General features: G+C 44.7%; 5 protein-coding genes across 7 annotated transcripts; 4 read left to right on the forward strand and 1 right to left on the reverse strand.

Moving 5' to 3' along the window:
- Positions 1-2140: 2140 nt before the first annotated feature.
- Positions 2141-68287, reverse strand: LOC128891178 (angiotensin-converting enzyme). Of its 2 annotated transcripts, none has more exons than XM_054150477.1 (13): positions 68202-68287; positions 61722-61958; positions 59585-59743; positions 58429-58525; positions 56159-56302; positions 55896-56087; positions 55494-55591; positions 54793-54962; positions 54568-54692; positions 51376-51718; positions 18362-18502; positions 6705-6871; positions 2141-3435 (listed from the first exon to the last, which is right to left on the reverse strand). In XM_054150477.1, the coding sequence occupies exons 1-13, from the start codon at positions 68247-68249 to the stop codon at positions 3293-3295; spliced, it is 2064 nt and encodes a 687-aa protein (XP_054006452.1). In that variant the 5' UTR covers positions 68250-68287; the 3' UTR covers positions 2141-3292. The 2 variants fall into 2 exon arrangements, with proteins under 2 accessions (XP_054006452.1, XP_054006461.1); XM_054150486.1 differs by lacking the exon at positions 68202-68287 and adding an exon at positions 63126-63142.
- On the forward strand, positions 24522-27709 carry LOC128891276 (uncharacterized). Its single transcript, XM_054150694.1, has 2 exons — positions 24522-24664; positions 25903-27709. Exons 1-2 carry the CDS (start codon positions 24653-24655, stop codon positions 26965-26967), a joined length of 1077 nt encoding a protein of 358 aa, XP_054006669.1. The 5' UTR covers positions 24522-24652; the 3' UTR covers positions 26968-27709.
- LOC128891244 (tetra-peptide repeat homeobox protein 1-like) lies at positions 41185-43687 on the forward strand. Its single transcript, XM_054150635.1, has 2 exons — positions 41185-41443; positions 42127-43687. The coding sequence occupies exons 1-2, from the start codon at positions 41432-41434 to the stop codon at positions 43432-43434; spliced, it is 1320 nt and encodes a 439-aa protein (XP_054006610.1). The 5' UTR covers positions 41185-41431; the 3' UTR covers positions 43435-43687.
- LOC128886122 (uncharacterized) lies at positions 47762-49762 on the forward strand. The gene is made up of 2 exons (XM_054140719.1): positions 47762-47773; positions 48030-49762. Exons 1-2 carry the CDS (start codon positions 47762-47764, stop codon positions 49224-49226), a joined length of 1209 nt encoding a protein of 402 aa, XP_053996694.1. The 3' UTR covers positions 49227-49762.
- Positions 68288-78952: 10665 nt separating the features above from the next.
- On the forward strand, positions 78953-101234 carry LOC128891429 (uncharacterized). Of its 2 annotated transcripts, none has more exons than XM_054150910.1 (4): positions 78953-79283; positions 90952-91084; positions 94330-94428; positions 100540-101234. In XM_054150910.1, exons 1-4 carry the CDS (start codon positions 79275-79277, stop codon positions 100563-100565), a joined length of 267 nt encoding a protein of 88 aa, XP_054006885.1. In that variant the 5' UTR covers positions 78953-79274; the 3' UTR covers positions 100566-101234. The 2 variants fall into 2 exon arrangements, with proteins under 2 accessions (XP_054006885.1, XP_054006876.1); XM_054150901.1 differs by lacking the exon at positions 78953-79283 and adding an exon at positions 79823-80079.
- The last annotated feature ends 42945 nt before the right edge of the window (positions 101235-144179 follow it).

Consider the following 144179-nt stretch of genomic DNA (forward strand, 5'->3'; position numbering starts at 1 on the left):
ATCCTGGGGGCCTCGAAAGTGGTCCCGGGCTACTTTCGATCCCTGAAAGGCCCCGGTTAAAAGTCACAGAACCCTTTCTAGTAGCCCGGGGCCAGGACGTGGATCGAGATCGACGACCGAGGCGTGACTTCTCGTGCTTTTATGCTATTCTTTTTTTTTCTCTCTCTCTCTCTCCCCTTTCTGAACTTTACTCGAGCAGAGAAACGCCCGAGGCCTCCGATTCCACGGCGGTTTTTATCTTCCCGAGCAACCGACAGCGATTAACGTTACATTAATTAAGCAGCTTCGCGTAAAAAATCTCGGATCTCGTAACCGTAAATTCAGCCGAGCTAATTACGAAGTTCGTTTACGATTATGCAAGTCGCGGATCGAAGGTGATCGGTGCTAACGCGCGCCGATCGTCGACTCTCCGCGTTTCTTCATCGAGTTTCGCGCGAAGGGATGGGAATTATGATAATTCTCGCGAAAGTTGTACATCTCGAGGAAAAATTCGATAAATGCCAGCGAGTAGATCAGTCGATCGGTAGGTGAATGATCGGTGCGTTGGGTCGGATCGATTGGAGTGGACGCGAGTTGGAACGTAACATGGTCGGTGGCGTGTTGGACCTTTTCTGAGGTCTGGAGTGAAATAGAATTAACTTTTGCCATCCAAGAGAACCTCTACTCGATGTACGAGGTATCTAAACCACAGATTTCTTGCCTGCCTATAGCACACTACGCCACTGAAGTATTATATCTTCGACCCTTGACTTCCGTGGCACTTAAATCAGTCGAAGTCAGAGTCGAGGTAGGACCCAGTTGAACTATGATTCGGGTCAGATCTCGATGTTAACGGTTAAGAATCAAACCTGACTCGAGCATTAGTCTAAATCTGCATCGTTGCCAAACCTGTTCCCATCTCTTTCGAATTAAAAACACCGCGGGTCGCTCGATAATATTCGAGCCGCATCGAACGCGAAAGGGGAGGACGATAAGATCGGACACGTTCGAGACCGTTCCAATAAAAGCATCGCGGCACGTTCAAGTGATGCAACCGCTCCTGGTTTTTCGGGCTCGGTTTCCGCATCTTCGCGTTACGCAAGTGGGTGAACCAGTTTCTGGACAGACCACCTTTGTGTAATTATGCACGAGCAGCTGTCCCGCAAGAACAATAACGCTCCCTGTCGTGTGGCCCGCCGTGAAAGCTGTCGTCCTACGCGGCCTCGGCTGCGACGAGACTTTCGTCGATCGGTCAAATTTCGCAACACACGCGGCCTTCGAATTGGCTCGCAAACATTTCTTACGATTCGTGTAATTGCTTCGATTTGTAGATTTTTTTTTTTTTTATCGAGTTTTACCGAGGTTTGGACGATACATGGCGTTTGAAGTTGTTTCAATTTGACACTACATCGACCAAAGTTTCGTTTGTACCTATTTTTTATAGTGACCAAACAAATGACTAGCCTTAAAGACACTTTTTTCAATTGAATGCGTAAACGAGGTCTTGAGAACCAGAGTGGCCCGAGTAACGTTTCTTTTTTAAATTGAGGTATGGCCTAAAGCGCACAGCTGATACGATGCTTTATAAAACTAAAATGACGCATGTTTAATTTCCTCAATCGTTAACAGATGACAGCGTAGAACTGCAACGAATTTTTGGCAAATAGGTCCAATTTCTCGTCATAACTAATTACCATAATTTTGTAGATAGGCTACTCTCTGGTTCTCATGGCCTCGAATATTCCACGCGGCGCTAAATCGAATAACGCATGAAACAATTGTATACAATTTATATATCGTACATAATAACTGTATAGAAAAGTTTGAAAACATAGGTTTCGTGTCGGACGAGGATTCTTGGCATTTCTAGGTCGAAGGTACAATTTCCATCGGGAAATACCCGACACGGTAACCCTGAACGAGAATTTAATAATCGCTTCAGAAGTATGTATGCAATAAAGGAAAAATGTAAATATCGTCAGGCTCGAAGCGTTCGACGATTAATAATTTCTAAATTCTGGAATAATGGGTTCGCGCAACAGGATCTCTTCCAGGAGGGTAAAGGTCAGGTTGGACGCATTGCGAACGGATCAGAAGCCCCGAATTTGGCTTGCAACGTCTGGTCACGCGTCAGCGGCGATAGAAATATTTTCGACGAAAATTGTTTTCTTCCTTTATTTGTCTAGTTTCACTTACAGTACATTCTTCTTAAAATTAGAACTCGCCTAAACGACGAACGAGAGGATAACTAAATGGTAACTCACGCGGTCGAGTTTAAAAGTATAAAATAAAAAAAATTCCTTTTCGCGTCGAATGAAAATAAATACAGGTTAAGAGTTCCTCCTCTTATAATTTTCAAGCGAGTTTTAACTCGACGGAGAATCGCACGCGAAATTGCTCGTTTCCTGAAGAACTGAAAAGACAGGTTGACGCGTTGAACGTTTCAAAACATCTCCGTGGTTTTCGTCGAATATATTAACGGAATAAACAATCGTATTTACACACCCTTTACATTTCCGTCGGCTCGGAACATGGTCGACATTGTCTGCTACGAACCGTGAATCTGATCTTCTCACCAAATAGCGGAGCCGACAATTACAGCACGTACCGCGATTCGCGTGCCCGCATTCGCACGCGAGCCTCCTAATTATAGCCGTTCTACGTCCATTGCTCGATGGGTGGCGATTAAATTAATAACTAATACTTACACGCAACGATAGGTGCACGCGTCGCTCAATGGCGCCTACACCTGCAGCGATAGGGTAGATTCCGGACGTCTCTTTCAACGTGTAGCTTAATCCAATTTTTATCTAGCACCTATGGCAAAGGGCAACGCTTTGACGCGAGCGAATATTTTTCTAAAAGTTCTAGCTTCATATGGGAGCATCAGGACCAGAGAAATTTATCCCATTGTATAGGGTCGTGGGAGATTTAGATTTTCTATACCTACGCGTTGACATTTCCTAATGAACATTTTTATAACTAATGTTTATGTATTTTTGATACACCTATCGACTATGTTTATAATACATCTCGTATCGTCAGAAAAGAATTCCCAATTCAGCCTTGGCGTTCCCCTTTAAGCCGCTAGCACCGAAAGCTAGCATCGAAACGGATTTCGACTGCGAAGCACGGTTGACAAGTCCCAGGCCCTGACGGAGTTCCCTTAGATATTTGCTGATCTATTTGGTCGGTGGCTTTGGCAGAATCGTGGAGCGTCGGTCGGTTTCCGGTCCGCGACGCTCGAGAGAAGGGAAAGTGTCGAATAAAACGCTCTCGGGATATGGACGCTTGATTCACGTGTCCGCCTCTCTTAATGAACCCCAATTACCGTCAGGAGAATCGCCATGATAGCAGTCAGGATCGTCGAGGTATGCGTCGAGCCAACGCCGTAGAATCCGCTCCCGTAGACCTGCAGGCCCGCTGTCTCTATGCTGCGTTTGCAGTAGTCTCCATCTGCAATCAGATTATTCGTGGCTATCGTAAATTAGAATTTTCAATTTCAAAATCTTAAAGCACGAAAGCTGAAGGATTGATATTTTGCAATTTACTGGTGCTTCGACTGTTCGTTCTTGGAACGTCCCTCAATGTTACAATTGAATTTAGTGCGCGAGGGATTTCTATTTCATAAGATTTTAAAGGTGTAGAAAATGTCTGGATCGATGATTTTCCTCTGAGTTGGTACATCGAGTAGAGTGAAAAAAATAGGAACGGCAGGGGGAAACATTCCTGGGATAGTCGACGGATAGAAGTTGTTCCGATAATCGTTCGCCATTTGCCTGGCTGCGAATCGTTAAATTGCGAGCTTGGAGAACGTGCCGCAGAGATCGTTCGTGCTGCAGGGCGAAGGATAGGAAATGAACCACTCTGGAATCCCGCGATCGAGATTGACGGAAACAAAAAACTGGGCCCACCTATCGGGGGGGAAGTAAAGGGAGAGGTAAAGGGGGAACGGAGAGAGGTGGTTTTCCCTTTCGATCGGACCTTCCTGTCTTATTCTAGCGCGTTACGTCTGCATAGAGATCGAGAGGTTCGTTTCTTCCTCCGATCTTGTTGGAATCGAAGATAAAATGAAAACGAGGGTGAAATCGATAGAGCGATGGACTCGAACGAAAGCAAAACTCGCGCTGTGGATCGAGGGACTACGGTATGGCTGAGGCCGTCTTTCGACGCGAAAGAAAAAGGCACGCACAGGTATCGCGATCGAAAGAGAAATTATACGACCTAACCGTTTGTAATTTCTTCCTCTGCAATGGTACGCGCGCGAGTCACGTACATCTCCGCTTTCCATCGCCATCGCTTCTAAGAAGCAGTCCCGTTTTCCCCCCTGGTCGGTGTTCGTGAACCGATTTCTTCCTTTTATCCCGTCAATGCGGATCCATTCGAATGACACGCGATTCGAAATGCAAGATTATAGTCGAACGAAGAAGAAGGGAGCATTTCGTTCTGGGTTTGCTAATGGACTCTTCAGTAAGGCTATCTAACAGACCTGTGTCTTGGATGCCGGGATGTTGGGAGGGTCGGTATGGAATGGCTTACATATGAATGTTAGGCGGGACCGAGTGCGTTTGAGAAACACGCGGATCGCGATTTCCCTCTGGTGGTGAGGATAGAAGGTGCCACCACAGGAGAATACTAGAAAATGTTGGGTACCATTTTATAATAGGACTAGCTGTTCCCCGTGGTTTCACCCATCGTGGAATACCGTTCTTGTTTTATAATATCTCCACCCCAGTCCAAATTTCGCCCAGACTTTCTTTTTATTTAAATATTATATGGTATGAATTTGAGCTAAACAGATCCCACATAGGAGTGTCTAACACAAACAAAAACAATCCGAAGCACCACACGAACATGTGATGTGAGTATAAGGTAAGGATAGCTTCAGTAGTTCAACCGTGATGGTCAGACATGCGTACGTATCAACGTTTTTATATATTAAGATATTATTCTAAGTAACATTGATCGATTGCTAGACCGTCAAGCGTTTAAATTTGATTCGCGATCGATCGATCTTCCACTTGGAACGTCTATCCAGATGAGATTATCGCCCATCTCCGATTCTCACACTCGAGCGAGAGGACACGGAAAAGGCCTGCGAGTTGCGCACGCGAGCATACGTGCAAATTCGAGCGGCGGGCCTTAAGGTGCAACGTGCAGTGGAAACGAGAGTCGAATCGTCGAACGTGTCTCACGACTGTTAGCTTCTCGCTCCGGATCGACGTTCTCCTCTTTCCTCTTACATCTTACATGCTCGCGTCCGCTCCACTCCGATTTCGCAATTTCGCCAGTCCCACGGGCCCAGAACTTCGCCAGCCAGGGCCCAGATACCTACGCCACGGTTTACGGCGGAAGTAGCCACGATCGAGGCGACGTACAGGCCTCGAAAATTCCGAAAAGGTGCCCACAAGCGTCTCGGAACATCAAAATTCGAGCAAAACGTTAAGGAGGAAGCTTTGAAAGAGACTCAACGCGTCGAGTTTGGAAATCATTGGTTTAAAGCGCTTTGGTTTAAAGCGTATTTTGTCTAAAGACAAATAGGTAAGTAGAGGATTCGAAGATCCTTCGGATTAAGAAGGGTCAGAACTTGCAAAAATCAAAACTGAAAGTCCGAAAATCTTTGTTGTTCGATTTCCTTAATTTTCTTGCTTTTCAGCGCGGCAGTTTTGTGCAACGGCGGTTGCGAGTTTTCCGCGCGGAATTTGGCAAGAGCCGAACAGGCACGACTCGGGGAAAGACGCGGCAATCCCGATAATTTCTTCGTACAACGGGATCGTAATTCAGCGGAGTGTCGTCACACAATGAATATTTGTAGCGCTCGACGGTAACTGGCACGTGGGAACTGCAACCTTCAATCTGTTACGGTAGGAAGTTGCATAATTTGTAACAAGTTACGATGAAAGGCGCACCAGGGGAGCCCCGTACTGATCGCGCGGTGTCACGTGAATCGGTTCCTTGTTTGCGTTTGATTGCGGGAGGGGAAAAAATCGCTTGTCTCGAATGAGAATCGCACGCCTGACATGGCACTCGAACGCGGAATTGGAAAGTCAACCGTTTCGCGATACGAAGAATCGAAAGTGAGAAGTCATCGGCTGTTATACATCCGACGCGTTAAAATCGTCGTGGTTTCGTCGGTCTAGTTCTTTCACGCCGTGGGTTCCACGTGGACGATGGTTGCGTGACTCGAGACAGGGAGGTATTCTTCCGGGTTTAGTGGACTTCCGTAGGTGGAGCGGGTAGGTAACACGGGGAGATTGAAAATAATTTTATTACGAAGATTTAAGATAGATTGCTGCTCTTTGTAACCAAAGAAGGATAGATATCTGCTCATGAAATCGACCCTGCAATGACTGAACGTGTATAGAATTTGTACATTTGTGCACGATGAAATATTGATACAATCGTACTACTATACGTATTCAGCACACGTTTTAGCATATTTCTGTGGGTATCAACATACATAAATGCATAAACGATGTCAATATGCATGAAACCATTAGATAGTTTCAAGTGGTTTTGACTCGAGTCGAGCCCGACACTGTGCCAGACGGTCTCTCACGATTGCTAGCAGGTAAGGAACTCACAGTGAGAATAATTATATATCTATCAATCCAAAGAAGCAGACCTCAAGGTCTAGGACTTCTTCAGGGTACCATACAACTTAAAAAAAAAAAAAAAGATCAAAACAACGAAACAATTCTCCAAAGTGACTCAGCAGCACTTACCGTAAGACCAGCCGACGACGTCGCCCGTCCTCAGGTTCTCCGTTCTCAGCCAATCCTCGAGGGGCCTGAAGTACTCCCTCAACGCGGATGCGTCCAATCTGTCCTCGCCGATTGCTCCTCGAAGAGTCTCCTGCCACGGCTGCGACGACCCCTTCTCCATCAGTCGTCTGCGAACGATAAGAACAAAAGGTTTGCACTTTTTCCTAGGTGGCACGCAACATCGAGGCAAACAGTAGTCGCGTACTTCGGCATTCAAATCGCTCCCGTGGAAGCTCGTAATTCGCGCGCGTTGTTAGGGTTAACGAGATTACGCGCGATTGCGACACCTGCCTCATCTCTCTCACAATGAAAATCCGTGGAACTGGCCGTAGTCAAACCGTGTCCACGGGCAGAAGTGGGACGAGGGAAAAATGAAGACGCCGTAACGAGCCTTTTCTTCCACACTCGCTGTACTAATTAGGCTATCTTTGGCAATCGGCCGCGGCTTCGAAGGCGGTCGAGTGTGGCCCGTGTCACAACCTCTGTTCTTAAAGTTACGACGCCGAGTTATTATTCTGGCTTCTAAAACTAGGGCGGAAAAGTGTTGTGCATAAATTATGCATATCGAAACTCTCACGCCTCCGGGTAACGCCTGCGTTCTTCCCGAACCGAGGATTTTCGTTTCGCTTCGCATTCTTATACGGTAGACTCTTCCGCGCGAGATTGGCGTTTTTCTTGGTCGGAATGAACATGCTTTAATTTTAGAGTATTAATCTTTTAGTAATAAGTATACGTGTCTTTTCTTTGCTGATGAATGATGAATAAGTATCGAGATTCGCAGAAACGACATTAGTTTCCAGTCCACCTAATATCTGTGTATCTGCGCGAAATCTTGCTGCGCGACGATGGAATCAGCGGTTGGAAATCAGTGCCAAGGGTCGTTGTATCGTAAATCTTAAGAACGGTGCTAGCCGGGTCTATTTTCTGCGGCGGAGTCGCTCGCCCTCGCTCCAATTTGCCCGTTCACGCGCATCGCTGCATAATTCCATCGCAGCCTCTCGCAACGCGGTCGCTAGAGCTTCGGGCAATAATCTCGTTCAGCTCCTTCGAAGATAATGCACGCTTTGATTCCGGCCAGTTACACCCACGCGAGGACGGTGGTTTGCGCGGCTGGCTTCTGGTTATTATGGCTACCGCTGTCGTCATCCGCGGGGAACCTTGCTCAAGCGCTCTTCAGCGTCGCCACTGGTCCAGTTGTTGTTGCACGAGCAGCAATAATCGCCCTCTTCATTATTTTGAAACGTGGAGCACTTCCCAATATCTACCCAGAGCTGTCTCCGGAGCTGTTGGAGAATTCGTCCTTACGCAAATGAGTAGTAATAAGTTGTAACCCTTTGCATTCGAGGAAGATGCAGCCGGATTCATGATCGCAAACTAATTTCAGATTTTACTGCACCTTTTACTGACCTTTACTGCACCGATTTTATTGACACTTCGAGTTCCAAAGAAATGAAACGTAAACAAACATTATTGTTGGTTGATTTACTGCGTAAAACCTAGTGATGACCGAGACTCACCTCTCGAGTGCAAAGGTTTAACAAGTTTTAAACCTTTGAGTGGGAGAGGAAATTTTCATACGTACATTCATACATACGAGAAATGCCAGACAGTTTTAGTAAAGATGCACGATTGTAAACGAAAATGTATATTTCGTTAACGTTTAACGGTATTCGAATCAAAGAAATAAAAATGAAGCGCGGAATTGAATCTAGGTGCATTAGATATCGACGTTAGTTTCGTGAAGCAAAAATTGATTTTTTATTGATATATCGCTCCTTGGCACTCAAAGGTCAAGCTCAAAGCTCGAAGCACAAATATTCAAGAACCGGATTAAGATTCGATAGTTTCGTTAAGTAAACAAACTCGGCTCGCGACCGTAAAATATTATATAAATCCATTTAATCCGGTGCGATTGAAAACGAATGTACAATCGCAAGACTCGATTAATTTTGATCGCAAGAGAATGTCAACAGGTCGTCGACACGCTAAACCGATAGCCGTCTCGTTGCATATAATCCATCGTCGATCGAAGAGAGACGATCTGAGGGATTTGGCGCGTCGATGTGTCGTCCATTTAAATACAATGGTCTCAGCTGGTAGCCAAGCGATAAAAAGGTTTATAGCGCAGCTTCGATGGGTCGTCGAGCCGTTAGCCTGTAGATGCAGGCTGTATCGTTTCGCGATCCCTGATACCGCAACGGCCAGAATTCCCATGCATGTAAACGCTCGCGCATACAGAATTTCGGGTTCGAATTTCTTTTTCATTTACGACATTTCCGAGGGGTAATCGGCAGCACTCGCGTATCGGTAACAGTTTGGAAAGTAACAATCGCAAACCAGATTCGTTACGCAATTCTGTTTACGTTCCAGTGGAACACGTTCCTCCATCGTTCGAGCTTCTCTCCACTTTTTCCTCATTCTCATTTTCCCATCGACGAGAGGCAACATCGCGGACACCGAGTCGAATTTAACCGCGACGAGTTACGTCGCAATACCGACGATCGCGACACTCTGTCGTCGTTGGTTACGTAAAGATGAATTTAATCACCGATAGAGATATATCCGTCGGAGATATCGGGAGCCTTTCAAAATAAACGACGAAAAAGTGAAGGACCGACGAAACGAGATATCGGAGGTAAACGAGTAAAAGGAGTATAAAAGCGCGACCCCTCGAGAATCGATCGAGCGAAAGCGAAATGTAAGAGTACAGGGAATGAAACGTGACGCAACCAGCGATTTTTTGGAAAGCGATTCTGGAGCAGGTAGCTGGCCGGTGCTCTCGTTTCCGGTTCCTACTGTCTCCCAGGGCGCGAGTCCACCTCGTGGGAATCGACTCGGCGCAAAAACATTTCGGTATGTCCGCGGTGTAAGTTGTACCGATCTCACAATTTCCGGTGTTGGCGAAATCGCCACTTCCCTGCCCCGAGCGTCGACGTTTCGCAACGCGGGATGCTGGCTGCCCGATTCTGCGTACCTAACGCGTTGCCCTGCATCCACTGACCCTATCCACTTACGGGAAAGTCGAGCGTCGCGACGGAGCCATCCCGCGCGCGTCGCCGCTGCAGTTCTCGATGAAACCTGTACGATCGCCCTCTTGGAGATTTTAAATCCGTACTCCCTTCTCTTTTCTTTCTATTCCTTCTGGTCGCGTTCAATTTGTCAAGGAACGCACACGTTGCACCAGGAGTCGTGTATCCACAGTCTCTGCGGAGCACGAGTCGACCAGGTTCTTGGCAAAATCCGTGTCGAATGATTTAGATTGGCGTGCACGTGGAACGTAGTCACGAACGCGGGACCACGTTCTACGTGGATCTACGTTTTAAGGGTGATCTCTGACTCAGTACGAAGCTCCCGTCCCCGTGTCTACTGTGGGAAACGCGTGTCATTTGGCCGAAGGGGTACGGTTTAGCACGATAGGTGCCCGGCTGTTATTTGCTCGATACCCGATGGGAGACCTTGGCAGGCCCGCAATGGGATCTCGACTAGGCGAATAGTTGGCGGTGATTGTTCCTATTATTATTGGAAAAGTGCCGAGCGATTTTCCCGTGCCCTATCGTGGCTCAACGAGTCGCGCAACCTTTACTTTATATTATTATATGCAAGTGTTTGATTTTTGCGAGAAAATTTTCTCTGGTTCGAGACTCTCGATAGCGATCGAAACGGTTCAGTTCGGACCTAAGTTTCATGACTGGGTCGTACCTGAGCGGCGAAAAACTTTGTCTATCGTCGCGCGGAAGAGGAATGTCGGAGAATTCTCGAAAAGAGGAACTGCAGGGAAAGAACAGCGTAACTTTGTACATTTTGCAGTCGTTGTAGAATCGTAGACTCGAGTAGACCTCGTCAATCGCACCTTTTTCGTAAAACGTTTGCGTTTGCATTTCGTTATTGTTTCTTAAATATGTTACCTCAGCGGAAGACTTAAAATATCCGCGTTTTATTTAGCGAAATATTCAACAGGAGGAAACGACAGGAGCCTTAAAAATAACACATGGCAACGAAAACGTGAATCAAGTTTCTACGAGTTCAAATTTTCGAATGGTACCGACGATCCACGTCACTTTGTCTGCTTGCGTCCAATGTCTACGAAAACGTTTCACTTCGAAGTTAAAAAATTCGCCACGATGGGGAGAGTAGAGAGTTTTAATTAAAGAAATTGTAAATATCCAGTGTTTTGCTGCCGTCAAGGTGGCGTAACCCCTTAATCCCGTCGAGGGACTTTCGAAACGAGCCCCACGCGATCGATCCTCCGCGTTCAAGGACGGACCCTCGATTTGCATGAATCTCGGCCGATTTCGAGCTAATCTCGACCATTAAACGTTGATCAGATATCGGACCGGGGAATCCCCGGGGTATCTGTTTATCGATTGTTCGACCACTGACGCTCAAACATTGCTCGGACCTCGGAATTTCTGCTTTTTGGTTTTACGTAAGAGCAATTGGCAGACCTTGCGTGTATAATAAACGAAGACAAATTGGACAGTCTTAATGGAGCCTCTCCTACGTTTCTGGCTGGAAATAGTTTGTCTCTTGTCTAATTACATCGGAATGTTTCGAATACCATTTCTAGAATTTTATTCTTAATATTCATCGACCTTATGAAGTTCTGTAAAGGACAAATATTTTTCTTGGGGAAACGAACAATTTTGCTCTCTCTGGCAAGTTCGCTATTGTACAATCTATATTTGAGCTGCTATATTTGAAAATGGAACAAGTCCATTTTTCAACGTGTCGAGATATTTGAGGGTTTGCATTTGAATTAATTTAAAAAATATTGCCAGACGCTAATCGATTACTTAAAGTTAAAAAAATTACGTAAATTACTTTTAGATAAGTGAAAGTAAAATGAATTCAATTTAAAAACTTATTTCTTTGTAAGTTTTATTTATAATTATTAGGAATGGACTTATATCACTTAAAAAAATATTTTTGCGATAACCCTTTATAGCAAAAACTCTCTCGTTTACTATGTGAAAAAATCCCACTAAAATGACCGTTAACTCCTTTTTTTTTTTTAGTAAGTGAACCTTTACCATTTTCAAATATAGCAGCTCATTTGTTACACGAGCTCAAAATATTTGTACAAAGTCTTTTCCAGTCCCCCCCCCCAGACTTCCTTCCTGAATAATAACAAACAATCGATCATCGCCGCTCCGAACGTGTCAACATTTCCGTTATTTAAACACGCGAATTGCCTTCGTAAAAAGAAAGAAGGATGGACGGAACGCAAATCGAATCACCAGCGACCGTCGAATGGTTAATGGGCCAACGTGTTCCAGGAAGCTGAAATCGTTTCGCGAAGTCTTTCATTGGGTACGTACTGTTTCTCGTTCCCTGTTCGCCTCCCCCACTTTCAGCGAGCAAAGTTACACGGCCCCAGCAAAACGGAAGTGCAACGCGTAACAAGCTATGCGAGTTTCTTCTGGCGAGTGCGTGTGCGCGACAGACGTGCGTTTTTTATGCGCACGCAATCGCTTTCGTAACGCAAACATCCAGGCGAGAGAGCTATGACTGCAGGAAGTCGAGGGACCGTTCGAAAAGGGATGCACTTTTCGACTTGTACGCACTTCGGATACGGAGTCTTTATAGTTTTACACGGTCTGTCTAAAATGAAACCAAACTCTTGCTATTAAAAGAAAAAGGTACAAGTAAAGTTTTTACGCACACGTTTACTTACTCAAAACAATCTCCCTCCGCGACGATATAGCATGTTAACCGCGTAATTAACGTTTCGAAGGACCTATGCAGCTCTTGTTTTCAACCGACTTCGAAAAAGGAGGAGGTTACTCAATTCGACATGTGTATTTTTTTTATTTTTTCTTTCATGGGAATTTTCAATTTTGGGAGAAGAAAATAATCGCAGGGAGCCAGATCAGGCGAGTAGGGTAAATGATCCGAGGTAACCATGTCAATTCCAATGAAAGGGACACGTTCTAGCAACATTTCGGAGATTCAGGCCGCTGCAACCGCCGTACTAAACGGGGTACCAAAACAGGAGCTGCAAAGGTCCTTCGAAATGTCAATTACGCGGTCTACACGCTGTATCGACGCAGAGGGAGATTATTTGGAGTAAATAAACGTGCGTGTAAAAACTTTATTTGTACTTTTTTCTTTTTATAGGAAAAGTTCGGTCTCTCTCTAGACAGACCGTGTATTTTCAGCGAAATAGTCCTGGGTTAGTTCTAGCACCGAGTGACTACGCGTTTATTATCGAAGAATCTATTTATGGAAACGCTAAACGCGATTGAATTGCCACAGGTTTGAATATACCCGAGAACAACGTTGTCCGATAAATCGAAACGACTCTCGGCTCCCTCTCTTCGCCGACGAAAGCGAAAATGATTTCCCTCGTCGACGTGGCGAAATCCAAGCTCGCATCGACTTGCAACGTTTCGATGGAAATGGTTTTCGAGGCTTTATTATTCACCGGAGAAAGAATGATTCAGCGTATCGATTAAAAGGGAAAGTTCTACGTCGAATGTATTAACACCGATATCGTGGCGTAGGCGTAGGAGCGCGGTGGACCGCGGGGTAGATGAAAGATTGCAGGTCCTATCGACCGTTAAAGGGGGTATTTTAATTCGAATACCAAATGACCAAGATTTGCAATTTCGTAACGTGCAACACGACGGTGTGAGTCTCTTGTCGCGTTCAGAAATCGGATAAATACATATCGCTGTCGCGAGTTTAACAGAATCATCCTTGTACGTTTTATCAAAGAGTATCAAAGATGGGAAGTTCGATGAAAAAGTTTCAATTAGCGTCAAAAATTCCGACGCTTCTGAAACGTTTCGACATCAAGAATTCCGTAATCGTACGAACGATCGTGCACGGTATACACGTCAGAATAGGCAGTTTATGCGGTTTAAGAATTTACGCCAGATCCACCTGAGCGATACGAGCGATTTATTATCACGGTGCTCTGCGCTCCGACAGCTGTATCGGGTTTAATTACTCCATCGTGATTTCTTTGTTCGCTTTTAGGAGGGACTAGAGCGCGGTTTACGAGCCGAAAAATTTGTACCATGTTTGGGAATCATCGGCCGACGTTTCCCTACCGATTTAATTAAAGCCAAACCGAGCGGTATGAATCCGACGGTATCGACGACGTAGCGTGGAACGCGTCGTCTGAGAATAGAGAGACGGACGCCAGATTGGCAGAGAAATTGCGGAACCGAATAAAGGTTTCCCTCTCGTTGACCCAGATAGCGTCGACTACCGGAGATTGTCAAGGGAGGCGATCGGTTCGACGAGAGATCGATATAATGCGTCCCGAACCTAGCTCTTTCGAGTCAATCGTGCGCAAGATATTTTCAACCGGACGCGGCCGACGTTTGGCTTGCATTCAACTCGATCTTCGTCCAAGGATCCTTTTTCTGCTACGTCCGCGGGAGGCTCGGCCTCGCTGGACCTTGCCAGGCCCCTTTGTCAACTCCGATCCCCTCGACCTCCAACCGAGAACATCGGAATCATTTTATCTATTTTTGGGGCGGATGTTGGTTCTATTAATTACAGACACAAATAAAAGAGAGATCATTTTTTCTAAAAGATCTACATTCTTAGAAGGCGACTGGTGCCTGCAACCACTGTCTCTCGTTTTCCTTCAGTCACCACTTGATAGGATGATAAAGAATTCTCTGGTCGGACCGAGCGTCTCTCCGTATAGAAATGTGAAAAAGAAATTGTCAAAATTTTGATGCTTTCGGTAAGCAAATAGCGCTGCGCGTTTGAAACTTTCTCGTATGTTAATGCGAACAAAAGAGAGATGAAGAGCATTAATCCAAGAAGGAAATTATGCGCTTCAGAGTTTTGCGGCCAATTGTATAACGAGACGACGGGAATACAAAATTCACGACAGGAATATTCTTCTGTTCGACGCCTACGGTTTGTCGCGTTGCAAATTGCAAATTGATTTACGGACGACGGCCGTTGCGTTACGCGCGTATCTCGATTTCCTTGGGCCCCACGCATCGAGGTCTCCTCTTCTGCGCTACGATCGTGTGCAATAACGACGCTATCCATATTCAATCAAACGATAAACAGTTTTTTTTTTTTTTTAAGTAAAATTAAAAAAGAAAGGCGTAGAGAACGCCAGTACACCAAGCGTCGGCTTGAAAGTAAGAGTTATCGATATTATGAACGTAAACTTACCCGCGAGTTCGATATTTAAATTGGGCGCCATAATTCGTCATTATCTTTTCTATGAAGACAGGATAGAGATGTCAGAGCGCATTAATCGCGACTACCTGGTTACTTTCACGTAACATTTCGGCGAATAAAAAGAATGGTAAATACTAATAGATTCAGATGTTCTCCGATCCAACGATTTTACGATGACCATAAAACCAAGCAACGAGATACTCGTTACGAACAGCAGATGGAATATCGGACAAATAGCGGTCCTGTCTAGCTTTGATGCTGTCCGTTCGCGCCTTAATTACCACATACCAAACGTCTTCTCTCAATGGTCTCTTTGCAGGGCACACTTTGCAACGCGCGCTCACCTGATTTTTACAGACTCGTAAACCGTTCAAATCTGTGTCGACATTTATTTGGAATTAATGCGACCCCTATTGCGACATCGTTTCAGATTCCAGGTCGGCAAGTGTACCGAAAATAGCTCGGAGAAATTGGTGAACTGACCAAAAAAATATTAATTCATTTTTTTTCATCACGTGAGGATTTCGTAACGGGTTGTGGCCGTGTTCGACAGACGCGATTATTTATCGGAATCGATTGCCTACGTTTCGTCTACGGTCCCGATCGCTGCGTTCTTTCTACAATGATTAAGAATTTCTCTTCTCTCTGTCAGGACTCTGAATCTTAACGAGCACTTGCCCTCCCTGAGCGTACTGCATCATCGCTGCTACATAAATATGTATTACGCTGTAAACTCGCATGGAAGACCGGAATTAATTAGCAATACTTTCGGGACACAGTTACAAAACGCTCATACCGAAAACGTAATCCTTGTGCCTCTTGGTCTTTTCGCGAAATCCCAGTCGACGGTATCTAGCAAAGTTCTCCGGCGGAGAATCCGTAGTTACGTGAGAATTATAATTGTAAATTCTAATCTCCATGTAAACTCTAGATTTCAACGTATTCCACGATTCATCTTTTTGATTTACAACGTTTCAGATTATCGCAGCAACGTACGATTTTACGGACGCCTGAATAAATAGACGAATTCGGGAGTCGAAAGCGTTTTATTACAGCGGGATCCACTTAAATCAGACCGAGTTTTGTCGTCCCACAATTATCGTTTCAGTCTGGAATTTGTTATTCGAACGAGGACGATACGAAACGAAAATTGATTGTAAACAACGGACCCAAAACTCCGTGTCCATCCTTTAGTCGACATTTTTTGCTGCACAAGAATTCGGCGGATCTTTAATTGGTTTCGTTAGCAAAATGGAGAACGCAGATCCTGTTCCAGTTATTTTCACGAAGAGGACGCGAAAGATGAGTAATAAAAATTGGAACCAGTTCCGATTCTTTTATTCACCGACCAGACCCAAAAAGTGGCGGTCGCGTACACCTATTTTTGGGACGGTATACATTGCATGGAATGCAATTCTCGGACTTTCACGGTTCCGTTGAAATCGAAAGTTCGTCGAAAACAGCTGGTCCAGCCTTGAATTTTAACAGAGTCAGAATGTCAGAACCTTTTCTTCGCGAGACTTTTAAATCGGCGACGTTTCGAGAAACCGGACCGAATGCCTGCGGTGTTGCGTTATGCCAGACCGAAAAAAAGAGCGGAACGATCGAGATTTTGAATATGCAGAATTCACGGAATCGCTCTTTTACAATTTTTGGAAACACGTCGACGAATCGGATCGATCGGCTGTATTGAATATTCACGATATCGAGAACGTATCCGCGATAGAAAGCGAATCACGCGCTCTTCGTTTGTTTGTCACCTTGAATAGCTAATCGGCTTCTATAATTAGAGAATATCTTCGATCTGGCTCGATCGTTTCTCCGATTCGATGTCACTTCGAAGACACCTTTCTAAATATTCGAAACATTTGCCGCGCATTTCGTGGACTTGATCTCGAAAATAATTATTTATTTAACACGTTCATACCGGCCCATACCACCGGTGGCTCGCGTGTCTTTGAGTCCCGTATTCACGAGGCCTTTCTCTTGATGCATTTTTAGATGGCGAGAAAGACCGTTAGGGGTGAATGTGTTAAACATAAAAGGGGAAGGGGGACAAACAGAATTCAGGAACGTGGTCAATAACGTGGTTTGAATATAGACACCAAAGTATTTGACATTTCTCGAACCACTCGTCGAGCATTAAATTAATCAATGAAAAAGCATGAGCCATCAAAATCCGTAAAAAATTCTCGTACCTCTAGAAACACCCAGTCGTTCCACACCTAATATTACACGAACATTTCCGATCTACTCTCCAACAAAATTCAGGAACGTGGTCCATAACGTGGTTTAAATATAGATACCAAAGTATTTGACATTTCTCGAACCGCTCGTCGAGCATTAAATTAATCAATGAAAAAGCATGAGCCATAAAAATCCTCCAAATTTAATTCTTCGTACCTCTAGAATCACCCAGTCGTTACACACCCAATATTACACGAACATTTCTGATCTATTCCCCAGCAAAAGTAGGTTAAGATCGCGAGCTTACAGATCGAGTGCTTTCCACGTTAAAAAGAATCATTCGAAGCATCCTCTTCTTTCCCGTCGATTATTCAATCGTTCGTCTCGCCCGTCGACTTCCCGCGGGCTACATTACTCGTACGATTATTCAACGATTCGGATCGTACCGAAGAAATCGTTTTCTGCCTTTTCCAAGCGGCGCCTTTCGTGCCGTTTCATCGTCGATCTTGTTAGCGGGTGTTACGTTCCCGTTCACGCTTTACGACACTTTAATGTGGCCTTTGCTGGCCTAAGCACTCGCGGCTCTTTTTGCGGGATCGACGTGATAAACGCGCGCCGTTCCGCTGACGTTGACTCGGTCTAAAAAGAAAAAAAAGAAAAAGAAAAGAAAACTGTTCCGTTCGATGCATTTATCATTCATCTCGTCGAGAACGTCGCTCGCTACTCGGAGAGGCAAAGAAACCAAGTTCGCGAACGGATCTTGAAATATTTTCCTTCGCAAGCGTTTTTGCTCCTCCTTCGATTCTGCCTTTCCCTCTTTGCATCGTGCCTTTGTCTTTCCTATCATCGATCTCGATCGATTTCTTCTTGCAGAGTTTCTTTTAGTGTTATTAAAAGAATGCCGCGGGCTCATGGACACTGGGCTGTTTTTCATTCGCAGCTTGTCTTCTTCTTACGTTTCTTTGATACTTGATGGTAGCATCATTGCAATATTTACTCCGGACCAACGCACACCGTTCCAGTCAAATATTTCTGAACTGGGAAAGTAATTTCGTTTTCGCAATTTTAAATACTTGTTTATTACTAATCAGCTCGTTGATTTTTATCGATAGCAAAAGGCTGTCGATATCGAGGGCGACTACATAATTACTTAAAAATAGAAATTTATTAGAAATTTGTTCGAATTTAAAAGAAACGACGTTACTTTCCTGTCTACCTAATACCAACCTAACAACCCCTAGTTACCTAACTCCCAAGTCACTCGTTGCACTCACCCCAAGACGCTGCCAGCTGCAGGGCTCCTGTAGAAGTCGCATCTGTGCAGAGGTCTCCTTGGATCGTCCACGTTTCGCTGTCCAGCCGCCTGGCACATCGCTCGATAAAGCTGGAACTGTAGAACCCCGGCGACGAAATTCCTGCGAAACATAAGAGAAAGCGAATTAGACGCATGGCTTCTCCTTAGGCGAACCTCGGCCACGCACATCAAACGGACGACGCAAGTAGTCGCAAGTAGAACGTGAATGCTTTTTTCGATCCAGACAATGGGTTCACGGTAGAGCGATAAACGGACGTGGGACGTCCGCGTCTCGAGAGCCAACCGTAAACGTAGCGATAGGAGCGAGTACTTGGCAAGTATCGCACGGTACTTGGTCCCCTGCGAGTATGTACAGAGACAACGAGCTGGAGCCGTGCCCTTTGCGAGTACTTGGCAAAACAAAAGCGAGAGAGCATTCCCTAATGGCTCCGAATTATAAAAATAATGTTTCCGTTACAATCTTATTCCACTTTTGTTTACTCGGTGAAGCGACAGGTGGGCGATACTCGACGTAATTGCGTATAAACAACAGCGGCATGACACAGAGACATTTTAATTGAAACATTATAAATAAAAGCCGTACTTTAATTAAGCCAGGTCACGCGAAATGCACGCTTTATTAATTTACCTCGGTAAATTAAATTAGCGAAATTAGGAAAGTATCGATTACACACCTGGTTCTAGCTTAATTAAAGCGCATCCTTTATTTACGGTCTCACTTTTAGATCCGAAATTGCCTTTTGTGCTAGCTGATTTTAATCATTTCTTCTTGATGATGGAATAGTGTTTCTCGTACGAGTGGTATTCGAGTATTTACGTGTCGAACTTGATCCCATCCCTAGTGGTCGGATACGCGATTAATTGTCGAAGCGTTTAATGACCCTCGCAGCGGGGACTTTTTAGCGAACCTTGAAGGAATCGCGACGTCCTCTTCAAGGCCAGTGTCAACGAGGTCGATCCAGCCAGGATGCCTTTGGAGCGGCAATCTCGAGCTCCTCTTCTCCGAACAGAGAGAAAGAGAGAAAAAGTGATCGAGCCGATGCGTGTTACCTTTATGCCGTTTCACTCAGACTCTTCATCGGCAACGACCTTTACGTAACATCGCGGGATTACGCTTCGCGATTCCGAGTTACAGTGGCGGACACAAGTATCGGCACGTCGGAGAGATTCCCATCGTAAAACCAAACATAGACACGCGAAAAGTATCGTCGCTGACGCTTGGTTTTACTCGCAATACACTCCGTCACGTCGATCGTAAATTATCGTCGATCTCTTTTATTGGTGAAATCAAATGTTCCTAATGATTTTAATTTTACGTCAACGACCAGTCTCGTTCCAAGAATCGATCTGTGCCAATACTCGCGTTCCACACTGTGCTTTCCATCGTTCCAAAAACTGTTACGATCGAAAGCGAGGAATGTCTGCGCGATCGTTTCACAACGATCGCCGTAATTACAGAGATGTTTTATTGCCTAGGATTTTCGATTCGCTTTCGCACGATTAATTTCGTTGTCGCGTCCTCGAAGCGATCGATAGAAGTCGCGAAGAAGCTTCGCTTGTAAGATTAAGCCTGCGTTAGGCCTGGATTGAGCAATTACGGGAGTCGAGGATGTTCGATTAGCTTTCGCGCGACCAAGTTTGTTTTGAACATGGCCAGAATTCTCCTCGACGAACTAAATTTTCGAAAATTCAACAGAAATTTCTACAGAATCGCTTAGAAATAGATTTCGATCTTTAACGATTAATTTCTGTCCTCGTCGAAAAAAAAAGCGAATCGTCCGATCGGAAGAAACGCGCTCAGCGAAGGTGAAATCGAAGAAAAAACGATTACGCTGCGTGAGAAAGGCAGCAGTGGTAATTTTTATCGCCTGACCTTTGAAGACTGCCCACATGGCGAGAAATAGGCGACGCGCGAAAACGAACGTGGTCTCTTGGCACATCTTTCGATATCCAAGGAAAGGAAAAACACCTTTGACAATAATCGGTACCAAGGTGAGACCTTCTCCGCGAATGGCGTGGCTCGTGATTCATGGATCCGCGTTCAGCCGTCGTTTCTTTTTTCGAGATAATTTACCACGGAGCTTTGCGAAACACAGAAATCGTGAAGGGCAACATTTTTTAATTCCACGTCTACCGACGTTAGATAACGCCTCGATCCTAAGTGGGAATCACTTTCGAATCCCGATCGCGCCGTTTTTCGTAGAAATCCTGCAGCTTTTTTACGAGCCGCGAAATAAAAAATGGATATTCTTGGCCCCGTCGGGGCTTCGTCGAGGCGTGGAATCGATTTCTATCGATTCGAAGAGTAAATCGTTGGACACGTTATGGATAGATATCAGAGGAGATACTAGTACGATAGGATTAGCTTAAGCTTAGAACTCCAGAGATAGAGGTACAAAGATAGAGGGATTAAGAGATACAGAAGATCCAGAGGACAGAACTTGGAGAACGCGACACACAAGCTCCACAGATGAAAACACCCTTTTAAAATAAACAGGAAAATCATGGGATCAAGCATGGAAGTCCCACGGATTCCAGCGACCAACGCGCTCGCACAGCACGCATTCCAGCGAGCAGTGCGCGGCACGCATCGCGGTGCACCTGTTACGCAACGGCGCCGCGGCGCGCGCCCCGAAAGGCGATCATTATTTCAATTTCCAGCGAGCGTTAGAGCCTCGGTGTCTAAGTGGGCGTGTACGCGTGGAAGAAAACGGAACCGTGCCGAGCGAGGACGGGGCGAGGCGAGGGAAATCGTGACGCAGGGACCGCGTGTCTCATGAAAGGGAGCAAATGGTTGCACCCACGAGATTGGCGGCCAGATAAATCCTACGAGAGAGTCTTACGCTACGTGCACACGTAACCGTCGAGGTTGCCTCGAGGAGAAGGACGAGAACGGAACAACGGTGCCACGGAGAAAGGGAAGAGGATCGAGTTTGTCGTTGCACCGGTTCGATCCATCGAAAACGAAAGGATCTCTCGATGCGGCTTCGGGATGGACAGGCATCCTCGTTAAGGGTGGTGGACGGCCAAAAAGAATGCTACACTTTGTGAATTTTTAATTAAATTCAGGTAGTTCTATGTTCTCGCTGGGGAAGCCTTAGAACTACGTAAACAGGTATTCATGAGTTTTTTGTCGATCGAATCGTTAATTTCTGGAGACATTCTTTTGGGTAGGTAGGAGGTAAACAAGTTGGAAAATGTAATTAATTTACAATTGATGGTGCTTATAAGCAATGCCTCGATAAAATTATTTGATTCAAGGAAATCAATAGAACCTTGGGGTTCTACAGTAGGGTTGCATTAGGAGGGAAAAATTATATCGCATCCTTCTTCCTGAAATATTTATGGCGATCTTCGAAAGTAGGACACCAAGAAATCGATGCTTATTTATGAATTTTTTCCAAATTTGCATATCTACGCACACCTCAAGACCACACTTTTTTTCATAAAGGAATTCTCTACATTATGCATTACGCATTAATTTATCGAGAAAATATGTCAACCGCAGGCCTTCGATAAAAATAAAAAAGAAAACCTTCTTTTCCTTCATTGTGGCCGTGCGACAATAAAATTCATACCTATATCAAAATCGACGAATCGGTTTGGCAACGTCACTGTATCTAAGCGTGTCTCAATTCTATCGGTTACATAGATAACAGTGGCCCTCTGGTCTAGACTGGTTGCGAAAATTTTGGAGAAGGACACCGCGGATGCTGGCTTTCGAAAGACAGCGGACCTTTCCCTTTAGCGCGCAATCGCTTAGGCTCGACGATGATCGACGACGAGAAGCGTCGCGCGCAGGGAATTGTAATTAAGAGAGATATTTCACGCGTTGTCGTCGTGGAATGCAAATTGCGCGCATCGTCGGAGTTACAGCGCGAAGCCGACGGGGACGGGAGTCCAGGTCGAGTTAATGCCATCAGGAAAGAATTTCTGTCGCCACGATTTTCGGTCCGTTGCGTCACCCGCCTCGAGAATTTTCTCTTCGAAGCTTGAAACACGCGATGCTATCGTTGCCATGGATTGAAAATTTGAAAATCAACATCCATCTCATCGATAAGGAACACCGATCAATTTCGGTCCATCTTTCACTTGGTTAGAGAAAAGTTCACGTTTAGGGGGTAAACTACCCTTGACACCAAGAATGAAAGACGTTAGGAACTGACGAACATGAAGTGTCGAATATAAATAAAGTTTGGCTTTCGGCGAATAAAGGCGTGCAATCCGCACACGTGCGTACTTATGCAGAAAATCTGCACTGTAATTACGAATAATGAGACCAACGGAAATTAGGGTCCTTTTTTAGTCCCCGCGATTCACAGACACATTTGTCAGCGTTAATATATATATATTTTATACACTTTCATCGGCTATGACGTAGGATCAGGTGTCGTTAAAAAACGTTGAAAGTCATTAATGCAACGTTATGACTAATGCTCCGTGACTCGCGGTGAAAGAGGAGAATGTTACAAGGTACATAACGAGTTGGCAATTCCAAATTGCGATTGCAATAGACCGATGTTGTCTCTGAAAGTGGAGTATCCAAACTGGAATTAAGTGCTATTACTGGCAGCTTAACGTAACTCGTTACAAAAGAGTTACAAAATTAAATAAAAATATGTTGCGCGTATTCGTACCGGATTGCTAGTGTAATTGAAAGTTCATTAAGCGTTATGCAGTAGGAATGCGATCATCAATCATCGAATCTATGATTAATGAGTTTCTGAGGACTGAACAGAGAAAATTGGTCAAAGTAACCGGAACTGTCTGTCGCGAATAATTTAAATAAAGCGATAACGAAGTAAATTAAAACGACACAGTCACCTTCGTCGTCGGGTTACGTAATTCAATTTAATTTCCATTAAATACACGTTTACGGTTCGTCGATGCTCTGCAGCTATTCGCACGGGCGTCTGCCAAATTAATTACTGTATTCATGTAAATTGTACGTTCGGTCGCTTAATTTTGATATCAATTAATTTTCGTATGGATTCGTCAGCCACCCCCAGTCGCTATAATTATGCACGGCTCGATATGTACAGAACTTTCGTCGATTTAAAACAAAAAGCAAATTCTAGTTGGGTCGTATTGTTTTTGATCGCACGGAAATATTCTGCAACATAATTTGCCCATTCATTTTCCTCGATTATTATTCTTCGATTTTAAGAGAGACATAAAAGCATTCAGTATTCGAGTTTCTTTTATAACTTTTAACATTTCTTCGGAATGATTCTCGTGACTCTTCTATACCATGGACACATTTCTATTTTGAAAATTCTAAATGATTACATCAACCATACCTAATACTTTACTTAATTAAATTCAGTATTCACTTCGAAGCATGCCACTTATTCACACGCGTACATCTAAAAGAAATCTTCTTTTCCCGAACCCCGAAGACCCCCATTGTTTCCATTTTATTCAACATCAGCTGATAAGCTCGTCTCTCGAGGTACAAAAACGGACCCATGTACACCCTTCAAAGATTGACAGCCCCTTGAGACCCTTCTGAGACCAGAGATGAGCAAAGTCCTAGGCTTCGAATAAATTTGAAGTTTGCCGATGTGTTTGTCTCGTTTCCTTCTTTGGAAAATGTTCAAAAGAGGAGACAAACATATCGGCAAACCTCAGATTTATTCGAAGCCTAGAGTTTTGCCCATCTCTGCCTGATACCCTTCTCAACAATTTCCTTGAAAACATGTGCCAAATTCTCACCCTAACTGGCTAAAACATCCCCCCGAAAAATCCCTCTAGAAGACACTGTATCCCCAGCCGTCGAATAAGATCCCTGCCGCCCTAGCTCCCATCGTATCGCTACGTTGAAAATGTATCACTCACCGAAGATCGTGAAGCTGGCCCCGTCGTCCGCGAAAAGTAAAAATAGGGTCAAACGAACGTCAGACGTCGGTCGCGCGAAACGACTCGTGCATCGGGGCATCGTCGGTGTCCGCGTAACGGAGGACCTCGAGCCGGAACACAGTGGGGATCGGCGTCGAAGGAAGAAGAAAACGAAATCGTCGCCGTGGGAGAGGGACGGTTTTCGAGAGGCGTGGGGGAGGCCGTGTGCCCCAAAGGGGAGTGGTGGCCGATCGTGGTCGTTCTGCGCGAACAAAGAGGTGTAACGTGGGGGGTACGCGACTTGGGCCCGGGTGGCGAAGGCGAAAGCATGCCGCGTATATAAGGCGACGAACCGCCGGCAATCAGCATCCAGTTCACTTCTGGACGCACCTGGAATATCTCGAGAGCAAAAATGAGAGTCCTGGTACGTCGACGCGTACACCAAAAATCGTCGTGGTTCGAAACGGAAGCGGTTCGAGCGACCTAGTGACGAGATACCGGAAAGAGGGACGCGATCGTCGCAGTGAACGGTTTACGAGGGGGAGTGTGTCTTTTAGATCGGTTCCAGTACGCTTTCCATGCGAGGGAAAATCGTTAACGAGTCCGAATCGGCCGTCGAAGTTGTAGAATCCCGGTATCAGTGAATCGCATCTAAAAAAAAAAAAAGTATTAAGAGTCAAGGTTGTGCAAGGGTTGGGGGCGGAATACTTATGGCGACTAGTTTTGTTGTCGCTTTAGCGCTTCCGGTGGCGTAGGTACTCGCCCTTCCAGGTATCTTTCTACCTCTGGCACGTCTGGACACCTGGGCAGGCGAGATTTACCCAGTCGATAGCGTAAAAGTGACGACGAGACTAAACGAGCCGCGTCTGTGAGATCTCACCCCTGCAGGTTTCAGCAGTCCGTACACGTAATGGATTACCAGAGATTAACCCCGTCGGTTTGATTGATCGTTTTTCGAAGACGATCAACCAGACTCGCGGGGAAAATCGGCAATCCATTGCCGTGTATGGGCAGTCTTGAATTGGGACAGTGAAATCCGAAATCCACTGTTTCCCAATCGACGAGGCGTGTCGCTTATGGCAATGACGCAGCAGCGTTTACGTTGACGATTACTGTAAAACATTTTCGCGATGGTTTCGATAGTCACTAGTGGGTCTCAAACCAAGTATCGTTTACAGTAGGTACTATTAGGTTGGACAAAAAGTTCGTTTGGATTTTAACGTTCAAGTAAACAGCGATTTTTCTTAGACAAGGAAATATATTTATTCCGTAATACATTCCGTAATTTATTCCCTTCGAATAAATCTGAAGTTTGCTGATACGTTTGTCTCGTATCCTCTTTTGAAAATTTTCCAATTTTTATTCAAAGTCCAGGGTTTTGCCTGGTTTACGTTCTCTTAGAATTTTTCTTCATTTTTTGGGCATTCATGATTCTACTACTCAAATTGCAAAGAGCGAACCACCGTTTCAAAGCGAACGAACATTTTGGCCAACCTAATGCTTTCGTAGAATCCTAATTCCATAGAAATCGAGGTACGTCGCTCGTGTGCCAGATCCCTGTACCGAAAATCGCGCGATCCGTTTGCAACCGGTTTCTCGAATCGCTTTCGTTCTCGTCGACGATCAGTTCGTACCGCGAGACACTGACACTGTGGTTTCCAGATCTACGCGACGGCGTTCGCCGTTTTGATCTCGTCCACTTGGGCCGCGGAGGCCGAGAAGGCGGAGCCGCAGGAGGCGGACAAGACCACGAAGAAGCAGGAGAAGAGGGGTCTGTTGGGTCTCGGTTACGGCGGAGGCTACGGCTACGACGGCGGCTACGAGCTCGGCGCTGGTGGACACGGCGGCCTGGAATTAAGCGGTGGCCACGGCTACGGATACGGCAACCTGGTCGGCTACGACCACGGTCACGAGCACGTGAAAACCGTAACGGTGGTCAAGAACGTCGCTGTTCCGTACCCAGTTGAAAAGCACATACCCTATCCCGTGGAGAAGCCCGTTCCAGTCGCCGTGAAGGTCCCGGTACCGCAACCCTACCCGGTGGAGAAACCCTATCCAGTCAAGGTCTACGTCAAAGTACCATACCCCGTCCCGCAACCCTACCCAGTGGAGAAGAAGGTCCCTTACCCAGTCCAAGTGCCCGTCGACCGTCCATACCCCGTCAAAGTACCGGTACCACAGCCGTACCCAGTGGAGAAGACCGTCCACGTTCCAGTCCAAGTACCAGTGCCGCAACCGTACCCCGTAGAGAAGCCTTACCCTGTGCCAGTCAAGGTTCCAGTCCACGTACCCTACCCAGTCGAGAAGATAGTCCACGTCAAGGTTCCCGTCGACCGTCCAGTCCACGTGCCCGTGCCCAAGCCTTACCCCGTGCACGTCGACAGACCGTACCCAGTTCCAGTCGAGAAGCACATACCGGTGCACGTCAAGGTACCAGTGGACAGACCGTACCCTGTCCCCGTCGACAGGCCGTACCCCGTCCCAGTGAAGGTGGGCGTACCGCAACCGTACCCCGTCGAGAAGCCTGTGCCCTATCCAGTCGACAGGCCGGTGCCAGTCGAAGTCAAAGTTCCGGTAGACAGACCGTACCCCGTCCACGTCGAGAGACCGGTCCCGTACGCGGTCGAGAAGCCCGTGCCTTACCCGGTCAAGGTGCCGGTAGCCGTCTCGGTCCATCAGGAGCACGGCTACAACCACGACTGGTCGGGTAGCCACGGTTACCACTAAAGTCGATCGAGTGCCGTCGGTCCGGTCGCTCGTGAACCGATCGGACGGTGGACAGCGACCTGGGACGATCGACACTTTTAGGTTACACAAGGAAAACGAACGAACGAACCGGTTGAGAAGACGCCGTGACGCGCGTCGAGCCGCGTCGCGCCTTTCTTCTGGCATCGGAGACGCGACGGACGAGGACTTCCGGTAGGATCGAAGACGCCTCGATGGTCGGGACCCCGTGACACGGTCGACGCGCGTCACGTCGGAGAGATGCTCATTGTTGGAATCCGCCTTCGGTGACCTCCGCTCGCAAACAGCTCGCTTATCTCACTTTTTCTACCGATATAGCAGAGTATGTATTTTTTTACGAAATATAAATGTTAGCGATACGAAAAAAAAAAAAACAAACAAGGATGCGTTTCATTCACGAGCGATTGCCTCTACGAAGACGGTCTGCGTTTGACCTCGATCTCCTCGTTGTCCTAAACTCATCTCCTCACTTTCGTTTTCCGCGAGCCTAACCGCCGTAGGTTTCTCGCTTCAGCGTTCCGAATTCTCTCCACCAACTGTCCCAACTTCGTCCCATCGTATCCGTTCCTCGTATCGATAATTGGCGATTCCAATTTCCGAACGTCGCGTAAGCCGGATAATCCTCGAATTTTGCACATGTTCTCGCTGCGCGTCGAGCAAGGCTGTACCATTTTCGCAGCTGGAAAATCGATATACGATGGCGCCGTTTCGCTTTCGCGCGCAACGCGATGGGAAAAAGCGTGCGACCACTGTTCGGCGTGCGCAAACCGTGCGAGATTGCGATCCGTAATTAATGACCCTGTTACGAAAACATATTTCTTTCGGCTTGTAAGCTATATGCATATGCAACGCGTATGGAAATAGCCGTGATTTTTATACGACATCGGTATTCGAATTCGTCGAGATACCGATCAAAGAAATTTATGTTGGATCCTTTCGACGAGGGCTGACGATTCTTCTTCTGGGGGGACTGGGTAGCTGATGCGAGCTGACAGGGGAGTGTTATGTATCAGCTTGTCCAGAAAGTTTGTGGCAAGTTTTAAGAAGAATTCAAAGGCACATTTGAATTTGCTATATAAATATATGTACATATATATATGTATATGTACACATATGTACAGGGTACGGTGTGTGTGTATTTATATATATATAAAATTCAAAGGCACATTTGAATTTGGTATATATACATATACCAAATATATACATACATATACAACATGCCAAATATATACATATACGTATAAATACATATATACATATATAATCTAATAAATAGATATATAAATATATATATATATATGTATTTATACGTATATGTATATATTTGGCATGTTGTATATGTATGTATATATTTGGTATACGTATATATACCAAATTCAAATGTGCCTTTGAATTTTTGAAAAATATATATATATATATTTGATATATTCAGAGCTGTATCACCTACCAAAAATCGATACGGACTTTCCAGACAACCCAATATAAGTGGTACGAACATTTAGGACGACGTGATATATGCAGTAGAACTCTATTTATCCAAATTCCGTTTATTTGAGCCGACGACGCCACCGTGCTATCTGAACACTTTGCAGAGCTTTTATTATCGAAATTCCAGTAAAGACTGCTCGTATAAATCCTGGTTGAATCTGGTTGTCCTTCGATCGATTCGGATAAATGGAGTTCCGGTGTATCGGAAAGGAAGCCCATAGGTGAATTTATTGTTGTCGGCTCGCGATGGTTCGACGATTCGACGATAGCATCGAATGAACGATCGTTGGATCTCTCTAGGTAAGTTCGTCGGGGTGGTTGGTCACGCGTGCACGACGGAGATGGGTTTATCGGCGACGCGAGATCGCACGGTGCAGCCGCGACCCAGTTCGCTCGCTGCCAACACGCCCCTGCCAAATCGATGCTCTTGATCACCCCTCGCGTCCACGTACCCTCGTAATTTGCACCGACGTGGCGCCCGACAGCTCGTTGCTTCTCAACCCACTTCTATTTTCTGCGGGAACTTCGCTCGAGCCCGACCTGGCCAATGGAAATTCACCGAGACGATCCTAAAGCGAGGATCCGCGCCCACTGCCGAACTTTCTCCGTTTCGAATATTTTCTGGACGTTCCGGACCACCTCTCGAACGTCGGTCGAATAAATTCTTGTTGGTAATCGTCAACTAAATCTACGAATAAAGTACGTTTGCGTAACGACCACCAAAGTTTATTTCCTTTAGGGCTGTTTTATTTATTTCTTATCCTTCCTTTTATCCTCCCGAAAATATTCCGTCCAACTCTTCGCACCAAACAGTTGCTACGTATCGAAGAGACGAGAGTAACGAACACCAAAGTTTATTTCCTTTAGGACTGTTTTATTTATCTTTTATCCTTCCTTTATTCCTTTTTATCCTTCCTTTTATCCTCCCGAAAGTATTCCGTCCAACTCTTCGCATCAAACAGTTGCTTCGAAGAGACGAGAGCTGCCAGCGGTTATGGCGTCTGCTTAAAATTAGACGTCGAAAAGGTAATAAAAATCCTGTCTTTTCTTTCGATAATCTGGAAATACGACGGTATTAGGGTCAACAGATTATCGTTATTAACACCGAAGCCCGTCCTCCGGAACTTAGAACGAGCCACCGGAAAGTTTAGCAACAGTCTCGAGAATAACATTCAATTACCATGGTTGCGCGTTCGTTAAGCAACCACGTGGATGAGTTGGTAGCCACGCGATTTCATATTCGCGAAGAATAGCGGAGGAAACTTCCTAACGACGGAAAAACTGTGCGTATTGCAACATCCGCGGTCACATTAATGCAAATAACGTAGAAGTATGTAAATATATCACTTTCTCTTTCCTGCAGATTTTTTGTTTTTTCATGAATAGAGCACAGTTGTACGAATCTATTAGGTTGTCCGGCCAGTTCGTGGCAATTTCTAAGAAACATTCAAGAACACGTTTGAATTTTAATATATACAGTGGATGTAGAATGTATTCGTACACCGATCAACTTCCCCCCAAAATTTGAGATGACTACCAAGGGTCGATAGGGAACATAGATGAACTTTCTTGTAAAAATCGTAACTTCGTTGTTCAAGGATCAGTCACGATTATATGATCGAGAATCGAAGAAGTCTGTGGATCGAGTCGGTAGGGTTGAAACTTTTAGAGAGAAGAAAGTCTCGATTGACTAGGGAACGATTAGAGCTGTTACTAGGATCTTCGATTAAGTCGGCTAGTTCCTGTGAAGGTTTCCGTAACGGAAGGCGACGGAGCATGTCGGAAGATCGCGCCTTCTCGGTTAAGTTCCGCGCTATCGACCCACTTTGGCCGTGCCCAACCGACCACTTGACTCGCGAACGACTTACGTGCTTGTCCATTGGACGAACCGTGTTGTTAGTGTTGTTACGCAACTGGCTCGTTGCCGCACGCGACTTCAGTCGAGGCTGAAAGTGAGAGACCTCCCTTCGCCTCCGACGAAAAGATCGCCGCTGGAGAAACTCGCGCGAAACCGTCCCTTTCCCTTTCGACGATCCTGCGAATGCAACTGACACATAACTCCCTCGTTTCTGTAGAATCTTTCGACAATCTGAGAAAAGCTAACCAATCGATGTACGAGAGCGGCGACGATAAGGGGATGTAGCATTGATTTAAGAAATACTTTAGCAAATAATTTGGACTACTTTGTTGGGAAATTTGAAGGAGATATTCGTAGAATTGCCAGTTACAATCTTTAATGTAGAGCGGTGTCAACCATTTGCAATCGAGAGGTGACTCTCGGTCCCTGTTAGGTTTCACGGAGCAAATCTACAATACCCAACGTTTTTAGGTTTAATTTTTTTTCGGAGCTCGACGTATCAATAAAATGACTGTCGGTGAGGTAGAGGTGACCTTATTCTCAAATTTAGATAGCTTAGAACTCATAGCAATAGAATGTTAAGAAACATCTCGAGTTGCTGGTAGATACCGAAAAAAGGCCTCGAGTGCAAAAGGTTGAACGCCCCTGAAGGCTAAGGAATTTTTAAATGCGTTTAATTATATTAATTTAATTATAATGTATGCACTTTGATACGTGAGGGATAAAGTATAGATCAGTAGGAACATTCTCGGATCATTTTCAGTACGATTTTGATAGTTATTAAGTAATTATCGATGATTAGCTTTCTTTTAAAAACTTTTAAACGATCACAGTTTCTCTTATGGCTTCCCGGTATGCAAATTGCGTCTCCACGAGGCAAGAAACAGTTATAGCCATCTCGCGGTCAATAGGTCGAAGTAAACTTAGACTAGACGCAGGCACCTGTATGCCAACACTGAATTCGTACTAATTTTTTCATTATATACAAGCAATTTTACATTATGTCGAGCATACTGCTCGTTAATTAGACTTTTAATTTTCACTTAATGGCCGGAAACTGGTCCAAAGTTCATTATTTAACAAACAAAAGAACAATTAATATGTGTGCGTAAATAAAGTCTTGGAATCAGTTTATTTGAAGATATCAATGATAATAGAGGTCGAAGAATATTTATGCAGCTCTATTATAACAAAACAATGCTTCTAATATAGTTAGAAAACTATTATTAAACGCAATAAAATAAAATTTGTTAAAATTATTATTTATCGATGACAGCGCCACCATCGGGAAAACGTCCAAGTTTGTCCTCGATTAGTTCCCGCTGTCAATGTTAGATGGCGCCATTTGTTTTTTTTTAATAAGAAATATAAGATTAAAGGGTTGAAAAATGATTCTCATTCACATTTTAGTATAACAATACTTGTTCACTAATTTGTTTTAGAATATATAAAACTTTTTTTTTATTCATACAACTGGCGCCATCTAGCGTCGACGGGTGGAACTAATCGAGGACAAACTTGGACGTTTTCCCGATGGTGGCGCTGTCATCGATAAATAATAATTTTAACAAATTTTATTTTATTGCGTTTAATAATAGTTTTCTAACTATATTAGAAGCATTGTTTTGTTATAATAGAGCTGCATAAATATTCTTCGACCTCTATTATCATTGATATCTTCAAATAAACTGATTCCAAGACTTTATTTACCGAATTATTAATTGTTCTTTTCTTTGTTAAATAATGAACTTTGGACCAGTTTCTGGCCATTAAGTGAAAGTTAAAAGTCTAATTAATGAGCAGTATGCTTGGCATAATGTAAAATTGCTTGTATATAATGAAAAAATTAGATCGAATTCAGTGTTGCTACACAGGTGCCTGCATCTAGTCTGAGTTTAGTTCGACCTACTGACCACGAGATTGCGATACCGTTTTTTGCCCCGTGGAGACGCAATTTGCATACCGGAAAGCCATAAGAGAAACTGATAGTTTAAAAGTTTTTAAAAGAAGTCATTGATAATTATTTAATAGCAATAAAAATCGTATTGAAAATGATCCTAGAATGTTCCTACTGATCTATACTTTATCCCTCACGTATCAAAGTGCATAAATTATAATTAAATTAATATAATTAAACGCGAGAAACTGTGATAGTTTAAGTTTTTTTTAAAAAAGAGCCCAGTCATTGATAATTACTTAATAGCAAAATCGTACTGAAAATGATCCTAGAATGTTCCTACTGATCTATACTTTATTCCTCATGTGTCAAAGAGCACAAATTATCTGTAGAAAGTTAAGAAACAACAATATAAAGCGTACACTTTTAATCACTATAAATTCTATGGAACGCAACGTATGATCAACTGAAGTACCAACAAAAAATTATCACGCATTACACTTTACGTTCAATAATCGTTATCCAGTGACTCGTGTCGAACGTAAACGGGAGTTCATTATCGTTAAATAAATTTGAAGATCGCGTTGTTCGCGTTAACATCGACGTCGAAAGTTTAGATGGAAAGTTAATATTTTTAATCGCAGTTTCTACTTGCTGCAACCTCGATCACGCTAATCAACGATGTTACTCGAGACACATCGATTCACTACCGATGTACTCCTAGCTGGGATTCTACGATTGACGAGTTGCCCATCGATATTAACAATGTTCATCTGCTCGATCGTATTGGGTTTCACGATTATTGGTTGTTCGGTAAACATGATATTTTGCCTATCATTGGCATCCATTGAAAGTGAAGGATGGGAAAGTATGGTAAAGACGCGGAACGATCGAGACTTAGCGTAATTACATAGCATTTCTATTCTCAATATCGCTGACACGCTATCGGGACGTCCATTTGACATGCATCGCGTGCCTTCGAGCCATACCACCATACCAACAATTTAATGCTAACAAATTGACATGACGCTGCATATTTTCGAAATCTCGATTTTTTAATACCCCTTTCTCGTTTGCTCTAGCGAGTCGCGAAACGAGCTCGATCAACCAGCCTTTTAACACCATTTGGAATTCTAAATATAGACAGAAAATGCTTTCTCATCTATCTACTCCAGTGATGGGCAAAATCGTGATCGCTGATACGGATACGATTGTAATCGCATCTTTCCGAGTTGTGATTATGGATACGACCGTATTTTTAAAGGTTTACAGCCATAGAAATTCTTTACCTCAAAACCGACATCAGATTCGTGTTCCTCGTATTAAAAAACCTAGAGAACCATGCTTTTGTCAGAATAAAATTTTTTTAGAAAAGTTACCCTATCTAGGGCAAGAGGTCTAGGGTTCTATGGGCACGAATTTTAATTGAAAATTTTTCATTTTTGATTTCGACGAATGCATGGTTTTCTAAGTTTTTTGGGGCGACGAACACGAATCTGAAGTCGGTTTTGAGGTAAAGAATTTCCATGGCTGTAAACCTTTAAAAATACGATTGTAATCGCAGAAAAGTTTGCGATTACGATCGTAATCGTATTCGTAATCACAACTCGGAAAGATGTGATTACGATTTCGATTGTAATCGTATTCGTAATCGCAACTCGGAAAGATTCGATTACAATCGTAATCGTAATCATAACTCGAAAACATTCGATTACTAATCGTATTCGTATTTGCGATTACGATTTTGTCCATCACTGATCGAGTCCCAGGTGTACATTTTACTTCAACTTATAAATGCCATACTACTACCAACTTATCGATCTCCCCAAAAATAACAATATGCATCGATCGAGCATTATCAAAAATAATTACCTCGATCGATTCACTAACTATCCACGATTCGGTACAACTCAGCGATTCCAAACTGCCCCCACCGAAAAGTAGAATTCATCTTCCAGAGCGTTTTCAGCGACGTTTCGAAAAGAAAATGAAACTCTCTCCTCCTTAAACGGAATTTAGCGTATCGCCGCGGTAAAAAATCTAAATAGCTCTTACGCGATAAAAAGTCGTTGGAAACAAACGATATTAAGCATCCAAGGCTAGTAATTATCGCGTGTTCGCCGCGAGTTCCCCCCGCGAGGCGATTTCTGTTAATGCGATCTTCGTTTTCTCCGCGACGCGAGGCGTCGACTGCTCCGGTTACGTCTATTTACGCGGACTGTCCACGCCGCTCGCGATTATGGCTGCAACCACGACACAGTTTCCGTCGACGATGTCCGCGGCCGTGAAAGTCCTCGTCGGTTTCTGTTTACCGCCTTTCCGGTCGTTACCCGGAAGACTGCGGACGTTGTTCTCGGTTTAACGAGACACTTTTTTCTCTGTTACTTTTTTTCGAACAGCTACTTGGTTTTCCCCCAGGAATGTCGCCTTGAGATCGGCGATTTATTGTAACAGGCGTTTTACAAGCGACGAGGTTCAGTGTTTGGAAGAAGGTGGCTACTTCCATCGTTCCATAGAAATCACAGACAACGAGAATCCCACGCATTCGTTGAAACACTTTTTTTGTCCTACGATCTTTATCTCTCGCTTTCAATTTCTATGTGACTCACATAACGGATTACCATAGGCAGAGTTCTCAACGGAGTGCTCTCAAAGTCGCTGCTAGATAAAAATCGCGTCGCAAAAGGCGTGAAACGCCTCCATCGGGGTCCGGTGCCGTTCATTCAAACTTTCCCTCGCTCGGAAACTAATTAACCATCCTTTTAGCGAAGGGGTCCGTCTTAGTAAAGCTTTTTAATCGACTTCGAAAAGGAGGAGGTTACTCAATTCGACATGTATATTTTTTTTTTTTTTGCTACTTTTACATGCTACCGGGTGAGATCAGGGCTTTTTATCGTTGCTCCTCTTTGATTTTTTGCCCTCTTTGAAGGGAAACAACGTCCTTGGGGTCGTCCACTTTCTTCGTGACTCTGCGCAATTCTCAAATTACAAAAAAAAAAAATATTGGGTTGACCGGAAAGTCCATGTCGATTTTTGGTAGATATACATCCCTTAAAAGGTGGAAAGGTTGCGAAACAAAATGGTGCTTATGCAATTCAATAAATATAAATTCAAATTCAAATGTGCCTTTGAATTCTCTTTTTTAAGTTGACGCGAACATTCTGGACAACCCAATATTACAAAATATTACAAAATATTTCAAATCAAAATTTCACTGTCCCTGGAGGCCTGTCGAGTACCAAGAGAAGCTCTCCTATAAACTTTTCCTTTAAAAATTAATATTCCAGGTTATCTAGACAAATTTCAGACGCTGTACAATTTTGATTTAATATCGTTTACAACATCCCTTGGAATTTAAGAGTGACTCTATTATGAAGGATTGTTTTCCTGTTTAAAATCAGAACGTGGTACCAGTGAGGCAACGGAGTTCTTTCATCCTTACAGGGTCAGGGTGGTCCCCTTACGGTTTAACCCCGAAGCTTGGAAGGTCATTGTTTCGATTAGTTTCACTATCTACAGCCTCGCGAAAGCGATCGCCCCACCATGGAAGAGTCATTGCGTGCAGCCTCTAGGATGGGCATCGAGAGACGAGTATATAAAAGCTGGCGAGTCCACGCTGTCGATTTACTCGCCTCTAATTCGGATCGCCGATCATCGGATACGACCTTGAAGAAATCGGTTCGAGCGTACCCTCGACCATGAGTAGCACGGTACGTTTCGGACGTGGATGAGAATCTCGTGGCTCAGTGACAGTGGAATTTTCGTGTCAAAGCTCGGATTGCACTGGGAGTAGTCGAATGTTTCTTGCGTTGGGATCGTAACGTTTTTTTTATCTCTGATCTATCGTCGTTTTCCAGAGCTACATGGCGGTCGTTCTGTTACTGTTCGTCGCAACGCCAGCGATCTTTGCTCTGTCCGACAAGGACGAACTTTCTAGGGCCACGAGGACGGAAAAGCCGTCCAACCAAGGACGAACAGTGCAAGTTTCAGAGAGGGAGACCAATGACACCCTGCAGAGGACCACTAGAGGATCAGACTGGATCAAGTCGGCTGGAAAACGATGTGCGTAAACTCGAAATACAGTCAGTCTCATAAGTAGACTACGGATCTTCATGCAAAATAAAATCTTCGCGAACGTGCCTAGAGAAATTGAACCTAAATAGGAATTTATTTTAATCTGCCAATATTATAATACGAACTTTACTTTCAATCTTTTTTGTATCCTTGGATACTGTTTGCATTTTATAGGTTCTTGTACATTCAAATCCGCAGTCTACTCATAAGTACTCGTACCCTTTATATGTAGATAGAATAAAGTTCTCCAAATTAGATGATAGGTTTCATGTTCTCAAATAAATATTTCATTATAAATACGTGCACGAGTAAACTTGACACATTTATTTGGAAACATCAAACCTATAATTTAATTTATACAAATTCTTCAATAGACGTGGAGAGTACGCATATTTATGGAACTGATTGTAAATAAAACAGGCAAAACTGCACGATCCTAAAGTATACTCTGAAGCCACGTTCACTTTGTACTCGATATCAGGGGTTTTATTTAGTCCAGAATACATAACAGTCCATGAGAAAATAGGGAAGGTTTGAGTCACCATTTTGTGAGGTTCCAGCTTGTTCAAAAAATAGAGACTCTCGGAGTGAGCATTTGTATAAAATAGTTTCCGTTGGGGCTTTGGAAAGACCTCTTCGATCCTTCTAGACTAAGACTCCTAATCTAAGAATCTGAATAATCGCAGACGACCCTTACAACCAACCAACATCAAACGGCGATGCTGAACACCTAGACGGCGAGCCTCTGGACGAAGGAGGGAGCTATTCCGGAGAACAATCATTCTTTTCCGAGCACGGTGGTGGTGTTCCGCAGGAGGGCCATGTTCTGGGTCACCACGTGCACCAGGACGTGCACAAAATGGTGACGGTAATACAAAACCTTGAACTCGAAGTTTAGCAAAGATCGACCCGAATACTACAAACGAATACTACAACAAATTTCCTGTTTCAAACGAAGGTGATAAAGAAGGTGGCGGTCCCGTACCCGGTCGTGAAGAATATCCCGTACCCCATCGTAAAGAACGTGCCCTACCCTGTCAAGGTACCAGTACCGCAGCCGTACGCAGTGGAGAAGGAGATACCGTACCCTGTGAAGGTCTACGTGAAAGTGCCCATGAAAATTCCCAAGCCCGTACCAGTGATCAAGGAGATACCGTACCCTGTCCACGTGCCCGTGGATCGTCCGGTACCAGTCAAGGTTTACGTTCCAGAGCCTTATCCTGTCGAGAAGAAGATTCACTACGGGGTGAAGGTCCCCGTACCTGAACCGTTCCCCATCGAACGCAGGATACCGGTCCCGGTGAAGGTTCCCGTGCACGTGGCCCAGCCTTATCCAGTGGATAAGATCGTCCACTATCCTCTGAGGATCGAGGTGGAGAGACCTATTCCCGTCCCTGTACCGAAGCCTTATCCTGTCGCAGTGGCGAAACCTGTGCCCTATCCAGTGGAAAAGCCCGTACCCGTGCCCGTGAGGGTCGAGGTGCCTCGACCAGTGCCAGTACCAGTCGACAAACCTGTTCCCGTCAGGGTTAAGGTCTCGGTGCCGACGTTCTATCCCGTGGAGAAACACGTACCGTACCCGGTAGAAAAACCGGTGCCTGTACCCGTGAAGGTGCCAGTCGACAGGCCTGTACCCGTTCACGTGTCCAAACCGGTGCCCTATCACGTCGAGAAGCCTGTCCCTTATCCCATCGAGGTACCAGTTTCTGTACCTGATCACAGCGAGGAGAGCGGGGCGGTCTCCTCCGAGTCTGAGCATCAGGATTGGTCACGGTGAACCGATAGTACACATTTGGTTAAAGATGATAATAAGAAGTAACTGTTAAGAGTTTTAGGTCGTTCCAAAAGTTCCTGCCATTTATACTTTTATTTCTCAAACGAATATGCGAAACATACTCTTAAGTGTCACAAGAGAAGATAATCTGTCTCGTTTCACAATAGTTTCTCGCCTCTCTCACGTAGTCATTATACTGTTACTAGAAAATTTTCTTTGGTTTTCTATTAAATTTCGACACAGTCTACGGCACGAACTTATGGGACGACTTGATATATTTCCCTTACTTTCTGCAACGTTGTTTGCAAATAAGGAAGTCGCAAGTATTTTAAGTAAATTTAGAGATAACTGGTATGGTACATAAGGCTTTGAAACGACGACGTTGCGTATGCGATTACGCAATGAGAGGATATTTATTTGTTTCGTGAAATTAGAAGGTTAGTTGTTATGGAGTATAGTGGCAAGGTGTGCATGAGAACCACCCTGTATATAATGATGCATATACATCGTATATTTGGAATTATAAATTAGTACAACGATGAATGAGTATGGAGGCTATCATTGATCCAATTTCATCATCTTTTCATCGTAATATTTCCCTCGAGATATTTCGTTAGGTTCAAGCAGGATCAGTGTTACGAGAAGATTTCTTGAAGAAGTGCAACCATTTACACTGTCTTCATGCTTTGTTTCGCTCAACTACAGGTATCTTTCTTTGTTTACTTTCGTATATATCCGAGACAGCGAAAAATACACGGAGAATTATTCAGAAATCCTGTGCAAGACTCCGGTATTACTTTCCGAAGATCGACAGGACACAAAACAAGATCCTCTAACTACGCTAAATCCACCTGAAAACAAGCAACGCCATCTTTCTCACGCTGCAACTCCCGATAGAATTGCGATAGAATTGCACCGCATGCAGCAACCTGCATCGCGTATCGACGGTGTTCTTTTATTCTAGTGATTGCATACTCCGCGAGAGGTTGTTCTTTGCAAAAATAAACGAATCCTCCTCAAATAGTCGCAAACCTGTTCTCCGATTAATTTCCATCGCTATCTCATTGCGAGCGATTTTCGATACGTTTGATCGCCGACTACGATGTGAAAGCGTAACTCAGTTTTAATTCCGCGCGAGTATGGTAATATTCCGCTGCAAAGTAGCGAGTCAACCTGGAAACCAGTACTTCCTCGAACGTGCAATTTAGATCGACGTCGCGAGAGCTTCTCTCCATAAAAACAGCGGAATCTAGAAGTCGCCAATTCCATTCCGCTCACGTTTCTCCGCGCCTCGATGAAATTGCAATCGCGTCCGGCTGTGTCGTAATTGATTCGCGTAAAATAAACGCCATAACTTGGAACCTTGATCGACGCTTTCCGCACGATCGATATTAACGTCGATGGCTGGAGGTGACCTACTTTGAGCTTAATTAAAGATTATGTGCTTCAAACGAGCACAGTTTCAAATAAAAATTTCGAACGCAGTTTACTGAGCAAAGTTTTAAAAACGAGAGTCGCTCGAGAATGGTACTTGTATCGACAGTTTTTTAAGAAACCAGCTTCTCATATCGCAAATAGAGAATGACAAGCGGCGTACAACGGTTTCTAATTCATCCGAGAGAATAGAGGAAGAAAGTGGCGCGGTTCAAGATGGTAAAGCGCACGGAGAGAACTTTTATACCGGTTTCAATTTCTCTGAACTTGCACGAGAAACTCGTGCGATCGACGAGGACTAAGAACGAGGAAAGAGACGTGAGGCGACTGAGTAAACGATGCCGTCTAATATAAATTCCGTGGCAGCGAAATCGCGAGGAGCGTTTTGATTGTTATTCGGCATTCCATCCGTTCCAAATTCAACGAAATGAGCCCTATTAGGCGGGTCCGTTTCGACCATCCACGAGGAAATGAACTATCTTCGGAATCTTTCTAGAACGATGCTACACGATGATGTTCACGATTCGATGTAATTGCAGTGTAAAATCTGTAGTGATTGCGTCTGTTGGATATTTCGACAGATAAATTCTCTCCACAGAGACAATATATTTAAGAAACAGAAAATAATTTAGATACATGTTCTATGACGATTAAATTTGTCCTCTGCGCGATAATAACGACCGAAATAGTTGAGATCGGCAGAATTATCGATCGGAAAGACTCGAACAGAAGCCACAGTGAAACCTTGAAATTATGCTACACGGTTTATTCTCGCAAAACTGCAATAGTATCAAAATAATGGCGAGCAAACAAGCAACGTTGCCCTCTGTGCTAGAGTCATATTAGTAAATTTTAAGTTGTCCCAAAAGTTTCTTCCATTTCCTTAAATAGTAATACATGCACAACATTTTATGTATAATGTTCCATCATTGAGTTGCGTACAATTCATTTTGCTCCGTTATAGTTACGAAATTAACATCTAAGAAATTAGGTTGACTAATTCTATAAACAGTGCCACACAAAATAACTGAATGCAAGTCACGGAAGAAACTTTTGCGACAACCTAATAAATTATTGTTATTCTCAACATATGATTAGATAGTCTACTCGAGCAGAAAGAGGAAACAACAGGTTTGATTATTCCACGAAAAGGGATCAGAGCGTTCCGTGACAAACGATCCAAAGCAACCGCGTCTTCCTGTTGGTGCAAGATTCGCCCGGTTTTACGATTGACCATAGAAAGCGAAACATTCGCTTTCATCTGTCAAACGTGAATAGCGTCGCCATTCTGGCGTGCTTTTCATGAGATTAACGAACCAGAACCCGGCAGTCGGCGATCTTGTCTCGTAAATATTAACATCAGATATCCCGACGTTTATCGAAGAATTTGACGAAGGATCGCGTAAACAAAAATCCTTCTGCAAAATCACAGTTGAAAATGGAATGGAATTCTACTGATCGACTCAGGTTTGGTTTGACCTTCGATCCTTAAAAAGATCACGATTAACACACTGATAGATAAATCACGTAATGTTTTCACAAACCAAGCTTCGATTCTTTAGAGATCTACGCAAAAATGAATAACATTTCCATCACTCAGAAATCAACGAAAGCCAAGAGTTCTTCCGTGACGATAATTAGACGTTCCCCTAAATTTCTTTTCTACCCGCGCAAAACCATTTTACGAGTCAAATAACCAATGGCCGCGCTTCCGCGGTGTCGGGCTCCCGTGCGCCAATTTACGCGAGAAATAACGGTCGCCTAACCGTGGATAATTGTCACGAAGAAGGTAACGCGAGCCTATAAAGGACTAAGCTGGTCGAACAGGCGAAAGTCGTGGACGGTATATAAATAATACTGGTGCACCGTTCGGTTTGGATTCAGTGCACCTTGATCCATCGCCTCGCTTGGAACTATCGTCATGGGACGTTCGGTTGGTAGCTTGACCTTTCACCTTCCTTCTCTTCCTGATAAACTGTAATCTCTGTCGATATGGAACGGAAGGTAGAAGGTCGACAGGTGGTCTGTGTTTGTTTGGTAACGCTTGAATGTAGGATAAAGTATTGGGTTGTCTGGAAAGTCCGTGCCGATTTTTGATAGGTGGTACACGTTTGTTTATATTGGAATGGTTGAAAACAATTAACATGGATGCAGCTCTTAAAAGGTGGAAAGGTCGTGGAACAAAATGGTATTTATATAATTCAATAAATATATATCAAATATAAATATATATCAAAATTCAAATATGCCTTTGAATTTTTCTTAAAAATTGCCACGAACTTTCTGGAACACCTAATAGATTTTATCATTTAAAGGATTCGATCTTCAAGCAGAGATGGCCGGAACCCTAGGTTTCGAATAAATCTGAAGTTTGGCGATGTGTTTGTCTCGTTTCCTTCTTTAAAAAAATGTTCAAAAGACAAAACGAGAAAAACATATCAGTAAACTTCAGATTTATTCGAAGCCTATTTGTCCATCACTGTCTTCGAGGTACTCCCAAACGAACTTGGACGAATGGTCGACCTTTTAGCTACACGCCACAATTGTGTTCTCCCTCGATCGACGAAGTCTATTCCTAACTCTACTGCTAACTTTTCATACCGTTTTCGTCGACAGCAAAGCGTCGTCGCGTTGCTCTGCCTGTTGATAGGCCTAGCGTGCTCGGCCAGTCGCAGAGAGGATCTGGAAAGAGCCGCGGAGCTGGCAGTGGAGAGAGCAGCGGAAAGGGCTGCTGAGAGGGCAGTGGAGAAAGCCCTGGAGAGTGGAAACACCACCACGGTAACGGAAACCGTGAAGGACACCCACTCCAGCGTCAGGAAGGCGTCTTACCGCAAGGACTTTAACGACGACCGGTCCGATTACTCCTCCTCGATGGAAAAGAAGGATACACAGGACGAAGACTGGAGGAAGTTCTCGAAGAGCCTCAGCGACGGTCCTTTCGGGGGCTGGTCGAGCAAGATGGACTGGAAACGGTTCCCGAGAAGCGAGGGATCGAGCCGGAGTTACGAGGCCTCGCCGTGGGAGAATCCGAAAGTGATAACGATAGAGAAGAAGGTGCCAGTGCCTGTGACCGTCGAGAAGAAGGTCCCGTACACCCTGTACAAGCCTGTCCCGTACGAGGTGAAGGTCCCGGTACCTCAGCCGTACACGGTCGAGAAGAAGGTACCGTATCCTGTGAAGGTGTTCGTGAACGTACCGGTCGAAGTGCCAGAGCCTTATGTAGTGGAAAAGAGAGTGCCGTACGAGGTGAAGGTCGATCGACCTGTACCGTACAGACTGGAGGTTCCAGTCCCTCAACCGTACACGGTAGAGAAAAAGATACCAGTGGAGGTGAAGGTGCCGGTACCTCAGCCGTACCTGGTCGATAAGGCAGTGCCCTACGAGGTGAAGGTGCCCGTGAAGGTACCAGAGCCTTACGAGGTGGAGAAGAAGGTACCAGTCCCGGTTAAAGTCTTCGTGGACCGACCTTACCCGGTACCAGTGCCCAAGCCGTACCCTGTCGAGGTCGAGAAACCTTATCCAGTGCCTGTGGCTAAGCCCTATCCCGTCAAGATCAAGGTACCGGTCGACAAACCTTATCCGGTACCCGTCGAGAGCCCTATAGCCGTTCCAGTGAAGGTCCTAGCGCCCCAACCCTACCTCGTGGAGAAACCTGTCACGGTGGAGGTGAAGAAACCCTACGCCGTGCACATCAAGGTGCCAGTGGACAAACCATACGTGGTGCCCGTGCCTAAGCCAGTACCCGTGACAGTGGAGAAACCCTTCCCCTACTGGGTACAGGTGCCCGTTAAAACCAATTCGGATTGGAACGCGAAGGAAACTCACGAATTCAGCGATAGGAATGGCTCGAACAAGAAGGAAGATCGTTCGAGAGCTGGCGACGAGAGCAAGAAGTCGAGCAGGCCTCGCAGGAGACCTCACTGATTGAACGTATAAGTAGGATTCACAGAGACAGCTTAGGGGTAGTGTTTAGTTTATTTATTTTCGAGTATCCGTGACTCGTGCGAGAAGGGGAAAATGGGATGGATGCTGGGACGACTGATGTTTTTAATAAATTTTCAAGCTGAAACAGTTTACGATGAATGCTTCGTATGAACGAATGAATAAAAGTGGGAACCGATGTGAAATATATAACAATTTGTTACTCGTAAATAAATCTCGAGGATATGTTCGTTATTAAAAATAGAATCGATTCTCAGCTACTTTCGTTACCTAATAATTCTAAGCACATCATTAACGTTAGTCATCAACGATTACCTCACCGACTGAAGTCTTTTCCCTTCGACGTGATGGAGAGTGGCACGAATACAGTTAAATACATGTAAAGCACACGCAGTGTACACAAAGTACTCTATCCTTCGGTCTCATTAACTCTCCACGTAATTAAACGCTCGAGCGCCCGCGATCGCGTGAATTTCCCACGATTCCGATACACGTACACCTTTGATCCGTTTTTTCTTTTTTTTTTTCTGAGAAATTCCTCGCGAGGAAGCGCTCGCCGCATCGCATTTACCATCGCGATCGCGAATTCTTCACGCGTTCCGGCGCGTACGCAACGGAATACGGAATATCGCAGCGGTAAAATCGAGCAAGGCTCCTGCGAGCGCCTTTCCCCGATCAGGAGAAGAGCCGCGAGTCTCGTTGAAAAATTATCCGACGATCGAGAGTCGTAAATTCTCGTTTAATTGTCCTCGTGACAGCGGATACTCTGCTTCCGTTTACGTAAAACGGCTACAGTCGATTTCGTTTTCAGGAAAAAGTGTACTTATTTATTTCTACAATGCATTAGCAATCTTTTTTCTATTATGTATTGCACGAACAATTCACTCTCTTTGTTTAGCTGAACGAAGAGGATAAGCATCGTTTTACTTTGCAATTCTTTATTCAGCCGAGTAAAGAAGATAGGTAACCGTTCTTGCCGTCAACAAAGCTGTCTCGAGAATAAACAAGAAGGACGTAAATGTCCAAGCTATCGTTATCCAGACTTTACGAACGTAAGGCTTCTAGTAAGGATTGGAAAGTCTCGTATTATACTTTACAAGCCTCTTCATCGAGTCACAGAATAAACAAATAAGTTTACGAAGTTTGTAACTTATCCATTTTCTGAAATTAAAAGTGAGACGCTTCTCTGCTGGATGTCTAATAAAGAAGCCAACGACTGGTTTCGCTGTACTTCCTCTAAATTTTCCGAGACTCAGAATGCGCACGCAGCGCTGCCTGAACTTGTATCAGTTATTTATGGACAGGAAACCTTCACATTTTAATTGAAACTCGATGGTCTCGGGTTTCCACTTGCCTCTCAAAGTATCGGAAGCCTACGAGAACGCCAGATTCTGACAGGATGATTGCTACCGAATACACTCTCACCGTCGATGCTGCTTTCCCACGTTTCAAAACGTCTAATAAATTTCTTCTGCGATAGTGCTCGAAACGATACCGTGGATTCTTGAAACAAATTCCTGCCTTTGCATAGCAATCAAGCTATCAGTTTCGCTTGATTTAGATAGGAGAACTCTACGCTAGAGGAATCAGGGTCCTCGGTGTACTTTTTCGCTTTCGTAATCAATTGGTGGGCGATGCCTAAACTGCAATTAAGTTTTCATCGAAACCAGAGAGAGACGTGTATCTTTCGCCGAGACTTTTACCTTGTCCAAACTATCTCTGATTACGTACAGCACGTAATAAATCGATCTTCTTCGGTTCGTGCTACTTGGCAAATGCTACTTTTCCTGGACATTGGTTTATTTTATAACGCGACCTTTTCCCAAGTATCAAGTAAACGCGAAATTACCAAACTTCCTGTTTTTTTCCGATTATAAACAAAATTCCACTTTTCCATTCTCAAGTAATTACTTCTTCACCTTTGCCATTTAAGCATTTCATTTCTTTTTTAATTATATAATATTTGCCTACTTGCTGAACTAATGTACCATGACAATTCCAAAACGAGGTGAGCTTTTACACTAGGAGCTTTGCACTAGAAGTGAGCTTTACACCAATTATCACACCAATGATTTTCCCGTGATCCCCGAACAAAAAATTGAAAATCGAATAGATTGAAGCAAACGCGTAATTAACGATCGCCGACGGGCGGCGATAGATCTAACGGGGATCTATGCGATCAATCTCGAGCCCGGTGTGGATTTCATCCATAGTTACCAACACGCCCGATCGTATATCCAGCTAGCCCCCTCTATCGAACGGACTTTCCCTCTCTCGCAGCTTTTCATTTTCTGCTACCCTCCCTCCAGGGTCTCTTCCTTCCTGTAGCTCTCCTTCTCAGACCAAAGGACCTCGTCTCGGACGAGAGGACTCGACCACGGGACTGGAAACGTCGCAGTCGCGCGCCAGTGTCTCTCCGTGGGGACCGGATGAAGAGGGGGCACGAGTCCTGTCGAGAAACTTTGAGGCCTGGAAGGAGCTGAAGTGAAAGACAGAGACAGGACCCTCGGAGGCTCTCGGTGGCTCGAGTACGAATTCGCGGGCCCAGTGGCGTAGCCCAACGGTTCAAACCTAATCGAAACGTTTGGCGCAGTCGTTAATCGATCCAAGCAATCGCGTAACAGGTGGATAGTTCATTTGTCCAAGTTTGTTTGGCAATTTTATGACTTTCTAACGATGGTGGAGATAAGGAGGAACAAGGATTATATTCTTCCTATCTCGGCCATCGTTAGAAAGCAGCTAATAGGCGGCTCGTATTGGCGAGCAAATATGGACAAATTGGCTGTCTTACGTAATTACTTGTGGATCCATCAAGGACTGCTGATTTCGAACAGTAGCCGGAACAGGACATAAACGGCTTGCTTGTTTCGTTATTAACGTCCCCTGTTTAAGGAATTCCTGAATTTATGAAAATATCGAGAACCACCAGGTCGATCGAGATGATCGAGCCACGAAAATATAATTCTGGTTTGGTTGCGAGCCTCCTTCTGATGATGGTCAAGATAATAGTTAATTGAATATGAAAAGTGCATCGCAAGGTTCACGTTTTCTATTCAATGAACAAGGAGGAGCCTCGGAGATCATATCCTTCTCCTTATCTCTACCATCAGAAAGCGATGGATACCTCGAGTTGCTAAACAAACTCGAGTAATTGTTCCTAGCTAATCATCGCACAGCCCGCGATGGAATCTGCGCAGGATCCTTTACAGGACATCTTTCATCACTCTTCTTTTCACCGAAGGTTACCAAACGTAAAATCGATTCGACGAGATTCGCGAACCTATCGACACCTTCTGTTGGAATATTTACTATAATTTTATTTTACTACAAACAAATGTACCGAGAATAATACAGTGGCAAGCATATAAACAGGGAAAATTGATAATACGTTGTTCTGCAAACCCCATTGGTATTTCTCCTTTAGTCTTTACATACTATAAAAGTACATTTCTTAAACTTTACAGTGCTACATAGTTTTCATTACTAATTCCGTTTAATGAATAAAAAAAAAAAAAAAAAAGAATTAGTAGGCTTGAAATAAGGACATTTTTAGGGAGCATCTAAACAGGGAACTACAGAATTATTTAACGAAAGAGAAAGTTTATGCCTGCCCTCTTATGTGTCTGAGAGGACACCTATAGTTTCCTAGAGCCTAACCAGATGCGCGAAAACTGCAGTATAAGTCTAGAAATTCTTTCTACCCCTTTTAATCTTGAGCAGCTCCACGTAGAGAAAAGGTCTCAGCTTATTCGTGTCATTTTAGTAATAAATATCGAAACTTTGAATTGATAAATCTAGTACTTCGTCATTTCGTTATACCCAATTTCCGAAACTTTCTTCCACCCATTTCTCTCGTTCATGTTATCATCGTCTTACATTTCGGTGACAGTTGCGTCGAACGGTAGCCAAAAGCACAGTGTCGTTACGTCACTGTTTGCGTCACACGATTTTACAAGGTGTCGTTGATGGATCAATTAAGCTACCGCGTAGGCCTGAGTCAAGGCGCGTCTCTTCCGTGCCTTTCACCCTGGAAGAGGATCCAGGCGTCGCCTACGCCACTGCACGCGGTTATGGAACCAGCGTCCTGGCCACCTAGGATTCAGAAAAATTCTATAACGTCGCGCGAGTGGCCGCTCGCGCCGTGTACGCGCGTGTTTCACTTTTCCGCGGAACTTACACGCAAGGGGGGCTCGCTCGCTGGCTCGCGATGCGCGTCGGGGGAAAGCGGACTATAAAGACGGTGGAGCCTTGGGGGGAAGTATCCAGTGAAGTCTGGGCTTCGACCAGTTATCGAAGTGCCTCCGCGAACATGAAGATTTTGGTGAGTAAGGAAACACCTATCCTCCGAACACGCCTGGTGTCCACTTGGTAGGCTTTGCTCGTGAGAATTGGCATCGAGAGCGAGAGTTTTTCGAGCCGAGGAGCTTCTTAGGCTCTCGATAGCTGGTCTCGCGTGGGAACTTTACTTTCGAGAAACGGTATCGAGAGTAAGAGTTCTTTAAAGCGAGAATTCCAGCGCGCCTCGCTCTCGATAACGATTGCTAGGAGCAAAGATCTCCAACTTTAGTTCGGAATAGTCAAGTATCTTTGTATTCTACCAATTCCATCGATTCCAGCTCCTCACAATCTTCCTGGGCCTGATGGCCACGGCGCTCAGCGAGGAGGCCAAGAAGAAAGACACCGAGGTCAAGGACTCGAACACAGAGAAGAAGCAGGATAAACGGGGCCTCAGCCAATACGAAGGAGGCTACGAAGGTGGCGATTACGGCGGAGGACACGAACTGTCGATATCCGGAGGAGACTCGTCCGGCTACGGTGGCGGATACGCTTCGGACTACGGTGGCGGTTACGGCAGTTACGGCGGAGGCGGAGGCGGAGGCGGCGACGAACACAGTAAAGTAAAGGAGATCACCATAGTGAAAAGCGTGAAGGTTCCCTATCCGGTCGAGAAGAAGGTCCATTACCCCGTGGAGAAGAAAGTACTGTACCCCGTAAAAGTCCCGGTACCACAGCCGTACCCCGTCGAGAAGAAGATACCAGTCCCCGTGAAGGTTCTCGTCAAGGTCCCAGTGCACATCCCCCAGCCCTATCCGGTGGAGAAGAAGATTCCGTACCCTGTGCAGGTGCCAGTCGAGAGACCCGTGCCTTACAAGGTCTACATCCCTCAGCCCTATCCAGTGGAGAAGAACATCCCGTACCCTGTGAAGGTTCCCGTACCGCAACCCTACCCGGTGGAGAAGCCTGTTCCGTACCCTGTGAAGGTTATCGAGCACGTGCCACAGCCGTTCCCGGTCGAAAAGGCAGTACCGTACCCGGTGAACGTACCCTTCGACCGACCGTACCCCGTTCACGTGCCCAAACCGTACCCAGTTCCAGTCGAGAAGCACGTACCAGTGCCCGTTGAGAAGCCAGTGCCCTACCCTGTGAAGGTTCACGTGGAGAGACCCGTGGGAGTGCCCGTCGAGAAGCCAGTGCCTTACGAAGTCAAGGTACCTGTCCCAGCGCCCTATCCAGTGGAGAAGCACGTCGCTGTCCCCGTGGAGAAGCCCGTGCCCTACGCGGTCAAGGTGCCCGTCGAGCGACCTGTACCCGTGCAAGTCAACAAGCCAGTGCCCGTGGAGGTGGCCAAACCTGTGCCCTACCCTGTTAAGGTACCCGTAGCCGTGCACTCGCACGGTTACGGAGGAGGCTCCAGCGGAGGCTCCGAGAGCTACGGAGGAGGATCCGAAAGCTACGGTGGAGACTACGAGTCCAGTTACGGGGGACACTACTAATCCCTGGAAGACCCCAGCCGACGCCTTCCGGCTATGCGACTATGCCAGGCGTCGCGTTGCTTTTCTATCTCGAAATATGATTGTTAAGGGAAAGTAGCTCTTTCTTTGTTAATGGGCGAGAGCAGAGATTACTCGTAGCAGTCCTTAACATTTGTACTTTCTAAAGAGCAATCACAATAATTATATATAATTCTATCCTGGAAGGTTCGAGGACGCGCCCGAGGGGGATGTATTTATTGTATAATCTGCCTTTTCAGAGTAACGCTGGACCGAGAGCTGGCCGCAGGGTATTTGTACAGCGAACGTTCTCTGCCCGGTCAGCTCTCGCCTCGGCGAATTAGACGGTGGAGTTTCGATATAACTTTTGATACCAGAGTACCTAAGAATACACACTGTATACACGACGCATTGTACAAAGATTCTGTATTGTTCGGCGATCGTAGGCGGCGCGACGAACGCCACTGTACCGTGTCTTTCGCTTCTTTTTAATAAAACCAAAGAGCAAAATCGACGATCCGTTAGTGCCTTCATATCCTCCACGTTCTATCATCGAGTTAGTATTTTTCACCGAATTAACGATACGCGAGGCACGAGTAGGAATTTCTTTCTGCGAGATTTTTCTCTCCAAACTCTCTAGATTACCTTCGCGATAAATTTCCCTATTTTAGAGAAAAAATCTCGCCGTGGAAAAATTCTCTAACCATGCATCGATTATTGATACCCGGAATGCAACAAAGCGAAGAACGGTGCTTTCCTGTTCACGGCTTCTATCGACTCAGTTTCGAAGAGACGTAAACAGCGATGGCTATCGATCGCGAACATAGGCAGCAAATATTATCGATATCCAAGGCTCTTTACCTCTTCTGCGAGACTTATCAAGGGCGCGCGATCGCGTGTTTTCGGGAGTTTCGTAACGCCAGCCCGATGGAAGAGTCGAATCGCGGCTCGAAAGCGGAACTCGGACGATAACATCTTCGATTCCACTTTCCACGACTCGCGTAACGCAACGTCACGGCTGTAACGACGTTGTTTACCGGAAAAGTTCGAAAGTAACGAATTTTTTTCGCCCCGCGAATCCGTTAACACGGAAGCGGGCGCAATTAGCGCAAGAAAAACTGCTCGGGGTAATTAGTCGGGCGAAGTCGAAGGAAAGGGAAACTTTCATCCGGTTCGCTGTGAATAACGAACGAGCCGGTGATCGCGTAACGTTTCTCGATTCGATGATACAGCGATATCCAAAAAATTCGACGTTCCGTGTAAACGTGCGCACGTGCGCCCGCCGTCGTGCGCGGAGAAAGCTTCTTTCTCTTTGGAGGACGGATGATCCGACCAGGGGCTTACAATTGGGAATATCACTGGTGAAATCGTTTGTCGCGGATCGCAACAGGTGGCGAAGTTATACGTTTTCATCGAGGTGGGAGCCCCACGGATAGCCTTTAAGCCTTCGAATCTCATTAGTCATCCTTCGTCAGTGTAAAAGCGTATGACTTCCTTATCAGTGATTTATATCGTACTAGTAACGGGCCTTCCTGGTACAACAAATTAACCTGTCATTTAGCCCTTGAATGCCTTAAGTTTCAAATTTGACACCGGACTTTTAAATCGAATTGCACACTTGCAAAGTTTAAAAAATAAACGTCAGGTGTTAAAATTGTTTAAATAACACATACGTTGATATTTTCTAAAATTTTATTAGGAAAATCAGGCTTCTAAGGGTTAATAGGTATTTATCGTCAACATGATGCTGTCGATTCGAGCTGGATTGGTGGAGGCATGTAAAGGTGATCTGGCAAACCTCCTGCTTTAGACGCGGTTAGAATGTTGCTTCATTAGATCACCAGGAATGGTTTCTGCAAATCACCATCCGGTGATATTTGCGAGAGGGTGTTGCGTAACGTAAGAGTCTCGCTACCACCTAGGGTGTTATTATCGGAAAGAGAGATCAATCTTCGAACGAGTAGCGTTCTTGTTCTTGATTGAGCAAAATCGTTTCACACGTTTCCATCGATCGCGCTACGTGCTCCTTAATCACGAATTAATCATACTTTCTCCCTACAAAAATTGTACAATATTTCCGAACAGCCGTTGCTCGAATTTCGGAGTCTCCTCTTGCGCAAGAACAGAAATTAATCGATAAATCACGACTCACCGTATGTATGGTATGTTCGCAGGAATGTGGTACTTGGAGCCAGGATCAAAGTCGTCCTCCGACCTCAGGACTGGCGGCTTGGTCCCCGTGTATTGTTCCATGAGACGGTGCCAATGACAATTGTAGTCTTCCCTGTTGACGTAACCGCGGAAGACGTCCCACCGCCATCGGTCCATCGCGATGCTGAAAGGCAGCATCACGAGCTTGTCCATCGCTAGCGAAAACAGGTAGTTGATATCCGCTGTCGATTCGTCTATGTACTTGTTGCCCAGTCCCAGAGTTTGAAGGTGGCGAGGGGTCGCGATGCTGAGCGCCACGGCTTCGCCTACAGCCTCGTGGAAACCTGTACCAACGAGTCGATTAGAATCGTTGACGAAGTGCGCGAGATTATAGTCGATGACAAGTTTGCAGTCGCACTCCGCATGGGTGAAATTTGAGTTTTTAACGTGACGTGACCAGTGGACAATTTTGAAAATCTGTTTGTTTGTAGACAGAGGGTATTTACAGAGGTATGCGTAGCACTTTCTAAGCTCTGAAAATTGTGTTCGAGAATAGAGGCGTTAATGCGAGCAAGTGGTGTCGTGGTACTCGACTGATCTTATTAGTCGTTTGATTAGGAGCTCGACTTGATTTATATTCATTTGTAACTTTCTTCGATTCTCGCAATCCTTCTTAGGCTTGAACTTGCTGCACCGTCATCGTTTTTCCTCTTTTTTTTCTGTTCACCTTATTCTCTTGGCTCATTTCGCATTCTTTTTGACGGTCGTTAGACGTTTGTTTTTCAGACCGGTAATTATTGGGGAAAGTAACTGGCATTTAAACGGATTAATTATCGTTGGGTCGAGTTTGCGGAACCAATCGGCGAGTCTTTGGACGTAACTTTAATGCTTCTACGAGTTGAAATCGATCAGGATGTAGTTTAAATTTCTGCGGATCAGTGGTAGCCTGATTCATAGGTCAGACAATTAGTTTGCCTTTCAAAACGATCGAAAGCGATTGCGTATGACGTATATTACGGAGCCCGATGTGCACGGTGGATCTAGAAAAGTGGCTACGGATGAAATTGGAAAAAAAGTTGGTTCGGTATCGGCCAGGATTTCGTGTTGCGTAAGCTAATGGCTCGTAACATTGCTATAATAAAAACGCAATTTATGGGTGAAAAGACGGATTTCTCTCACACCTCGGGAACCACTCAGGGGCATTCTTCATACTTCCTCGCGGTAGGCTACTTCGAACGGCACGCGTTAATCAGCTATCCACGTATGAGAGTTTCTGTAACTCGCACGAAACTACGTGAAATCGACATGTTGGTACAAGAGTACATAAAATTCGTTCCTTTCTCTTTCGTAACCCAAAATAGCCTTCTGTCGATATGAAGTATAAAAAAAAGAATTCGAGGCTCGCGTCAGTTCAGGCATGATATAAAAATTAGTAATTATAATTGGTAAGAAATATTGAGACTGGATGTATCGGTACAGTATAAGGACCAGGAAAAATACTCTAGAAATTAAAGATATTCAAGCTGGTCGAGAGAAATTTAAAAGAAAGTGATCTCCTCGGTGATTCGAACATACATTTGTATTCATTTAAAGCATGTTCCTGCGGTATAAATGTTTCCCACTATCAGCCTCGTCATCGCCAGATAAAACATTTACTTAAATATCTAATTACATAGTCATGGGTATCTAAATTCCTCGCACGTCCTTTCCCCGCGTTGTTTATTTTTAATTTTCGCTTTCATCGCTCCATATTACGTAGTTGTCGTAACTCTACATTCCGCTTCTCTCCAGCCAGAACGTTAGCTTTTTTACACAATGATAAAAGGTCGTTAATCGAGAACGTTTACGTTACACAACCATGCTCTAATGAGACTTGGGTGGGTTAATTCCAATAATTGATGACGAATGAAACCGTGATATAACAATTTATCGCTCCGTGTTTATTCGATTGAACACGTAAAATTTGATTTACTGAAATTTTCACTCGTTGTCCTACGGTATGTCGTTGCTCGCGATTTTGACCTAGGTAGAAGTATTACTTCGATGGTCGAGTATCGTTTCACGAAATTGGTCGATTCCGATTTTACGATGATCGATAAATCGCGCGAGCCAAGGTCGTAGGCATCGTTCGCCATTTGTTTTCATAGCGCGGCTCTCGGAAGGCGAACGACCGCACGCGGGAACGGTGAAAGCGCGATTATACCATAATAAAAATATTTTAACGATCTCCTGTACTGACTGTGGAGAGTACTAGCACATCCACTCGGACACCACGCGAATCCACGTTGACCGTATCGCGCACGCTCTCGCTTTCGCGCTATTACTCGTAAAAGTCCTACCAGTGGACCGCCTACCGGAAGTCGGACGGACCGCTTACGTAACCAACGCGTGTCGTCCATCGGTGCCATCGCTCGTTTCTTTTCCGTGGCGCAGTGGCTCGCCTTTTCCACCTCGCAGGCAGTTTCAAGGAAAATTGAAAACGTCGCGGTAACTTCTCGCCGTACAAATGACTTTCGGCTATCAGGAAGACTCTCTTTAGATCAATGAGACATTTAGGGACGACATAGGTACGTGGAATGCGCTTGAAATTAATGAACGGGCCCCGAATTCTATGCAGAAAAGAATATTTTGCGGGTAGAAATATAGAAATGACGAATTTTACGATTGACACTCCTATTAGAAGAATGATAGGCTAAACTTTACTTCGGGGAACCAAAAATTATTTACTGTTTTGTGATACCATTCAGTAGCTTTTGATGCCTAGATCACAAAAATGAAAGTTTCAATGCGAAGTCGAGCACTTTTGGCGTATTCGACTGATAAATCCGACGCCATTTTTATTCATGCTCCGTTAATGGATTAGGTAGGGAATTACGGATGAAAATGGTAAAACATGTTACGAAAATACCGTCTGAGTAGGTTTGGAGTCTAATTGACCAACAGAAATACGCCAAAAGTGCTCAAGTTTAGATCCAAATAACTTTAAAACCGTTAGATTTTTAACATTAAAACTTAATACTATGAATTCTAAACATTCAGAACTACTAAATGATAAAAAAAAAAAGTCAATAAATTTGAGTGGCCCAAAAGTAAAGTTCAACCGAATGATATGTAATGGTCCGGTACTTCCTTTTTGAAAAGGACGAAAAAGTGTTCGCCAAATAGATTTCACTAAACACGAAATAAAATTTACCTGGATTGGCGCCGTCCCTGAATTCTCGAGGAAGCCCGCTGTATCGCAGGAAGTATTGAATGTGCGCCATCTCGTGGTGCACCGTGATCAAGTCCTTCATGGTGACCTTGGTACACATCTTGATTCTGTTCGCGCCGCGGGTAACCAATTAAAACGGAGATCAGAGAAATCGATTGGCTCGCGACTGATTGTCGAGAATTGAATTGAGGAGTACCATCGTATTACCTGTAGTCCAGGCGATTGCAGAAGTCCCAGGCGGAGGCTTGGCAAATCAGAGGTCGATTTCCGGGGTCGGTGATTATACTTCCTGCCCAGAATTCAGGTGGCATGGCGCTCAGGTTCAAGGACAAGTAGAATTCCTCCGCGATCCTGAACATCTCTATCGGCGTGTAACCCTGAGGAAAATGAAATTAGTCGTGATTTCGCTTAGCGATATTTTCAACGAACATCGAAGTTACGTAACGCGTGTTTCAGGTCCTAATTTCGACGTCGGCGAATAAATTCGTCGTTATCTTTGTCGATGCGTAAACGATTGTTCCTCGAATCCGGCCGATCGTCGTTCCACTTTCAGCGAATTATGAAACAGTGTTGTCGAGTAAGAAAGGTAACGAGAGAACTTTCGCGACGTCATTTCTCTGATTAATAATCCTGACAGTTCGGAGTTCCGCAACGCCCGTAATAAATTACGTTCACAATGGACAATGAAGGGAAAAGAAAAATATCACGATGGAAATAGGCGAGCGAAACACTCCAGAATTTCTCGCATCTTCGTTTACTTCACCGTTACTTTCGAATAATAACTCGACGCGCTGCTTTCGATTCCGCTGTGAAACAATACGCCGCTCGAACTCCATTCATTACGCTACCGAAATTAATTGCGGGGTAAAAATTCCCTCGATAAGAGTTGCTTAACTCGAGGTTCTTACTTGAGCTTGCATTTCCTGGGTGACGTCCACGTAGTTCTTTCCCGGATACGGTATCGTGACGTCGATGATGTTGGTCCACGACTGTCCCCAAATGTTCCCTGTAAATTTAATCGATTCCCTCTTAGCGACGTCAGAATTCATAATTATTGATTATTCTAGTTATTTTAAAATACTCGCGACCGTTGACGTGAATTCTCGTCACTTCAAATTCTATTCCTGGTTACGAAAAAATTACGGAAATCTTTTTGTTTCGTACACTACATATTTGGAACATTGATATTTCCAGCTTCAGAGTTTTATTATTTTCGTATTCTCGTCACGTAGGAACGGAAAGTATGTGCCGGTCGCGAATGTGTTAAAATTGTCCAGATTTCATTTCTCATTCCGAGTTCGATATCGTACCAAGTATGTGCGCTGGAAGAGGAGCATGAGAGCCTATCTTCTCCGGTCCGTACAAATCTCTCAGTTTTCTTCGGACGTACGAGTGCAACTCCTCGTAGAGTGGTCTTATCATCTCCCAAACCTCTTCTATGTCTTGTTGCAGGTTTGGGGACTCGTAGGGGAACATCCAGTACTCGGCTGCGTCGGTGAAGTCTGCGCGAAGGAATCGTTGTTTTAACGACTTCTACTAAACAATTATCTTTTAACAGTGGCCTTTAACTTACTATTCAATCGAGCAGCTTCGTTGTTTAGAGTGACGAGCTGCTGATAGAGATCTTTGATCCTCATGCCACTGCGTCTTCTCCACTCCGTCCAGACGTACTGCAGCTCGTCCCAGTTTCTACTCCTTGCCATAATCTGGGATACATCTGAAAAAATAAGCCGTTCGTTAGAATGGAAAATTGAAATTATGGTTCGTGGTATAATTCATTCGATCGGACAGTTATTCGCATAATCTTGTATAAATCACATCGGTACAATTCGAAACCATAACACAGCCTTTCCTTATCTTGAAATTGAGGCGCGTGCTGCAGTAAGGAGACAGCTCCATTTTGTTATGGTTTTGAGGTCAGAACATAATCACGGATTTAAAAAATTCCTTTTTTCCGTGGTGTAATAAGGAGGTAGCTTCGGTCACTGGAAAAACTGATGATGTCGATTTAACGGAGACAGAGCAGGAAGAAGATTTTTGTTCGAAAGTAAATTTTGTTCTCTTTACTCGAAAAATCCTTTAAGTTTCAGGTATTTTTTAGAACGGGATGCAATAAGGAGCCAGCTCCATCCACCACTCGGAAAGAGAAGGCTGGAATCCGGAACGACGTAATTTCGTAATTAGATACCTATGCTATGGTATGAAAAAGAATAGGAAAAGAAAATTTGAAAAATCTGAATTTTAAAACGTTTCTTTTAATTTCTCAGGTATTTGAAGAAATGGAGCTGCCTCCTTATTGATTCATACCCCTCGATCGAAGGAAATATATGGATACAATTTTTCTAAATTGCTCGTCCTTTACCCACAATGACTTTACCGATGATAACTCGCTTATCCCCGATTAGCGAGCGTTTTCACTCGGGACGGACACGCGCTCGAGCGGCTTTCACGATAATCGCGCGATCAATTTGTCTCAGATGGTTTCTCGCGACACGTGTGTGATCTAAGCCTGAATGGAAAGCGAGTTACCGCAGCGATTACGGTTGCGACGATCGCGAAACGACCGTCAGGGTTTCTCGTCTCGGTACCAAAGTCTCCGGAGAGGAAGGCTCTCGAGTTTCGCGTCCTCTTTTGCCTCTCCAGTTCATTACGTTCCGTGCTATGAAATCGCGTTACGTGTTCGTCCTTCTGTCGTCGACGATCCGTGACAGAGTGATTCTTCATGGGCGTGGAAAAATGCGAGAAAAACTTTCCGTGCATGTAATTTAAGGTTGATCCAATTTATTATTTTTATCGATGCCTCGCAGTCGCCATCGTCACGGAATAGAGAATCGAAGAGGGCTAAAATTCCCAATTTCCAAACCTGTCTTCAAGTCCCGGAGCCTCCTTAGAAAATAACTTCGACAGAAACACGAGTAAATTCTTCGAAATGGATTCCAAATGAGAAACTTCATAGCAACTATTTCTACTGAAACTGTTCCCAGGAAAACTGTTCACAGCCTGGTAAAACGCGAATACATAAACGTGCAAAGGTCGAAATTGGAATGTTAAGTAGTTCCTTTAAAAGAAAAACGTTCAAATATCATCCACTATTTGGGGCTTTAAAGTAGACAGGCACGTTAAGAGATTACCCGTTGCTACGTGTTACACGTTTGGTCTGTTACAGATAGAATCTGCAGTAAATGAGGCGTAAACCGAACATGACTGTTCAGAAGATCGTAAACTTCCGTGTTGCCGTGGTAGCGTGGTCTTTCGGCGTTGATTGCTCTCGCGCAGTTTTACGAGCGGTCGTTTAGACGTTTGAAAATCACCATGCACGACTGCGTAACACGATGGAGTCGGTTAGTTTCCGATTTGTCCTAGCGATCATCGATTAGTGTCCAACAGGTTTTCCTTTCTAGGGACAGGGAACGGTTTCATTTTTGTTTTATTCGAGACTAAAGATTGCCTCGTTTGGTGTCAGGAATTCTCAAGAACTGAGTTGCATGGGAGATGTTAATATCTGTCATTAGACCAGGTCGTCCGAAAATGCACGGTGCAGTTAATATCTACCGAAACGAGGGAGAAAACAACGGATCACAGAAGAAAGAAAAAAGAAAACAACCGAGCAGACCATCCACGGTAAATTAACTGCCACTGAATTTTCATGAACGCGTTCCGACGCAGTTGGTGAAATATTCAAACGTTCGATCGCGCTTTTACGATCAGAGAGGCACTTTCTTGCGCGTAATACTTAAACGCGTTCCACGTGCAATTTCGCCGTCCGGCAGCCGTGAAAATCGGTATCTTGTTTTGTTTTCTCGTTAGAGGGACGGGAGGCTAGGGGCACGCGTTACTCATTACCTGGATACAAGCGCAGACCACACCGGAAGGGATCGTTGTACGCGCAAATGCTCGCCTCGTTGTACACCGCCAGCATGTCGTTGATCACACGATTGTACTGAAAAAATTACCAGCGATTAAGTTCGTTATTTCTGCGCGATTAAAAGGAACGATTATCAAAGAGGAAAAAAAAAAGGAAAACAATCCAGCGAACATTAAAACGGAACAGTCAAAGGTCTAGATTACAATACTTTCCTTCCTTATGGGTTGGAAAGTAATAAACGAAACGCTATCGAAAACGTTTCCGTGCGATGCAAAAAGGATACGCGTAACGCGTTGTTTCCTACATCCCTTTTTTCTCTGTTTTCCACGGTTCCCGTAAGTATTTGTACTGCACTCTCCTATTATGCGTAGGAAGGAAATCTATTCTCCGACCTTACTTCCTGCTATGCTTCGCTTACTCGGATTTCAAATAAATTCAACCGAGTTAACGCCAAGTCGGAAATGGTGATTCGAATAAATATTCAATCAAGGTTTTGAGACACTCTTTTCCATTCTTGCTCATACCTTGCTCCTTAATAAAGACAATTCATCGGTACAGTAAGCACTATAAATGTTAGGGGGACCGAAAAGTAATCAAAATTTTATCAAAATTTTTTTTTATAAAGAAATCTTAAATACTAGTCGACAAAATAATTTCTATAATTTTCTAACACTTCTTGCCATCGAAGGTCGATTCCCTTTTTAAAGAAATCCTTCGACTTTTCATTGAAAAACTTTTCCAAGTCGAAGACATTTTAATTACTTTTCGGTCACCCTAGTATAATATTCTTTAATTTAGATCTGTTCGTACAGTGTTCATTAAGAAAATGCACAAATGATAATGGAATTACAAAAGCCTTATCATTTGAATTCTACGCGGGCTCCTTTTATTTCTACACGAGAAAGTTTTCCTTCTTTAACAATTCCCTCGTGTTTGATCCTTTCAGACCTGAATTATTTTTTTTCTCGTACTAACGTGACTTAATTTTTAGAGTCAGCTTGGACTAAAATTAGTATGAAAAAAAATCAAAGAAAAATCCGAGTGCAATTTTCGAGGAAGGTTCTCCTAAGGTAATTTTTAAATGTTGTGGACGCCAAGTCTGAAAGAGTCAACGAACTGATTCCTGATGTTTACCCTGTCCAGCTGGTCAGGTGGAAGCGCCGAGGGTCCAACCACGGACAAGTACCTGAGCCGTCGCGCGATCACAGGATCCCTGATATTGTTTCTGTCGATCCTCGATATCAGGAACCAGGCCTGGTTCTGAAAGTCGGCGTATATACGTTGCGCCTCCAGCTGCAACAGACCACGGAATCATTTATCTTTCGCGAGGAACTCGTTACTCGCGGTGATTTTGTTGCTCGCATGTTGGACACTGTGTAGGATAAAAGCGTAACGCGTAATCTATTAGCAGGTGACTGCTCGCGCGGAACTGGTTCGAAGCGCAAATCGACCAACGACGGTCGGTTTTACCGTTACAGATAAAACGGTATCACCCTTGCCTGGATCGCCGATAGAAGACCTGTCGAAGGAAAGGGAAACGCGTTAGAAAACTCGACGACCGAGCACTCTGGGGACATATTTTGTCGGACATTAAGAAACGAGAAATTCTTCTTGTCGGTCAAAAAAGAAGAGAAAAGGTAGTCGAAAAGGAAAGAAAATAAAATTGGTGTATTGAGTTTCCAAGTCAAACAGGACTCTGGGTACGGCTTGTAATTTATTCCTAATGACTCAGTGCTTTGAGTATTTGGATTAAAAAAAAAAAAAAAAAAGAAATATAACGGTATAGTCTCTTCAGCATTTAGTGCGAGAAGGGCCCGAGGCGCTTTTACTAAAATTCACGCGAGAGCTATAAAAGTCCATCGGCATTTTTCGCAACGTCGCGTCGTCTGGATACGGGAAAAGAACGAAAACAGAAGCGAGCCTCGATGGGCAACTATCGTCATTAGCATCACGCGAGCTCACGTTAGCGGATTTCGCGTTGAAGGCTGAAGATTTCTGTTCTCGTCATTCGGCCATTACGAAATCGTTCGGGACGTCGTCACAATAGCTGGGAACGGTTCCCGCGGAGGTGTTCGGCCCCTCGACGGACAATAAAGGGTTCCCCGCGCGGGTGAAATCCCCGTGGAGGCGAAATCAGCAGCGTCCAGGTGGAGATGGAACGGTAGAAGCGCGACGAGGGTCTCTCACGGGCCGATTCGTAGAGGAGGTCGAGGTCCTGCGCTGCCAGTTCCGTCGAGACACGTCGAACGATCAGAATGGCCAGCACGTACACCAGCGACGATTGTAATTGTCGCGATGATCGAATTACGCATGGGGCTGTTTGATCAACTCCTCTGTTTTCGAATGCTCGAACTTTCAGACGATGAATGATGTCGATGTTTAGCTCGAAATAGTTGAATTTAAATATCTTAACCAGTCGGTTGTGGCGCCGCCTTTTGAAAGCGTGAACCTACATACAGGGTGACCCAGAATCAGTGTAAGAACTGGAAAGAGGGGGGTAGCAGAGACGATTCTGAGCCATAATTTCCTTTGCAAAAATGCCGGATGGTGCTTCGTTTTTGAATTATTAACGAAAAACTACCGACCAATCACAGCGCCCGAGTAGCGTGCTTACACCAATTCTAGGACACCCTGTATATGTCTCGCGTAAATCGAGCAATCACAGAGTGAGTGTCGTTGTTAATATTTTGGATCAAAATGATGGGTTTATCTTATAAAATTAACAATTACAATACTAATGTTTACTTATTTGGATAGCATAAACATATGTTACGTACATATTAAACGGGAAACTAAAGTAACTAAATTTTCACTCGTGACGAGTATAGTCTCGTCAACACAGCCGACTGGTTAAAATGTGAGACTCGTGTAGGTCTATCGTTTAGTAGTAGATTCCTTGATAGCTTGGGTGTTACGGAAGTTTTTTAGGATTTTCGTAATGACTTAGTATGGGTCAGAAGTACAGGTGGAGTAATTAGAGAGGTAGAACGATAAGAGCATCTGTGGGCTCCATTTTTCGGCTATCGGAACGCTGGAAAGTTCGTATCTGAGTAGAGTGCCACGCATGCGGGTGTTTCGGCCACGAATTCACCAGGACCCACTATCTTCTTGTACAGTTAGAGCTTTCTAAAGTATCGAATAAAAATGTACCTTCCACGAGGCAATGATGGTAGCCGAATTAAGTCTATGTTGATTAGTATCCTGTAGATGTTCAATGTGAAAACCTTCGCACGAATGACTTAAATATGTAGTTATGGTATTTCGTATTCACCGCTTGCAACTGCGTGTACTCGTTCACGTCCGTCTCGTATGCCCACTGTCCTGCAACGTTGGCACTGCATCTTTCAGTGCCAAGGAAGTCCAGCCTCGCCAAAATATCTTGCAATTCTATTTCCGTGGGGGGATATTGTCTTCCCAAGTTGTTGCGCAGATCATCTCCCAACGATGGTAAATCCAGCTGGCCTGAGACCAGGGAGAACAGGGCGAGGAGAACCCAGGTAGACATCGCCTGCAAATATGTGCATCTGTTAAAGTAATTACCCCGATTCTGTAGGTTTCTTAATTTATTATAGATTTCCAAAATCGCTTCTCAACTCCACATTGCACAGTTTGATTGATCGCCAAGAAAAATGAACACGTTAATTGCCACATGAATAGTTTTGTCTTCAGACAATTGAAACCTACGTAATCTAACGTTATAAGTTATAACGTTATCAAAGTTCACGAGCTCTAACCAAATTTATTTTCTTTAACGTCTTACTACATCTTCCAAATTACGTTATTTAGTGCCATAGTGAAAAGCCCTGTCACCCTCACGTGGCTGGCTGTGTCGCGACTGGTAAACAGCGATCCCTATCATTAAAAAAAAATATAAACAATGACGTGTTCGTTAGGACGAGTTTACGTTCGTCAACAACTCTCGTTAAATTGACTTTTTCCTTTAGAGCTACTCACGTAGCGAAGCAGGTAATGGTAGCAGCACAATTTAAAGTAACGAGAGAACCCCGGTCAATTTAACCGTAGACTATTACGTTGCCGCAAGAAATTATATTGTTTTCATAAATCGTGCCACGACGGCGTCGCGAGCAGAGCGTTTACATGCAATTCATTTGTTGACTTCACGGTCACGTGTTACGTCTTTGCGTTACGTATTTCCTCGCAGCATGAAAGGCTGTTCGCTGCACGCCAGTAGGTCATCCGCGATCGCATCGAGATCCTGCGACCTTGAACGTTCGATGGTTAAACTGGATCCGATCGTGACACGTGAAAACGACGCGTGGGAAACTTACGTTCGCGCGACGTTACGAACACTATTATATGACCTCGTCATCTCGCCAACTTCCGCTACACTTTTCCACCCCCTTCAAAAATAGCCGATCGAGCGTAATCGAGAAAATTTTCTACTGCCACTGGAAAGACTTGGACGGATCTTAAATATAGCGTAGAGTGTACGAAATTAGGAGGATTTTAAGTCGTCGTTTTTAAGTTTCGCAATTGTTTAGAAACTGTGCGTTCCCGAGATCTACGGAGCTTCCAACCGTTTTCGTGAAATGCATCTTTACACACGAATTTCGATCTCGAAGATTATCGAAGATAGAGACTCTTTTGATTACAAATTTTCTTTGGTCGAAAGCACGCTTTCTCTTATGCACTCTCAACCCTAAAAGAAGGATACCTGTAGAAGAATTCTTAATTTTCGAACAGAAGATATCCCAAATCTTCATAAACAGTAGAGTCGCAAATTCTATCTATGGTTTCCACACACACACACACACACACACACATCCACTTCCAGAAAGAAGAAGCACAAAATCGTCTCACAAGGGGTTCACCAATTTGTCAGCCTGTGCGACCGTTATTCACACCTTTAGCAACCCTGTACACTTTCACCCTCGACATCTACGATCCCAGATCCCTACCAACCCCTTCACAATTCTATTCGTTCGAGAGATTCTCCAAGAGGACGTTCGCCAAGATCCCTTTTCCTCCTGAGAAGTTTTCGGGGATGAAAGTCGCTGTTCGCGAGTGAAAGAGGGAGAGACTTACGAGTTCTCTCATCCCCCAGGTCCGGCGCGCTCGAGCGTGGTACTCCTGATTCGGTGAGAAGCTGTATAGATCCTCGATCCGCACAGGTGATCGCGGGGTGGCTCGAAGACACAAGGATGAAACGCGACGACAAGTGACGAGCGACGGATCCGTTCTGGAGTCGCTAAAAGCCTCGTGGTCGATGGCAAGTGTACATTTATCCCTGCGTAGCTGTTCGTACGCGACCACAGGGAGGTCAACCGTAGCGAGAGGTGGGGATCCATGCACACCTCGGTGTCGTCGTCGAAGCAACGACGTCTTAGCCTCTGTAAGCGCGTGGGGGAATGGAAATGCTTGGAAAATGGGAGGAAGAGGCCCGACCCTAACCCACAGACGAGTTTTGGATCAACCTGTCGCGGTGGACGAGATAGTTGCCTGTCACCGATTGGACGATCTCAATTTTATCCATTTTCACCCTTGGAAGACTGCAAATGGCTCGAATCGAAACACCGAAGGAGTTTACGGGAGCCATCGGATGGTGGACGGAAGGGAAAGTAACCCATTTTCAATTCTGCGTGGAAAATTAATTGGAAGAATTGTTACGCGACGCAGAGAAGGCGCGTGCCCGTCGAGTAGACAATGAGGCTCATTGAGAGGTGCTCGCGAGGAGCACGACGACGCTTGTCAACGTGAGAGCTTCAGGACTTTCGCAATTGGCGAGCTGGTTGGCCCTCGATTCCGTTTCTGTGCCTTCCGAACGTTCCACTCTTCTGCGTACTCTCCTCGCTGTCGATTCTAATTTTCCTCTGGTGTCGCCACAGCTGAGAGTTCTTGATTATTCGTTTGTCGAGGCCCTTTTGATTCCACTAAAAGCGCCAGAGTGTTGGAAAATTCGCTTAACAGAACCCATGGGCGAGCTCTATCCACATGTAACGTTGCTTTAACTTCCACGACCCATTTCCTTTCCGAGCCACTGTACCCATTTCAATCAAATTTTGATTGAGTACTCTACTGCGATTTTTGTGATCTCGCGGGACTCTGGCAGCTTCGAGGGAGGATATTTCGAGTAAGGACATTGATTTGAACTGAAAGGGTTCGACCAGCTATCAATCAAAATAACGACGGAGGAAAGATAAATCGAGGCTCCCTGGGTGATTGATCGAGGAGAATACGCTGAGATGAAGCGTAGTTAGGAGAGTTGCGCAACTTCACAATCACATCACGTCTTCCCTCATGCTTGACATTATCATGTAGCTCTTCTCGTGCAAAGTTCCTCCTTTTAAATAGACCCTGTATCGTATTACCCATAAAACGATTCAGGTTAATCGATGTCTACGCATAGTCAACAAAGTTATTTCAAGATATCCCAAAACTTTACGCTGGAAATGTACGATTCACGGTACGATTCGTCTCATCGGCGTATATAAAATCGATCGTCGAATTACACGAAGGCGAAAAAAGTGTGACTCGTTCATAGCGAAATGATTCATCGTGCGTTCGTCTAATTGCGCAATTATCTTTGAGAGCTAATCTCATCGATGCCACTTCCTGCTTCGCCCGTCTACCTGCCTATCCTGAGAATTCAAGCGCCATTGTGTCACCATCGCCATAAGCCTTTAATTCGAATCGTGATTCATAATTTTGCAAGTTTTAATGACGTGGGAAGCCATCGGAGCAGAATTATACGTTCGTTCGCCGCGTTGATAGTCATCGTTTCGGAGGAGCTTTCGAGATTAATCGAGATCTTCCGTTGCACGCGTCCTCCTCGAGTGATTCACGAATTGATACTTAAATTATATTTTCATGACGTTACAGAATTACGACTATAACAGGAATCGCGAGTTCCCCGATGCTTTGGTAGAAAGAGGTAATAAATTCAATGTTCTTATTTGATTTGCGTACACATACTCCGTGTCACGTTTTTTTAAAATATTCTTTTGCTTCTCTGGACGCAACTCTGACTCCTCGTACCAAGTGCCAAAGACCGAATCTTCTGCGATTCTGTTTCAACGCGAACGAGTCACTATATGTAACTGTTACCTTATCGACCAAAAATTAGATCAATCGCGTACTTTCGAAGCTAGAGAACCGTGGGAAACAGTGCAAAGCGAAATCATCGATAAATATTCACCGCGAAGACTCGTCCAAGGTGATCGTCGCGACGGCCACCGGTTTGCACTCGTTTTCATCGCGGTCCGGTCGTGAAACGCGTCCGCGCGTGATGCATAACAACAGTGACTAAACTACGGCTCATTCATCGCCATGAAAATCATAATCAACCGCGCCCTGACAGCGAAAGAACGAGGATAAGTCTCACGATGATCTCGAGCGCGTATACACGCTGTTAGCTGTGTCTTATAGGCCAGTTCACCAGGCCTTGAGTCGATGCGCGGCTCTCGCCGTATGCATACGTTTTGTGCACGTTGTATTCCGTATAACTAGAGGTATTTGCATTTGCACAACGTGCCAATAGCGGAGATTCCTTACTAAACAATCCTTTGTGTTCTCGTTGCTCAGAAATACGAGTTACGCCGGACTAGAGAATTATATTTAATTATTTTATTCGTGAAGTATTAGGCAGTCATCGTCAACCACTTCAATCTCTTCGCCCTCGGAAGCCTCGATCAATTCAATTTCCTAACTTGGATTATATTCCCTCCGCATCGTAATCTTTCGAAAACCGCGCAACGATTTCGATGGGTTGAATAATTGTTCTCCGTCCCACCGAATACGAAGCGCAATTAAGTTTGTCGAGCGCGTAGCCAATTACCGTCGGTGACTTCGCTGACGAAATTGAATTAACACCGAGAAGGACAGGACGAATTCAGGTTTCAATGCCGCGCGTAAAAGCAGATGCTCGCTACGTATGCGTGCAATACGCAATCGCTCAGGTGGTTTTCAGTTTTGAAAGCGCGCCCCGGCTCCCAGCGTGCCGCTTCGACAATGCTAATCTCATCTAGAGATAATGGGTGCACCGGTCCCACGTACCGGCCGCAATTCTGGGTTCAAGTACGCCGACGTTTACGCGGCTCAGCCGTGCGTTTCTTCAGCCTTCTTTTCTAGCCACAGCTTGGAAGATACGAAGCATTATTCTCGTGAAAAATATCATCCTAGGTCTTTTCAAGTTACTCTCTTCACGTTCCTAAATGTTTAGCAATTTTTCAATTTCTTATTAAGATTGTAATAAACTTTGCGTTGGAAATGAACGAACCTTTGGACTTCCCCAGGCTTCTTTGCCTGGCACAGCTTGGAAGGTAAAAGATATTATTCTCGTGAAAAATATCATCCTAGGTCTTTTGACGTACTCCCTTCACGTTTCTAGATGTTCAGGAATTTTTCAATTTCTTGTTAAGATTGTAATAAATCCTGCGGACTTCTTCAACCTTCTTCGCCTGGCACAGCTTGGAAGGTAAAAGATATTATTCTCGTGAAGAATATCATTCTAGGTCTTTTGAAGTTACTCTCTTCACGTTCCTAAATGTTATGTGATGTTTCAATTTCTTATTAAGATTGTAATAAACCTTGCGTTGGAAATGAACGAACATCCTCATTCGGACTTAAATTCTTCTTCAGTTTGCCATCTTCTTGTAATCCATTCGAAGCACCTGACGTAAAAACCTTCGAGCACAATACACACCAGTTCTATTAAAAATTTTTACCCATATTTTTGTTCCTTCCTTGATATTTCCCATTGTTAATTTCAGACAATTGACCCTGGATGACGCAAATCGTTGTTCTGTCCTACAACAAACATTGACCTACTTCTGTTTGATACAATACCTTTCTTTTCCCGACTGTCTTCGGCATTGTCGGGCGATTGAAGTAGGATAGTAGAAAACGACTGTGTATGCGAGGCAATTTAGCAATTATAATTTAATACGGAGCGAAGTCGCAGGGACTAATTGAGAGAAGCTTCCATTTTAATCGTCCCAACTACGAGACATACAAGCAGACCTCGTGAATGAAAGACGTCGACTTCCATTTTTTTTTCAGACAACGAAAGTAAAGACGAGCTATTGGAATAGGTTTCAATAGGAACGATGTTAAAAGGCGTTTAAAGGGCTTTCGGGTGTCCCGGTGACGCATGAAAAAAAACACTTCCTACCGACAAACATCACTCGAGCACGCATGTCGGTTTGCAAATCCTCACGTAGCATCGAGAGACAATCGCGTTGCAATCGTAATTGCACGCCAGAAACCGGCAATCGTCGTTCTTATTATAAACCGACCGATGAAACGTGGGAAAGCTGCGATACACGTTACCGGTATTACGCGAGCGCGCTCAGGAATTATTCGAAGCGGTTCGCTACGACTGCGGCAAGGTCGATCGGTTAAATAACCGGAATCTTTTTCGTTAGTAGCCCCCACGAATCCTTCCATATCCCTTTCGTGATCTCGCGTTGATGATAACGAGCGTAGGATGTGAGTCATTTGCAGAATTTGAATAATCGTTCCCGAGGAAAATGACTGGAAAAGTCGAAGAACGAGCCGTGGAAACTGAATTAAACGAAGGAATCGAATCGCGATTCTGTTGGCACCCGAGATGGAGGTAAAGATGAACCTCGACGCGTGGGACAAGATATTTAAACAACGAGGGCAATGGGGAAACAGACGTCGCAGACGTGATAGATTTATGAATCGTATGCAGACACGCGATTCTCAAGGCAATCATTCTCGGTTTCATTTTCGCCGGTGTTTGAAATTTAAATGAGGAAGTAGCGCTTACCTTCGAACGAGCGCCGCGCTGAGGTAAACGGAGACTGCCCGTGGGCATTTCGTCGTTTCTGGAGAACGAGCCAATTCGAGGATGGTCTGTAACACGAGCCAGACTGACAATTTAACGACTTGATCTTCGTTGACGCTTGGAAAATACGCGGTTTTCCGATCTCTTTGTCCATCTTCGACTTGGCAAGAATTTTAATTTCGCGTTATTAATCGTATATCTAGAAATAACAAAAACAACCGAACATATATTGGGTTGTCTGGAGCATGTCGATTTTTGGTAGGTGGTACAGGTCTGAATATTACACTGCGGATTCTTACGCATTTACAGAAAATTTTAACGTGAGAGAAGCTATAGCATGCCCACAGTATGCAATAATATAAAAAGATATCGAAAGTAAAATTCATATTGTAATATTTGCAGAGTAAAATAAATTCCTACTTAGGTTAAATTCTCCTACGTACGTTTATACAAATTTTATTTTGCATATAGATCCCCACTCTAATAATAACATATCGGAATTGTTGAAAACAAATAATACCTACACATTCCTTGAAAGGTGAAAAGGTTGTGAAACAAAATGGTACTTATGTAATCCAATAAATATGTATCAAAATTCAAACGTGCCTTTGAATTTTTCTTAAAAATTGCCACGAACTTTCTAGACAACCTAATATTATATTTAAGTAGAATTGAAGCGATCCGTCGTGGATTATGCGTGAAAGCAACGCCAGTCCAAGTCGAAGAAGACCTATATTAATTCCAAGTACGGTGTTTAGGAAAAGGCAGGGGAACACGCGACACATCTTTCCAATTCTGCGTATCGCGTAACGCAACGTTGCACACGACTTTTCGGCTTCCTTACTTAAAGCGGTTTTCTCCGTATTACGCAGTCATTAACAACATTGCGCATTGTCGCTCGTGCGTACATACTATCCACCTGAGTCCCGTCGATTGAGCAACGTTCAACCTTACTCCGCGCGTATGCTACCGCTGACGTTGAATAAAATCGACGTATATGTTAATACGAACCGATTCTTCCTCCGATTGTCCTCGGACCTTCGAGTTCTGGCTCGAGGTCGGTGCACAGGTAGGGAACTCGAAGTGGACAGGTGTCTTCGAAGAAGAACGTTAATGGATGGGTCGCTACACTTCCCAACACGTGTTGAGTATTGCCTCGGAGGATTGGAATGGAAACAAGGAACGATACAGTCCACATAGATCGGATGGTAATAAAATAAACGATGGAAGGCTTGACAAAAAAAGAGCTCGACGATGAACATCGAGGAAAAGTAGAGCATCGAAGTTTCCATACATCTCTATCTACAATTTATTAGTTTTGTATACGCTGCAAGAGGCCCGAAACCTGGAGTCGAAAACATCCCGATAAACCTAGCTCGGACTTCGCATTATAAATCGGAAAGCAAGCCATCGAATCGATCCTAAACGTACATCTACAAATTACGTACCAGGGACGTTACCATTATTAATATCATTAAAGTGTCGGAACGCTAACTATGATCGCGTAACGTAGTGTTTGGATTAGCAGCGACACCAGACGCGATAGCCTCAGGCTTATCGTCGATCTGGACTCGGCGTAATTAGAATAATTATTAATTGTCGATACGATCAGCGCGAGAGGAAGGCACGTTACTTACAACCGAGTCGGAGCTGTGCGTATCCTGCGAGGTTGCACAACAAAATGAACCACCCGGCGCGTCTGATAAAAGAGCCGAGGACGCGGTTGAACGCAGATTTTATTCAAGATCCTCGAACGTCACCGCAACTGAGAATTCATTCTCAGCTGGATCGTCTTCCTCGATTCATTTATCACGCAGAGCTTCCTGCTGAGTTCCAGATCGTTTTTTCTTCTGACATTAAAAATTTAATGGAACGCTAGTTCCTCGAACGGCAATTATCCACAAGCTACCAATTACGAGAATGTTACCCTAACACTCGATTATACGTGCAGGCACACGTATAATTAGAAACTTTTGTACTCTAGGCGAGAAATTAGATTTCCTGAATAATCGAGCAGGTATGCAATTATGCCATTACTAAACGTACGCAGGTACATTGGTACTATTTAGGTATGTAGGTAGATGTAACGATAACTCTTGGTTCCATTGATATATCGCAAGAGAATAACAGTTGCACATGATTCATAAGACTAACAAATGGGCCTCCACTCAAATCACGTAATCAGTGTTTTACGAAATGCAAATATTTACTGCGGATAATTATAGATCAGAATTTGTTTAGAACACTTTAGTTACCCTATATTGCAGGATCTGCATATTTAGGAGAACAGAGAAAACTTGGGAACAGCTATACTCCGAGGACGTGTCCCAAAGTGAATAAGTAACATTCTCTTTTAAGTGGAGATTAGCATCGCGACATCGTGCCTCATTTCGGAATTATACGACCTCTAACGTGCCCGTTAAATTGGTTAGAAAATTTACAGACTTTGCGCACACGCAAGAGTTGGAGAGATTGAAAATCAAGTGACGAGATATCTCACGACTAATTGCTCACGACCTGCTGCACCATACTTAATGATTTCCCGTAACGGGACATTTTTTTTCTCGGAAAACCCCTTCATTGGTTTGTGACGCACTAAGGGCCAATTGTAACGGGACATATTTACTCTGTTACTACAAAAAGATACTATAAAAAGATCTTCAATCTTAATAGCATCCAATTAAATTCGTGACAGAATAATCGCACTGGCTTGTTTCATCATTTTTCTTCTGCTGAAGAAATCATAATGCTTAAATTTAGCGCGCACTATGCGTGACGGAGGACTGGATTTGAATTGTTTCTACTCGGAACCATCTATGTGGGTTGCCTTCATGCAAAATGAAACCTGTTGTACAGTATCGACTACCGGTAACAATGCAATGATTTTACCATGGAAGAGTCGAAACACTCCAGGCAACTGTATTTCAAAATTGTATTCTATACCAGAGGCAAGGTGTAGCGACGACTTATCATCGAGAAAGATTAGAAAGTTTAGGAGGTTCAGATATCGATAGTTTCCAAGACAAAGACTCTTGATATATTTAATTCCAGTTCCTCGCACTAGTAACGTTACAATCGTGTTTCATACACGATCGATAACGTTGGGAGTTATTCGAAAATGATAAGACGACCTTGACCCTGAGTTGCATAACACGTTCTTCCACTAGGAGTGCTACTGGTCCATTTCTGTCTTGTATCATTTCTGTGATTCATTCTCAGTACCTTCAGAGCGTCGTCGATGAAGTAGGAACGCGTTTCACTAACAGTTGGTAACAGAGATTCCCTCCACGGCGCTGGATTTCAAAACATCTTGTCGACACAATCTACTTTACAATTTCCTCGCTCGTTGAAAGGGCTTGAGAGAATTACGAAGCTGTCAGCTCCAGACAGGATAGTTATTTAGTCGAACGAGATATTACAGTCTCCACCCTGATTCCTCGATTGCAGTGATCTGTACGAGCACAGCCTCCGGACTGTCGCAACCGTTCAAGTCAAAGTGTGGAGCATACACCTAATGGAATGTGCTGTTACGCAAATTTAGACAGTTCGGACCGGCCTCTCGATTTCCTCGAGCAAATTATTTCACTTACCGGAACGCGACCGAATGCGATCATGTTTTTGCTCCACGTAGCGAGCCTTGGACTTGTTGTTGCAATCATTTTTGCGTTTTCACTCTTTTCTCGTTTCGCGTTTTTTGCGTCCGCTTGACGCGTGAAATTTTTCGCGTATTTTGAGATCGTCTAAAATCGGTCAAATTCTAAATTTCGGAAACAGCTCGCTAAATGTAAGTCCTTCTCGATTGGTCACAGTAGATTGGAAGTTCGATAAATCGCAATCAAAGGAACTCGACGAGGTCGCGGTTCCATTTTCGAAGCAGGTCTTGATTTAACGTTTCCGGCAGATCGGCTGGTGCCATTTTTCGCTTCTCTTTATGACCCGTCCCGCAATTTGCGTGTCATAAACCAACCGCCTCTGGCAAAAATTCCTAACCGATTTTCCACGATCCCTGCCGACTTTCTACGCCAGCGAATCGTAATCGTAACGTCGAAGACGTAATTTCGTTCTCCGCAAACTACAATTAGTCTGTTTATTCTTTGCGTGTGAAGCTCGTAACGATGCGTGCATTGTATAATGTCAACGATTGGTACAGCTCTCAAGACCAACGATTTTCTATCTTATCGAACGGCTCGATATTTTTATTAACAGGCACGAGAGTGTATAGAATGATATTCTTGCTGCGGCTGGTTGACACGAAAGTCGCTTGTTTCCGTGGAGGCACGTGGTTCGCGAGGCCTGAAAACACGGTCGCATAACACACGGGAATCAGGTTAATTCGCTCGCAGCACGGCCTACCCGTGGGCCCTGAGACGACGTTACGTCAGTCCTTCGATCGTAGCGAGTCCCGTTCGGCGTCGACTGAGAAATTTATTAGAATGATGCTTCAATGGGTTATCTGGTTGACAGAAGTGGGTGAAATTTCATTCGAATATCAGGTAACCGATAAAGTCAACCTATAGTAATTTATTCGGGACGTTAATTCCATTGGGCAATCACATTTCTCAAACTGGTAGCGATTCTACTTGTCTCTACTTGCAATAAACGTTGATATCGGGTCTTACAATCGGTGTGAATATATTAGTTTGTCTGGAAAGTCCGTGCCGATTTTTGGTAGGTGGTACACGTCTGTTTATATTGGAATGGTTGAATACAATTAACAATTGGGCGCATTCCTTAAAAGGTGGAAAGGTCGTGGAACAAAATGGTATTTATATAATTCAATAAATATACAGTCAGTGTAATAAGTATTCGTACAGGAACCATTTATTTTAAATTAATTTTTATTCAAATGTGCCTTTGAATTTTTCTTAAAAATTGGCACGAACTTTCTGGACAAGCCAATACATCAACGACGTAATTGCTCACGGAATGAAAATAATCGACCAGCATCTGAATTGTTCGTGGATCTCCAGCGGGTAACAGTAACTCGCGCGACTTCCTCAACGTTTTTACTTTCCGCGATTGCTGGACGGTTAAATGAAATTACCATACGGTACGGAGGATGAAAAAGACTCCTTTCAAGGTTGGAAGGATCGAAAGCTTTCCTGGAAGAGCACGAAGGAGAAGAAAAATCGACTAACGAGCCCGTTGCACGAAGGCAACGTCGTGACCTCATAAAAGGTGTATTCGTATTGCTAATTGCGTCTTCGGTGGGCTGCACCGCCTTCCGAGTAACAGACCTGCAATTTACTCGCTGCGTCACGCGCATCGAACGTCCATGAGCTGAATTCGTCTGCAACGGAAGCCAGAGACGTCCACTTCCGGCGGTGATGCGAAAAGTTCGCGAAATTTGCGTGGAATTTCCTGGAAAATTCTCTTCTATTCGACTCCATTTATTTTTTTCACATACGAAATTAAGCCACCGCCCGTGAAGCATGTCTATTTTATTTTGAATGTTATTCATGTTTGTTAAAAAATTTAATTTAGAAGGAACTTCACTCTTAAATATCATAAAATTTGTAGGATTGCATTTGCTAGAGTAGATAGTATCGGGAGGCCTTGGATTGTACTTTCAAGTCTGAAAATAGTTCCAAAAAAGTGTATGGCTCGAGTAGACAAAAATTCATAAAGTCACACGGCTTCCGTTAGAGCGTCCAACTTCCCTTAACGAGCAGCTACGAAAATCTAAATATAACTCGCGGTTTTGGTAGCAAGCAAATAGAAGCAACGTGTCTACGTGATGTATGCCTAGGTTGGAATTCCTTGTCAGAGGTAGAAAGTTGTCTGGGCGTCTGACTCACTGCATGATTCGCAACCGGAACAGAAGGGTTTGGAGCGATTCGGCACGAGTGCTGAACGTGACGTTACAGTTCCTGGACGCGGGTGAACGGTTCTATAAATTACACCGAGACCATTCCGGCGTACCAAGGACTGCGGGTGTGCGTCTGTGGTTCAAGGACGGTCGCGCTTCGATTGTCTTTTCTTCGGCGGTTCACCGACGTTCGGTTGCCCTTGGATCCTCTCCAAAAAGTCGACTTTTCTTCGAAATTAAACGATAATAAATTGATTAATTTTTATTTCATATTTATTCAGGCGCGAGTTTGCTTGTCATCGTATGCAAACTTCATAACAATTTCAAATAAAGAAGAAATTCGAGAAATTCTTTTGATTCGAGTGACCATTCGTACCATTACTTTATTTACCATAAATTTTTGCGTTTTCTGGGAGTTCACAAGCCCCCAGCGTGGCAAGAATGCGTCAAATGCGTCGATATAATGCGATTCCAGTGGACATTGTCCCAAGCAGTTAATGGAGCGCGACGTCGATTTCCAATACACGGATAATTAGATCGTTTGAAGTCCGAAGATGCAATTAAACTCACGGCAAGTGGGACACGAGACTGCAGATACAAAATCAGAGTACAAGGTGCTCCCGATCACCTTCTGCTTGGCCTGGAAAACTCGAGTAAAATTCTTCCGCGTGACGGCTGAACGCAAATGATTTCTGCTTCGTTGGAGGTCTCTCGATAACCGATAACCGTCTGCACGTCTCCGAACGATGATGATTTAATTACAGGCGGGGGACAAATAAAAAAAGTGTTCGTCTCAATGAGAGCGTGTTTCAAGTGAATCAGTCCATGGGCGATGCCGCGACGAGGACGGTCGCGTTGAAAAAAAAAAGGCTGCGTATGAAAATGACGAGATGCAAAGTCGAGCGCACCTGATGCCACGGTTACTTCTGTCTCGATGACCTGGAAACCGAGAAACTGTTGCGGAAACTTGTATACAGATAGAATTATATCGAATTCCTTCGAGTGCCTAAAAATTCTTCAGAATTCATCGAGTCACTCGAGTCCCTTTTATAAACACATTCGATTTCTACAGTCACCAACGAGTCTCAACGTTCCGAACCCACCGCCGCGATTAACCACGGATAAGCTAAGTCATATTTAATCGCGGTACTCGTAAGTCAAACAAATTGTCTCCGTTAGGACATTAATTAAGGCCACTGAACAGACTATGGAACGTTCCATCGTCGGTTCCATTTTTCCCCGACCACGCTCGCGGAATGACTAAACCGTCATTAGACTTTCATAAGGATTCTTAGCGACCATCCGTACAATTAATTTTCCAATTTTGCGACGATCCAGTCCCACGGTAATTGCACAGTCCACCGTCGACCTTCATTTTTTTTTTTTTTGTACCACGCTCCCGTCTCTCTTCCTCGCCGTCTTCTGCTCGATCGATCGCGCCGATTTAATAACCGAGAAACGAAGCGAGATCGATGATCGAAAATGCAACGAAGGACGGTGGCTGTGTAGGGCGATCACGATCGATCAAGGCTCGTCGTTCGTGCTTCGTTGGCCACGGTCGGCGTCGCGTCCACGAAACTGTCTTTTCGAAAAAAAGGATAATCGAGAGCTGCTTAGAGGTATCGATAAAGAAGCCCGGGGGAGGATAAAACGAGAACAATTGTTATTCGGGATTCGATCAGAGATAACGTTGAAAAGAAGGAAATCAGGTTCCAAGGAGAGATGGAGTCTAAGACAAACTGGCGTTTCTTGTTGGTGGTTATTGATTCAAGATCACGGATCGTTGAATCATGCCTCACCGACGTAATTTACCGTACGCAGGAGTTTCAATTTAGTCGCTTATTACCTGCAATAAAGCGTAATCGAGATAACCAGCTCGAACCTGACCATGTAATTCGCCGTTGAGCGCGGCTCGTGATTGCATTCCTTCGTGTAGCAATTGCTACGTTCGTAACGAAGTACGTGTAACAGAGATTGGAGGCAACACAATGTTTCTAGGTGCTGGGTGAACTCGTATAAACTTTACCGAAGCGATTATTATTAAATGCGCGCGAAACGTGTGCCTTGCGTTCGAGTAGTCGTTGCCCAACTGGTTTATAAGTCAGTCTGATGCTGACACGAATGTTAGGTTATTGAATTACACTAATTAGAGACAGGACTGGAAGCAGCATTCTTTTACCATAGACGAAGAAAGTTCTCGCAAGATTAATATTAGGTTGTCCCAAATTTTCTTTCGTGAGTTGCATCCAATTATTTTTTCTGTGGCAGTGTTTATATAAATAGACAATCTAATTTCTTATCTATCGATGTTGTAACGGTAATGGAGCATAATAAATCGTACGCAATTCAGTGATGTAACATAAAACATAAGATATTATGTATGTATTACTTATTAATAAAACGAAAGAAACTCTTGTTTCTTAATGCCAAGAGTAATCTCTTTCCCAATTTCATTGTCCTGGCACTGTTTTGTCACGCAAAGACACCAAGGACGAAAAGAACTATTGTCCTTTTCACGAATTCTCGAGAGATTGTTCGCCCGGTGTCTCACACTCTTGCTAAAATACATCGTTTCGTCATACTTATAAGGAAACGAGAATCGTGTTAATTCGCAATTTAAGTTGCAAACAAATCTGGTGCAAAAGAACCGTTCCAAGTTCATTTCAGTTCGAACAAAAAATTCCCAGAGAGGTCTCAGCTCGACAGGGTCCATGGTTGACGCAAAAAATGCTCGTCGACACGCACGCTGGCTAGATACTTCTTGGCCTCGTTAAATGAACCGAATTTAGGAGATCCAGGTTGTTCGATCGTTCAAGGATCAGCCTTCCTGACGTTGCCCGAGGTATTGGAAAGCATCGGCGGTCGCCTTGCACCGTGTCGCGGCTGAAAGCACGCTAATTATCGGGTTAAGGTCGACGATTCCATTTTTAACGAAGGTCAAAAGACCGGACGCGACGAGACGCACGTCGCCTATTATCGAGCCCTTTCTCGCAGAGGGCCTCCGGTGAAAATTTCAACAGTTGGACTGTTCGAACAGTTCCTCTTCCATATTCTCGAAGGTCAAGAGCACCCTTCACCAGGGTTGGGCAACATTCTTATCTAGGTGTGTATGCAAGATGACGAAAAATGTGAATTACAATTGCAAAACGAACGTCTCACAGCGAACGAGAAACGCGGAATATTAGAATAAATAAAATTTATGCAAGGGGGGGGGGGATCGAATAGATGATCGCAGGAATTTCTAATCTCAATAACAAATTGCGCATGCAGATATACGGCGCGACCTCGCGCCCAACGTCGACCATGTGATACTGCGCGAAAGAAAAAATAATCGCAACTGGTCTCGCGACGCGATCCGGTCTCGTCATGGATGATCCCGGGGGGACGCGAGTGGCGCGATAATCGCTGGCAGATGACACCGATTTATTCTTCTCGCGCGCGATCGTTTGCAGGGAATTACGTCGAGTCTCCGCAAGTGTAGAAAGAAATCACGTTATGAGTTGACTGAGCCAATTAAAAAAAAAAAAAAAAAAAAAAAAAAAAAAAGAAAAGTATGAAATCGAACGTGACTTCTGTTTACTTAATGTAATCCACGTGTCGCGATGATTCCTAAGAAAAAACGCCAGTAAGGTATCACCCGTCGCGGAAGAACGCAAAAACCCAGACGGAGATTGTCGTTGCAAAACTAAATCACAGCCGATTACCCACGCGAACCCTATTACGCCGATCGTGATATCCCGATGACGTTTCCGAACGATTATAGCATCGCGTTCTCGATCGGAATCCGGATCCGTAACCGCAACCAATGACGTCAGATGCGGTCCGAGGAACAGCTGTCTGGTCAGCAAGGATTTTATAAGGCGCTTTGCGAAACAAGAGATGCATGATTTGTTTTCACTCGATCTAGATCAGAAATCGGGGATCTGTATGTAATACATTCTTCTTTCATATTTAGTCTTTCGTTCTTCGTTTATAAATTGGGGTATTAAGAAGAAGAAGGATCTGTGTGTAATGCACTCTTTTTTTATATTTATTCTTTCGTTTATAAATTAAAGCGTTATGAAGAAGAAGCCATAGGAACCAATATACAGTCAGTCTCTGAGTCAGAAATGGGGGATCTGTGTGTAATGCACTCTTCTTTCATATTTAGTCTTTTGTTCTTCGCCATAGGAACCACTATACAGCCAGTCCCATAAATATTCGTACCTTCTATGTCTATCTTAGACATTTGTCTAAATTAAATGACAGATTTGGTGTTTCCAAATAAATGTTTCATTATAAATACATACACGTGCAAAGTTTATTCGTGTACATTTATTATAATAAAAGACATATTCGGAATCGTCGAGCCTATCATTTAATTTCGACAAATTTCTTCGATAAACATAGAGGGTACGAATGCTTACAGAACTGACTGTATAATTAGAACTATTCTCTACGGTCAGCTATCGATTTCCAATCTCGAATCGCAAGCCAGATAATTATAGAATTCGATGCTCTGAGTTCGCCTGCAATGCCAGTGAAACGTCGAAACACGGTTTCGAGAGGAGACCGTTCTCACCCGGAAGCTCCTAGCAATGCCAGCGGATTTCGACTGCGGATTGAATGTCGTGCATTCGCGAAACGATTCGGCAGAATCACGTGAGTGGTCGATACAGAACCGATGGAGGACCAAAACAGGAGAGAAGCAACCTTGCGCGGAGAAGGCAGCGATCGCAGAGGCGTCATCGTCACGATTTCCCCGGAGCGATCTCCGTCTGTCAGGCGATCGGTTGGTCTCGTGTCCCCGGGAGGCAGGGGTCACCTTGACCATCGTCAAGGGCCGCTCTAGAGGGGCTCGGATCCACGGGTGCCAAGGGGGGCAGGGGATAAGAGCCACAGTGGCCTCCACCGGCGACATATAAGTCCCAGGAACAGCCCCCACCTCGCGTCAAACGGTCCCAGTACGGCAAGCGTGGCTCATACACCTACGATCTACCATTATCTCCACCGTTTGGTCTGCTCCACGGACTATCGATTCTAGAAGCCGACCTTCCGCTGGTAGGAGGCCCACGTCGATCCCTTCCAGCCATCCGAGAACGTACACCCTCCCTCGGAGAGGAAGCCTGTGCACCACCTTGGCCACGTTGGCTTGGATTTGCTCTTGTCCACGGAGAACGTCACCGCAGTTAGTGTCCAACTCGTACAGCGTGCAAGAACGCCCCGTGACAACACACTTGCTCCATTCAAAGGATTTACTCGGCACCATGAAGATCGTAAGTACGAGAGGATTGTCGCGATAAGCGAGGAAAGTTTTAAAGCTTCGCGAGCTTTTTGATTTAAAATCGTGCAGAGAAATTTTCCTGTGACGTTGAAGGGACTTGGTAGAGAAGAAAGTCCTCTTTGATTGCGTAGTAATATCCCTCGGTGTACGAAAGAACCACGACATCACAGTACCATCGGTAATATCGATATTAACCATTTATAGATCACTGGTACTGATTACCACTACGGAAGAGGAATTTTGTATTTTTAAGTTAAAAGTGGAAAGAAATGTCCAAGGAGTTCTGCCATATAAAGAGTGTCGAAATTCGAAGCCACCAACGTTTGAACTACAGCTTCCATGCCCGTACTTCTCGCTCGATATATCGTAACAACGAGAACTTTGTCGAGCGCTTAATTTGCCATCATTGATCAGTATTCCCGCGCAAATGCGCTGTTAGCGAGGCACAGCGAGCCACGGAAGAGGCTCACGGTGGGAAAGGGAAGCTTTTCTCTGTCGGTTCCGAGCCGCGATTTATTGGAGGGAGCGGTGAAATCGGTGGGGGAGACTTTCGCGAGAGCAGATAGCGCGGTTTTGCAGCGAACCGGCTCGCGGCTCTGTTGGATCACTGCGGAGACTTTAACGCTTGGTGTGTCTGACCGCGCGCGCGACTCGTTCGATCCGCGGACACGCGACTGGTGCTGTAGATCCATTTTTTTCCCCCCGCAGTGCGGGAGATGTGTCCCGTTGGGAATAATCGAGGACGGTAGGACAGAAGAACGACGTGGGATAGAATGTCGCTGTTGCAAGTGAGCACACGGTTTCCTTTCAAATTTTAGTTGAAATTCATTTATCGAAAATTTAACGACGACTCGCGAGGAAAATCACGAAAGTTTCTTGTACGATAGTACAAAGGCACGAGTGAAATTAAACGCATTCAATTCGCTTTGTAATTTCGAACGGACATCTGACTTCGATGAGTGAAAAGTAAGAGTGCGTATAATCACGTATCAGGATATCGTATCGAAGCACGCTTTAAGAGTTTATCTAAAATTTTAAAAACAGACAAGTGATTGAAACATGTAATAAGAAGTGCTTAAAACGGTCCAGTCGACAACCCATAGTCTCCTGTCGAGAAGCATCGTCTCGCAAGGCGACCTTCCGCACCGCTTTCTACGATTGTCAGTTAATCGCGTCTTATCGGCGTTCATAATTGCCACTTTCTTTCCGAAGCATCAGTCTTAATTCGTGGTTTGTCCAGCGCCTCGCGGTAACTCCTTCGCGATAGCATCCGTCGTTAGAAAATGGAGAGTGTTACCGTGTTCATCGCGATCGCGTAAAAGCGTGTAAAACGCAAAGATTCATGCACACTCTGCCACGACTTTCTACATTCTCGTTCGTGGAGCCTCGTCTCGGATCGGGAAACGCGATACACGGTCGTCAGCATCTCCCTGAGAATCCTATCTACCTGTACATCTGTATTCAGGGCTGTAATTAGGACCATCGAACAAATTGCGTCAATGTTAATACACGCGATTCACTGTTATAATTGATATACCAGGCAAATTTCTTTGCGCGATTTTAAATCTCAATCAATAATTAAAATACCAGGAACTCAGACATGGTGTCAGTGATTGGGTATGTTGTCGGTAGAAAGATTGTACGAATGATAGGAACTCTTCTCTAGGTTTTAAGAGGACTTCGGTATACTTCGTGCGTTGCAGGCTTTTATTTGTTACTAATCTATTCACACCTGAAAATAAATACATACACCTAAAAATAATACGGTAACAGGAGAAAGAAAATAATAGGAAAAAGTTGAACGGACACGGGTGCGTTAGGAGTGGAAATCCGCGAACTTGTCGGGTTCATTCACAAGATCGTAGCCGTTGGCGAGACAGGTCCACGTCCTTGCCCCAGGCTGTGGTAATGTTCGCTGCTGAACTAACCGTCTGATACCGGATTGCTGGAGCGTTACGCAATCGTCGAGTGGTAGCCCGTCTGTCAGGAAGACGATTTCCAGCTGACGATCGATAGAAGAAAATTCTTGGCGTGAGTCACTCCTAAAGTCTCGAGCCAAACAAGCTCCTAATCGATTCCTTCGCACTTGGAATCGCACATCAATGTCCACTTTACGAGACTGTAAACAAGTAATTAAACGAACATGCATATTCATAACGAGTCGACATTAATTAATTTGCGCCAAAGTTATTACGCGCTGGAGTTCTCTCGAAACATTTTACTTACTTCGTGTAATTGTCCCACTGTCTCGAAAACAACTTCAGAAGAACGAAATTGTGCAACGAGGCTGCAAACGACGTTCGTTCAATTTCTTCTCGCTGTGGTTTTCGCTTCGATATTGGCGGAGTCACGCACGAAAAACGCCATTAACCGCCGTCTAAAATGAAAACCCCGGTCGCTGGTTCTGGTCACGCGATCACAGGGCTCGATAGCCTCTTGCGAAACAAATTCGCGGGGATATTAATCCCGATCGAGGAAAAATGCGGGAGTCGCAGGATTTTCCATGGTTTCTTCTGGGCCCGATCAAGGCGAAGACTGGTTATGCAAAGCGTGCTAATGGCCATTTTGCAACCACGAACTAAGAGGGTAATTTCGACGGAATCAACTGAATTTATTAGAGAGCCATGCGCGCATGTTAACCGAGATTTATTGCAATGCTTGCGTCGATTCACCTAACACTCATTCTAACGATACAGTTTTCTCATCTTTGTTTGAAATAGATTTAGAAATAAATTTAGAAATAAATTTAGAAATAAATTTAGAAATAGATTTAGAAGTCATAATTACACAAGGGTGTTTAGTAGCTATATAAAGTTAAATTTTTTTCCACGATATATTTGCTATTTTCATTTCCTGGGTCGATTAGAAACATTTCCCAGCATTGCATACAATTGGAGACGGTATTGCACAGGTATTACGTATCGCCAGCAAAATCATCGATTATTTCCGACCGATCTCGAGTGATCTGGCGCGTGAACGACACGCGAGTCGTATCCTTGTTCTCGCGATTCTAGAGTTTTAGTTCTTGCGTAGAAATTCTGCGCGCTCATTGTTAGTTTTCGCGCAGCAACGTTTCAGTCGGTTCGTAGTTTTTCCTCGGCGACACGTGATAGCAATATCGTCACGTCACACGGAAAAAAGCATGCACAGGAACGTTAGAAAAAGAACCGAGAGAGGAGGGTAAAGTAGCGAAGTAAATCAGTTTGTTGGAAATTGGCTGGTAGAAAATTTAATTTCCCGACACCTTTCCCAACCCTTCGGAAAAAATATGAACAAGTGCATCCTTAATGTTTAGGAATTGATAGACATTGATATTAACCAGCATACAGTGGAATAGTTTCATCGTCATTGTCGAAGCTTTCGCTATTTTTCAGAGGCATTGCAGTCGTTTCAACGATGGCGAATAAATCGACGATGGCTAACGCGTTGGTTTCCCCAAATAACGAAATCCGCTTGTTGTGCGTGAACGATTCATCGGGTGTACATAAATCACGCTTAGCGCCGTGTGGCAACGTGCCGGGTCCGATTAGTCATACGGTTGAAAGGCCGTTTCATCGTCGTTTTATCATTCGTTTGTTTTTCCTCATCGGCAAACGGTAACTGCGCTTTCTGTCTGCCCGTAAATCACGCGTTTACACCACCGGGGATGCTCTTCGCGAGCATCGAGGGGAAGGCGAGGATTGCATTTATAAAACCCACAGCTTCCTCTATTGTTGACGTTCTTCTCACCTAGGTGTGAACTCAACCGACAAATGGCTCCCTTTTCGAGTGCTGGGTATTTAACCCTTTATTAATTGTATTTTATTTCTCGAAGAAAATATTATTCGCGTGGCTGTTCATTACTAGTAATTTCTACTTATTTTGTTGCCGATAAATACTGACAGTAATATGACTTTATTTATTTCTCATCAACCAGTTTCGCAACTAGTTGGTATCGATTATAACGATAACATGAATATTTATAAACTCCAGCGCAAGTAGAAACAGCGAGCAATGCACAGACACGTCAGCCAAGTGGTATGAGATCGTCGCGTGTCAGACGACATTTCGGAATAGATTTTCTCATAATCGAAGTCCTCGACGCTAAAATTGTATTCTATGTTTCCGATTAACTTTTTCACGTAGAATCGTCTCTGCATATTAGCTATTTGAGGGCACTTTTCGTTACATAGTTAAATGTCGAAATCTGGTCGAAACATTCACCGCTAGTACTTCGAACGCTATCTCTGAAAAGTATCCAAATGATTGGTCGACGATTGCTCCGAGAGAGGTGCCGCGAAACACCAATTCTGCAATGTAATAGTTTAGGATCTGACCTATATCCGGTTAGAAGGTTCCTAGTGCCCGGTTACCTGACCAATCGATACCCTTTAGAATTTTTTCCCTCGGGGGCACTAGGCAAGCGAGTGTATTCGATTCGAAAGGACTGGTTTTGGTGGGTGTTTGTCCGCAAACTAGTCTCGACTTTTGAAAATCGTTTGCTCGGGACGAAAATCGGTTCGGTGAACGGTGACGATTATCAAGCCACAACGTTCTCTCGGTTCCGAGTGGAGAAATGTCTTATGATACTTTTCCCGTTGGTCGTCGAACCGTGTCGACGCGATCGGAAGTATCGTTTCCCTTTCTCGATCCTCGAGAACGAGTTTACCCCTTTCACGTGACCGCTCGATTACGGCTGACGTAATATATTCAACGACCGATATACTAACGGGGTTTGTACTTAATTGCCTGTAGCAGAAGTTTACTGAGCAATCGGCGTCCTCGTTTCGTCTAATTTATTTAATTTTACGATCTGAAATATTGGTCGATCCTCGAAATCTCTTAAGCTGGATACCAGCAGGTTTCCGTATGATTAAATTGGAGGATAAAGAAGGAAATTTATTCGTTCACAGTTGAATAAACCCCTAAATAGACGGGCAGGAGTCCAAAAACCTTTCATTAAGATATCTGCTAATATGAATTTGTATTATTAGATTGATCGAAACATTTACAGGATACTTTAAATTGTAAATTTTACACCTCTGCTTTAAAACAAACAGCTATTGCACAAACGGCGATGCGCTGACCTATATCCACGTAACTTGTAAACAGTTCCACGCAATCCTGCATTCGAATCATCGGGCAGAGACATTCCTTTTCATCATTGTACCGTACCTGTTGCGTGTGCTTGAATGGACGAAAATTTTCCAACCATCGCACGCTCGATGCCAATACAGATTCAATGGTCACGCGCGGAGCCAGGTCGTTCCACTTTCTAATTACGAAGACGTTCGTTTTCTAACACCTTCGGCCCTCTGTTCCCGCAACAACTGGCCCATAGCCAAGGACGAGATCTGCAACTGTACATTGCGCGAACCGTGTCACACACCTAGGATGAAATCGCAATCGTTGATGCGCACTTTCACTGGGTGGTACAGTTTTATTATAGGAGCCTCCGAATGGGAACGATCCGCTTTTGTTACTTTAGCGGAGCGGTGGATTTAGCAAGGATCGAGGGAACTTGCCTCGCGAATATGACTTGCTTCCCTTCCGATAGGTTCGCCTCTATTTCGAAATCAAAGAATGGCTTGGGAAAAATTTAACCACTGAATTTTTCATTCAATTTTCATTGTGCGAGAGGGAAAATATTTTATGAAAAATATATTTTCACCTGAAATTTCAAGCATTCCAAGGACCTCAGCTCCTCTCGACCACGAATTTGACTTGCTCTCCTTTCGATAGGTTCGCCTCTATCTCGAAGTAAATGAATGTTTTGGGACAAAAATTTAAACGCTGAATTTTACACTCATTTTTCATTGGGCGAGAGTATTTTCCTCTCAAATTCCAAGCTTACCAAAGAGCTCAGCTCCTCTTGACCACTCGATCCTTGCTAAATTTGACTTGCTCTCCATTCGATACCTCGCCTCTATTTCGAAATAAAAGAATATTTTAGGAAAAATTTCACCCGTGAATTTTGCATTTATTTTTCATTGAGGGGGAGGAAAATATTTGATTAAAAATGTATTTTCTCCTAAAATTTCGAGCATTCCAAGGAGCACAATTCCTTTCGAACACGAATCTGACAACTTCAGGGTCAGTAAAGTGGCCCTGGATCTTCCTTACCGAATACGCTTCTTCCCTGGAAGGAGTAACTCGCATAGCATGCTTCTTTTAAGGTCCCTCGACTCGAACAATGGCCCGTTCAAACGTCGACGTCGCAATGGCCCTTTGTTTCTCTGTGTGTTTTCTTAATATTCTCGGAAATTGTTACGTGGCCATTGTACAATTTCTCCAGGGAGAATATATGGCGAATAAACTTGTTACATAAATAAGGACGAAAAAATATAATGATTTTATGCAGAACAAGGAATTCCGCGGCGCCGATGGTGGTTTCTCCTCGTTCCGGTGGCGTCGTTTCGCTCCCAGAGCGCATTCCGTCGAATTTTCTGAACGGTCGACCTCGATTATCACCCTCCTTGCACAATTGCACCAGAAACGACTTTGCTCACCTCTTGCGAGCTATCGGCGGGCATATTCTTCCTACCTTCTTGGCAAGTTTCGAGCCGAAACTCTAGTATTACTGTTTTAGATCACGATCCACGTATGAATTCTTTAATAAAAATTAATGTACGTTACTAACCGAGCAAGTGAAAAATTCGATAAGAATAGAAGCTCTGATCTTCCGGAAGTCGAAGCAGAAATGAAATTCACAGATAGAAATCTGTAAATTTCGAAACGTGCAAGATAGTGGCCAAGTAATTTAAAATTGAATTTTAATCAGAAGATAACGAAACAAAAGGCAGAGATCGTCCGTCGACGCTCCGACGAATTTCAATGCAGCGAGGTTGCGCGAGCTCGGGTGCAATAGTGCAACGTTACAACAATTTGCGCGCTTCATATCTTCTTCGGTGTCGAAATTGTACAGCTGTCTCGTAACCCGGCCCGTCTAACGCTGGTTTTCATCGGTTTCGCGAGGAGAAGTTGCGGAAACTTGTTAGTATTTCCGTCTGGTCCGATGTTGCAACCCACCGCGAAAGATAAACAACGCGAGCTTTTCGTCGTCGCAATAATAGTTTTCACGACGCAACGATTGTTATTTTATGGCTACCGCGATACACGGCCACCGGGTGGAGCAGAAGTAAAAGCAAACGTATTAACATTTCTCGCTGGCACGATGTGGGCGTGTTGTGACAATGATTGTTCCAAGTGCAACGTATGCGCATTCCAGGACAAAAGGTACGGTACCAAATGAACCATGCGACTTCTGTGCACTATTGTTATCAGTGAAAAATGAGCCTTGCACTTTCCAAGGAATTTTTCGTTTGCTCCCAGTCGCCGACTCTCGAAACTTGTGCCCCATGGGAATACGAAACGGTTAAACGAAACTTCCAATCGACGTAACAGCCGCAGGTTTCCTTTAAAAATGAAGAAACAAACCGAGGGGGAGACTTTTTCGTTACTTTCGTCCTCGGGATCTCGACGCGGTTCAAATTGGCCGTAAAAAAGAGAAACTCTATAAGACTAATTCAGGAGCTATTTAACGAGTCGATTTCGCGCGAAAATTTCCCGAGGCCATCATCGTAATTCACGTGTCTCTATTCGTAGCATCGCGGAGTCAGCGACGACCGGAAACGGTGTCGAGTTTTTCCGTTCGAAAATTGTCCGACTTTCGTTCATCATAACTTGTGTTCTTTTGTTGTGCAACTCATGTCCGACTTCTCGGTGCAACACAGTTGCATCGGGCGATATTAATGATGCGAAATACACGTACGATCGAAAGATACCCAAGGAGCGGTTTCTCTTGGCTCTAAACGCGGAAGTACTTCGCTAGAGCAGACTCGAACAAGTGTTCCGTGAAAATCGTAATTGATAAGTGAAAAAATGGTGTGGAACAAGTACGGTTTACGTGTTTCAAGCGTACGTCATTTTCCCAACGTTATCATTTTCAAGCGGAATACCTGTGATGCAAGTAAATTAAGCTAAGTGATACGATACAGGATGTAATTCTTAATTAGGAAAATTTTTGGCCAAAGTATTCATTAATTCGAATTAAACGTCAGAGGTGTACGAGTAATACTTGGTCGATTTGCTTCCTCAAAAAGAGCTGTAAAACCACTCTATAATCATAGTTACATAATCACAGTATGGGGCCTTATTACTTCAAGCCGAAGCGATGGTCTGCTAGTCTCCACAGCCTAACCAGACAGCTAAATCAAAATCGAGATCGCTATCAGAGAAAGTAATCGTTATTCGAGTCTCGTGATTCACTCAGTAGTTCCACAACGATGTTTATCTGGATTGGAACAATGTACGAACAAAACGCGTTATGCACTTTAAGAAATCAGCAGCACTTTCGATGGGTCGCGTTATCGAACTGGGAGTGTCGAAATCCCCCAACGGTTTTTATGGATCGGTAGGGAATTAAAATAGTGAATAGACAGGTACTAGCGTCCATTGATCGTTAAATAGAAAGGGAGGAGGTGAATGGAGGAGGACAGCACAGCCACGCTGCGAACAACGTTCACCGAAAACTTTCGCTGGTGACAAGCAGGAGTCCTGCTGCAGGACCCCTATGCACCCTAATCGATCTTCAGCGCTAAGTCAGTTAATTCGCAGGAGGAAATCGTTGTTAATCTTCTCTCGTTACCCAAGCTCTCGGATTTCGAGCTTCACCCCGGTAAATACCCAACTGTTTACAATTATTTCGCAACGAGTGGCATGCACGCACACTTGGGCCTCTCGGCTTTTTCCTCGCGAACATCGACGCCCGTTGGCTCAGTTATCACGGCGGCATGATCTGGCGTCACGGTGCACGCACATGTGTGCCGCCGTTTGTGGGCGACCTCGTGCCTTCGTATCCACAATCCTGCGAGCGCGTGACTTCTCCAGATGCCACGATGCCTCGGTAAATCGCTTTCTTTCGAGCCTCCGCGCTACTGAAAACTCTTTTCTTCGAATATGCAAGTGTCTTTTCTCGAGAGAGAAGAAAAATAATCTTAAAGTGCGTGGAATCGAACGAGACCTGAGAAGTCTTTTTAGAATCAAAATCTAGACTTATTCTAGTCACAGTATATCATGGAAAAGGTCACGCAAAAATCGCAATGCAATTTATTCGAGTCTCGACAGCGTCCATTAAAATTTCCATAATATTACAGTCAATTTTAATGGCGGTAAACAATTTTTTTGCCGAGTGGCCTCCAAATAGAATGCCATCGCCAAACTGGTCTTACTTTTTGTCAGGTTTCGTGCTCGACATTTGGGAGCTCTTTTTCCAAGGAGGTACGCGCCATATTAAACAGAAAGTGTTTCTGCTAATTAGTATACTCGCCCAGCCGCTCGTACACTCATGAATCTTTCAAACTCGGAGATATCCCACGTTAATATCGATAATGAGGACCATCGTTGCCTCGACCTTGCTTTCATGCGTCCACGTTTTCTTTCGGGGCTTGCGCAACCGTTTCCAATCTCCAGGTTCTCACAGCTGCCAGAAAACGTCTCGAAAAGGCAGTGAAAGGTTTCGAGATGGGAAACACCGGCACAGCCTCTGGAATTTGGTTCCCCGGTAGCAGATTTGCATTTTTTTCTCTTCCATCGCATGAAAACACCCGTGGCGAGAAAAATAGCGATCGTATCGCGTGGAACGTTCCTAAGGTATTTTTTTCCCCGCGAGTAAGATCCCGAGGCGGAAATTATACGGTCGCGACTTCGTTTGCTTTCATTTGATGCGATCGTTAATTGAAGCCGGTGCCAATCTACGATCGCGCTCGCGCTAGACTTATCATCGGGCTGTCTTTCTCCCAGATTGGATTGATGTCTTTCCCCCGTTGCGACAGCAAGCCCATAACTCGTTTTTGCAACGGACGCGTAACGCGATTTAATTTCGCGTCATAGTCGATCGAGTCTCGAAGACACAGTGCTAATCAATTTTTTCTATAATTCTCTTCGAGCTTGATCGAAAACGTTTCTTAACCCTTAAATGCCCTGAGTTTCAAAATTTGATACCGAACTTTTAAATCGAATTGTACACTTGCAATTGGTTTGTTCTTAATATTTGGCTGTGTGTATGTTTTTTGGAAAAGTTAAAGCAATAAACGTCAGCTGTCAAAATTCTTCAAAGAATAAATATATTGATATTTTTTTAAATTTGAAAAGTCAGGTTTCTGAGGGTTAAACCGTTTACAAATATCGAGTGTATTCATTGTGTGCATTCTTTATTAAGCTTCCTGCTTATCACCACCCTATCGAGCGTCGTAATCGTACGATTGTTGCTCGTTATTCACAGCGAACAATCGCCTTGACATTGTGACAAGCGAAAGAAATCGCGTCGCGATGACGCGTCGCTGCTTACCTTGCTTTCAATGCTGAAAACCGATAGAAGAATGAACGCGTGCACGGTTTCCCCTCGCGCTTAGTACTCAGCATGATCTGAGCGCGCAATTATTCGCGGATCTGTTCCCAAGCCCGTAACGTCGATGGAATCCACGACGAGCGGATCGTTAAGTAGCATAACGATTTCATCAGACATTTTACATAACGGAAACGGTTGGATGAAGAATAGGAAGATTATACAATGTACGATAGATCGTAACCTGGACGTTCTCTTTTAATTACTTTTAATTAACATGACAATGTACGTTAAAAAATCATGCATTTCTAATTAAAAGGAGAACAGTCAATTAGCGGTCGAACTATAAACGTCTTCATGAAAGATCCCTTATCTGAGAACGACTGTTAATTAAAGTACGAGTAAGGTACTTTCAGTAATAAATGCTTCCAGATCGACAATCGATCGCTATTTACTGGCCGGACCGAGGAATCAATTAAAAGTCGAGGCATTTAGCAGACTTTAACAAGGCTGCGCCCCGCGAACCATCGCGCTCCAGGTTGCGCTCGACGACCGCCATAATTCATCCTCGTTAATTTATTAAGTAACTCTTTACGAGGAGTCCGCGTTCCGAGCGGCGACTTTCCATCGAATAGAAACGTTAGAGGGAACTAACGGCCTCCAAATGAGCACTCGGAGCGCTGATTTTACTCCCTGGCTATTTGCCCATAAATTCTCCTCCATTGTTAACCAACCTACGAATCGCTCGTGAAAATCGTCGCACACCCCGACCAGTCGCTATACAGGGTGGAACCAAACGATATGGAACTCGAGGCATTAAGTGGTCGAACGAAGAATGCGCACAGTGTGTTCTTTCAAAAAAGTTTGTTGCGAAAGTTTAGACGAAGCGATTTGGACTTTCATTTTTTGAAGGGAAGACGCTCCACGATCGGTGATTAGGAAAGAATCGTTCGTTTGTGAAAGTGGAGTCGAGGATCGTAATTGGAGAGTTTTGAGTAAGCCAGTTGCGCGACTATTAACGAGTTAATAAATAAAAAAAAAAACCTGTCGAACGTAATTCGGTGCTAATTAATAGGACTGCGCAAGCTCGTGGCCCGCCAGATCTTTTACGAGTAGAAGAAATAACCTGTCGAATGTAATTCGGTGTGAATTTATAGGATGGTTATGCAAGTTTAGAGTTTATCGGACTCCTTTCTTAAGGCGGCGAAAAAGAAGTTAGCGAGTCAATTTAAACAGGAGACTTTTTTGTAAACTGATGTAACTTCTAGAAGGTTAAGAATCACCTTTGCAAGCAGATGAAAAGAAAGGAGATAGAAAGCGAGTGTTTCCGTTTCAGAGAGTCCTGGTGGCGTTCGTTGTGGTCGTCCTGGCGGTGGCATCAGCCCAGGACTACAGTCAACTCTTCGCAGGATTCGGCCCTTACCTTAGATCGTCGTCCGCAGGGATGCGAGATCCACGATCGAACAGGGGTACGTAGAAGAATCCATAGATTCATAGATTATCCATTCTTCGACTCACTTCACTCTACCTTCCTCTACTAAAAAACCAATTTGAAAACATATAACATACAAAACACGTGTTCAATAAACCCTTTACAATATCTACCACGTTTCTTGTTTCCTACTGCCTCCCAAATTTCTCTCCATTTTATTAAAATTATTAACGAAGAAACACAAACAAATATCTGTCTTGGTTTTGAATCTTCAATCTTAATATGAATTCCGTCGGGAGCACCGCGCAGATTCCTATCAATTAACAGGCTAATTAAATTCAATTCGTGTCCCCGGTGGAAGCATGAGTCGATCGTAAACGGGACGATTATCTCCAGAGCGCCGTGATCAAGAAATCGAGCTCGAGAATTATGACGGAGAAGGAAGAAGATATCGATTCCACGGCGTTCTCGCGAACACGAGAACACTTTTACCGGAACAGGTTTCGTGGGGGACTCGCGATTAGCCTAACGCGTTCGTTTAGAAAAGAAAGTTCATGAGATCGATTCTGGCCCGATTTATCGATGCGCGCGCGAACCGTTGTATCTGAAACTAGAACCGATCCTCCACGGTCCAAGGAGTCGCTGTTAATTGGATCGCCGCGAACACGACGAACAATTGGCTCGGATTTCGCTTTCGTTTTCCCATTTCTATGGAAGGAGCGGATAATCTAGGGTGGATAACCCGTGTCCAAGCCGGCGTTCGGACCACCGACATTATTTGTTTACGTCAAGGAGTTAGGCCGAACGCACACGGGCGCAACCGATTTGAAATTAGTATTGCAAACCGTTGTGTTGTTGTTACCGTTTGCGCTCTTTGTTTTACCTACTCCACTATCTTTGTTTTACCTAGATCTACGGTCGCATGCAACTAGTTTCAGTGTGGTTTGAAACTGATCAGTTGCGCTCGTGTGCGATCGGTCTTACTTAATTCGTGTCTCGTTCGTTTATCTCGACTTCCGCGAGGATCGATTCCGCTCCCGGTTTTCTCTCGCTCTAAAATCAGTTCCCTTGATCTGACATTTGCCGCGCGCCACGTGTCGATGCATACGTAACCAGGATACGTGATCCTTGCGATGGAGTGGAACGCGGCGTGCGCGTACGTGCGCCGGAATGGGTGCCAAGTTCAAACTCACCTACAATAAATATCACCGGGAAAGTGGGGCTGACAAAACGCTGAGTCGCGCTGAAACTGGTCGATTCGTAACCAGCGACTGTTCGGTCATTCGTTTCCCGCCGTCTGAATTTTTCATGGAATCTTGGAGAATTTTCCCTCGACGAGCTCTGGAGTTATCTTCGACACTGTACTCAACGAAAATTGATTGGAAAAGGTTCGTTTAAATATTTCTTTCGTTTGGTAGTAGCATTGCGCATCGCTGGATACGATCGTTCGTCGATGAATAGTCGGCCTTGTTAGCAATTACTTCCTGACTGGAAAGGATTTCCACCGGGTTTCCTTGAGAAACCGCTCTCCAAGGTGCAGGACTGGCAATGTCAAATGAACTTTCAGGCCTGGCCAGAGATGGCTGTTAGAAGATGGCCTTCGTTAACGCACCGATTGCTGAGAATTATTTATTTACAGCTTCACCATATTTGCTACAAGAGAACCTAATGTGCACTGAGAAGTAAAAATTAATATCTCTTGCATATGCGCACCGAATTAATAATACTTCAAATAGGAAACAATGTCCAATTCTGAATTTGTTTGGATTCCATCGCATCAAGGAATGCCGTGGAAGAACCGTACGTCCAAATATAACACACGTTAAATGAAAAAACAAATTTAATCAAAAAGACAGCAGAGGAAATCTGGAACCAGGAATGGATCAACGTATCTACACCGAATCCGAAAATCAACCAACGATACAACTACAAACTTACCGAATAGATAATACTGCAAGTAGTATTATCAAGATTGAGAATTGTTGCTACAAAATGACTAAATCACAGCCACCATTATGCAACTTTTGTGACGAGCCTCTTACAGTTAAACATTTAATTGAAGAATGTCAGAGAATACAACACGATCGAGCAGAGTTTAAACTTTTGAATAGTATGCAGACAATCCTTAACAACGAAAACGAATTTCTCGAATTAGTCAAGATATCGATGAAATATAAAATGTTAAATAAATTATGGTTAAATTGCAATCATCGACGTGGCCACTAACAACCCTGTAGTTGACGTGTCCTTAAATAAAGTAATTAAAAAAAGAAAATATCTCTTGCACGAAGAAGTGGTCCTCCGCTCTAGATCGTGATCGATTTATCTCCAAGAACTCGTAATTTACTAACGCAAGAAAAGATCGAACAAAGGAAGAAAGTTACGGTGAGGTCCTTCGATCGTCTCGATCGTGGATCGCGCTGGAGCAACGACCGCGAAGGCCGTCTCGATCCTTGCGTAAACGATCTGCATTCGATCACGGAACGGATTCGTCCCGTTTGTAGATCTCCGATTTGCTCGCGCCGGTTTCGATAAAGATCGCGCGACGCTCGAGATCTCCGCGGGTCATCGAGGTCGGCGGAACATGCGCTAACGTAATTTCATTGATACGCGGTCCGTGGCAGGTTGAACGACGGTTGGAACGATCGCCTCTCTCCCTATTTGACGAGTTGTTACCGAGGCCTCGTTAGTGTTTATGAGTTTTCATAAATGGCAACAGTCGTGGGAAGAACGGGCAGGACCAGAAACGCGTTTAATTAAAATTCCAGAGGAGATTGAAATCAGATGGAAACGAAAACAAGGGCCTGCCGGGTAGTTTGACGAATTACGTTTAACGTTGCACGCGACGTCTGATGTAACTGGAACGAGTCCGTTTGCTTGTCGATCCCGTGTGGTCTATTAATCATTCTATTAACTTTCTACGTTGCGCTGGAACTCTGCAAGGAGTTGCCGGCGTTGATGTTGGGCTGAAATTGGAATTACTTTGAGGCGATTAAAGTAATAGGAATTGGGAATTGTTTCTCCGGGGCTCTAGAAAGTAGAGTAAAAGGGTGATAAGAACGTTAAAAATGGATACGCTTGCTGGCTTTTCTTGAGAACAAATTATAACTTTTTTCGTGACCTTTCTATATTTTTATTTATCGTATATCTGTAGAGTCTGAATCTAATTTCTGAAAAGTAATTACTTTGCAGCTACAGTGATTAGAATTCGGTGCAGTTAGAACTCCCCCGTGTAGTGGTTGGAGCTTCGAGTATCTAACGCAGAATTAATTTTATTTACAGGTCCGGTGTTGTTCCCGCCTGGTCCACCGCCCAACAGCGCCGATACGAGCGGAGTGGTACCAGGCGCTAGTGGATACGGATTCGTGCCACCCAACCCAGGTAAATCGTCGTTTGGATTCTGATCTAGTGGAAAAACGATCGCTTTTTCCGCTCGAAAAGAAAGGTACGAGAGGAAAGACGCCAAGTCTGCTCGCGAACCACCAAAGACTCACCGAGGCGAGGAGTAACTTTGGGGCGCAGGGTGGAATTAACCCCCGCGAGCACTATCGCGCAACAATCCGGCTCCTCTCGCCGTCCCTGTGCACCTAACTTGTGAATAAAACGCTATTTATTTGTTGCCACACACGTCGAATCACCCAGCCAGCCGTCCCTGTCCCAGTTTACTCATCGCGCGTGTGCGAACGACGCAGTCACCGTGAATTTTGTTCGTTCACCGCGATCGATCGTCGTTCGAACGATATCGTGAATGAATAATCGGTAGCCATGATTAACGATTAACGTAATCAATCACGTGTCCGAGGATTACATTGATTTGTGAACGCGCGCTGCACATACAGTTTGTGATTACTGCGGATCCTTACGCAAAATAAAATCGTCGCGAACGTGCCTACAAAAATTGAAGCTAAATAGGAATTTCTTCTATTCTGCAAATATTATAACATGAACTTTACTTTTCTATAAATGCATAAAGATCCGTAGTCTAGCGATTACTGATTAACCTGACGATACAAAGTGCAAATTTGGACCTCTTCGAGTACCACGCAATGAAACTCAGTAATAACCTAGCAATTAACAACGTCATCGATAAAATCATTCCATGAATCTCATAATTTGGTGTCAGTGTCTTTAACTAGCATCTCGAATCGCGTTAAGATACCATCAGAGGTCACGTTCGATCCTTGGATCGCTTCCGTGAAAGTTGACCCATTCGCGCGACCGTGAATCCCGTCGAGAACGCCTCTTCCTCTTTCGTCTCTAACAAATGTCAGCGTCTTAACACGGAAGAGTGCAACGTACGCATTTACAGACGACGATTTAACCTTCGTGTCGCTTGAATCCTCCCACGCAGGCTCCAGAAATCATTCGCAACCAACGTTTATATGAAAAACGTGTTCGTTTAACGCTGTCTGACGCGAGTCACGCACTAATTAGCTGTACATACACATCTGTGCTAATCCGTGCTAAGAGGTTCACGGTCGAGTAGACTCGCTCGAACCCGTGTACCTCGGTGTCGTTAACATTCTGTACATTAAGAGAAGTCGGGCAAGGTAAGTTATTTGTTATGCTATAATAGATGAGATTCATCATCGGGGTTCACGTTACATTATGTTCTCGTATTGGATTGTCCAGAAAGTTCGCGTCAATTTTTTTTAAGAAAAATTCAAGAACACGTTTGAATTTTCATATACAGTCAGTGTAATAAGTATTCGTACAAGAATCAATTCAAAATAAAACTTCATATATTTATTTTATTAATAAATTTTAGGGGAAGAAATAATTAACTAACATTCCTACACATTTTTAGAGTGGATTTTGCGTAAATTAAAGTTTACTACTTTTAATTTTAACCTCTTATTTCTTTTCTTATTTGTTTTATTTTAAATTGCTTGCTGTACGAATACTTCTTACCATCCCGATATATTCAGACCAGTTCCACCTACAAAAAATCGGCATGAACTTTCCAGACAACTCGATATTATTAACCCTTTTTTTCACAAATTCTAAGCACCTTTATCTCGCCGTCGATCATTTCATTGACACTTCGAATTCCAAAAAAAAAATTAAACCTAAACAAACATTATTGTTGGTTCGTTTACTGCGTGGAACCTAGTGATGACCGAGAGTCACCCCTCGAGTTGCTGCATCGCGTTAAGATGCGACTAACTGAGAGTCGCTTTACGAGAGGAAAGGGTTAAAAAATCATTTGCATTGGAATTTGATTTATCGCTCCAGTTCCCCACGCACTTAAAAAAATTGACGGGCGCAATATTTCACGAAACTAAGTCAAAGATCAGCGGGCAGAAATGGGAGCCCGCGGAACACCTGAGCGCGCGGTGAAATAGCAATCGATAAATCTAACCTGCAGTGTAAACAAATCGGCTCCCCTTAAGTTACAGGGAAGTCTGAAACAGCAATATTTTCCCTCGTAAATCACGTCAGATGATAATCCCCATGCAAATGGAGGCAGGCATCGGCTTCTGGGATTTTCTTCCTGGTATCGAGGAGAGAGGAGCACACCGGACGAGTCAGCCTTGGCGGGATCCACTTAGGCGAGCGAAACCGCTTTACGGCGGGTCAGTGAAAGTGTTTTCGTTGGCCTCGTGACTTAAACTCGTTTGCGCGGGTAACCTTAGTTGAGCCACCAGGTTGCGTAACAGGTGTTCGAGGTCACTCGGGTCGATGACAAGGTCGTCTGTTTTCGGTAGCTCGAAATCGAGGGGGGTCGATGATCCTCGGTCCTGTCGTCTTTCACGGTCAAGTTCGTTGTTCGTGGTTTCGTCGAGTTTTACTGCACTTTCTTTCCTGTAAACATTCTAGAGTCGCAGCTCGAAGGACACACGCCTCGAATATCTCTTTGAATATCGTCGTACATGGTCGTGCAGATTCATGTAGTTACTCGAACCATACACGTGGTATTTCTGCAAAGTTTTGTGTAATAGTTACACCTTCACTTTTTCCAGTTCGGAATATTCTTCCAGTAATATTTACTTTCTCGATAAAGGCTTCCACTGTCGATTCTCAGTGGCGAATTAAATAATATCCCATGTTATCTGAGGAAGTTAATCACACGAATTATCTCGATAAAGGAGCGACTTTCGGGCACCTCCCGGAGTTTTAACGCGGTTTTCTTGCCCTTAACGCGCCGCGACGTTAATCATCGCCCGGTGGCTGATATTTACGCTCCCTGGCGCCATGTTCGCGGGCATTAACGAGTATAAAGCCGCCTGGAAAGATATATGCCTCTCACGCTCATAACCGACACGCGCACGGGATTTATTTCCACTCCGATCGGTTTCTCTGTTCGCAACGATCGCCGATCACGCGGCGGTTGAAATGCGATTCCGAAGGATTTCCTGACTTCTACCGGCAATACGATCCCACACCGCGGAATGATTAACATTTTTATATTATACTCAAAATTGTGGTATTTTCAATAATATTGAATTGGAAGAGATTCAATACCTTCTTTTTGTCGATTGAAAATGCGTTACGAATACCCGGATTAGAGATTCAATACCTAGGGAATGATTAAAATTCTCGTGTTTTTAACGATATTTAAATTTTATAGGATGTACAGTCAGCATCATAAATATTCCCTCTGTGTCTATTAAAAAAGTTTGTCTAAATTAAATAATAGTTAAATTAAATAATAATAATTATTTGATGTTTTCAAATAAATGTTTCTCTGCGCGAGTATGCTTGTGAAATTAGTTTGTTCTTGACGTGCTCGAGACGAGTTAAATCGCCTGAGCTTATTGTTAATGAGTTAATGAGTTAACTTGTCCCGAGCTCATCCCTATTTAAACAACTGATGCGATTTACCTCGTCTCGAGCACGACAAGAACAAAATAATTTGACGAGTATACTCGCGCAGAGCACCGAAACGATTAAAATGTATATGCGTAAACTTTACACTTGTATATGCATAATGAAAAATTTATTCGAATATATGAAACCTATCATTTAATTTAGACAAATTCCTTCAATAAACACGGAGGGTACGAATACTTGTATTCGAATACTTATATAACTCATATACTTATATACTTATTATATCGACTGTATATAGACTATTTTGATCAACTACGACACGTTCATTCAATAATGTTCTGTGCAAGTGGACGAATGATTATACAAAAATAAAACCATTCTTTCGGGCACCAGCACATTTGACGCAGCGTTTCGCAACTGCACATACTCGAACGCAATACTCCCCGTTTGAACGAACCTATCTAACGAAGCGAATATACTCGTCGAAGTCGTTTCAGCTCGAATACGGGACAAGAGGTTTCCCAAGTAACCGATTCAGTAATTCAATTCACCGTTATTACTTATAATCACAGTGTATGTCGCGTAATGGTTCAAAGAGCCGCGTGTTCCCCGATGCAGCTCCAGTTTCTCTCAGATTATCGCTCGGCCAGGTCGTTTGCGCGAATATGGACAGTTGAATGGCGATAAAATTATGCGCCAGGGTCCTGTTAAAAAATTCACGATGGATCGTGCGACTGTTGCGATTATTTTTAGTTACGTATCGCGTGAAAGGCGTGGCGAAATACTCGTGGGTAATTTTTAACGGTGAGCTAGCCTAATTGGTGCCTAACGCTGGTGCAATCACGCAGGCGGCGATTATAAATCATGAATTTGCCGCCTACGTGGACGCTGGAGAAGTTCAGGAGCGTCTTTCGAAGAGGAATTACTTTGTAATCGAAGTGTCTGTGTTCGAGGGCAATTTTGAACTCGTGAAAATTCAGTGGATTATTTTTTCAGGCATCGAGGGGAAGGAGAGGAAAAATTTGTGGAAGCTTTCTAGAATCAAAGCGCGCGGTAGCCTTCAGCGGGGATTAAGCTCGACCATCCGCGTTTAGTTAGGCGACGAGCAAAGAGCCGCTACCCTCCAGACGTCCCCGGCCGGAAATTTATCTGGGGTCGAAAAGGAGGGCGTGAAAAACGAAGTTTCATTTCCAGGGATGCTCCCTGAGACGAGAACTCGCCGTTTGGGAACATCTCGGCTAAGTGCTTCAAGGGATATTAGCTTGAAACGCGGCAGAAAATACGGGGGAGTTCTAACTATACCAAATTCTAATCACCGTAGCTGCAAAGTAATTAGTTTTCAGAAACCTCTCGATTTGGACTCTACAGATTCACGATACGTAAGAATAAACGAACGTCACAAACAGAATTGTAATTTATTTTTGAAGGAAAGCTAGCGAGTATAACTATTTTTAATGTTATTGTTTGAGGTTATAATAAATTGATGCGAGTACACATCGGATTTATTAAACCTCATATATATATATATATACAGTTATATATATTCAATATAAATAAGAATAGAAACAAAATTAAATACAAGAAAAATAATCTATTCAATAAGAAGAAAAACTTGAATAACTACGAAAAATTAAACTTTGCAGCCACGTGCTCATATATCGCTCTGTTTTTAAAACTCCGTGCAACGGTTGTGCGTTCGTTGCTAGTTGGTTGTTTGAGAGATAAACGGTCGAGCGATAAGGCGGCAACTTTAACAATTTTTAAGAAGAAAGATGACCAATCCTTTTAGCCTGACGGAGTTTCATCCCTTACCGTGAATCTTCTTAAGTTCTTCATAAATTCCACACGATTTTCATCTGCAATTGTGCCACTAACTGTCCAAGTATCGTTTGAGCTAATCGCCAGGACACCTGACCACCGGTAATGAGAAGTCAGGCACGGGACCACTTCAAAGCTGTTAATTACAGAACCCTCGTCAACCGTGCCTCGACACCCTTCCCTCTCGTCCTCCCCCTTTGATTGGTAAGTGCTCGCTTTTCTGGCCGCTGGGCTCCGAACGCAACGCTGACAATAAAGTTAACCGCGAAAGGGAGAACCGAGTAAGTTCCATTAGGGAGCCGAAGGGGCGCCGCGACGCTGGGCGTTCCCGTGAATTTAGACCCCTCGAGGGTGGGACCATCGCGAGAGTGCTCCATTCTCGACGAGTTGATTATTTTTCTGAAATTTTGTTTGAGGATTCTAATTCGGGGATTCTTTGAGTAAACAAAATTCTGATTGATATGACAAAAAATTAGAAGATAATAGTTTGAGCAAATATCTTTCTCTTCTATGGCTATTATATTTAGGAGTAATACTACCCCAAAACCTGCAGTTAACCCTCAACGAAGCCTTTTTTTCTGAACTCTGCCAGAAACTCGAGCTTCCTTAGCATTTTATCGCCACGAATGCTAAGCTTAGATTCACTTCGGAGATGATTAAAGATCTCTAATTTGAGATTTGAAAATCATCTCACCCCATCGTCAATCGTTTTATTGACGCTTCGAGTTCCAATGAAATTAACTTCATCAACATCGTTAAATAAACATCATTGCTGAGTGATTTACTGCGGCATGCTTAATGGCGACCGAGAGTCGCCTCTCGAGTTATTGCATCACGTTAAGATGTGACTGAGAGTCACCTCTCGAGTGCAAAGGATTAACAAATCATTTTCTGTTACAGGTTTCTACAGGTACTTCTACTACTAAATAAAAAATCGGTAACAAGGATGGAGGAACGTCTCGAGTGTCACGGTTGCTAAGTCATCGATTGGGAACGTTAAGGATATAAAGTGTCCTCGACTGTCGAGGGATCTTTACAGGAAAGGGAGGAATTTGGGGAGGAAAGGACTGTGTTCGGCTTAAGAATTTAGGTTGGGTGCCAACGTGTTCCTTATGGTACTCGAGAACACTCTCAACAGTATTTATGTAGACAAAGGTGTTAAGATAATATATTTCTCATACGTTTCTGTAACTAGCCATTAAGTGTAAAGTTCGTGGAGTCCTGGTACAGTACAATCTCATTTGCAGTAGCTCGATATAAATTTCCAAGCTGCGTTACAGTCATTTTCAAATTCTGCAATAATGGAATATTCCACGTTCAATTTACAAGGAACCAAGGTCTTAACTCGATCCAAAGAATCGAGGTTCATCCGTACCGAGACGCTAGGAACTTACGAAACTACGCCGATTCAAACCTGCTTGACGCAATCGGCTAAGAAAGTTTGCCGTCCGAACTATTTATCGTTGAAATTGTGATTAGCCGAGACGAATGGCTCGATGGAGCCTAACGTCTGTCGTTACGTTACCAGTGGTCCACGATGGCTCGTGGATCGCCAAGTTAATTATAAAATCTGCTTGTAAATAAAGTAATTAGCCAAATTATCGACGCACTTTATGACGATCTTCACCTTGAGTGATGGTACGTTTTATTTCTCCTATATAAATATAATAATTTATTTATTGATAAATGATAGCATAGTATCAAATAATGGTCACAAAGTCTCTGATATTAATGAACGAAATGCGTAGAGCCTATCATAAAATAATGAAAATAATGCCTCGGTCGAATCATTAATAAAATAAATTGAAACCAACAGGGAACAAATTGACGTCGAAATTAGGCGTACGTGACCCGTGTGCGGTTTTATCGCGACACCGGCCTGTCGATCACGGAACACGATCGTTTCAGCTTATCGCGATGAAAGGAATAATTCTGGACAGTTCGCTGCGTTTCCGTAATTCGATCATGATTTGCATTACACGCATGCCTGCGTCGGTTACGCGAAATATCGGTGGAGCTCGTTGCTCAGCCGCGTCAGTCGTGGCCGTACTTGAAAACGAAGATGAACGGAACGAAGTAAGATTCTGAATTTTCGCGACGCGAAACTTTCAGTAAATGCAAATGAAAAGTTCAAATCCGTTTGAATACTTAGAGTATAAAAAAGGCCCACGAGTCGCGCGGAATATCGATGCAACAAACTCATTATTGTTAACGAGAACAGTTTCTGTTGCGTCACCGGATGAAAAACTCGCGGCCAGAAATGTCGCGTGTTCCGCGGAGAATCAAATTTCACAGGTTACCCGAGAAGGAAAGAGCACGGCGCGGAATGATATACGGATCGCGATGAAAAAGGAGACCGCGGGACAATAGAAGCAAAACGGTAATTACAATAAGAAACAAGCTCGGTTGGGCCAAGGGAATCGACGGCGACGGGGATCGGTTGCAGCTGCAATCTACTCTCATTTTCAACGATGCTTGCGAAAGTTCTCGCCGTTAATGTGGCTTCGACAGGCCACTCTCGGCTCTCACCCGATTCGTTCCAGGTGAAACTGTGTCTGCCGATGACAACGGCCGTCCGTCGTGACTCTACCGGTGACGTAATTGCCAGCAATTATCGAATCCGTTCCGCGATGAGACTGGTCTCGTTAGATCATCGATTTTCAGCTTGTGTCATCCGCTGTGTCATCGAGAAGATTACGTTTGGACATGGGTAATATGTACGTAAGGCATGATTGAACAAAATGTGGATTAGGATCTATACTATTGACTGGCACTAGAAGTAATACAAAATTAAATAAGCTACGTGTACCTATAAAAGTAAATGCGATCTGATCGTGAAAGAATTTATATTTATAGTGATAGGATATAACTGTGCCTCGCGAATTACGCGAACGAGTATTCTCAATCTCCGAGTGTTTCTAATTGAGAGGAGGTTAGAAATGTTAAGAACCACTGCTTCGAGTTAATTGCGCGCGACGCCCAGATTATTCTGGCATAACTATCTACGATGCTCGCGCACAGGGGAAATTAATTCCAAGGCGATATCGCGATCACAGGGTTTCCGCATGTCGGAATGTGCCTGGTAATTGATACGATGCCGTATCGGAAACGCAAAGACCGGTAAACCACGCGGATAGGCGCTATCGCGCGCGGTGATCGCTCGCGAGTCGTTGGTAAACGAACCGTGATCGTTTTTGAAGCTTCTTTTCGTTGAAAATATGTTTCGATGTACGGTTAATTAGCGGATGATCCGTAGATTATTTCTTTCAGTTCAACGGTTCGCTGATTTCGGAACAACGTTCAGACACCCTTAGAATGTAGTTGCACAATGATTCCCAACCTGTAATTGATTTATTTTTGTACAATGCACGGAGTCGAATCAACATGTGAGGGAAACTTTAATTTTGGTCTATGTTTCGACATTAATAATTATAAGATCGTAAAATAGTATGCTATGTTATCGAAACGCAATTATGTAATTCATTTAATCCTATCTTTTTTTTGCAATTATTGCAATTGCATTCCAAGAGTACCGAACGAGAAACCGTGAAAGTAAAACTGGCCTGGTCGAACCATATGGAGCGCGATTCTCGAAGATCCTTCCCTCCCGCTATGATTCCACCCTTATCGTCGCAAAACCTAAAGGGTGAGGCATTAGGAGGCTTAGCAGGCGCTTCGAAAGCGTGCGGAGAAGGTTGATACGTCGTTCGGTCCCATGGGAAACGAAATACGCGTTCCCGACTGTTGCGGGACGTTAATGGCTGAGTCAGCGTGGCTAATCTCTCTAGTAAATGATTAACGAGTTCGTTAGATCATTAAGATTTGCCGTAATTCCACTTTGCTCGACTTGAATCGCCGCGACCTTAATTATGCACGTCTTTCTTTCAAAGGGAACGCTGTCGCCTCGGGTGTCTGACCAGCGCTGCCCGTATCTACTTGGAATCTCGATTCCCCTGATCGACCCGCTGTTCGACGACTTCATTGCCTCTTTCAGGAGTGAGGCGTAACACAGGGAGTACATTTATCACTCTCCATGTAATTTGTCATTCGGAACCCTTTCAGTTTTCATAATAGAAATTATTTCTTGATCATCGACACATTCATTTTCTCGCTTCGTTATTCCAGACTATTTTCAAAGGTATATCTCGAAAGCGGATCGTACGTCGAACGCGAAGCAACCGTGAAACGAGAAGTGACGTGAAATTTGAAGTAACGTTATCCGAAAGGTGTCCAGGCCCGTTCGTTACGTTCCCTTTGATTTCGCGAGTCCCCGCGCGATGGACGTTTCATTATATCGCACAAGGAAGACCGTACCGGAAGCAACGTCGATACAATTACGGCCGGATTGACGTAATTACGTTCCGGGCGGCGAGACACAGAGAGGAAAAATAGGAGGTTAATAACGAAAGATACGTGAGCGAGGGAAAGCAACAATTCTCAATCACAGCCAGCTGGCTTCGTGTCTCGACTATAAAGCCCACATAATTCCCCGTCGCTGTACGAACGCGAAAGGCGCCCTATCGCCGCGCTACTTGGACCCAGTCGCTCCGACAATCGGTATCGGTGGCTTCCAGTCTGCCGAACAAATGCCCAATCGATTATTTGCCAGCCGTGCATTTTGGTGGTTTCCAGCGAAACGAATTTATCGGAAGCCCGTCGAATAAGTAAACAGCCGATTTGGCTCCTGGGAAACTTGGGCGATCCGATTATGCTAGGCGCGGGTTAACGACGCCGCGCGTCGATGATCGGTGCTTGAATTCACGTGGCAGCGCCGATCAAAAATTCGTTAGCTCCCTATTTAACGTTTCCTTCGCCATTTTTATGTTTTATTCGCGCTGTGCGTCAAGTTACTTTCGTTTGCTTATTTTACTTAAAAATATAGGTGCAGTAATGCCATGCAGCGACCCGAAAAATATAAAATGTTTCCAGGAATGTATAAATTAAATAAATACCGTACATATTTATGCACATCGATGCGAAGTACGTCATTACATTTATTTGATTCGCCGCAACCAATTACTCGCTTAAAGTCGAAACGACTTTCCAAACAAGTTGCCAAATGCCACTCGTATCATATCTACGATTGTTAATAATATCTAATGCAATCTTATCACAAACACGAGGTCTACAATTAGGGATGACGTACGGAATCATGGGGCCATAAAGGATTCGTAGTTAAATTAAAATAATAACGATTACAGACATAGACCCGTTTCCTATTATCGCAGTATTTAGTACAACAGCACGACTCCGGAAGTATCCAATTTCATTCATTCAGTGATACAGAGTTTTGCAACAATTTCATCCGACATTGCCATGCATCGCACGTTTGCCCCTATAAAATTACATTCCGTCCGTATTCTTAATTATGATGAAACAAACCACGCTATTAAAAACAAGTATCGCGATACTTCGCCATATCTGTCGAGAGTTAATTAAGTAGCATTGCATCTCTCGGGGTGTGTTTCTCGTTCCCGTTAATTTATTTACCTTCGAAACCATCGGCTAACCGGCAATCATTTTCTAATTCACCGATACGACGTCGAAACCCAGCGCGGAGAGAGCTTAATCTTGCCAAAGAAACCGGTCCGACCAGTTCCAAAATCCCCACGAATCGATCCGCAGTCCCACGCCGTTAAACTCGTCACTTGTCCCGTGGAACTTGTTGCCCCCTTATTACCACACATCATTTTCTCGTTACGTAACAAAATTAATCGCACGTGGACCAGCGTAAACCGCAAACCACATGACTATCGGAGCGTGTAACGCGGCGTTGAAAATATTGTTCGGCAAAGAAGTCGGTGTCGCAAACTCTGACCACTTTCCTGAGACTACGGCGACAATGCAGGCCTTCCAGAACGAGTTTCAGAGGTTCCCATGAACTTGACAGCCTGTGAACTCTTCCCAGTCAAAAGTGGGAAGATGACGTCTAGGTCCGTCCCTTGGAATAAGCTTTGAAAGTAACAAGAAGAACTGCTAGCTTTTTGATACCAAGCAAAATAATACAGTAAATCCCATAAATATTCGTACCATCTGTGTCTCTTACAAGAATTCGTTTCAGTCAAGTGATAGATTAGATGTTTTCAAATAAATGCTTCGTTATAAATACGTACACGAATTACAGATGTATATTTTTATAATGAAAAATTTATTTGGAAACATCAAACCTGTCGTTTCATTTAGACTTTCTTCAATAGGGTGTACGAATATTTATGAGTGTGATTGTATAAATCGAGAAAGGAGAATGTTTCTCATAATCAATGCCTATTCAGATCGTTATTTGAAATACTCGCCAGACAATGGGTCGTAGATCGAGAAATCGATCAACTGCGGCGATGAAGATAGCAAGGATTTCGTCTGGACGTTGCAGGAGAATTGACGTGTCGGAAAGAGTGTCGAAATTGCTTGAGAGCTGCCAATACGTTGCACGCCCGAAACGTCGATAGATCTTGCGCGCCTGACAGCTGGCTGAATGCCAGATTGAAGGGTAATCGAAAGAGAAATTTTTCAAATGGGATGTGCAGACAGCCTACGCGTCCCGTAAGAAAAATTTTCACTGAGAAAGAATGTCGAAACTGGATTATCGATTTGCATGTGCAATTATATAATAAAATTCATCGATTCACGATTTCCGTTCGTATAAAATATCATGCGAGTATCGATGTAGCTGAGACCAGAACCGAGAACCACGCACCTTTCTCTTACCATCGCCGCGTAACATTGATCCAAGAGATCTCTCGACGAGTACTGTTGCGTTCCCCAACAGATGCCGCTTGGTGTCCAAGATATTCAACATCTTTGAGAGAGTAACAAATTCTTGGCGCCAAGAAAATCACAAAAATCGTGGAGTACGTCAAGTCCCTCCTATTTTAAATCCTCGATATGCTACACTGCAAACTTACTTTTTGGAGGGAAAATAAATCGAGATATTTCTTTCTCATCGACAAGACTGTATTTCAACGATTAGCCTGGATTCTAAAAAAGTAAGTATCACCGCTCCAGAAGACCGTCAGCTACCGTCAGGTCGACGACATGAAATCACGTTAGCGAAACGACGAAGCCCATCAGTCAGTTCTGGGGTTGGAAGTGTGGTTCTAGGCTCGACGATTTAAGCCCTTGAGGCGATTACGTCCATTTTAGGAAGGCATTAGGTGTCTCTGCGGAGCGATGCAAACACGTCGAACACCACCACGAAATTCATGATTATAATTCGAAGGACAACAGAATCCTCCGACGTGAGTTCAATATTTTCCAAATGAACTAAGCTATTGCCAGAAATTCATAGTTAATATGCACACTCGAGGAGACTTCCCCGCGTTCGCTGGAAAGGACATGATTCAGTTTTTTAGGAGCACTTCATCCGAGGAAAATTTAAATACCAATCCTTTTGCCACGGCCCCGCGCATTCAAAGAAAATGGAGGAGGGGAGGATGGCGAGAAACGGAGGGATCGTTCGGGAGAAAATCCGCGAGGCAGAAGGTTCGAATTCATTATTAAAAAGCTTCCAGCGAAAGCGGCCGCCCCTTTCATCTTCCCTTCGGAAGCGCGGTGCATCAATATTCAAACGGCGATGCGCCTCTTCGTATCGCGACAATGTCAGGTAGTTTACTTTATATTTCACAACACCCTGCCATCCATCCAGACGTCCCCTTGCATGGTTATAAGATCCTTATCGCGTCTATTCAAAGGCCTTCGCGCGAGCCTGCGAAAATAGAGATTCGGTTCTTTCCCTTTCGCTTTTTCACTCCCCGTCATCGAGTAAATCCTGCGCGGAAGAGGGCCAGGGTTGTTCCTACGCTCGAATTTTCCCTCGATTTCGCCTCACGTATCGAACATCATCCTGCTTTCGCGGGATTGACGTCATTGTTGTCGTATTAAGCAAGAGACGACAGCCATTAGCTCGCAACGCGTTCTACTCGTAATAAATGCACGGACATCGACAACCATTTTGCTCGATGAAGCCTTATACACGAAGAAATCAATCGAAAATGTATCAAGCCTTCATCTTTGAGAGAACGAATTATAAAAATTTCGACGAGGCGCGCGGTATCGACCAACGCGTCTGACCATTGCCTGCCAATTCTACTTCCACTGATACTTGAAACTCTAGACTGCGGATTTTATGGATTTATGATACAATCGAATATAAGAAATATATGCTACAGAAGTATGTACCAAAAGTTATATACATTTGTGCCGTACGATTAATAATTAATGTGCCCCAACAGACATGTAACGCAATGTAAGAAGTTAACCCTTTCAGACGTGAATCATTTTTTTTCTCGTACTAATGTAATTTAATTTGTAGGGTTAATTGAACTAAAATTAGTATGGAAAAAATAAAACAAAAATTCCAATTGTGCATTTTCCATTTTTCCACTTTACACTTCACATTTTACACTTTACACTTTTCCACTTTACACTTTTCACTTTTTTACTCCATTATTATTTTTCTTGAGCAAACCTTTTCTCTTTAAAGATTTAAACGACGTTACCCTCAGACAATCGTTGATTTCCTTTGTAAATAATTATTCAAGGGCAATCGAGACGTTCGTCGGAAAGTTTCATCCCCGAGAGCCGAGTATCGCGGAGCTCGGAACAAAAATATTCCGCGGGGATGCAAATGTTTGTTAAGAGCACTCCGCGGATGCACTGGAAGTAAGCAAAGTATTTCGAAGTTTGAACGCCAGAATGGTTTACAGCCGTCGTTGCGACGAAGAAAGGGAATCCACTCTGCGATCTAGTCTAATTGAATATTCGCAAAGCGGACTCCTTGGAGGGGAACGCGGGGGAGGATAATCGGGATTACTTCATAGGGTACAGTAGCAAGCTGAAACGCGTTGATTTATGCCGTGGAGATCATGCGTCTGAAGCACTCTGGAATATTATACCGTCGCGTATAATCCGAGACGAAATAAAATCAAAAAGTCGCTGAAAAAGTTGCGATTAAATGGTCCTCTAATTAACAGTTTAGCCTTCGCGAGCACGGTGCCGCGTCATTGCCAGGTACGCTAAATAGATTGCGTTGTGCAAGAGCGCGGAGCACCCTTTGACAAACTTTATTCGAGAGCTAAGAGAGATCTCCACGGTTTGTTGCGATCACTTCTCTTTTTCCCGTGAAGTTGCATCAGGGTACCTGCATCTGCTCTTCCCGTTGAAAAATTCTTATCTACGTGCTTGTTATTCAGGCACATTTGTTTCGTTGTCTGGCTTCTTCTACAGCAATTTGTTTTGCTCTTTGTCGACTTGCTTCGCTAGCAGTGACTTTTCAACTCGTATTTTTGTTTCTATTTATCGACTATTATTAAAATAAAATAGTCTCAAACTCAAATATGCGACTCTTCTATTGTCTTCCTTTCCTCAATCTTGAATTATGTTTCAGAAGGTAGACGCATAAATCTACAATTTCTCCGTCGTCAAATGCTTTCCGTGCACGACTTTATGAAAAATTTCACGTTTCGATTCCGCGAGCCGAATGAATCGATCCCCGAATCCTCCCAGGAGCACTTCCGAGCAGTCGGTTGGAGAGGCTCGAAGCGATTCAAAGGATTCGCGTTGCATCCTGGCACGAACGGCGAAACGATCGTTTCGGGGCCGATTTGGAACTCGAAACGACGCTGGGTCGCGCGATGGGAATCCAAAATGGACGCGTGAAATATTCGTGCGCTTCTATTTGAAATCGTACGTTACCAGAGCGCAGATAAATTACTATCGATAAATATAATTATAAAGGATAACAGAATGTTACAAAGTTTAACTGTTTTTTCCTGTTCGCGAACGTGTCGATGCCATAGGCTCGAGGAAATCGATACTACGGGGGATTTTCCCTTGATCCCGTGGATCGGTGGAAAAGAAATTTACGATGGCAATTAGCGCGGCAACGTTTCGCGAGCGTTTAGTTGAATTTTAGTAGCCATTATCGCAGTATTCGCAACGCGAGCCTCGTCCTCTCCCTCAGCACGACGAATTTTTATTGCTAGCCGTGTCCGCGTATTACCTTCCTTAGGATTTTTACGAGAACTGGTGCTCGCGGATGACGATCGTCGCCAGGGGATGGGTGGAGGGTTGCGTCCCTAACAAAGGAACCACGAAAGAAGCAATTACTCCGAAACATTCTGGTAATTCCATCGTTAAGCGTCTCGTAAACTGTCGAGTGTCCATGTAAATCGGACACTCGTTTAATATCCCTTGCTGCGCTGGCTGTCCATGAAAAGTGAATGAAATTGGTACCACTTTACGTCAGTAGTCTCCTATTATTTAAAAAAGCAACCCTTAAGAAGAGGGAATTTTTGAAAGCTAAGTTGATTAAATTGTTCGAGTCCCTTCAGTTCAGAAAATGGCCTAATACAATAGCGTGCTATTTTTTAGGGTTGAAAGGGCACCCAAACCATTCTTTTTTAACACGGATCCCAAGTCGAACGGTCTGGAATTATCTTTCCAAATCGTTAATCTCGCCCAACGAAAGAAAGACCCTATTTCCTCCTCGTTTCCCTTCTCGTTGCTAGTCAGGCGTTTACAGGCCCGATAAAAATGTACCACTCCTGGCGTGCTCGGTAATTATTTCCCTGAACGGCGCGATAAGAAGCACGGGGATCTCGTCGATCGTTGGTCACGATCGCGAGGCAACTACTCGTGTATCCCGTCCGCCAGGATCGTTATTAATGTGTCGCGCGAGGAACGAGATGAAAAGGTAATTCGATTGGAATTGATATTGATGATCGTACCTCGGGGCCGTGTTTCATTCCTGGCCTTCGAGTGGTCGCCGCGTGCACACCAGTTTGACGGGCTTTCTTCTTTTTGCCAGCAGGGTAACTGCTACGTTTATTGCGGACGATAAATTTTAATTTTGTTGCTACCTTAGTTGCGCTCAGATTCGTCTAGCGCCAATATTTTCCTTGTAACACGTCATAGTCGCGAATTTATCATTACTCGTAACTCGTTTCAAACAGTCTTTGTGTTTCTTTGTTTCTTCATTTTTTCGTATATTATCTTTCATTCTTCATTACTTCCTTAGCGAAAATACATTTACCATTGTCTCTATCTTTATCTCTCATGTTTTTATAATTTCTTTCCAGCTTTCAGGTTATTATTCTTGAAATTCTGTAGTTATAATTAAAGTTTCCCCTGAAAGAATTCCTAGCTGTCCGAGTCGACGCGTGCCTAAGCTCCCAGAATACGCTGCGAGGGTCGTCGATTAATCCGCCATCGTGGCGAGGCGCGAGATCCTCGAACGGGGACAAAAAAACGTGGGAGCAGAGGTCGCGAGATGGGAAAATAATATCTCTCCAGACGGCGTTCGCGTGGTCGTTAACCCATTAACGCATCGATCATGAGCAGAAGGGCTGAGCGGGGCGCGTGGTGCCCCGTTACTCCGCGGCCAATTTTTATCAGCTTCGCCGTAACCTCCCTCCGAGTTCGGGCACCCCGTCTCCTTCGTTTGTATTCTTTTTTTATTATCCAGCCCCGGGGGGGAAAACGCTCGGAGGAAACAAAGAAGTATCGTAAAACCGACCGTAAAGGTACTGCAGATAAAACGTTGCTGCAGCAGCTGTATACGCCGTGTAGCGTGCACGATACCCAACAGGAAAATAAAGAACTTTGTTGCGCGATAGAACGCACGGTGGCATGTTTGAAAACGGAAATAAAAAAGAAACGGAAATAGAAAGGGAGAAGAACGACACGAGGAAGAATTCCAAGACGACGGATAGCGCCTTCGCTCGACCTCGCACGTGAATATTTTATTTATTTATTTATTTCGATAAATGAAAATAATTCTCACCCAAGAATTACCCAAGAACCTCAACGTTCCGGCGCACGATGCTACAAGAATCGGGCGATCCCGTTTACGTCAACTATCAGCGAAACGCTTAGTCTCGCGGGACGCTGGCAATAAAAACGTCCGTTTCAGAAACTTCAATAACTACATCCACGACAAAAGAGTCAACAGCTCCCTTATCGGGGGCTGGCGCGCGTATCCGTGTACCCTCCTCTAATCACTTCCACTGATATTAATAAATTGTCCCCCGAGGGGTGTATTTTCTTTCGTTCTCTCCCCGATTCGGCAACGATGTTATTATTGTTTGCTTACTCTCGTGGCTCGAGCTGCCAGGGGAGGCACCGGGAACGATCCAGCGACGCATTATGGCCGAAATATTGAGGCAAAACAGACCTAGGGCCTGAATTATTAAGAAAAGGAAAACAACGTTTATCCGTAGCACCGCGAAAAGGAAGTAGGGTCCTATAATTGTATCGGAGGGAAAATCAATAGTGATTTCTGTAAAGACGAAATCAGCGACGAATCAACGAAATTAAGAGAGGTGTCCCTTCTGTTACCCACCACTTTGAAATGTACCTGTTTTCATGAAATAACGTAGACACGATTTACTGGGCTCGACGTAATAACCGATTTAAGCCCCCGCCAGCTCGCCCTAATCCCGAGTTACGAGGACCCTGCGACGATTTAGTCAATCGTACCGCCATAATAATGTCGTAATATCGCGTCCTGCAGCGCCGCGGAGAGATACGACGGTAAGCCAATAATAAACGAGTTTATTGTTCGAAACACGCTGCCACAACTAACCACCGTCGACCGTGGCACAAGGGACCGGAGCGCGGAAAAGGGTTCGGTGCAGGGTACAACGTTCAGCGTTGCGATTTCAAGGATTGCGAATCAGCCGTTAGGGTGGTTCGCGCAGAGTTGGCGCGTTTCGAGACTTTGGTAATTGGGTGATCGGTGTGCTGTTCGGGGAAGGTCTCCTAATCGGTTTAGTTCGGCTGCTACAGTCGTTCGTTCGGCGAGAAGAGAGGCAGAATTACGGGGTGGCTCTAGGTCAGCAATTCCCGCATTTTTTGGAAGCCTTGTCGAAGAGGAGGAAATATTTCTGCGCTTCGCACGAGTAGCAGGCTCCTTTCAAAGCTTAGCTTCTAGACAAATATTTAACACGTAACATAAAATTACAGGCATGTCACCTGTTATTTTGGAAAACAGTGGACTAGGTTTAATTTTCATGTAATGAAATTTGCTCTCGTATTTACGTTCACGTTCGCGTTATATTATTGCTGTTAGGAACCTGGATCGTTAAATACAACGTTGCGATGCTCGTTCCGGGAGACGTATCCGCCGCTTTGACGTTTAATGAAGGCTGTAATTAAGCTCTAATGAAGATCGAAACGAGTGGCGTTTACGAGCCCTCTCCTCGCGCCGCGAGACCAGCCGGCGCCTAGCCTATTTATGCAAATTGGGTCCCCGGGAAATTTTGTAAAAACTGCCTCTGCGCTGCGGTTGTTTGGTACCTCGGGACGGGGGGACGCGTAAAAGGGGACGATATTGGGTTTCTTGGGGATTTATTAATCGCGCAAGTGGCCTTTCTTCAACCTGCACGGAAAGAATTGGGCGATCAGTGGAAAATCTCCGGGAAGATTTAATTTAGAATTTTAATTTAGGTTGTACGAAGTTCGTTCCAGCAACGTTGGTAGGCATCGTAATCGTATGCAACGGCTACAGTACGCATCAGATGTTCGCCCGAGTTCTCGAGAATCTGTAGCGATAAATAAGTCCATAAAGATTCCGCAAACGATCAGTTTGGAGGAAGCGAACGCCCCAAGACGAGACGGACTCGCGCAAGAGTCTACTTTGAGCGAAAAAGTTCTGGGCAAAAACGACCCTGAAATCGTAACAATATGTGTCCCGCGATTCCAACCCCCTGGGGAAAAAACCAAGGCAATTCTATCCGTCGTAATGGTATGTATTATTCACATCGATAGACCGAATCGAACTTCCAGCGACTCTGCCATTTCTTCCCAACCCCTACGGAGAAGTCGAACGCTACCAACGCTGTTCTTGGCGTTCGAACTAAACTCTTGCGCGTTTAACGAAATTCTATCGTACCTATATTTCTCGACGTTTCGACGAATTTAGTTTTTCGAGGACTGGTTAGACGGCTCGACAAGCAAAAGACGCTCGACTCGAACGCAGTGATGGGCAAAACCCTAGGTTTCGAATAAATCTGGAGTTTGCCGATGTGTTTGTCTCGTTTCCTCTTTTGAACATTTTCCAGAGAAAGAAACGAGACAAGCACATCGGCAAACTTCAGATTTATTCGAAGCCTAGGGTTTTGCCCATCTCTGCTCGAACGCCTCTCCCTGTGTCTTTTCAATTTTCCCATCAACGGTGAATCGTGTTTCCAATTAGACCTTCCTAATTTCCCACCGAGCACAGTAAAAGGCATTCCCTAATTTCGCCTTGCTCTTTCGTAAGAGCCTGCGCGCTCAGGGCGAGACTTTGTTCGCGACGGTGACAAACGCTTGGCAAACATAGTGCGACGGGGGCGTGCGAGGTCGCTGGCACTCGGTTGCGTCGAGTTAAACACCGAGCTGGGGGCGGTCGAGGGTGAAGGGTGAAAGCGAAACTGGCTGAAGGTGAGAGGCGGGGAAGGTAAGGAACGAGAGCGAAAGGAAGGTCGAGACGAGAGAGAGAAACCCTGGGTGAAGAGAGATAGATCCGAGAGGAGAAAGCGATCGGTTAAAGGGAGATCGGGGAAGGGTTGAGGCGGCGGGGTTACAGACCGAGATCCGAGAATATTCGAGGGTAGGTGGGTGGAAAAATGAACCTCGCGTCGTGGAATGGTCCAGAAGACTATTATAGGCAAACACGAGGATCCCCGCGGCATCTAAAAAGCGCGGCGATAAGCTCTTCTATAACTATAAAGGTAACGCGGCGGAATGTTTGGCTCAAGGGTAGGTTCCAACAGAGAAACTCTGTTAAACGAGAAGTGGTTGTAAACTTTTTACGTTTCTCTAAAGAATATTTACGACGTGCACTTTGGTTCGCGTCAAGCTTAAGCAGTGCTCTTTTGATACAAATGCGAGGTAAAAAGAAAAGAAAAGAATATAGAAGCTCGACTCTTGCGATATTATAGCATGTCACAGCTATGACAACATCCTCTGTACTATGCAAATGCTCACTCTCAAGTAGCGCCGAACCGTAGTCGAGCTCGTACTTTAAATTATTCACCGGAAAATTGAATGTCCTAAGATGACTGAATTTATTGAAATTTAATATATCCAGAAGGCTACTTAGAAACAATAATATTTCCTACACTGATCGCGATCGACGACTAATAACGTTAATATGTCTGTTAATCTTTTCAATGAATCAACTTCGGTATTCAAAAATTCGGTTGTAGGAATTTTGCGTGTGCGCAATATAGGTGAACATGGTGCATAATGATATGCTGTGCTTCTCTTTATTTTTTGTCTGTTATTGTATATGATATTAAGGACATATTGCCCGTAAATAAAGTACTATTGTTATTATTATTATTATTGATTCAAAATAGCCATAAAGGACAAAGGAGTAGCCACCGGAATAGCCGAGGAATCGGAGAGAAAGAACGTTCGAGTCGTCCATCACCCTGTCCGCTTTCAGCAGACAGCCCCAAATACGTACTCCCTTCGCGGGCGGCCACTCTCATTCTCATAAAAGTAAGAAACGGATCCTCTTAGAGCCAAGCCCGAGGTGATCTCGCAGACTCTACACGTGCCCGGGGCCCAGGAACGAAAATTTCAACCGCTACCCGAGCGAAACAAATACAAACACAGACGCATTAATTTTTTTTTCTTCTGGCCCGGCGGCCGATGGGGGGAAAACACGGGGAAACAAAAACCGACGGTGAAAACCGCGCCCGAAAGGTGGAGGGAAAACAGCCACCGAGACACGTTAGATAGGGGTTGCAAAACGAGGGACAAACTTTTCTATACTTTTATTACACTGTTTAATAATCTTTATCTTGTCTCGACGTTAAACTCGCTAAACATGTATTAGGTGGACTGGAAAGTAATGTCGTTTTTGCAATTTTAAATACTTGTCTATCACTCATCAGGTCATTGGTTTTTTATCGATCTGGCATTGAAAATTTCCACACTAGATGGCAAGAGGCTGTTGATAACGAGGAAGATTACATAATTAATTAAAAATAGAAATTTATCAAAAATTTGTTTGGATTTAATGTAAAAGAAACGACATTACTTTCCAGTCTACCTAATATTATTAAATTCTCCACAGAAGAGTTCTTCTTTACAATGCCTCCACTTTATCAACTTTGAACGTTATGATTAGTTACCTTATCGCCCTAAGAAAAATATATTTAGCACCACAAAAGTGTCCCAAATAAATGGTGAAAATCTCGATCGAATCCATCGAGCCATTTTCTCGCAATAAATTCCCAAAGAGAGGCCTTACCGTTCACCACCCTTCCACTATCTTCTCTGAGGGATAGAAGCCTTCGAGTTTGCAGAAATACCAAGTTTTGGACTCGGTAATTTTATTTTTCTTGTGTCTCGTGGGCCGATGGGGAGACGTGGGGAAACAAAAACCGACGGTGGGAACCGCGCCCGAAAGGTAGAGAGAAAACAGCGCGGCCGGTGAGCGACCGAGACGCGTTGGAGCAGGGGTTGCAGGGTCGCCTGGTGGGGGTTGGGCGCCGTCCGACGGCCACGGCCACGACCGCGGGGGCTACGGCCGGCCCGGGCGAGACATTGAACTCGTTGCAAGGGAGGACGGGCAACGAGCATCGATTCGTCTGCTCCAGAAACGAACGCTCCGCCACCCCCTTTGCGCTTCCACCCCCACGCGTGGCGTCCCCTCCACCCAGGCCGCGCTTTCACCGTTACCAGGCGAGCATTCTATCGCGATCTTTTGCAAAATTTAAAAATTCCTACAGATATTGCTTTGGGGCTGAATCTGCACCTCTCTTGGAGAACACGAAGGCTGCCAGCCACTGGCATGATCACCATTCATTCAAGGATAAACCGATTGAATTCATTCAGGGACCACGACATATATTCTGGCATTGTAGACTATATGACTTTAACACGTTCATCGCCACGTCACCCTTATGAAAGTTAATTGTCGATGAAAATGAATGCGAACGAAATACACGAACTTCCATGGAGTTCCAAAAATATGGTGACAGTGCTTTTCACCGAAGAACTAACAGAATTAATTCTAGAAGTTGAATATCACAGAAGATGAATTTGAACGAAATACTTGAATTTCCATGAAGTTACGAACACAAATACCACAATAAATGTTTGATTAGTTGGTTTCTAATAGTCTGTAAAGAAAATTGAATCACAGCAGAAATTTTCGAGAGTATTATCTGGCAGCGAACGTGTTAAACAAAAGTAAACATAACATTGTTAAACGCTCCACTGCCCCTGGGTTCCACCCCTTCGTGTCTACCTAGGCGCGCTTTCACCGTTACCGGGCGAGCCAGCAGAAAGAGAGCGAGCGAAAGAGAGGGGAGAGACTCGATGGAGCTGCGGGGCTCGTGACACGACCGGGCAACGTGACACGCTCGTTTATTCGATCAACCCCTCTCGCGTGCACGCGCCCGCAGAACCGGCATCGCGACCGATAATTCGCGAGGTTACGCGATAACGATCGATATCGCGACTCACGGGCTGCGCCTTTCCGGACGAGTGTCGCGTTTCCTTCGCCCGGGCCACGGGTTTTGAATGTCAGCCTTCGCGGAGGCAGGAAGTCGCTGAATATTGCGTACAGTCGCTGCTGTCGGCAACGTAGCGTGCATGGTATCGATAAGGAAGTTACCTCGTTCGATAAGGCAGGTGGGTCCACAGATAATACAGAAAGAAAGCGAAGCTGCCGTTACTTCTCTTTCCCTGCACAGATTTGGCACACCCGCGCGAGAACAAGTTCGTCGATAATCCACGAACGCGTTCCCAGACGATTCCGTTTATATATATATAGGGTGCGGAAAAATGAAATCGACCGAAGTCGAAAACGGCGCACGTGGTGGGGGAAATATCGAAGATAATCTGGCTCGAGTTTCCCCGGCGGTGAGTGTCTCTTTCACGATAGATACAGGCCGGGTAATAGATATTCGACGTTTCAACTCGGGATAAACGAGCCTGGGGGTGCGTTGTCAGAGGGAAGGGGTGCAAGGGAACGCGTAACAAGTGGGCCACCTTTATCCAGTCCATCTTATCGAATGGTCGATTTAGTCACGGTTATGCTAAGGGTGGATGTATCTGCATAAACACCGAGGAGCCGACGTTATCCCCCGCGTAAACAATAAATAAAGCCACCCCCGGGTTCACCCCTTCCAGGAGCGTGCAAGCCCGTGTCAACGTTTCGCAGGAGATGCTGTCTGGGTCGAAAGTTCTCGGTCTGCGTTTTCTCGTTACCAGAGCGGACCCGTATCTCTCCTTGTTCCCCCTCGCGGGGGCGGAGGGTGGCTACATAGCGGCTACATAAACGTTATGGTCTTAAGGGGCTGCCGCGACCCCTCGTGCGCCACGGCAGAATTCCTGAAACGTGCCGTCTTTCACGCGATAAGGCCTGCCGCGCGATAAGATTTTTTTTATGGCCATGCTTTTGTCGGGACGGCCGTATATTCACGGCGAGGAACAAATCAGCCCCGACGGCCACAGGGCAGCGACTGCGCCGAGGGATGGAGGTGGGCGGCGCGGCGGCCGGTTAATTGCGTTACGAGCGTTCCTTCTCACCCACACGCGATAATGGGGAAAATAATAGTGCCCTGCCGGGAATGGAGACTTCGAGAATGAGAGAATTCTCTTTCTGGGTCGATTTCGTTAAAAATTGACGACACCAGCCCTCTTGTTCCAGGTGTCAAGGTCGTTCTTCACCTTGAAAAATATATAGGCGTTATTGCGGTCGCGTTCCTCCATTTGCGTCACGTGGAGGCTCCAGAGGAGGTCCAGGGTGATATAAAGAGACGCTTCGAGGATCACTGGTTCACCAACGGTGAAGAGGGGACGGTGACCAGCGTTCACGAGCTTCAACGTCTTGGTTCGCCCATGGGAGATGACCAGGAGACAGCGCCACGCACCATCGAGCGAACGAACGGTTACGTCGACGTGTCCAGTCACGCGGGAGTTATGGGACGGCGTTCAGGGTGGTTTGCACGAGCGGAAAAGAAACGGAGGGGTAGTGGGGGTATCGAATTGTGGCGTTCCGACTTGATCGTTTGCGAATAATTTATTGCTTTCTTTTGTTGGACCGCTCGGATCGGCCGTCTGCGTGAGAACGTCTTTCTTTATAAAGGACGATATTGGTCCCGTAACGGGATGCCACGAGGATTTTATGCTCGTGAAGGGGACGTGTCGCCATGAATTCGATCAACAGTTGCCATAGATCGGTTGCGGCAGTTGCGTGTAATCAGTCGAGGGATCACCTCGACGTCTCGATCTCTCCAGAGCAGGGTGCGACAATTTTTTAGCACGTAAGGACATTGGGGTTTATAAAAAGGTACCGTGGACCGTTGCTACCTTCGGTTATGTTTCACCGAACCATGGAATTTGTTTCGCGAGTGGTCTGACCCGTGGAAGCGTCCGAAGCAGTCGGAAACGCAATTACGAGTAATCGCTACGTTCGACGGTCGCGCAACGAAGTAAGAACGGGAAAAAATAACGAAACGGCAATTTATTTTCCCGCGTACCACTTTAATCTTCGCGCCTACCGCTTATTGCCCCGTTTATCTGCAAGCGTACCGTTCAACGTGGAAATTTCCATCCAGCACTTCGTAAATGTCACGTTGCTGAATTAAACACGCATTACTGTATTTCTTTCTCCCGGGGATTTCATTAATCACCCACGGAAGCGATCCTCTAATTGTCTCGAGAAATTCATACAGTCGAGCTGTCTTCGCCGGCGTCGGTAAATCATCAAGATTTCTCAACGCGAAATGCCCATTCCGTTGAGCGTAATTTCGAAAGCAGAGGGGGCTCCCGACGACGCGTAAAACCAGGATTCCGAACGCCCTGGAAACGCGTCGGCGCGTCGATAAAGCGTTTTAAGGCCGATTGAAAAATTTTACTATCCCTTTCGTGGCTCCGCTAATCCAGCAGCTCAATTCGAGATTAAAACCGTGAAATTCGTAATGTGCAATCGATGCTCCAATCGACCAAGTTCTTTCAGAGAACTATTCAGAGAACTACTCAAGTTCTCTAGGATAATTGGTGTTTGTTTACGAAGCTTTTGAACTCTTAGGCCACCGAAAGCGAAGTTGAGAATTCCTGCGAAGACTCGCGTTAACAATCGTCTTAAAAATCTCTGAACCGACGTTCGCGAATTTACAGCGTCCTCGTATCGGTTGTGCATCGAGCATAGTGGGGGGCGGTCGTAAACGGCCGCCCCCGAACGACCAGGAGGGTGCTTTATTAATGCAAACTCTTGTTACCCCCGTGTAAAGTCGTAAAGCGTACGGCTTCTGCAGCTACGCGCCGCGGCGCCCGTTGTAACGATCAATACCTCCTCGGCTTTACAATCGCCGAGCTCCCGCGAAACCCTCCTCCGCCCTCGTGCATCCCCGTTGAGTAATACAGTGTCATATTTCCTTAATTCCGTTATTTACGATCGGCACCGCGATCGAGACGCGAAAGGTCCTGCGAAGGACAGGATCGTTGTGGAATTTATAACACCGATGGCTTTGAGCACAACCAAACCTCAAACTATGTTGTGACGAACAGTGGAAGTAAAATATTTTAATTCAAAGTACAGTAAAGTCTCCTTAAATGCACGAAAACCATCCCCACCACTGGGAGGCATATCCCTTGAGGGGTCCAGGAGTTCGATCGCCGAGTAGTGTAACATGACCTGGGATCGGATAACTCGGTGAGACAATGCTAATGCAACGATAAAACTCACTGATATAACCTGGTGTTTTCGCTCCGTCCTCTTCTTTATTCGCTGTCCTTCTCTACGTTCGAAGCTCGTCGACAAACATCCGAAAATATACGAAGTCTACGATAAACGCACAAGTTCAGTCCCGAGCTTGTGCATTTAAAGACTCTTTACTGTAGTATTATTTGTATAAGACTCACTGAACTGGGTTCCACATAACTTCGTCGAGGATTACAAGAGGAATGTCTGGGTAAGTTTCATTACTTTGGTTGAAGATTCACGCACAGTTTACATTGAAAAACTGGCAAAAATTTAACTCGCATGATTTTCGAGATCCCTTCGTGTTATCTATGGTTGACGCCTCCCTCGGAGAGAAGAAGTCACGAATAGAAAATAAATCACGATACGGAAGCCGAACGCGACGTCGATGGGACGTTAAGCCAATGGGTTAAACAGATTTAAAAAGCCTGAATAGGGACCCGTTCTGGAACCCCGCGGGAAGTTCCGCGACGCCCGATAAGAACGGCATAATAGACGTCGAAACGAACCTTCGCAGGATTTTCCATGGGGGTGTTCCCCGCTCGTCCACCCTCTGTGTCCCCGCTCGCGACAACGAAGAAACTCCTGAACCCTAAATTCTGCGGAACCCCCGTCGCGATCTCGACGACGCTTCGTCTTCCGACCTTCCATCCGGTTCTTCCGGTCGCAGGCTTCGACGGACGTTGCGTTCGAACCGTGATCGATCAACGAAGACGAGAAAGGAGGCCACGCGTGTGGTTCGTAAATTCTGGGTTACCCTCGAGGGTCTTCACGCATTCTAATTTTACTACGCCATTGACGTAACAAAAACGATGCTCTGATGGTGCTGCGAAAAGTACTCTTTTCCTACTCCCTCCGACAAGGAAGACTACCGATCCGATCCGATAGATCGATTTCGAACGTGAGCAAAAACTGTGGATTCACCGCGGCGCGGTTCGTAATCCTATTAGAGACTGTATATTTAATCCTAAGTGGATGGATCTTTGTAAATCTCTGTGAATCTTTTAATATTCGACAAAGACGATCGCGGTTATTGTTGCCAAGTGGATGTTTTTTTGTATTGATTTGTCCCTAACGTAACGGATTCTATAATTCTTATCCCAGGTCAGAATTGGATGTAACGAAAGCACTCATCCTAGTACCTTATTAAATTTACTGAACGGATGGTCTGTTCCTCCTAACTCGCCCCGTATATCAATACAGAACGATGAATGGCGGCAAAATACGGCACTCGAGGTGCCCCTCGCGAAGAAATCATTTAGCTCCCGAATCGTGACGTGGAAGGAAACGAAAACGGTCTGGCAAGTAGCAACGAACAGGACTGGCATTTCACCAGCGGAGCCCCTGGTCGATTTTCCACTTTTTAAGGAACATTTTTACGTGCCGGGCGCCAGTGGATGGGGGGACGATCGCGTTACGGAAAGTGTATAAAATTCCATTGGAAATTGCCCGAGCGAGAACGTTAAAGCGGAGCGGGCACGGTTCACTCTCGCTTTTCTCATCTCCTTCCGATCGTAAAGCCGGAAAGCGAAGTATCTGGCCGTATCGGAGGATTTCTGTAGAGGGGGAACAGGGCGAGGGAGAAGGTTGCCAGCGAAGCGTTCGCGGTGATAAAATGTGTAACATTAATGAGGTAGTAAAGATAAATCCAACGCTATCGTCGACTCCGGCTACCAGCTGCTATGGCGGCCTAACCGTCTTCGGCAGCCGTCTACTCCCTGATCGAGGACTGACACCCTCCTTCGAGAACGAAACGTTTAAAACTCACGGTGGGGAGGGGGGGCACCCTCGTTAAATTGGATAATTCAATTTCCAACGGCCTAAAATGTCCGCGCCGCGGCTGTATCGGGAATAAAATCAACCTTGAGAGCTTCTCTCCTGGCGGCAAAGAGGAATCGGGGACACCGTGGAACGACTACTTTAATTTCTCAATTACCCTCTGATTGGATTTGTCTTCGCTCGGCTGGCCGAACGACACGCCTTCCCCGTTTAGCTATTTATTTATCGACGATCGAGAGTTCATCAAAGCTTCGTAAGAAACGGAGCCATTCGTGTTGATCGGAGTTTGAAATCCAGGGAGGGTCAAAACTGCGTGGGGCAGTAATTAAATTCGAAACTGTAACAAGAGTAGTGCTGTCGGGAGACCAAGTGAAGAGAACCAAGTTACCAACATTGCGCTATTTCCTTCACTCTACCTCTCACGATTCAAATTTAATTTTTTTTTTTAGGATTGTATTTGATATCATGGACAGTAGTAAGTAAAGTAAACATTCATTTTATTTAGTTTATTAAAGGATAATCACACGTTTACAAAAACGAACAACAACAACACATTTATGAAACGATTACCTAGAACACAAAGATTTAGGATCGTCTGAACTGTACAAGGTTTGTCATCGTTCTGATCATTTATACAATTGCCAGTTCCTGATCGACTTCATCCTCACATCGTCGCAACGATGCAACTTCGAAATATTGCGTGACATCTTCATACCGTCCCAACATTGTAATGATGACATCCCGAGAGCTAAAGTTCCCCTGAAAAATGTCCACGGGCAAAAATTGTCTAGGAATTAGCATCGCCCAGGCGATAAAGTCCCAAGAACAGCTGGAAGCCGAGATAATTAGTCGCGAAAAATTGAAGCAGAGCCACTTAGGCGAAAGTGTAAGGAGGACTGCCGAAGCGCTGGCGCTGGCTAGAATGATAATTCAAACGAGGTGAAAAGGATAGCTGGGAAGCAGAGGCGGGCAGGGTCTTCGTGGAACAAAGGAAATAAAGGGCGGATGGTAAACGCCGTCTTTAAACAAAGGAGCCTTCTCCGTGAGGTGACCTCGGACCGACGTCACGGAATTATATTAACTTCATCTTTGTTACAACGGATACGCCGTCGAGCGGGTGTTAGACGAGCGAAATCTTAATTAAGCATCCCGGAAAATTTTCCGCGAACGAAAGGCTGGTTTCCAGCGAGGAAATTTATTGGAATAAATTATGCGGTTGTCTGGTCGGAATCGTTGACAGAAATGAGGAAAGTTCGGTGAGATATAACCGAAGAGATGGAATTATTTCGCGGAAGCCCGACTTGGTTAGCCATCGAGCCATCCTCGGAACTTGAGATTGAATATACCGACGAGAAACGATTCGTTGTCTAACGATCTTTCATTCGGTACGCGAATATCCCCACTTCGATTGCTGTACCTTCCTCGACATCCACATCCAATATTCGATAACTCGATTGTCGCTCGATTAACTGTCCTTCGATTATTACAATCCATCAATTCGCTATCCCACTAATTCCTAGTTATCCGATCCATTAATTTACCAGCCCGCTAGTCGATTAGTCCTCCATCCCAATAGTTGATCGTCCCAATAGCCCAGCAGACTGATAGCCTAATTGTTTATCGATCGACCGACACCTATCGATCGATATTTTTATGGTTCAAATCGAATAAAATTATCGCGATTATATTAGGGAGACCAGAAAGTAATATCGTTTCTGCGAGTGTCAATACTTGTTTATCATTTATCAGCTCGTTGTGTACCAATTGATTTTGATCGATCGGGTATTAAAAATTTGCACACTAGATAGCAAAAGGTTGTTGATAACGAGAGCGATTTCATAATTGATTAAAAATAAAAACTTGTTATAAATTTATGTGTTTGAATTTAATGTTAAAGAAACGACATTACTTTCTGGCATTACTTTGACTCTGGCATACAAATATAACGATTAAATTCAAATTTGGACTTATCGAATTGATGGCGCAAAGAATCGCACTAATTTTTCACGTCCTGCGCGTCCTTGAATTCTTGGACTGACACGTTTGAAATTGAAAAATCTCCACGAACGCGAGATTAATACGCCAACTCTTCGAACGAACGATGCAGAGAAAAAGCGCGGCAAAGTTGCAACGCCGCGATGCGTAACGTATCATTAAACTAATGCAGCAAGGATTACACATGATTGAAACGACGATGTTCGAAGTTTTCCCATAGGCGAGCGCGCGTATGAGTGAGGATCGTGTGCATAAGAGGCTGAAGTTTCTCGATCACGCGATCACCTCGTCCATAGCGCAACTATGCGCAAAAAAGACATCCTCCTTATGCCGAAACGATTAACTTCCACAATGTTCTTCGTCAATTGCGTCTAATGAGTTTCGACAAGAAATCGAGCCTGATTCTCATGCCTTACTGCCTTCGATTCGCCTTTTATCAGTCGCTACGCGCGCGAACCTTCAATTTGCTGCAACGGAATCATTATATAAGTGGACGAGTATTTAGTTATGCGGAGAAGAACATGGTTCAACATTTCAAGCCATGAAATGTTGAAATAAGGTCGCGTCGGATGGTTAACATCTTTGGATCTCGAATTTTTCAGCCTTCTCGGAGCTCGAGTATAAGAAATTCCCCTCGGAAGGCGACTTCGACGTGCTTCTTTCGAAACGAAGTCGTGTGTTCGTTTCCACGCACGCCACGCGAATCCTTACTCCCTGGGTGATAAAGATTGAAACTGCGAGTGCGTAAAGCGCTAAATCCAATTTCTGGCACGCGGTATGAATCCCAATCCCGTCCTACGAAACGTTATTTCGTTTCGGCGGGTGGTCCGCGAAAGGGAGAGTCGTTGGAGCGTTTCCTACCTACGAATGCAAATTCGAGTGATCACAGTGTGCAGCCAATAGCGTTGCACAGGCTGACTTTACACCACTTTGGTCGGATTACCATTTTATTCGGAAAATATTCAACGGTCCCCGTTGGATCTCGCTTTTATATATTTCTTCCTCTTTAGAGCTCAGTTTTAATTGTAATAACCGCATTCGCGAATCTTTTTATTACTCTCTTGGGTACGGTAGCTCCGAGTTATCAGACTCCGATTGCAAAGGGTACCGGGATGATAGGAGAATCACAGATTTCAGGAAATCGGTCCAGCTGCGCGCCGACTTGAGCTTAATTCGATCCCGCTTCGATCCTCCGTCTTCCTTCGAAACCGACGGTAGCAATTTTGACGTAATTTCTGTCGCTGAATAATTCATGGAACTCGGAAAACTAGTGGACGTCGGACATTTTCATGCAAATTGTTTAACGACCCCGTGAACCGTGGCCTCTTTTATTTTTCATCCGGAAGGTTGAAAATTCTCTTGGAATCCGAGTGCCTCTTTGTCTGGCTCTGCTCGAACCTGCTGGCTTTAGCAATTAAACCGGTAGACAGTAATGGGCTGGAAATTCAATAAAATATATAATTTCCCCAAAGTTTCGAGTCGTTCGAACAGAAGACATTTGTATTTTGCTATTTTAAGGATTGCGATATTATCACCCGTTCTAAAGTATTAAAAATCTTGATTTACTATCGCGTTCCTTTTGCAAGGATTAATCGTAATTGCAACATCGAATAGCTCGCGTGGGTCTGTGATCGTTCACTAACCGCGACTCTTTCCGCGTGTCTGTTGGCAATTAACGCGTTTATTCGTTGCAAAGTTCTGTGACAGCGTGAGCAATGCCGGTTGGTTGAACTGAGTCAGGTGTTTCGACGAGCTCGGACTTCCAAGCCAGCATGATTTGAATTGTTCCGAGAGCTGTCACCTCGAAAGACTTCTTGATCGGGTGAAGCTAGTCGTGGAAGCAGAACATTTATTATTTATTGCGCAATTGAAATCTATTCCTTTCGATAGAAAACTGCATCCCGAACCAACTCCGTAAAAATGACATTCGTGAATCTATTATTACGATTATTGATATAAATCTCTTGGGTCTGTTTGCTTCAGCCAAAAGAACCACGCGAGAAACAACGATGGGTTCATCGAGAGGGTCTACAGCTTTCGTCGAAGGTTTCCATTAAATTCTCGTTCCCCGTAGACCGGGTCAAGGTATGCTGAGCTAATCACGGATTCCGTTGTTTCAGCGACGCGAGGTAATTAGCAGGCGCAATTAATTCCAGAGCGGTTAGAGATTGGCCGTGGAGCAATCCGAGGGGCGAGAATGCGGTTGCGCTCAGACTGCCGTTGCAGCGGTATCCGTTTAGTTGCTTGATGTTCTAACGTCTGCTTAACTGAACCCCTCGATTCTCCATTCCGCTTCTTACCTGTCCGCTGGTGCGCCATGTCACTTAATTACCTCGCCAAAGACTGATCGTCCTTCCTATTACTCTCCTCGGCGCTGAGTTTCTAGCGGAATTTCGACCTTACTCTTCGAACAACTTCTTCTTCGATAATATCCTCTTTTGCTTCGGAATTCCTCGACATTCGAAATACCTAATCCAGAATCGCAAAGAGAACCAAAAATTCTGTAGCGCAGGAATGATTGGATTGGAGTTAGGCGGCGCGTCTGACCACGACAGACCATTTCTACTGTCGTCTGTCGTCTTCAACCAGCGCAGCGCTTCAATTCACAGTAGTACAGATCTATTTTCACATATCCGTAACGTCTCAGTTCCGTATCCGTACCGTATCAAGAACGTCACGGAGCGGTGTCGGACGTGTGTGAACATGCTCATTCAAAAACAACAGAAGAATATTTCAAATCACTGACACTGATGGAACATTACGGAACTGAACGGATACGAAACCGACACCTTACGGATATGTGTAAATAGACTTTTAATTGGATCTCAATTCTTTTCGATTAGTAGAAAGTAGATAATACCTCTGTAAGTAAGTCGGTTACAACGAAGTTTCGAGACTTTCGAAAAGTGGCAGAAAAATCGGTACCATCCCCGAAAAACAGGCGCTTTGTTCTCCGGTAATAATTCGTCCGCTCCTTTCCGAGAGTTCGTCTCGTCTGGGCAAATATGGATGAATTATCGTAGAGCAAACACGGGCAGAAGAGCTGCCAGGTTAAACCTTGCCTTACGTTTCTTGGCTGGCTCAGCGACATTCTTCGAGCAAACAGCGGCAAAAAGGAGCGAAAATCCGGCAGACTGTTAGACCGCCGCGTACTACCGTATAATGAAGAGAAATCCTGAAATCGATGAGCTCCTCAGGAGCAGAGTCAGCGTGCCAAATCGTATCGTCGCCCCTTTTCCATTTCGTCGACGCGAGACAGCCGAATTATAGACGAAGGCCGACGAAGATAAGCCTATGGATGTACGAGGCCGTGTCTCGCATCAGAAATACAAGAAATCGTCAATTTTTAATCCAATACCGTTTCGAATCAGTTTTCACTTAAACGAAGATATTACTTTTTATTATAGAAACAATGTCATACAACGAGTCATTTTTCTCTCGAAACTAATTCTCGAGTCTGGGCACCGAACGCTCGCGTTCCTTGCACTCGAGCACGCGCGCGTTCTCCTAAACAGCTCGTCGCTGTGATGGAACTTTAAGACCACTTAACGACTAGCACACTCATTGTTCTCCTTCTCCTATGCCTACATCTTGGACCTTGCACGGTTGTCTATTACAAAGTAGAGAGGTCTGTTGATAAATCATTACGGAGTCTTATGAAATGTGTTTCACAGTTACTTTCATCGCCTCAAAGATACGTCTTCGAGAACGGGCAATGACCATCGCGACATTTTAAAGTAGCGAGGCACGGACGAGGAGTTTCCCAGGTTCGTAACGAACCCACCGCCAGGACGGAGGAAAATGAACGGAGTCTATTGTCCACGGGAGAAGAGTAAAAAAAAGATAGAGTGACGGCGCAATTTGAAATTCAAACCCCATCCCCCCCCCCCTCAAAGTCTGCTCCTCCCCAGCCTCCTGGCCAGGACGTTCCGCGCGTCACCGTCCGTCGAGCTCGAACCACGAAACACGCTGAAATTCCATTATTTCACGGCCAAGGCTAGGGTGGCGTTTATTTACTGTGGCTCTTCGCCATTTTTTTCCTCTTTTCTCTCTCTCTCTCTCTCTCTCTTTTTTGTTCAGACAACACCAGTTCGAACGAAAGCGACGAATCATTTTCGCCCAGACCAGGGAGAAGCTACGCTTTCATGGCCTCGGGCTCGAAACGGTTTTATTTTTAATCCTGCGACGGTGATCGATGGCACGGCGATTAAACAGTTTTTGCGCCGTTTCTCGGTGCCGCCATCGTCGATAACGCTCTACCTTAATCTTGGTCTACTTCATTTTCCATCGCGCTGGCCTTTCTCTTTATCGGAGCATGGTACTGGCTCCGGAAAACAAGCTCTCGATATCCATAAATTAATCTACCGGTGGGAAAATATCACGCCGCGGGATGAATGATTAGTATTTATAGCGGACTTGTCGCCGTTTAATGTATTTTTCTCTTTGATACGCATTATTGCCATGGTTAACTGAACTCAGGCATCATCTTCCAAATATCACGGAAGAATCAATGAAATTTCACCATCGTGTCTAAGAAGTTAACACTTTTAACGTGCGACATTCGACGCGACGCTTTTTAATTCTAAAGATCTTATTATAAGCTTGTAGCCATTAGCTCGCTGTTACTCGCGACAAAGGATCGTTCGTGCAATCTTTCGTCGGGAGTAACACCGAGCTAATGGCTGCGAACTTGTAGTAAGATCTTTAAATATAAAAAGTGTGCGCGTGGAATGCCGCGCGTTACAAGTGTAACTTCTTAGACACAATGGGTGAAATTTGATTAATTCTTTCCAGATATTTGAGAGATGATGCAAGAGTCTTACGATACAACGATTTTGTAATCACAATGCTAGTATATTATTTTCAGAATACCTTTTAGTAACGGAAAATTCGATAAATAGTAATTAAATTAGTTACTTTACATTTGCAAAATATAGCACGATTTGTTCTCAATTGGGAAATATATTGTAAAATATTTACCAATTATTCGTATATAACGTATATTGTACATGCATTTTTTTATCACTAACAAGGGAGGTTCGACAGTAGTATTTTTTCGCTTGTTAACGCTGGTTCTCCTGAGAAATATGGTCTCTTCGTTCGGTATCTTTTTTCAACACCGTGGAAAGCTCGTGAAAAATTCAATTACTTCCGCGAGTCGATCGCAACATTCATTGATATTGCTTATCGAATCGGTCGCTTTATTTCCTGGAAAATTGTTATTGATCACAGCAGGTAGACTCTTCTCGAGCGAGAGATCGCAATTTTTCTCGATTCGCCATCGCGCTCCGTGCCCCGAGAGCGCAATCAATTACCAGTGCACCGGACGCGTGAAATCAATTGTCATTCGTGAAATATATTTTTCGAACGGCCTCCGCGCAACGCTTGACATAAATTTAATTTCGTTTTAGCCCCCGCCCTCTCACACCCCCGGCACTGTAAATCGCCGCTCTTTTCCCTGTTTCGTCCGAACGACAGAACACGTTTGATTTATAAATTGATTCACGCACTTGGAATAGCAACTCGTAAATTTTAATGAAAGCACACGTCCCGAACGCGTTAAGAAAAGCATCCCTCTATTTTCAGCGCTACGATATATTCGTTCAAAACTGAAGGTAACCCTCGAAATATATCATTAATGTCGCGCACATATTGCTACGGCTAGACGAAGCTCTCTAATCTGAAATCCAACGCGACATCAAACGCTGGACATCAAACGACGTACCGCCCCCGAGGGTCAGGAGCATCCACGATCTCCCCTCTCCCCGATTCGTTCTCTGTTTTCATTTCGATAACCACCGCCGATGGCCCATCAGTCGGAAAGTAAAATTTCCAACCACGAGAGTCCGAACAGGCACGGGTCTCGATTCTGGTCATTGAAAAAGGGAAAAGAGGAAAAAAAAATTGAAACACTGTCGGAATGAGAAGAGACTCGAGGGTGATCCTTGGAGTCTGTCGCATCCGGGTGCACCCTCTCGACGCGTTTATTCACCGATTCAGGTCCAGTCGGTTCGGTTGTTCCTTTGTCGAACGAGCAGACCGAATGTCGGGCACCCGTTCTTTCGAATGCGTCGCGTGCACGGCCCTGGTCGCCTCTTTCGTATCGATCACCCACCCCGTTTCCGCCCCTGTATGCTAACTATACAGAATGCGTCTAGACTATTTTTTATGCTTATCCCAGTTTATAGGAAATAAAGGGAAATAAAGGGCGTGCCAAGGACCAGCGGATCGGTGTCCTTCCGAGTGGCCCGTCGGTTTTCAGGCTCCGGAAGGGTGGCTTTTCTCGTCTTTTCTCCTTCGTTACCGGAGATAGACTCTTCTTCGTCTTCTTTATTTATCGATGGGCTAATCCCACCCAACGTTTATCCCCCAGCCTCCTTGTCTTGGGAAGATCGATCGAACGACGAGTTCATTCTCGCGAGGGAGACGCTACTCAACTTTTCAGGCAATTTCATCTTTAATATTTTCATGAATTTATTCTGAACGGGTCAATATCCGTTCCGTAATTTATTCTCCGAGAAATCCTGAATCTATCGCGTCGACCACCGAGGGTTTAAACATTTCCAAAAGTTAATCGCTTCAATGAAACGAACCTCTCTAATCATCCAAATATTTCAAGTACGTCCCGGATAAATTCTTTCGAGCCTCGAGTCCCGACGAAAATCGATGTTTCGATTCGAAACGACGAGACTGTCCCCTTAAACATGAATTAGGTTTCGCCCGGGAGGGCCACGGGGCCGACAGATTGACGAATGAATGTAATTCGGGCTAGTGTACACGGTAACCCTGGGCATTCCAGGGCAGATAACAACAACCCTCCTCCTCCCCCCCCCGACTTCGTTTTCCCTGCCCTCGGATTCGATTCTGCCCTCCCCCGAATGAATTCGAACGTATTCAAAGCGCCGAGGGCAGAACGGCTGATCGATATGTAAAATTCACTCCTGCGACCCTGCAGCCGATAAATCGCAAAGGCAAGGGACCCGTCCAGGGTGAAAGCAGGTCGCGGTCAAGATTTATACCGCGCGTTCGACTCCCATCGACTGATTTACGCAAGATTTCGACCGCGATCGAACACCGCGACGCGAGTACTCGCCGCCGAAGGGTGTCGTCCATCCTTCTTGTCAGCCATTATTTCTACCAGACGGAAGCTCACCCCCCTTTTTTTCGGGGACCACCATATTTCGTGGTAGAAAAAGGAATATTTCTTTAGGCGTAAGAGAATTGGCCAAAGGATTTTATCCTTGAATCGATTACAGTTATTTGAAGCTTAATTTTGCAGAAAAATATTATCAAGGGCGTGTTTGACGACTACAGTCAGTCCTATAAATATTTGTACCTTCTGTGTCTATCGAAGAAATTTGTTTAAATTATAAGTCCGATACTTCCAAATCAACTTTTCGTTACAAATACACACATGCGTAAAGTTTATTCGTGTACATATTTATAATGAAAAATTTATTTTGAAACCTCTCATTCAATTGAAGTTTCTTCTTACGTGGCAGTATTTTGTAATGACGACTATATCTATATCATTGCTTGCTTCTCACGACACACATAGGCGCGCGCTCTGAAAAGAGGATGCCACAGTTGATTGTTTAAGAGAAAAATGATGAACCAGAGATATCATCTAGCTGGCCAGCAGAGAAAGTAGACGAGAACGACCTCGATAACCATAAACGATCTCACATGCGGCGTAGGCCAGGGGTGCCGTTCGAGTAATCCTACGCTTAACTCTAATTTTACTCGAAAGGGACCCTCGAACGACTACTTTGCGCCCGTAGTTCGCCACTGCCCCAGTGAAGAAAGTCTTCGAGCGAGATTTTCCTCCCTTTTCTCGACTTCATTCTCTCCGAGAAAAAACACACCGCCCTCGACTGCCACGCCAATAGCCTTTTTGGTAGCGGCGGTCTGCCCTCTTTGTGAGGAACTCGTAAAAGTGCTCTCCGAACGCAGAACCTGGACCTTTGTCCGCCTTCCCGACCTCGTGCCACGGCCATTCGCGCAAGAACCATCTCCGAGGGGCCTCTTCTAATTATTTACCCTAGCCACTCCTGAATCACGCCGACTGTCGACCGCACGCAACTGATAAATCCTCCTGTCGCGATACACTTAGCTTTGTTTCGTCGCTGCGCTCAGCTTCCCAGAGTCTCCCTCGTGTTTCGCCATTAAATACGCAGGTGGTTCGCGCGAGCAACATTGCTTGAAATAACGATAATTATTCCGAGTGTTTCCGTGGTACTGTATTAATTTAAACGCTTTGAAATCTATTGTGACTTTCGGGTCCACTTCTATAAAGATCGTTTTTTAATTGTTGGATGACATTAGCTTTTTTTTTGGAAGCTTGTTAGAGATAACTCCATAAGATATGATATAAGACCAAGATGGAGGTCTAGATTTTAAAGCTTTTGAGAAATTCTGTAAATAAAGGGTTAAAAATTCCTGTATCGATAAACAACGATCTCTCAGAGTTCTCACCTCGGAAATATTTACTTAGATTCGTTACAGAGTCCTTAATCGTATCGATAAAATTTTACTTGATCGATTTTACCGATGTTATCCACGGCATTATTTGTTTCGTAATAACGTTGGTTGAACGCGAAGAGGGTGAACGTCAACAACGGTCGCAGAGATTTCTGGACTCGTTCAATTAAACTTCGAGCATCCTCGCGCTGCTCCAGTAATTATAATTAAAGGGAAGAAAATATCTCATTGACCTCGCGTCACCGGCATCCCCGAAAGAACCAGCCCCGAAGAGGGACTTCCTTAATTACTTACCCTGTCAGCCGCCGAATCGCGCCAACTGTCGTTCGCACGCTAACTAATAAATTTCGTGTCCCGCGAAACGTTTAGCGTTCTAATTCACGTCGATTACAGCGATAACGTTCGCTGCCACGACGAAATCGTTTTTCACCTTTACGCTTTCGCGCTTATCGCCGCGATCCTCGACCCCCTCCCGACAACGAAAAAAAAAGAAAAGGCCTCCCTTCGTGCAAACGTAATAAATCTTGGGGACGAGGGGCAGAATTATGGACGGCGAGAGCCACGACCGTAAAAGAGTCGGGAGCGAGACAGTCGCGATTGAATTAAAAAGGTTCTCGCACGCGGTAAGGTAACCTTAAGCGGTGGGAAAGGTCTTAATAAACGACGGTCCGCGAATTAATCGTTTCGGAAATGCTGCCAGACTTCTGGAGAGTAATATTTCTCGGTGGCAATTTTTATCCCACTGTCCTCCGGGCTTTGCGATATTGCGCGCGACCTCACGCGATTTTTCTCGTTCGAAGCGTTCCGTTTCTTCCCGATATCTTATTACACGGGACTTTCCACGCGAAACCAATCCTCTTCGTCGCCTAACTCCTTCGAATCCGGAGGACTCGGTCCGAAGTCTGAAAGAAAGTGCGTGTCTGACTAACGAGAAACCGTTGTCACGGGGCCGTGTATCTCCTAGGGGGTGTATCTCCTAGGGGCTGGGGTAGACACACGAGCGAAAAACTCGCAGGATTCCTGGAAGAACATCCACTTCCACGGCAGTAGCCCGTGAAAGTGGGTGACGCCACTTTCGCCCTGGAAAGACGTCCACGGTATCCGCGTGGGAAAGGGCCAGGCACCCTCGTGATTTCCGGGGCCCTCCGTGTCTCCTCTTCGCCTTTCCTCGCCGCCGTGGAAAGTCGTAATGCGACGTTGACTACACGACAAGCCGATTGGACGGACCCTACCCAGCCCACCACCGAATTTATTGCCTAGCAGAAAACTCTTAGCGAAGGGCAGCCTAAATAGCCGATACACCGACCCTGCATGCACAGGGTGTCCCGCGAGGTAGCCAACGGACTTCTCCAACGCGTTCGTCGGGTCTTTCCGAACGGAAAATGTCGCGTATGAGCCGATCTCGTTTCGACAAAGAACGTACAGCGAATAGTCGAGGGTCACTTTCGACAAAGAATGTACAGTCGATCCTATAAGTATTCTTACCCTTTACGTCCATTGTTTCCAAACAAATTTTTCATTATAAATATATACATGCAATATCGCTCGATTTAGACAAATTTCTTCGATCCAGACTGTATCTTGTAGGTGTAGTTCATTTTGTTACATAATTATATCAAAAGTAAGATATTTACTCACCGGTAAAATCACAATTTCATAGCTGGAGGAGCAGATGCTGTGACACTTATCGACGATTCACTATAGCTGTTCGATGAAACAACACGAATCCATAGTGTACAGAACATGTTTCGTTCAGAATCACCTCACCTCATCGAGTACGTAACGCGCGAGGTATCGCGGCGATCGTGGAAACCCCAGAAGGGGTTCAGGGGTTATTGTCGAGGCACCCTGTATGAGCCTACAGTGTTAGATCGACCAAGTTATTATATTTTTGCGGGTGTAACGGTGATTTTATTGGGATATACCGTGGACCGTCGGTGGGCCGGTCCCTCTTCGTGTCTCTTCGTTATTTATCGGCCATCCTGAGAGAGGGTGCACGAGGTGGAGGCATAACGGGTATTAATAACGTCGAATCGGTTGCGGGGATTGATTATCGGGAAGATTGCGCGGACGTTCCATGGGGCCAACGACGCGGAAAGATGAGATTCCTGGGTGCCGTTGCTTTTCTATTTCGCTTATAGACACTTCTCTCGGATTCTTCCGCGATGACGAAGGGAGGACGGCCCCTCCGGATCCTCGAGGATTATTGTCTCTGCTCCTATAAGGGAATTTCGTGGTCACTTATTTCTTGGGGTTATTAACCGGACGAGTCTGGATCTCGGATTGCGGGGGAGTTGGAGATGCAAAAGGCCGGTGAATACTAATAATAACAACGACGACGATAAGGTCTTTATCGGGCAATAGAAGGTAGATCTCAGACGAAGGAACAAATGCGACGCACGTAAACGTGTTAACCCTTTGCACTCGAGCTTATTTTTCTCGAAGACGATCGCGAGAGTGCTTTACCCTCGAGGAGTTGATTGTTTTTCTAAATTTTGTTTGAGGATTCTAATTCGAGGATTCTTTGAGTAAACGAAATTCTGAGGAGAAGATAATAGTTTGAGCAAATATCTTTCTGTTCTATGGGTATTATATTTAGGAGCAATACTACCCCAAAACCTGGAATTAACCCTTAACAAGAGCTTTTTTTTCTGGTATCTACCAGCAACTCGAGATGCTTTCTTAGCATTCTATCGCCACGAATGTTAAACTTAGAATCAGGTCACCTTCATCGCCACTTCGAGTTTCAAAGAAAATAAACCTAAAGAAACATTATCGCTGGTAGCTTTGCTGCGTGAAATCTAGTGGTGACTGAGAATCACCTCTCGAGCGCAAAGGGTTAAATTTGCACTGATCAGACATGCATGAATCAAATTAATGTAATACGATGGTAGCCCTGATATTAATAGTAATAGTACACGATCATCTAGATCTAGGAGGGAAACTCGGTCATCCCGAGGTTAATTAACGAAAGAGCTCTGTTCCCTTTCAGGCCTTTGAAAAAAGAAAGTGGAAGCTTAATCCCCCGAATGGACACACTTTTATCAGTTCCAGGCCATTTCACCGGTCCGACCTTGATTTTTCCTTAATCGCGCATCGATCCTCTCGGATGAGGGCCACGAGGTTCGCTGCTGATGAGCACGGTCCCCTAAAGAGTGTTTCGTTTCACTCGGAACGGATGTAGCGGGAACAAGTAGAACGGTCTTACTTTTGGTAAAGAACGACGCCTGAGAATTGATCCGCGGTGTCGCGACGTACCCTGTTCCCTGATGCGTACCGCTGATCCCTGGAGATTGAATTCTTCTCCGTTTTTTAATTTTCACCGTGGAAACAGCGAAGGCCCGAGAACCACCGAGGAGGGGACGGTTGGATTTCGGGAGGAGGAACGAGATCGAGTTGCTCCGTTCAACCCTCCTTTATGGAGCGAATAAAGACGCAGTTGCCGAGTTTAAGGAGGCGTTCTCATTTCAATCGTCGTTTCTCAGGTCATCCTGACATTTAATGTGGAAAATGAAGCGTAAGACGCGACTATATGAAATTTAGGTTATTTAACTGTATTTGTAGAGTACCTAACGAAGTTTCGAAGACGTTTCGTTTCATTTCGAGTATCCCCAACGCAGATTCGATCGAAAAGCGAGGTACCGCGCACCACCGCGTTCGATGGAACGCATAGAGAGTAACGTATTACACCACGACGAAGTTCAGGTGCGTTCGTCGGAAATTGGCAGCGTTCGTTCGTCCCGACCGAGACAATGGAGGACTCGTAAAAACGTCGTGGGCAAACCACGAAGGGCGCGAGAGCAAAGACAATCTCCTGCTCTTTTACGAGGCCATAAATTAATCCGGAGAGGCGAAAGGGGGCCACCGAATGTTCTCTGCTCGTAACCGGAGGGCAGGGTATAGCAGCGGGAAGTTGTACAGCCAGGAACAAAGGGGCTCTGATCACGGGGACGGAATGTGCTGATTTCGATAAGTCGCTGGAGCATGGCTAACGCGGGCAGCGACGATTAAATGTTCGTATAAATTCACCATCGTTCGTTGGCGAACGTCGGGAATACTCGATAACCGGCGTTATCTACGACTGTCCTTGCGTGACTCACGAATCATCGACACGCGACGCAGGAGCCAAGAATTTTTATTCCGGTCGAACCGACGGTCAATTTGTTAATTAATCGCAGGGTGGTCTGGCTTTTTAACATCGGTGGTACGCGCGGACGTATTTATTTAATTCGCCGAAAACATATATATTTTGTGGCGAATTTAATTCTGTAAAATGTATTTCCGTCAAAAGAACGAAGCACAAGCGATGTGATTACTGTTGAAAACGAGCTAACTACATACGGATCGATGACGCAATGAAAGATCGTATGATAATATACTAATTTTTAGTCCTATGATGCGTCGATAAATATTACAATAGATGAAGAGTATACGAAAATACTCGCAACCAAGAATCAACTCCCCGAAACTCTCGTCCCCTCCAAGTGCCACTAGATGTCAGAGTCTTCAGGAGAATTCTATAATCGACCGTTTGCGAGAAAACCACAAAGATATTAGAAAAGCTGGAACGAAAGCGAACGGTAAAGGGCGCGGGGTCTGCCTCACCTTTCCACGTCTCTTTGTGGATCGCCCCGCTGAAAGAGGGGGCGGTGTAAAGAAAAGGTCCTTCGACCGGATCTTGAGGACGTTGGTTTGGGCGGTCCCGAAACGGAATTGAATTGACGTGCGTACCGTGGCCCGCATAAACAGACGAAAAGAAAGAAAAAAAGCGTCCTGCGGGGGGGGGGGGGGGGCGACGGAGGGTGTTTAGGGTGCGCCCCCGCTTCAAAGACGAGGAGACGAGAGCCTGAAAGGAACGAACCAGATAAAACGGTGTATTAACCCAGTGCAATGGGGAGGGACGGGGAAGGGTCGAAGGGCAAAGGAAACGTACGCACAGTTTCGGGAATCCCCTCTCCCCCTTCGAGACCCCGTCGAGTTTCTTTTTCCGCGGTGAATTTGCTTCCAGGTTGCGCCACCGACCGCCTCTTATCGCTTGTATCGCGGCTCAAAGGGATGCCGATAACAGAAAATCCTATTTCGATTCTTCCGCGCGGCTGATGTCTCTGGCGAGACTGTTTCTTCCGATAAATTCGAGAAGGGGGGTCAAGGTGGCCAAATGCGTTTAACGGCAGCGAGGGGAACGCGCCATTATGTTTCTGTAGTGGTTGAATATGGCGAGTTCGAGTGAAAAAAATACAAAATGGCGATTTATTTGAAAGGGGGACAGATGGCGATTTTTATGCGGTAAGGAATCAATACTGTTATTAAAGTAATTGAAGTAGCGTGAAAGTAGCGGAGGTGAACGGAGTGCGTCACAAAGAAGAGGAGAACGCACAAGAGAGGGTGAATCGAGAAGACTGTATCGTAATAATGTCGTTTATGTTTTTAAATTCGAACAAGCGCTTCTAAACAGTACAGGGATGATTCTGTCTCCTGAATCGTGTCACGTGAAATCGGGGTACATTCGGTCCATGCTCGATCGGTACTCGATTTAAAGTCAATCTATGGATATTAAAACACGAATCACGAGCCATAGAAAACGATAGTGCTTTGGCATCTTTGCGATATTCGAAGGTCATTGACTTCTACGACGATTTAAAAGTGTCCTCGCTACAGGGACACTGACCGCAAAGGGTTAAATACTTTCAATATAGAAAATGAACATTTATAAACTAACGGAACTTATAATACGAATAATCTTGTCTCTATCCACACGTTTGTCCCACTTCACTTCCCGTCCTCCACCAAAATTTGCATAACCGTTAAAGCTACAAGACTGAGATATTGTTCATTTCCGGGCAAATATTTGCCCAGGGACGCGAACCTGCGAACGAAACGTTCCGCGTCGCGAATCATCTCACGGAACCCCCGTTGCCTCTGCATCCCCTTTCAACATCAAACGAAGACCTTCAGGGGGGCCTCGCAAGGTCGAGGGTCCTGGAACATCGGTTTCCAGCGCGGCTGTTTTCGAATGTCCGTCACGCGCGCGTTAGGAGGCCTCTGTCTTGTTTACGCTGTCATTTGGCCAAACGATTTGAATTCTCCACGGCGAATCGACGAGCCTTCCCCTGAAAAACCGGTCGATCTCTCTCGAACCAGGGCACAGGAAATTACGTCCGTTCGGGGACGGGGCGACTTTAATTCCAGGGCTGTTCGTTTCGCAAACGAACCTTTCTGGGAATTAATTCGACGCGTCTCCTTTCGTTGGCAGGTAGAATGTGACAACGTTCGAAACTCGCGTCAGTCGTGGACGAGACAGCGCGAAGCTCTGTTCGAATTGGACGTCGGAGACGCGTTGGTAAGCGATGATTAATTACATCGTGGGTGTTGAAATGAACTGGTATCACCGTGGACCAGTGTTTCTCGATAGTGACACGCGTTCCACATTGCTGTTTCGTTGTTACATAAAAATGTTAGAGTGGACAATTTCTCGTCGTTTCCAAATTCTGTCGCAAAACAAGAAGCGTGGCTTATCTCAGAAACTGGCATTATTGGCGCGGCGCCAAGGCGATTTCTTGGAACGTCCAAATTCACCGGAGGTCTCCAGAGTTTTCCGTCTTCGCCCGACAGACACCACTTCCGACTGTCGCTCTCGCCGGTTAACTCGGAAAATCAACTTCCGTCCTTCGAAACGGGCCGACTTCTGAATTCAATTTTACGTGTCACAGAACGGGCCATTTGTTATTTTACTTTATCTCATTGTAATCGTTCCGCGTTGCCAACTACCTGAGAGCAAATTTCGACGAGCGAATTCTGCTCAGCTCCGAATCGCGACGTTGGATGAATAAAATTCTCTGAAATTGAATTTCTCGTGCAACGAACTCGACAAATTTTTTTGCGCAAAAACCAGGAGCGCAGTCGTCGAAAAAGTAGAAATTAACGTTTCGTGAAAGTTGTTTTATTTCAATTTTCCAGCTGCAGGAAGAAGCGGCGACGGATTTATCAAAGGTAGCCTTGCTTTGATTTCGCGCAGAGTTGCACTGTTTGCCTGTTCGGCTTCCCGGAAATTATATCAATTACAATAATATTACACGAGCGGGGATTCTACATATCCCTAGAAAAGAATTATACAACATATTTTGTTCGAAAATAAACCATCATATGAAAAAAATTTTATTCTCCATTTTCGATTCAATTTTTTACGTACAATCACCCCTTACTTGCTTGTGCCACCAGTTACAGGACACCCTGTATTTACGAGTTGTAAAGTGAACCTTTAGACCCGACTACCACTCATCGCAGCATATCAGAATGAGTAACAACTGCAAACAATTGAACGCAGAATCCAGGAACAGCGATCCCCGATTTCCAGCACCGTCCCTCTTGTTGGGAACACACCCCTGTCAATCTCCCGGGCACGGGGGGGGGGGAAGGGTATTGCTTCGATATATCGAGTTTCGAGTTCGTTATGCAGCGGCGGTTTGGCTTTCATTTGAATCGGATCATTAACGACGCGGAGTCGTTATACGCAGCCCACGCAAGTTCCTCGATTCGATGGCACTCGAAGTCGGAGGCTCGCTAACGAACGGCAACTTTTCCCATTTAACGAAGACGGAGATTACCGCGTGTAATCTCGTTCCTTGAACTGATCCAGCAAGCCCTTGGCCCGCGGATAATTAAGCTTTCGCCTTCGCTCGATGCGTCTTTGAATGTAACGCCGCCGCGTCATGAATATGCAAAGCGTCTTTTTTTAAATATTGCTCCCAGGAACGTCTCCCCCCCCCAGTAGAGGAAAAGCGCTAACGGTCCTGGGGTTCTCTCCGAAAGATAACGGGGAATCCGCTATTCGTTCGTCTCTGTAATTCCTGTTTTATTTTTAACGGACTGCGTCGCCGCGCTGGGGAGACACCGCTTGAAACTTTCAGAAGCTTTCGGGCTCTCTCGGAGCCGGAAACCCGTGAAGAATTGATGGCTAACTTGAACTAGATAGGAACGGGATTAGCTGTTGCCTTGCATTATTTGGAAAACGGAATTGCTGGTTTGTTTTGTCTACTAGGACCTAGGAAGTCATAGCGGTTCCCCTAGTCTGGTCAATGATATGTAGATCCATCGATCGGTTTGAACTATTTAGGATCGGTATCGTGCTCGTCTACTTGGACTACCGAGAAAAACGGTTCACTTGACACAGATAATCAAATTAGAGTTAAAAACTGGTAGATTGGCTCTATCGAAACGTTGATCTCGAGGCGAGAACAATTGCTTCGACTTATCTAAGAACGTAGCCATTGTCCTAGTTGACTCGGACGATCCCGTCTAGCTTCAAATAGAATTATCAAACGGTTCGACCCATCTAGGAGCGTAGCTGGTGCAGTAATTGACCTGGTCTATCTATAAATAGAATTACAAATTGGTTCGAGCCATCCAAAAATGCAGCTATTGCGCTAGTTGACCCGGTCCACCTAGACGAGAAATCTCTGTTCAACGCTGACCATCCATTCAGCTTTGTTTCATCAGAGATCTAGATGAACGATGCTTCGTAATTGAGCCCATTGAACCAAGTTGACTCTCCTCAATTTTACCGTTGTCCACAAGTCCCATCCACTGCATCCACGAATCGAGAAGATTTTGGTAAAAGACACTCGCAGAACACATTCTCGCCCTCGGCTCTATCGTTTCCTGCTACTGTTTGCTGGCGGCGTTTCAAGCGCCTTTGCGCCCGACGCGGAGCATCGCCTAATGAATCTAGGGCTGAGACAATGAGCCGAGATCCTCGCAGCGCCCTGGTTGGCATTGTGCGCCGAAGACAATTTCATTACCTACCGACTCTGACGAGCTTTTTGAGAGACGTTGTCGCTCCTGATTAATTCAGTGCATGGCTGGGGCTTGCGAAGTAGACAGTCTTCGCAGAAGGCCCGAGGAAACCCATCCCCCGTGGACGACGACAAATTGGAGCAGCGTGCCATTTAGTCTTCGAGAATGGATAACGACTCGGGAGGTGAAAATTTGGTGGCATGTCCTGGATAAACAGCAATGAAAGTCTTCTTCGAGGGGAAGTTGCACTTTTAGATAATTAGTGGGGAGCAGAAATTCTGACGAAGGACGAATCTGTCCTTGGACTGTTGGCTGAGAATTAACCCTTTGCACTCGAGAGGTGACTCTCAGTCACCATTAGGTTTCACGCAGCAAATCTACAATACCTAATGTTTCGTTAGATGTAATTTCTTTGGAGCTCGAAGTGTCGATAAAATGATTGTCGGTGAAGTAAAGGTGACCTTATTCTCAAATCTAGATAGCTTAGAATTCATGGCAATAGAACGTTAAGAAACATCTCGAGTTGCTAGTAGATACCAGAAAAAAAGGCCTCGAGTGAAAAGGGTTAATTTTCTAAATACCATCGTACTTTATGGATTGACAATTGCAACACCTGTGGAAAAAGTGTTCTTTGATTGAGAATATCTCGTCAAGGACGAGTAGCTCCAATAGCACGAGTGGAATTAGGGTACCGATATTAGTCTGACAGCAAAACCTCGGAGTATAGCTAGCAAGTGTAGTTAGCAAGGTCTCGGCTGTCTCCCAACCTCAAGGATCATTAATCGCTCTCCCCTCCCCCCCCAAAGTGACAAAAAAACAATCCGGAGTGTCGGTGCAGCTAGAAATCAGCCGTTTCCTCGCCCCGAAGTCGGCCGGTGAGATCAATCTCGCGCGAGGAGCCCGATTAATTCATTCTACCGCGAAAACGCGATCTCCAACGTGGAGAACTCGACAAATGCGAGGGCGAGGCGGTCACGCCCCCGCATGATTTGTCTCGGACTTTCCACAATTTCGCTGGATTAATGGCCCACACCTGTAGATGCGACTCCTTGGCTCGCACTTCTCCTCGAGGATCACCTCGAGAGGGGTCGAAACAACCCCGTAGTTCTTCCAAATAAATCACCACCGTTTCCCCGTCTCTCGTTCTCCCCTTCTACGACTCTTGCACTTCATCCCTTTCGCGCCACCTCCCCCCGCGGCCCCCACAAAACACGCGGGTTCCCTTTTGTCCTCCCCGGCAAACACGAAACAGAGTAAATATTCAGCGCGTCTGCGTGTAACATTTATGATAAAGTTCGCTCGACGCTTTATTTATTATTCATGGGACGGTGGGACGGGGTGGGCGGCAGGCTAGAAGGGCCACTTACACGCGCAGCGGTCGAATTAAAAAAGTTTCCCTTTAATTAATACCGCTGTCGGATCCCAGTGCATTCGAGGGAACTCGTTCGCCCAACGTCCGCCATTCGGCGAGGGACGATCAGAAATTTCCTTCCTTCCGACCCGCTAATTCTTAAGGAATCCCTCTTTTAATTAGACCGGACCCGTCAGCGGGATATTAATTGCCGAATAAACAGTCAGCTTCGTCGAGATCATCCTCGCGTGTGCGGTTTGTTTGGAGCCAGGTCTTCATCGGCTGGAAAACGGGGATACGAAGGAGAGGACAACCGAGAGTATTTACATTGATTGGATGTTGGAACGGTACGTGCACGTCACCGGCGTCTCGCGAAAGAAAATCAAATATGCCTGGGAGAGCGAGCCGGGAACGACAAAGGATACGCGTCTGTTGGCGTCATAAACATGCAATAACGCTCGCCTCGACCTCGAGGGCTTTCATAAAAACTAATTCTCCCGTTTAATTTCGCTGCTTTATATCGCGAGATGGCCTCTTATTGCAGGGTTAGCCGATCGGTAAGGCAGAGTACACTGTTGGTAATACGCAACGAACAAGGAACGTTCTATGTTATCAACGGTCGAGTGTTCCTTTATATCAACCTTATTTCGCCTCGAACGTTCTTAAAAATAGAATACGAGGGAATACTCTTCTCCCCTGGAAACCGTTGTCCGCGGATCGGGCAAGAAAGTTCCGTTTAATTACAAGCGGGTTGATTGTTGCCGCGACAGAAGGGAAAACCATCGCGGAAAGCAGACGCGGACGAGGCTGGGGCTCGTGTACTCGACACGGCATGTCAAAAAAACGAGACCTCCCCTGTCCAGAAAAGAATGAATCAAACCTAAATCGCTCTCTCGGCGAACGAAGTGAACTCCAGCGGAGAAGAAGAGCCATCCAGTCTCTGTAACCACCGCCGGCAGCCTCGTTATAGAGAAACTTCCCGCTCGACCAGGGCCCTCCCTTCCTGTCTTTGCTGGCTCGTTCCTTCTCTCTGTCCCTGTTTTTGTCCCTCCCCCTCTCGGTTTATCGCTTCCGTCCCTCGCGAGCAGACGTTCCCGTGCTACGCGAGTTACTTCTCCGTGGAAAAACTTAATAAAAATGACGGTATTACGGGAGAAGAGAGGCAGATGGCCGGGCTAGCTGTCCGGGACCCTGCAATTACGTCCCTCGTTGCAACCTGGTAAATATAACAGCGACATATCGTCCGGGATATTGCCTGGAACGTCTTCGGGATCTTCTTCATAGGGCCCTCGTTAAGGACGTTTCAAATCATCCCTGTGGGTGGCAATGGAACGGTGAAAGGGACTTGGGGAATTTTTAGGAAATCAAATACCGTTTCCATTGATTAACGAATGGGTGCAAGGTATTCGTTCAAGTTTCGCTAAAAACAGGTTCAGA

This window comes from Hylaeus anthracinus, unplaced genomic scaffold (genome assembly GCF_026225885.1).
Source record: "Hylaeus anthracinus isolate JK02 unplaced genomic scaffold, UHH_iyHylAnth1.0_haploid 0, whole genome shotgun sequence".
Lineage (NCBI taxonomy): Eukaryota > Metazoa > Arthropoda > Insecta > Hymenoptera > Colletidae > Hylaeus > Hylaeus anthracinus.

Bases quoted from the DNA above. Each gene is read 5' to 3' on its own strand.
- LOC128891178 (XM_054150477.1), bottom strand. From the start codon at position 68,249: ATGCCCACGGGCAGTCTCCGTTTACCTCAGCGCGGCGCTCGTTCGAAG. The intron at 58,526-59,584 runs GTAAACATCAGG...TAATTTTTTCAG, and splicing joins CACCTGACCAGCTGGACAGG to TACAATCGTGTGATCAACGA. The intron at 18,503-51,375 runs GTGAGTCGTGAT...TATGTTTCGCAG, and splicing joins GCGAACATACCATACATACG to GAATTTCGTCGCCGGGGTTC.
- LOC128891429 (XM_054150901.1), top strand. The intron at 91,085-94,329 runs GTACGTAGAAGA...TTTTATTTACAG, and splicing joins AGATCCACGATCGAACAGGG to GTCCGGTGTTGTTCCCGCCT. The intron at 94,429-100,539 runs GTAAATCGTCGT...TTTCTGTTACAG, and splicing joins ATTCGTGCCACCCAACCCAG to GTTTCTACAGGTACTTCTAC.